Here is a 144179-nt window from a genome sequence, read left to right on the forward strand (position 1 = left end):
TCAATTAGCCTATCAGAAGCTTCTAAAGTCATGACATCATTTTCTGGATTTTCCAAGCTGTTTAAAGGCAGAGTCAACTTAGTGTATGTAAACTTCTGACCCACTGGAATTGTGATACAGTGAATTATAAGTGAAATAATCGGTCTGTAAACAATTGTTGGAAAAATTACTTGTGTCATGCACAAAATAGATGTCCTAACCGACTTGCCAAAACTAAAGTTTGTTAACAAGAAATTTATGGAGTGGTTAAAAAACTTGTTTTAATGACTCCAACCTAAGTGTATGTAAACTTCCGACTTCAACTGAATATATATATATATATATATATATATATATATATTATTTATTTTTTTATGTCTTGCGGGCCGGATTAAAGTACGTTGCCCCCCCTTGGGTTAGGGTATGGGCAGGCATAAGCTACAGACAATAAATAAAATTGCATTTTATCGCCATTCATCTCATGTTTCAGCATTATAATACACAGCCCCATGTTGCAAGGATCGGTACTCAATTCCTGGAAGCTGAAAATGGCCCAGTTCTTCCATGGCCTGCATACTCACCAGACATGTCACCCATTGAGCATGTTTGGGATGCTCTGGATCAACATGTGTGGCAGCGTATTCCAGTTTCCGCCAATATCTTGCAGCTTCGCACAGCCATTGAAGAGGAGTGAGACACGGTGAGACACGGAGACAAGGTGTCTTTGATGCTGTAGCAGTGTCTTCAGGTGCTCAGGGTCAGAGACAGACTGAACACACTCCTCCAGGTCAGAGAAGGCAAGGCTGAGACAAGATGCTGTCTGAGGGTGAGAGAGGCAAACTTAAAGTTCAAATGGAAAAGGAGAATGCAGTCCAATACAAAATCAAGCCCTAGCTCCTACCCACTGGAAATGTGTTGATGTTCAGTCCATTTATTAATCTATTAAAGGGGGTTCATTCATTCATAACAGTAAACGCAACATTTTTCACATTTGAATTGATAGGATGAAGATGCAGTCATATCAGTACCTGTGTAAAGCTGGGCACCGGCAGCAGCTCCTCCAATCTGGAGAAGAACTCCCACACCAGAATCTGCAGCGCTGTGTCATACTTAGTACCGTACTGCACTGGGAACACCTCCTTTAATGAAAATGTAGAGAGCCATTACACAGTGAGGTGAATGGTCTTGCCTATAACACTTGCTACAGTCAATATGCATTAGTTTAATAAAATACTTGTTTTAACCATTTGCACTAATATTCTTGATATTTGTCACAGTACCCAACTTGACACACAACACACACATCACATGCTTGGGAGCATTACATTCATTTTCAGGTACATGCCTGCCTGCTTGCTCTTCAGGCATAAACAAAACTTTTGCTTGATTATTACACAGAACTACCCAACTTGGTATAGAAATCATAAAGTGTGACGTTGTGAGATTCAAATGGTATTAGTAATTGACAGGTGTGATACAGGTGTTTTATATCAGAAATTATTGGATGGTAAATAGAAACAATGGCAAAAAAAGACCTCATCCAGAAATTCAGCATAATTTACAACAGTGGTTCCCAATCAGGGGTACTAGGAGCCCTGGGGGTACTTGGCCTATCCACAGGGGGTACTTGATAATACTCAGAGACCATAGCCTACTGTTAGAATGCATGAGGGGGTACTTCAGGGGTACTCCGGGCACAGCAAAATTCAGTTGGTGCTACAGTGACCGAAAAAAGTTGGCAACCACTGATCTACAACAGGGATGGGCAATGTTGATGGGGGTGGGGGCCCCCCCAAAAAATGTATTAATACATTTGGCACTCATGAGGGGCCGCAGTGGCTCGCTGGTTTGCCAACCCACAAGTGCAGTCAATGCCAGCCCTAGCATTTTGGGGGTCTTAAGTGAAGTTGCCCCTCCCCCTACCTTGCAAGCAAAACATTTTATCAGCCCGCCTCCCTCTTGACGGCAAAGAGAAAATTGAAGTTTGAGTTAATTTCCTGCAATTCTACACATTTTGCCATGGGCCAGAGAGAAGATTTTGCAATTGTATAACTAATTTCATGCAATTCTGCTCATTTTTTCAATAGAGCAGCCTGGTCTCAGGCTAGATGTAACATAGTAAATGTAATCTGAGACACTCAAATTAGTATGATATGTTATATTTGGTATGGCATAATTACATAAGACAGGTTACTTAAGACAAAAACAAAAGGAGGGTGGTTGGTCGGGGTGGATGGGTGGGTGTATAACTTTAGCAACTTTTCAACTACTTTGCATGTTAGCTAACTCTTCCGCTAAGCCCTAGCCTAGCTAGCGTGAGCCACCTAGCTAACAACAATCACAACAAATTGGAATTCGTAACATATCATAAGTTTAGCAAATTAGTTTCAAACGAATTATCATTCGTAACATATACGAAATGGATGATGGGCATGCACAAATTAATACATACCATACTAAACATAACATATCATACTAAATGGAATGTCTCTAATTTACATACAGAATAATACAAAATGCTCTGAGACCAGGTTGAGCAGAGAGAAACATTTACAGTTTTACAGACAATTTCGTGCAATTTTTAAAAATGTTGCCATAGAGTGGAGGAGACATGTTTTCAGTTTTTTATATGATATCTGATGATCAATGGGGTCCGGTCGATAATTCGACCATGACTGACCATTCTAAAAACGTTTTGCTGACATGAACTAAGTGAGTGACAGTCAGTAACTGACATAAGAGAAAAACTGCTGATGCACAAACACATTTCGAAATAGCATATTGTGTGTTCTACTAGTCCAACTATCAACAGTAAATAGAGACCCTGACAGTTCCTAAAAAAATAAAAAAAAAGTGGTTGAGTCGGAGACTTATCCGCGGGCCTGTAAAGGGAAGGGCGCCAGTTGCCCATCCCAGATCTACAAGGGTTGCTATTTCCCAGAGAATTGGCCTTGTAGCCTATCAACGAGAATATTTTGGCATTCTTCCCAGCGTGTCCTCGCTTCCTTGTTTGTAAAATGATATTACAGGTGTCGACTATACAGACCACACCCCAGTGACAATGAACTCAACTGTCTCACTTGCAGTGGAACAGACTCACACCGAGTCACTGTATATGAACGGGTCGGGAAAGGACGATAGTGACACTTTTGATGAATCTGCGGGCTATTTTATGGAATTACACGTTTGGAGAACTACGGAATCATGGAAGCGCCGCAATTGAATAAGTCAGTTTTACCTGCACTCGACTCATTCACACTTGACGCAGATGACACGAGTTTGGCATTACCACCAGAGGATAATACAAAGGCTCATTCAAACGACCGGAGTTTTCGCGTTCAGCAACAAGTGCAGCTCACACTTGCTCGTAAGGGCAAAAAGACAACGTTCAATGGTAAAATAGTAGTTTAAAATGTGTTTTTCTTTGAGTCTGTACGAATAAACAAGGTCTGTAAGATTAGCCTATTGAAATCGCCAAGGGAATTTGAATTTGAAGATGGGGGGGGGGGGGGTAAAAATGTTTCGGCAAAGTCTAGTTTTCCAGGACGGATCGAAACCAGATGCAACCAAATGGACATGCAGGCCTTGTCATTGGTGTCAAATTCTTAGTGACATTGTATTTGTCATGATGTTTGCAATCATGTCAGCAAACTATTATATTCAATCTCGTCTAGCCTACTGTATTTGTGGTCCTCCCATTTACCTTTCCAATAGGAGAGGGTGTGAGTCCAGATGGTAATTAGGGAATTGGTGCCGATGGCATGATCCTTCAGAACACATGTGGTTTATCTTTCAGGTAGTCATCATCTATCCAGAAAGCCATCAGTTATCACCGGTTCCAGAGATGGAACCTTGTCTGACATGAAGGTAAGGCCAGTCCTATAATACACAACCCACTATCCACAGTCACATGTGCTTCAGTTCATCAGAGAGCCTGAATGTTAGAATGAACAGCTACGTGATTCAACTCGGGAGCAAGGGGCTTCACCCTCCATGGCAGTCAAGTGCAATGTGTCTGGAGGTTACCTGAAGTGTTTATTTTTTACTTGAATTCCCTATTTAGTGGGTCACCGAGGTGAACTTCACAAGAAACAGCAGGAAAATGAGATCAATGAGTATCTATTGCCCCTAAAATAAGCTGAGGGCTGCGTTGGTTTTGAATGTACCGCCCATATGGTTTGAATAAAAACAAATTGGATAGTCTCAGGGATGTGCAGCTATTGTAAGCCCCAAGCCCATAGGGCAGAGATGGGTATCTAACACTATCTCAAAAATGTGACATATAAAGCCTTTCCTCCTGGCACACTTGACATATTTATCGCCCCTTTGTCTGTTCTACCAAACGTTGAAATTCTATCATCTCACATAGACAATTGAATTGAACTGCGTTTTATTGAATAATACCTTTGATTACTAAAGGAAACCTAAAGTGTGGCTTTAAAACACACAATACAGGATGATGTAACAATACAAACAACAGTGGTTATTCAGACATCAGAGAGAGCATTTTGTATGATCTTTTTCCCTAAACCTTTTGTTGCTTTGAGTCATCACAACTGTGTCCAATTATATGCAACAGCTTTACACAGATGTTTTAGCATTATTACCAGACATGTCTATGGTTGATTCAGTTGTAAGCCTTCTGACATGGGGCAACCACTGCTTTTCACCTTTCCATGTAGAGACACTCACCTTTGGGCCAGATCGGCGGCAGGGACTTCAGCAGCCTGTCGTCTTTGAAGGAGAATATAAGAAGTCCATCTAAGAGGGTGGATTTGACCCCAGTCACCAGCCCTGAGTTACCTCGCTCCCATCTGGCTTACGGGACACTCCGTTTCGGAACCTACACCCTCCCCGGCCCTAGCCAGCCGCCCATGATGGCTACTTCAGTGGAGCGGTCGTACGGGACAGACTTGAGGCGACGTTATGCACATTCGGAAGTGGCCCGTAGCACAAGGACGCAAGCCATGGCTAAAGGTGGCAACTACCACTGGGGCCAGTCCCTCAGACAGACTCGAGGTCCTCAGCCCCTCTCTGCAGACCACTCATTCCTGTGCAGCAGCCCTGCTATTCGCACCGACAACAGCACCTACCTGATGGAGGTTCAAAGGGGGGCAAGGAGACAAACAGGCTACGGATCATTCAATGCTACCCAGAGAGCAGAGGGCCTGGCCTGGCTTGGCCAGGTGGGGAGGGAGAGCCAGGAGCATGTGGGAGCCAAATGGCCTCGCTCGTACCCGGCCTCGCTGGTCAGCATGGAGGTGGACATGTCCCAGAAGAGGGAGGCAGTGGAGCCAGAGATCCAGCAGATATACGTGAATGAAGTCACTGCGCTGTAAGACGGCTTATGTGTTCTACACAAACCTGTAGTTGATTACATCTGGCAATTAATTTAGTTCTCAACAACTCAAATCTAATGTTATTTGTCACATGCTTTGTAAACAACAGGTGTAGACTAACAGTGAAATGCTTACTTACGGGCACTTCCCAACAATGCAGAGAGAAAGAAAATAGAGAAATAATAGAAAGTAATAACAAGTAATAATAAATGCACAATGAGCAAGGATAACTTGGCTATATACTTGAGGTACCAGTACCGAATTGATTTGCAGCGGTACGAGGTAATTGAGGTAGATATGTACATACTGTATAACTAGGAATAAAGTGACTAGGATAGATGATAAACAGCAGCAAAAAGGGTCAATGCAGTCTAGGTAGCTATTTGGTTAACTATGTATCTAGCTATTTAGCAGTTTTATGGCCGTTCAGGGTCCTGTTTGTTCCAGACTTCGGTGGCTTGTCTAGACTGGCACTAAAGCTATTGTAAAAGAGTCTTCCAGAGAATTAGCGGTGGTTCAGTTGCTTATCTGTCGTTTCAGGTCAATGATTTACAGATTTTGTTGTAGGTGTATATAAATGAATACAATGGAGAGTGTGTTCTGAGGGTGAGAAATTGGATGAATCAGCCTTTGGGATTGATAAAGTGTGTGTGTGTGTTTATCATTGACAGGAAGTTCCTCTTCATTGCTCTCTCCCATACACAGGAAGCCGGAGAACAAAGTGCCTGAGCTGACATTGGAGCGGGCAGTGAACCTGCTGGGCCAAGACAATGAGGAGATACAGATCACTGCTGCCAGCTTTATTCAAAACCAATGTTTCAACAGCGCTGATGCTAAGAAGATGGTGAGCTGGGGCCCATCTCTACTACTGTTGACTTGGCCGCTCAATTAAGGTTAAAGGCTTCCAGGCTGTAGGCCAACAATACAGCTGATGTTGACTATACAGTATGTGCCATTTTCAAATAATTGGATTGGAAGGGGTATTTTCCCTTTAATTTATGTTGAGATTATGGGGGTGATTCACATGAAAAATTCATGTTGAGCTCACTCTTCATAGGAAACAAGGGTAGATGAAGATCTCTGCCTGTCTGTCCCCAGGTGTTCTACCTCCACGGTATACCCAAGCTGATCAAACTGCTGCAGAGCGACAGCGAGGAGCTGGAGCGCATAGCGACAGGGGCGCTCCGAAACATCGTCTTCGAGAGCAGCGAGAACAAGATGGAGGTGAAGGACAACGAGGGCGTGGCCCCTGTACTGCGTCTGCTCAGGAGAAGTCGCAACATAGCGACCCGGCGGCAGATCACTGGTTAGTTTGAGCACCTGCTCATGTAGATCTGAAAGAAATCGTCGTAGAACTTTATCAATGACCAGGGCACGTATTCACAAAGTGCCTTGGAGCAGGAGAGCTGATCTAGGATCAGTTTAGCCTTTTAAATCACAATGAATGGGGGGGCTGATCCTAGATCAGCACTCCTAATCTGAGTGCTGATCTGAGACACTTTGTGAATATGTGATTGACATGAACTTACATGGTAAAAAGGTAATGACACAGGTGTAACCTAAGAATGACACATGTTCCACAGGGCTGTTGTGGAACTTATCCTCCCATGACCTGCTGAAGGAGCATCTCTCCAAAGAGGCCCTGGAGATCCTGACCACTTCTGTGCTGGTGCCCTGCTCAGGCCTGTCTGAGGGGGAGAACCCCAAAGACGGCATGCTGGCTGACCCAGACACCTTTTACAACGCCACTGGCTGCCTCCGGTAGGTCGTCTGGTCTGGACAAAGGCGTTTATTGGCCATTTGTGTGTTTGGCACTGACTTATGTAGTATCTGTGGTCAAGTATTTCTAGGGATCCATCTCAGGGAAGCCTGGGATAGACACTCGGCAGTGGGATGCAGAAAGGGGTATAGTAGTTATGTTTGGAATGATCATGAAATAATTTCTTGATTGATGGTCCTCTGTAGCTTAGTTGGTAGAGCTGGCGTTTTTTCCAAGCCAGGACAGTAGGTTCGATTCCCGGGTCCATCCGTATGTAAAATGTATGTATGCATGCATGACTGTAAGTCACTATGGTTAAAAGCTTCTGCTAAATGGTATACAGTGCCTTCAGAAGGTATTCACACCCCTTGACTTTTTCCACATTTTGTTGTTAGAAAGTGGGATTAAAATGGATGTCTTATTTTTTTTTATTCAACAATCTACACAATACTCTTTCAAAGTGGAAGATAAAAAAAATATATAATATTGCACTATAAAACACTAATATATCTTGATTAGATAAGTATTCAACCCCCTGAGTCAATACATGCTAGAATCACCTTTGGCTGTGCGTCTTTCTCTGTAAGTCTCTTAAGAGCTTTGCACACCTGCATTGTACAATATTTGCCTACCTATTAATGAAAAAAATTATTCAAGCTCTGTCAAATTGGTTGTTGATGATTGCTAGACAGCCATCTTCTAGTCTCGCCTTAGATTTTCAAGACGATTTTAAGTCGAAACTGTAACTAGGCCACTCAAGAACATTTAATATTGTTTTGGGGGGGTTAGAAGGATTACTTTATCCTATCCCAGGTATTCCTTAGAGGTGGGGTTTCAGGTGTCTCCGGAAGGTGGTGATTGGCTCCGCTGTCCTGGCGTCGCTTGTTCCACCATTGGGGTGCCAGAGCAGCGAACAGTTTTGACTGGGCTGAGTGGGAACTGTGCTTCCGCAGACGTAGGGGGGCCAGCAGGCCAGAGGTGGATGAACGCAGTGCCCTTGTTTGGGTGTAGGGACTGATCAGAGCCTGAAGGTACGGAGGTGCCGTTCCCCTCACAGCTCCGTAGGCAAGCACCATGGTCTTGTAGCAGATGCGAGCTTCAACTGGAAGCCAGTGGAGTGTGCGGAGGAGCGGGGTGACGTGAGAGAACTTGGGAAGGTTGAACACCAGACGGGCTGCGGCATTCTGGATGAGTTGTAGGGGTTTAATGGCACAGGCAGGGAGCCCCGCCAACAGCGAGTTGCAGTAATCCAGACGGGAGATGACAAGTGCCTGGATTAGGACCTGTGCCGCTTCCTGTGTAAGGCAGGGTCGTACTCTGCGAATGTTGTAGAGCATGAACCTACAGGATCGGGTCACTGCCTTGATGTTAGCGCAGAACGACAGGGTGTTGTCCAGGGTCACGCCAAGGCTCTTAGCACTCTGGGAGGAGGACACAATGGAGTTGTCAACCGTGATGGCGAGATCATGGAACGGGCAGTCCTTCCCCGGGAGGAAGAGCAGCTCCGTCTTGCCGAGGTTCAGCTTGAGGTGGTGATCCGTCATCCACACTGATATGTCTGCCAGACATGCAGAGATGCGATTCGCCACCTGGTTATCAGAAGGGGGAAAGGAGAAGATTAATTGTGTGTCGTCTGCGTAGCAATGATAGGAGAGACCATGTGAGGATATGACAGAGCCAAGTGACTTGGTGTATAGCGAGAATAGGAGTGGGCCTAGAACTGAGCCCTGGGGGACACCAGTGGTGAGAACACGTGGTGCGGAGATGGATTCTCGCCACGCCACCTGGTAGGAGCGACCTGTCAGGTAGGACGCAATCCAAGAGTGAGCCGCGCCGGAGATGCCCAACTTAGAGAGGGTGGAGAGGAGGATCTGATGGTTCACAGTATCAAAGGCAGCAGATAGGTCTAGAAGGATGAGCGCAGAGGAGAGAGAGTTAGCTTTAGCAGTGCGGAGAGCCTCCGTGACACAGAGAAGAGCAGTCTCAGTTGAATGACCAGTCTTGAAACCTGACTGATTTGGATCAAGAAGGTCATTTTGAGAGAGATAGCAAGAGAGCTGGCCAAGGACGGCACGCTCGAGAGTTTTTGAGAGAAAAGAAAGAAGGGATACCGGTCTGTAGTTGACATCGGAGGGATCGAGTGTAGGTTTTTTGAGAAGGGGTGCAACTCTCGCTCTCTTGAAGACGGAAGGGACGTAGCCAGCGGTCAAGGATGAGTTGATGAGCGGGGTGAGGTAAGGGAGAAGGTAACTGGAAATGGTCTGGAGAAGAGAGGAGGGGATAGGGTCAAGCGGGCAGGTTGTTGGGCGGCCGGCCGTCACAAGTCGCAAGATTTCATCTGGAGAGAGAGGGGAGAAAGAGGTCAAAGCATAGGGTAGGGCAATGTGAGCAGGACCAGCGGTGTCGTTTGACTTAACAAACGAGGATCGGATGTCGTCAACCTTCTTTACAAAATGGTTGACGAAGTCATCTGCAGAGAGGGGGGAGGAGGATTCAGGAGGGAGGAGAAGGTGGCAAAGAGCTTCCTAGGGTTAGAGGCAGATGCTTGGAATTTAGAGTGGTAGAAAGTGGCTTTAGCAGCAGAAACAGAGGAAGAAAATGTAGAGAGGAGGGAGTGAAAAGATGCCAGGTCCGCAGGGAGGCTAGTTTTCCTCCGTTTCCGCTCGGCTGCCCGGAGCCCTGTTCTGTGAGCTCGCAATGAGTCGTCAAGCCACGGAGCGGGAGGGGAGGACTGAGCCGGCCGGGAGGATAGGGGACATAGAGAGTCAAAGGATGCAGAAAGGGAGGAGAGGAGGGTTGAGGAGGCAGAATCAGGAGATGAGAGAGAGAGAGACCATCTGAGTAGTGTCGGAGGAGAGGGAAAAGGATACAAGGTAGTGGTCGGAGACTTGGAGGGGAGTTTCAGTGAGATTAGTAGAAAACAGCATCTAGTAAAGATGAGGTCAAGCGTATTGCCTGCCTTGTGAGTAGGGGGGGTGGTAAGAGGGTGAGGTCAAAAGAGGAGAGGAGTGGAAAGAAGGAGGCAGAGAGAAATGAGTCAAAGGTAGACGTAGGGAGGTTAAAGTCACCCAGAACTGTGAGCCATCCTCGGGAAAGGAACTTATCAAGGCGTCAAGCTCATTGATGAACTCTCCAAGGGAACCTGGAGGGCGATAAATGATAAGCATGTTAAGCTTGAATGGGCTAGTGACTGTGACAGCATGGAATTCAAAGGAGGAGATAGACAGATAGGTCAGGGGAGAAAGAGAGAATGTCCACTTGGGAGAGATGAGGATTCCAGTGCCACCACCCTGCTGACCAGATGCTCTCGGGGTATGCGAGAACACGTGGTCAGACGAGGAGAGAGCAGTAGGAGTAGCAGTGTTTTCTGTGGTAATCCATGTTTCCGTCAGCGCCAAGAAGTCGAGGGACTGGAGGGTAGCATAGGCTGAGATGAACTCTGCCTTGTTGGCCGCAGACCGGCAGTTCCAGAGGCTGCCGGAGACCTGGAACTCCACGTGGGTCAAGCACGCTGGGACCACCAGGTTAGAGTGGCAGCGGCCACGTGGTGTGAAGCGTTTGTATGGCCTGTGCAGAGAAGAGAGAACAGGGATAGACAGACACATAGTTGACAGGCTACAGGAGAGGCTACGCTAATGCAAAGGAGATTGGAATGAAAATTAACTAAACAACTGGGGAAGCGAGAGAGCAGGGCCTCCCTCACTAACCATTCACTGAAACACTCAAATATAACTTTTCCAACTTCCACTTTAGAAATTATAATTGATGTAAACTACAGTGGTTCAATGTTTCCAGGAATAGGCTCAAACTTAGTTTATTCAGTCTCCGGGTCTGTTGGAAACCTGACTGAACGAAGTTTTCCCTCTAGGATTTTGCTTAGCTCTATTTCATTTATTTTTTTTCCTAAAAAACTCCCTAATTCTTGCCAATGACAAGCATACACATAAGATGATGCAGCCACCACCATGTTTGAAAATATGAATAGAGGTACTCGGAGAGTGTTTGATTTGCCCCGAACATAACTCTTTGTATTCAGGACAAAAAGTTCATTTCTTTGCCACATTTTTTGCAGTTTTACTTTAGTGCCCTGAGCGGTTTCCTTCCTCTCTGGGAACTGAGTTAGGAACATTGTCTGTATCTTTGTAGTGACTGGGTGTATTGATACACCATCCAAAGTGTAATTAATAACTTCAACATGCTCAAAGTGATATTCAATGTCTTTTTTACCCATCTACCAATAGGTACTCTTCGCGAGGCATTGGCAACAAAAAACAACCTTCCTGGTCTTTTTCGTTCAATCTTTGAAATTCTCTGTTCAACTGCGGGACCACACAGATAATTGTATGTGTGGGGTACAGAGAAGGTGTAGTCATTCAAAAACCACGTTAATCAATATTATTGCACACAGTGAGTCCATGCTACTTTATTATGTGACTTAAGCACATTTGTACTCTTGAACTTATTTAGGCTTGCCGTAAAAGGGTTGAATACGTATTGACTCTTATACTTATTGACATTTCAGCTTTTCATTTTGAATTCATTTATAAACATTGCTAAAAACAGAATTCCACTTTAACATTACAGGTTATTGTCTGTAGATCAGTGACACAATCTCAATTGAATTCATTTTAAATTTAGTCTAACTCAACAAAATGTGGAAAGAGTCAAGGGGTGTGAATACTCTCTGAAGGCACTGATTATTATACAGTGACCCAGGCGGTTCATGTGCAATCCATCTCTCACCACAGTGTTACATCTCACAAGGCTTTGTCAAGCATATTATATTTATCTCTGACAGCCTCCTCGCCATGAGTGAGAACTGTGAGGTTCCTCAAAGGCCAGCCGAGCTTATGTTACTCCTTTCTACCTGGCAAAACAGGCATGATGACTTCTGCCTCGGCAGCATCACCTCGATGGAGCAGCAATGCGCTGGAAACAATATCCATTGATTTGGTTTGGCACAGATATACCACCTGACAAAAACAACATGGTTTAACAAGGAGTGTTTTGCTTTTGCCTAGCAACCGATACAACTGAAAACAGTCCGGGACTAAATTATTAATGGAGCCCTCTCCCACTTAGTGGCTCTAGTAGAATTGAAACCTCTGAATCCATATTGGCTGGTGCTATCAAGCCCTGGCAACCATTGACTTGTGTAACGCTGAGGAATTCCTCAGTCTTGGCATGATTTAAAACGAAAACACATAACACTCCAACTCACAGCCATAACCTTGGGTCATCACTAATGTTACTGTATTTGGCTTGACGTTAACAAAAAGGCTGCAGAATTTTTAGGAATAAATAATGACAATTTGGTCACATGTATTGAGGCAACTGTCATGTGTTTTTGCTTGACTTCATCTAAAAGGAAGTGGTTGAAATTAAAGTGAAAGATTTTCATGTTACTCTTTTTCTTATGTTTCCTTTGTGCTTGGAATACATGTTGCTATGTCTCAACACATAGACATTTTATTACAATGACCTATTCTAATGGCTTTTTCTGCAGACAACAGAAAACTTTTTTAAAGTACACCAAATATCTCTCTGCTACATAAACATTTGGCTCATCCGGCCAACAGCTAGGATAGATATTTAGCCAGTTTGGCCAATGTCTGGAATGTAAAAAATGCTTTTGTTGTTGCCTAGTGGCGATAATGACAACCTGTCATTGTTGTTGTCAGAAACATAAGCTCGGCTGGTCCAGAAGGGAGAGAAGCCATGCGGCAGTGTAAGAACCTTATTGACTCACTGGTATACTACATCCGCGGGACCATAGCTGACTACAAGCCTGATGACAAGGTACTGCATGTGAATGACTAAAGTAACATTTACTAAGCTTTTGTGCAAAGTGTTCACTTGTTTATTTTTGTACAAGCATTACTAAACATTTGTACGTAGAATAAATATTGACACAGGGAAATTAAATAAGACTGTTTTTGCCTATATTTGATTAATTTATGTCTCTAGAACAACTTATTCATCTCTCCTTTATTGTTAAATATTGAGAACATCATGAACCAGCTCTGTTCTCCAAGAATTATTTTTGCAAAAGACATCTGCAGAATGTTTAATCTTAAAATCATAGTCCCCTGAACAGAACCACTTCTTTCCTCCCACAGTCCACAGAGAACTGTGTGTGCATCCTGCACAACCTCTCCTACCAGGTGGAGCTTCCACAGAAGTACGCCAGCGAGCTCCATGAGTCTCGACTCAACCTGGCTCCAAAGACCAAGACCCCCGGCTGTTTCGGCTCCCGCAGTGCCAAAATCATCCAGGTAGGCTCCCATGACCTCTATTTCGTGGCTGTTATCATCTTTGTTGCCCTTATGTACTTGACATGAACTGTTTCTATCTGGTTATAAATAAGTTATTACCACTAAAGTAAATTGGCAATGCCTATGTTATGGATAAGCTGCCTTGGTAAGTGGTAAAGCATACATTTTGAACTAACTCTTTAAGCCCGGTTTTCTTTGACAAATGTATTTGTTAAAAGTCTTATACACATTCATTGAAATTGAATGTGAAACCTGGTATCTGGGAGTTAACTTTGAATTAAAGGGCTTTTTGTTTTCTGGTTGTTTTGGTCCTGTAGCGTCTTGAACCAAAGCGCCCTCTGATGGAGGAGAAGGGTAGTCCCTGTGGGATAGAGTGGCTGTGGAGCGCCATCACAGTGCGCATGTACCTGTCAATCATGGCCCGCAGCATCTGTCCCTACACCCAGGAGGCTGCCATCGGAGCCCTACAGAACATCACAGCTGGGAACGGCCTGGTATGGCTATATCACAGATCTATGATCCTATTTCTATGGGCTATGTACTGTTCTGGGAGTGTGGAATTGATTTGCCCATGGGTTTGATTGGAATAACTACAATACAGCCACACGTCTATTATATTGTAATGACTTGACTGTATAGTAAGTATTACATTGATCTGACTACTATATTGTGCATTACTATATTGACTGTCACTTGGTGATAACGTTGGGCTCATGGCTCTGTTTGGGCAGGTATCCCAGGCCATCGCCCACACCATAGTACAGCGGGAGAATGGTCTACTCCAGGCCATGAAGATGCTCCAGGAAGGAGGGATGGATGTGAAGAAGACTGCTGTATCCCTGCTGTGTAACATCTCACGCTACAGAGAGCTTCACGCTCACATCGGTGAGCTGGGAATTGACTCATCAACCGCAATGTTCTAGCCCTACATAAGTCCCACAATGTATTTTCCCTTGGACTTGTAAGTGTATGTAAAAGCACAGAAGCATAAAAACCTGCCACTGTAGAAAATCAATCTCTCACGAAGCGTTCCACTCTCTCTGTAGTCAAACAGTTGTTGCCACAGCTGGTGGTCATGTTACCCAACTCGGACACGAGCACAGACCTGCCTACAGAGGTGACTGTGTCCCTGTGCCACATCCTCATCAACCTGAGCCAGGATGAGACGCAGCACGTCAGGGCCATCGTCAACCACGGGGCGCTGCCCAAGATCATCAACATCAGCGCAAAGGACAACAGGTCAGTGGGTAGCTTCTGAAGACCAGGCTGACTAATTTGCCTGGATTTAACATGTCAACTAACCACATCATGGTATACTGTACATGGTAATCTGATGCCCGAATACGCGGTCGATGTGGCACTGTTGGTTGATGCTATGCAAAGACTGCAGATGGCCTTAAAATGCACTGTGTTATTCCTGAACATTATGAGTTGGATTGGAGGGAATTTATTTGAATCTGTTAAACCTCTTCTCCTTGCTTTATGCTGTTCCTTTAATGTCCAATGACAGTAACCTTGTGTGCCTTTAGGTTTGGTCCCACCAGGGCTGGCCAGGCAGCCTGCATCCTACTACACAGCATGTGGAGCCACTCGGAGCTCCACAGGGCCTATAGGAAGGTAAGGCCCCTATACAGTATAACCTCAAAGGATAAGAAACATTTGGTGTGGTGAAAATAGTTAATTCATCTGTGTTGCTTTTCCTCTCATCATTTGGTAGGCTGGATATAGGAAAGCAGACTTCGTCAACAGCAGGACATCAAAGGCTGTACATTAAATCCGGGACTAAGCAGAGGATCACAAAGCATTGTGCTGATTGAGGCAATAGTGTAGTTTCTCTTCTGTATGGACTTGGATGACTCAATTCACTGCTTTATAAAATACTTGTTTTGTATGTTGACTTTTCCTGTGTGTGTGTGTGTGTGTGTGTGTGTGTGTGTGTGTGTGTGTGTGTGTGTGTGTGTGTGTGTGTGTGTGTGTGTGTGTGTGTGTGTGTGTGTTCCAGTAACAACAATTGCTGAAAGCTCTTGGTAGCAGACCAAGTTGTCTACGATGGGGAAAAACAATGATGAAAAACAAAACTGATGGAGGATCAGCAATGACTTGAATTCCATTTGAAGGAAGGATTTTGAGTAAAAAAAAATGGAGGAATAAAATGAATCAGCATAGAAGTGGAAGACAAGATAAGGATAACATGATGTACTGTATCTTAGTCTAATGAATGTCATAACTGAAGTTGTAAAATATCGTTTTGATGTTAACATAGTTGGGGTTAGTAAACTATATTAAATTACTACATGTCCACAATCATGGGTTTTTGGGGGGTCAATCAATCAAAAACAGAGCCACGAACATCGCAGATAGACATGGTTTCTTATTCTACATGCCAAAGGGCATGTTTGTTCTACATAGCAGATTTCTATCTGAATGTAACAAAATGTTGAGTCCTGCTGAACGCACCCCTGGTGTGATATCTCTGTAATGCAAATAATCACTATAAACTAGAGGGTGACAGAGTGCTGATAAAAATGCATAAAAGCCACAAAATATTTGATCAATCTGAAGTTGATATATGTATATACATATTTGTTAGCCTACACATTGCACTCGAGATTACTTGGGAACTGCATGGGTAGGTAGGTGTTGAATCGTTTTGTTACTACACTGTTTTATTACTTTGCATAAAATAAAATATAATTAGGGTTTTATCATGAAGGTTGAATGGTTATCTTGTGGTGCTAGTCTTGACAGCAAAGACGCGTCACTTTATCCGCCCGGTCACCTCCCAGTCCCACCTTTCAACTGCATCTCTTTGCGCGCTGGAACGTTGATCGGCTGCGCTTGTATGTCATCCCGGCAAACGTCAGATCCATTTAGGCCCATAGATGGCTTCTCGTGTCTATTTTTGGCTCTTAGCCAGACTACTTATGTTTTCCATGATTGTCATTGAGTGGATGTAAGTGACAAATCAGTGCTTCGCGCTATACATTTACATTTAAGTCATTTAGCAGACGCTCTTATCCAGAGCGACTTACAAATTGGTGCATTCACCTATAATATCCAGTGGAACAACCACTTTACAATAGTGCATCTAAATCTTTTAAGGGGGGGGGGGGGGGGGGGGGGGGGGGGGGGGTTAGAAGGATTACTTTATCCTATCCCAGGTATTCCTTAAAGAGGTGGGGTTTCAGGTGTCTCCGGAAGGTGGTGATTGACTCCGCTGTCCTGGCATCGTGAGGGAGCTTGTTCCACCATTGGGGTGCCAGAGCAGCGAACAGTTTGGACTGGGCTGAGCGGGAACTTTGCTTCCTCAGAGGTAGGGAGGCGAGCAGGCCAGAGGTGGATGAACCTCTGGCCTATACCTACATGACAACGGCAAAGACACTCACGAACTACTCTAGACAGACGGGTTGCCTGCCACAATGTTACCAATGGGCAGATTCGATTATGCTGAAACGCGGAGCACCGGGCATAAACCAGTCACGTCATTGGGCGAAAACGGGGAGGGAGGCGCTCCCTTCTCGAATTGAATAGTAATCTCCACCACTCGGTCTTTTGTCAACAAGGCATCGTCCACAAACATAATCTTATCCATAAAATGTTAGAATTCTCTAACTAGTTTTCATTGGGATGGCATGCACATAACGCGTTTTTTATCAAAAGTAATCCATTTTACATGGGTAAACACATAATCCTAGTTAACTACTATACGTGCTTAATAAGGTCTACGTCACTTTTGTTTTGAGCCGATTTCGCCCTGGCCTTTGATCGGGGCACCCGGTTCACACACGGAAGGCAGCCCAGTTCCAAATCGAATGCAATACATTTTCAGCCGATGCAAAACACGCCTACACGGGCGCCCGGACAAGATGAATCGAACCCCCTCAATGTTCCGTCATAGCGGACACAAATCTGGGTTTTCCGAGATTACCCACGACCCAACCCAACCCAAACAACAACCCAAACAGGAAGTGTGAACACTTCTCACGTAACAGCAGCGCATGTGATAGCCCTTCTCTTCGACTCCTCAGCATTCACCACTTGGGACTCAGTTGGTTGGTGTGTGCACCAGAATAGTCGAGGACATGGACTCGATCAATTGTTCGATCTGCCTGGATCTACTGAAGGATCCAGTGACTATTCCCTGTGGACACAGCTACTGTAAAGGCTGTATCAAGGGATATTGGAGTCTTGATGACCAAAAGGGAATTCACAGCTGCCCCCAGTGCCGACAGACCTTCACCCCAAGACCTGCTCTGAACAGAAACATTCTGCTGGCTGAGTTGGTAGAGAAATTGAAGACAGATTTCAAAACGGCTCCCTCTGCTTCTTGTTTCCCTGGACCTGAAGATGTAAAGTATGATCATGATGACTCAGCCGCAGCAGCAGAGAGGACTGAGAAACAGGTAGGCCTAAGGATCTGCAACATAATACTGGCATCTATAATGTATTATATTTAGAGATCAGCTTCGTTATTGCTGACTGTTTTGCCAGAAACTGGAAGAGCAGGAAATTCCAGCCAACTCCAAAGTTGAGTTGTTCCAGTGACACACACTCTGGGTTCAGTATCACATAATCCACAATTAGGTTCTTATTTGTAAATTCTCTATTCTGCTTTCAAATTGACTGATGATAGAGTCAAAAACCAACTCTGTTAGACAAAATAGGCTGGCACAACAAAATCACTTTCAAACAAACAAAGGATGGAGTAGATTACAGTAAACAGCAGGACGGGCCAGATAACATCCAGACCGTATCCTCAAAAGTCAAAGGTCACTCATTTACATACACTGCAGAGGCATGAACTCTGAACTATCGTAACCTTTTTGTCTTGAAGGCACTCATTTATCAGTTAAATTAGTCTAAGGGATTTGTTTAGCATAATAATTTTGTTGCCATATGACAAGTGTAGTTCAATAACTATTTCCCCACTCAAAAACATAACTTGAAAATGTTATTCTCTACAGGGGCAGTTGAGAGAGAAACGGCAGCAAGTCGGGCTGAGAATCTGTGTGAGAGAGAAGGAGATGCAGGACATAAGACAGGCGGTGATGTCCCTTTCAGTGAGTATTTATTAACCATTTAGAGTATGTACATTTATTTTGCAGAAAGTTACGTACTATTCCTAAACTAAAACCAGGGAGGAGCCTAATACCACCGGGACACACTATAGGGAACAGACAGATTGTCTGGGGTCTAGGCATAGAGAATGATAAAGGCCTCTAGTGGCCAAAAGGCCGAATTAGCGTGGGCAGACCTAGAGGGCTTCCATCATTTTAATGTAGTTAACTGGGTGGGACTTCCAACTTCATTGGCTGATCCCTCCTGGTGACTTTGTTGGAGTCATGTCCAACTGGGTCATCAGGAGGGATTAGCCAATTGTGAGGAAGAAAATGTACTACTTCAAAATGGAGACTGACTCAATTGCCCTGCCCATGCTGTCACAGACACTATAATGACACAGATGCAAAGAAGAGTGTGCTATCTATCTCTATGGGTCTAGGTGAGAGCAGAGTGAATGTGCTGGTTAAAATGGCCCCCATCCTTCTCTCTTCTTCTCTTGTTTCAGCTTTCTACACAGGCAGCAGTGGAGTACTGTGAGCTGGTCTTTGCTGAGCTGATCCGCTCCATTGAGAGAAGGCGCTGTGAGGTGAAGGAGCTGATCAGCGCCCACCAGAGGGCGTCAGTAAGCCAGGCTGAAGGACTCCTGGAGCGACTGGAGCAGGAGATAGCTGAGCTGAAGAGGAGAGACAAGGATCTGGAGCAGCTCGCACAAACAGAGGATAACATTCATTTCCTCAAGGTGACGTCTTTCTATCCACAGTGGCAGGGTGGTGTTCAGAGCTAGGCACGAAACTATCCGAGCTTGTTCAATAAGAATGTTTATTTTTGTTTCATAATATGTTCCCCGTTTGTGCCCATCGAACATGACCCAGGATTCCTTACTTCTACACAACATATAACCTCTGAGCTCCAGAATTCTGCATATTTTCTTATTGTCTATTCTTCCTCTCTCTCGCTGTAGACTTTCCAGTCTCTTTGTGTGGCTCCTGGATCTGAGCTCTTACCCTATATCACTGCCAACCAACACTTCTCCTTTGAGGAAGTGAAGAGCTCCATCTCTGGAATGATGGAGCGGCTGGAGGATGTATTGAAGGAGGAAATGGTGCAGATACCTGGAAAAGGTAAGTGTTACAGATATAGAGAAGATAAAATATTTGGTTAACTTTCTGTTAAATGCTTCTTGATTATAAATGAATACATCCATTTGTCTGCCTATCCTGTATAGTAATGGCTGTCTCCGAAGTCTGTGTCCTCAGCCCAAGACCAGAATGTGAGTAATACACACGCACAATAAATGAGTATTTAATCTTGGTTTAATTTTGAATATATTTGTGTTGAATGCTTCTTAATTAAACATTCATTAATCAATATATCTCCCTACCCTATATAGTAACGGCTGCCGCTGAAGTACATTTTCATCATGAGCCCAAGACCAGAGTGGAGTTCTTGGAGAGTAAGTAATACCGTCACACACACACACACACACACACACACACACACACACACACACACACACACACACACACACACACACACACACACACACACACACACACACACACACACACACACACACACACACACACACACACACACAGAGACCTTATCACGAATGCATATTTCACCTTCATTTAATTGTTTTCACTTTCTTAGACTACTGCCATCTCACGTTGGATCCCAACTCGGCGTATCAACACCTGTGTCTGTCTGAGTGCAATAGAGAAGTGTCATGGAGTGACAAGGCTCTGCCTTATTCTGACCATCCAGACAGATTCACAGACCACTACCAGGTGTTGTGTAAAGAGGATCTGTCTGGAACCCACTACTGTGAGGTAGATAGGAGGGGAGAATGTGAGGTAGCCATCACATACAGAAGCATCAGCAGGAAAGGCGGATTGGAATGTTGTTTTGGTTCCAATGATCAGTCCTGGAGTTTGGTGTGTCGTAACTCGAGTTGTTCCTATTGGCACAATAAGAATAGGACTGATATCCCTGTCCCCTGCTCCACCAGAGTAGGAGTGTATCTGGACAGCAGGGCAGGGACTCTGGCCTTCTACAGCGTCTCAGATACAATGACCCTCCTCCACAGAGTCCAGACCACATTCACTGAGGACCTCTGTGCTGGGTTTTGGGTTGGTCCTGGTTGTGGATCGTCTGTGGCTCTGTGTTGACTGAACGTCATAGAATAAAGTGTATTTCAAATCAAATTGTATTTGTCAAATGTGCCCGAATACAACAGGTGTAGGCTTTACTGTGCTACTTACGAGCCCCTTCCCAACAATACGTAGTTAAAAAGTAGTAAAAATAAAATAAAAATTAAGGAAACAGTAACACAATGAAATAACGAGGCTATATACAAGGAGTACCTGTACCGACTCATTGTGCAGGGGTACGAGGTAATTGAGGTAATATGTATATGTAGGTAGGGGTAAAACATTTACATTTAAGTCATTTAGCAGACACTCTTATCCAGAGTGACTTACAGTAGTGAATGCATACATTTCATCAAAAGTGGCTAGGCAATCAGGATAGATAATAAACAGAGTAGCAGCAGTGTATGCAAAGAGTGTGAAAGTGTGTCTGAGTGTGTGGCGTCAGTATGTGTGTGTGTGTGTGTGTGTTGGAGTATCAGTGTAGTATGTGTGGGTAGAGTCCAGTGAGTGTATAGAGCCAGTGCTCTATGCACAAGGGGGCCAATGAAAATAGGAAGGAAATCTAAGACAGATCACTTGGGAAAGCTGGAGAATGTTGATTTGCTTATAATTGTGACCTGGATGAAGGGAGTTGACACTTCATTTAGAAGTCCCTCTGCGAAGTCGCTCTTTATCTACAATGTTTGATTCCAGCTTTACTATTGGGGAGGGCTGGGGCCTATGTTTTAAAGATTACAATAATAAATGAAATACATTTTTGTTTGTAGTATAATTTCTAACTTGATAAAATAAAGAACAAAACTAAAGTTCCTGAGAGGGGGGTTAGAGTTAGTATTGAAGAGTTGTTGTTTTGTTACATGAGAAAAACCAGGAGATGGAATTTGGATGATTGATGTGATTGACAGTGATTGACAGTTCTAGATCCACTTACACTGTTGTAGTGCTTCCCCTCGACCCTGTTCCATCCTTTGTGTTTTTGTCTTGGTTTGGTTCAATCAATTAATCAAATGTATTTGTAAAGCCCTTTTTACATCAGCAGATGTCACAAAGTGTTGTACAGAAACCCAGCCTAAAACCCCAAACAGCAAGCAATGCAGATGTAGAAGCACCTTCTTGACCTTGTTAATTGACTCTCTTTTTAAATTATATGGAATGTCTTTTGATAAAGGACAGGTTTTAGTAAGACTTTTTATTGAGAATAATACATTTGAATTTCTTACACCTCTTTGACCTGGAGGAAAATAAAATACATCCCAACTTGTAACCTGCCTATAAAAAATTTAAAAAAGTGTATCTTATCCAATTGAATAATATTGACATTTGTGACTATTTAACCATGTACAATGTATTTTATTTTTAAATAGGCAACCAATAGATGCCAAAGCTGACAGTACAGAGGATCTTCTGTTAAATAGATCTAATGAAACAGATGAAGATTAGAGTGGGGCTCTTTTTCTGCTGCTTGCCCAAGGTGGTTTCAGTCTCATGTCTGTAGTCCCTGGACAGTCATGTGCCTGTGCAGCAGTAGCTACCTCTTTGACTTTCATGCATCTAAGCAGTGATAACCCTGTTGTGGTGTGTAGTGTAGCTGCAGTGCGGTACTGCTGGAGGGGGGAGGCGCAGGGGGGCTGAGGGCCAAGGAACATCACACCTCCTACACAGGGCTGACACACAACACACAAAGCAACCAAATGTTTACTGTACTCTGGGTAATGGTCATCCCACTCGGCACACACTGGTTAAATAAACATTGTTTCCACGTCATGTCAGTTAAATAAACATTGAATTGATATCTGTGCCCAGTGGGATGTTACTAACACTGACTTTGAATAGTCCCCTACTGAATCATAGTTTCTCTATCCACATAATTACCGGTTACATTGTTCAGTGTCAGCAGCAAGAAAAAATAGCATGTGTAATATCTACATACCCCAGCTGATCGAACAGGTCCTCCTCCCACTCCAGTCCTCTGGGAACGTAGGGCGGCAGGTCTTCTGGCCTGGACACCGGCTGCATGTGATGGTACACACATAGTTTGACTTTGAGAACCATACTATGATACACTTATCTCTCAAGTTCAATGTGTCACGCATTCTAAATTCAATTAAGGAATCAGAAAAAAATGTTATTCAATTCAATGACGGAATAAGAGTTCTGACTTTAACTGTGGAGGTCTGTACCGGTGTGTTTCCTTGCAGGGTTGCTCTGGGGCCGGGCCCGGAAGTCTAGCAGAGCACAGGGGGAGCAGGAAGGATGGGTTATGGATGAAGGGTTCTGGGTCCACGGACTATGGCACACCCTAAACACATGCTTCTTCCTGTAGGAAAATCAAACCACTAGCATTAAATAAATAGTATCACTTTATGTGATGTTTCAATCAATTCTTGTTCTAATGGTACATCAACAGAGCATTAATTGAATGTTGCATTTGAATACACAGATGACCTTTTAATCAGAAGAAAGGGTGTGTTGTCAGGGCAGTTGATCTCTGTAGCAGGGATGCTTGCTATTTCACAGGACAAAGTGTCCTCTCTGCAGCTCTCCACCTTTTCATGATGCTCAGCCCAGGCCTGTTGTGGCTTTATCCCAGTACAGCGTGCAGGTGTGTACCATGCTATGGCCTAGCCACCCACCAGAGTATGCAGATCATTACATGTACAGCACATTCAATGCTAACATACAAGAGACTTGTAGGAAATGTATTTTTTAGATTAATTATGTGATAAAGGGCAAATAATGTAGTCCTGGATCAATTATATACTATCAGTCTATCAAACCATAGGGGCAGAACACTCAATCATCCTTCCCCGCTCACAGTGTTCTCACTTGGCCATTGTCTTTGCATAGGACTGTGGTACACTTTGGTCCCAACATGATGCGCTCCAACCCAACCCAAAGGAAGTCCCCTGGGCTCTGTGTCTTCCTTCCAGAGGCTTCAGACCAAACCTTACAGTACAGTACAAATCACGGTCAAAACTGAGTCGACTTCACAAACCTCTGTCAAAGCATAAACCATCTCCTAGAATGATTGATTAAGTTGTTCAATTGAAAATTAAATGAGACTTTTTTTGTAAACAAAAGTCGACACACTATGACAACCTATACCAATGTTCACCAAAGGATTAATGTCTGTGTTTTCATCACAGGCCTACCGTAACAGAGCTAGCTGGTTGGAGGAGTGTTCTGGGAGGGAAGAGGAACTCTGCGATGGGACGTCCTGCTACGTTCTGCTGGAGACGGAACCCCCCGATGTCCTGCTCTCTCTGGGAGGAGTTCCCCAGCCTCACTAACAGACCCTGCAGCTGGACATCTGTGATCCGCACACTGCCTGTGGCACTATTGCACATCACCGCAGTCATCATCCTCATCTCCATCCTCATCATCACCTCCATCATCATCACCATCATCACCTCCATCATCATCACCTTCATCATCATCACCTCCATCATCATCATCTCCATCATCATCATCATCATAATTTCCATCATCATCATCACAATCATCACCATCTTAATCATCATCATCATCACAGTAAGCCAGCACCACAGTCACCTTGGCATGACATGACCCTTTCCTACTCCCAAACTTATTGTGTTCAAGGGTCATACCTGGAGTATTCATGCCTGTGTTGCCTAGCTGTGGACGGCCTCCTCTTCCTTTCCTGTGTCCCGCAGGGAATGCTCTCCTCCACCAGGTCCTTTGTCAGGGAGTGCCAGATATCTGTGGTGCATCCGGCTCGACCGTCCTCAGCCGACTCAGAACGCCTGGCATGAGCAACCATTTTGTCCCTACCTGCAAAGGCATTTGAAGTTAATTGGAAAATACTTAACAGGTAAAAAATAATATGGTGGAAACTCATTATTAGGCTGGCTTTCACCTGGTGAAGAAGAGGAGAGTTTGGATTTTTTGTTTCATTTTTGTGGACCATCACTTTTTTTCACAATTGAACACCCCAACGTCGGCATGGGTTGTCCATCTAACGTAGTCCAGATTGGACACACCCCGAACTAAGATTCCGCCTCGATCACACCGACAGTGAAAATGCATTTTGGTACACCAGAAGTACATTCATTTCCAATGGAACGCTGCATTTGCCTTGCAGCATTGCGTTGCAGAGGCAGATTCAGTGCGTTCTGTGTGGTGCATAGTTGGATTTATCGAACATATGTGTCAAACTGTATGTGTAGAAGGCTTGGCATAAATGGTAGCAGAAGGTGAATGTTGAACTTTTGTTGCACACATATCAAGATGATGCTGGGTGCCATTTTGCGCAAAAACACTGTTGGTGTGATCGAGGCGTTACTGGTGAGCAGCTGTCTCGACTAGGTATACAGACACCACCCCAGCATACGCTAATTTACACGTCTTTCCCACACACTCGGTTTAGGTATTGGAAGCAGAAGAACAATGTATAGATACTAAACCCTTAGTTTGTTAAATATGACAATACTTGACTTGTTGCCTGAATGTTTTAGTCTGCGTTCTCTATACTTATATTCAAATGCAAAAATACATACTGCTATCTGCTCCCTGATGCGGTTTTCTGGAGTAGATGTCTGCAGCTGTAGCAGGTCTCGTCACATGGGCCTGTCTTTGGGGATGGACCAGGTGGAAAACTTGAAACTTTGTACACACATACAAATGAACATACATTTTTATGTTATGTGGCCAGTCTTTCCTACCTGGGGACCAATGCTGAAGTCCCATGGGTATCCCAGGACACCTTCCACATTGCCTGTGTGGAAGAGATTATATTCCATATATATACTGAATTAGGTCTGGTACAGTTTAAAAAAAAATATCCTTGATAAGACAAGCACTTCTCTCAAATACTGTATGTCAACTTGATTTAATGTGTATCAGTAAGGTCTAGTTCAGAAAGGAAACACCATGTGTACGTTTAACCATTTAATCATATATTAGAAAAGAGTACAATGCGTTGTCTTGGCATTAGGCTCTGCTCCTTCAGGGTAGCTCACTGCCAGAGTGAAGCGTCATATAAAGATGATCAAATAACTACAGGTAGTGAGCAGGATATGCTATACCAAATTCCCTGAATGAAGAAACACAGAACCCTGGGATATCAGAAAACAGCAAGCATAGCGAGTAACAGCTAGTTGCAACGGCAATAGCAGCAAGAGACACCAGCACATGTGTGTGCGACATCCGGCATTGAGGTAGCATGTGTAGATCTGGTCAATTTACATGGACGGCATGTAAGTGCAGATCCAATTGGTGCAATATTCTCTGATGCAACAGCTGGTGTGCGATGTCTAATATTAAAGAAGTCTCGAGGTATTGCTCGCCTGAGGTAGAGTACCTTATGATAAGCTGTAGACCACACTATCTATCAAGAGAGTTCTCATCTATATTATTCGTAGCCGTCTATTTACCACCACAGACCGATGCTGGCACTAAGACCGCACTCAAACAACTCTATAAGGCCATAAGCAAACAAGAAAATGCTCATCCAGAAGTGGTGCCCCTAGTGGCCGGGGACTTTAATGATGGCAAACTTTAATCAGTTTTACCAAATGTTTACCAGCATGTCACATGTGCAACCAGAGGAAAAAAACTCTAGACCACCTTTACTCCACACAGAGAGATGCATACAAAGCTCTCCCCCACCCTCCATTTGGAAAATCTGACCATAATTCTAGTCTCCTGATTCCTGCTTAAAAGCAAAAACTAAAGCAAGAAGTACCAGTGACTCGCTCAATATGGAAGTGGTCAGATGATGCGGATGCTACGTTACAGGACTGTTTTGCTAGCACAGACTGAAATATGTTCCGGGATTCATCCATGGCATTGAGGAGTACACCACCTCATTCATCAGCTTCATAAATAAGTGCATCGACAACGTCATCCCCACAGTGACCGTACGTACCCCAACCAGAAGCCATGGATTACAGGCAACATCCGCATCGAGCTAAAGGCTAGAGCTGGCGCTTTCAAGGAGTGGGACACTAATCCGGACGCTTATAAGAAATCCTGCTATGCCCTCAGACGAACCATAAAACAAGCAAAGCGTAAATACAGGATTAAGATTGGATTATCAGGACGTGTACTCAAAGCATGCGCAGACCAACTGGCAAGTGTGTGTCTTCACTGATATTTTCAATCTCTCCCTGACTGAGTCTGTAATACTTACATGTTTCAAGCAGACCACCATAGTCCCTGTGCCCAAGGAAGCGAAGGTAACCTGCCTAAATGATTACCGCCTCGTAGCACTCACATCGGTAGCCATGACTGGCTTCCAATTGAGAGACGAGCTTAAAGTTTTCTTTACTGACCATAATTTTCACTTGTCTGACCGCTTGCATGACGACGAGTTTCTCACACGACTGGCCAGAGGGGTTAAATGTGGAAGACACATTTCGGTTGAATGCATTCAGTTGTGCAACTGACTAGGTATCCCCCTTTTCTTTCCTTCCCTTTCATAGACACATTTTCAGAAAATAAATTGTCAAGTGCAGATCTGCCGTCCACTCAGACGCCATCTCTTTTTTTTCTCCTCCTCTCTCGTCCAAGAACGCGTCTAAAGTTCTCACTTTATCTCCTTGTCATGTACATGCGCTGCTCTGGGAGTGAAAGGCCAGTGTTCTCCATTAGAATTCCTGTCAGCTGCCAGTATGGCTGAACAATCGTACTCTGGCTGTGGAGCTGAAACAGGGCTGAGACTGAACTGAGACAGAGTTGAGACATAGTGACAGAGTGACAGATTATCTGGGTGATGTTTTTTCTCGCCTGAATGATCTGGATCTAGGATTACAGGGACTCTCCGTAACTATATTCAATGTGCGGGACAAAACTGAGGCTATGATTAAGAAGTTGGAGCTCTTCTCTGTCTGCAGTAACAAGGACAACACACAGGTCTTTCCATCGTTGTATGATTTTTTTGTGTGCAAATAAACTCAAGCTTACGGACAATGTCAAATGTGATATAGCGAAGCACCTGAGTGATTGGGTGCGCAATTACGCAGGTACTTTCCCGAAACGGATGACACAAACAACTGGATTCGTTATCCCTTTCATGCCCTGCCTCCAGTCCACTTACCGATATCTGAACAAGAGAGCCTCATCATAATTGCAACAAGCGGTTCTGTGAAAATGTAATTTAATCAGAAGCCACTGCCAGATTTCTGGATAGGGCTGCGCTCAGAGTATCCTGCCTTGGAAAATCGCGCTGTTAAGACACTGATGCCCTTTGCAACCACGTACCTATGTGAAAGTAGATTCTAGGCCCTCACTAAATACAGGCACAGACTCTGTGTGGAAAATGATTTAAGACTGAGACTCTCTCCAATACAACCCAACATTCCAGAGTTATGTGCATCCTTTCAAGCATACCCTTCTCATTAACCTGTGGTGAGTTATTCACAAATTTCGCTGAACAAATAAGGTTTTATATGTAAGATGGTTAAATAAAGAGCAAAATTATTGATTATTATTATGTTATTATTTGTGCCCTGGTCCTATAAGAGCTCTGTCACTTCCCACGAGCCGGGTTGTGGGAAGTTCTTATGTTTACGTCATTCTTATGTTTAATAAATGTATTGTATAGTGTGTGTGTGGCAGGCTTACAATGATGGCAAAAAACAACATTTGAGAGTGCGCTGCCCCTGATGCTAGAGGGAGTACGCAGCTGGAGGTTGAATGTTTTGAAGGGGTACGGGACTATAAAAAGTTTGGGAACCACTGCCTTAGATCATACCTATGTGAGAATGCTGTTCATTGACTACAGCTCAGCGTTCAACACAATAGTGCTCACGAAGCTCATTACTAAGCTAAGGACCCTGGGACTAAACACCTCCCTCTGCAACTGGATCCTGGACTTCCTGGCGGTAAGGTGGTAAGGGTAGGTGGTAAGGGTAGGCAACAACCCGTCTGCCACGCTGATCCTCAACACTGGGGCCCCTCAGTGGTGTGTACTTAGTCCCCTCCTGTACTCCCTGTTCACCCACGATTGCGTGGCCAAACACGACTCCAACACCATCATTAAATTTGCTGACGACACAACAGTGGTAGGCTTGATCACCGACAACAATGAGACAGCCAATAGAGAGGAGGTCAGAGAACTGGCAGTGTGGTGACAGGACAACAATCTCTCCCTCAACGTGAGCAAGACAAAGGAGCTGATCGTGGACTACAGGAAAAGGCGGGCCGAACTATCATGGTCCAAACACACCAACACAGTCGTGAAGAGGGCACAACAATACCTTTTCCCCCTCAGGAGACTATAAAGATTTGGCATGTGTCCCCAGATCCTCAAAAGGTTTTACAGCTGCACCATCGAGAGCATCTTGACCGGTTGCATCACCGCCTGGTATGGCAACTGTATGGCAACTGCTCGGCATCTGACCGTAAGGCGCTACAGAGGGTAGTGCGTATGGCCCAGTACTGTATGTCACTGGGACCAAGCTTCCTGCCATCCAGGACCTCTATATCAGGTGGTGTCAGAGGAAGGCCCTAAAAATTGTCAAAGACTCCAGCCACCCTAGTCATAGACTGTTTTCTCTGCTACCGCATGGCAAGCGGTACCGGAGAGCCAAGTCTAGGACCAAAATGCTCCTTAACAGCTTCTACCCACAAGCCATAAGACTGCTGAACAATTAATCAAATGGCCACCATTGACCCCCCCCCCCCCCCCCCTATTTATTTTCTACGGTGCTGCTACTCACTGTTTATTATCTATGCATAGTCACTTACCTCAACTAACCTGTACCCCTGCACACTGCCTCGGTACTGGTACCCCCAGTATATAGCCTCGTTATTGTTATGCTATTGTGCTACTTTTTATAATTGTTTATTTTTTACTTTAGTTTATTTGGTAAGTATTTTCTTAACTCTTCTTGAGCTGCACTGTTGGTTAAGGGCTTGTAAGTAAGCATTACACGGTGAGGTCTACACCTGTTGTATTCGGCGCATGTGACAAAGTTTGATTTGATTTGATGCCACCACACTCAGATTTCCCTTATGAACTGGCTTCGCTTTATTTATTTGTTAAAATGTCACTTCAAAAGACTAAGCTGTAGCATCAACAGAAACAGTCATACAGCTTCCTTTTAGTTATAGAAATGTAATATGCAGAACTGACACAATGATCTGTCTTTTTCTACCACAAGTCAGGCATTCCTATATCTTTCCTACAGAGGGCAATGTTGCAACAATAATAAACACTGCCACTTAACATCAACATCTGTGCCTTGATCCATTTTACAAAGCAAAACAACATACAACTAATTTTGTAAACACTATGGTGGGCTATAATCTATATCACCACCAATCATTCTTCCAATCAAATAACGTGTTATCTTGTTTTCTCATTCCTAAGAAAGTGATACATTATTGAGGCTACAGACATCTTTTCCTGGAGGTAAATGTGTAATCCCTGTAATCATTCCACAGATCTCTAAATGGATTCGTCTGTATTGAGTGATGTAATCTAATACAATTAGCCGACAACGTTACCTCACCAACTGTATGAGCACACTCAGGACCTTTTAAGTTTATTCAGTTGTCACGTAGAGTTGCTGAAGCCAGTTAACATCAGTCACATCCCCAATGAAATGCTCTTGCAGACACTTTCCTAGTAGCTACATACCTATAACACCAAACCTTTGATAACATGCACAAGTTATACTTTAAAGTCAACTCTCATTTGTATGTTACGCCTTTTGTTTTGTTACTGATACCACAATGAATGTGTTCATTTGATGCTCCAATTTGGATGTTCTAAGAACTTTTGGAACGTGAGGAGCAGTCTTTGTTTACAGTGTTTGGCTAGTTAACGTTGTGCAGTAGCCTACTGTGTCTATATCCATTGCATGACTGAAAGCATTCCATGAACATGTGCTTGACTCGACTATGCGAGAAGTGATGTAAACACAACCATTATGTTGAAGCATTACTTCACATCTCTAAGGTCAACCCCCTGTCATATCTGGCACTCCCTCAAGATGTCTACATTAAATAAGCGCCAGATGTTTTCAATCAAGTATCTAGTTTGCTTGGGTGGAGCACTGTCTTTGTAGCAGTGGTGTAAAATATTGAAGAGATCATTTAAAGTACTACTTCAGTAGTTTTTGTGGGTATCTGTATTTTACAATTTATATTTTTAAATAATGTACTTTTTATTCCATACATTTCCCCTGATACCCAAAAGTACTTGTTACATTTTGAATGCATGAAAAAATGGTCCAATTCACGCACTTCTCAAGATAACATTCCTGGTCATCCCTACTGCCTTTGATCTGGCAGACTCACTAAACACACATGCTTTGTTTGTTAATTATATTTGAGTGTTGGAGTGTGCCCCTGGCTATCTGTAAATAAATTTAAAAAAAACAATAAATGGTATAATTTGTTTTGCTTAATATAAGGAATTTGAAATTATTTATACTTGTACTTTTGATTCTTAAGTATATTTTCACAATTACACTTACTTTTGATACTTAAGTGTATTTAAAACCAAATACTTTTAGATTTTTACTCAAGTGGGGCGGCAGGTAGTGGGGGGTAGTGGGGCCGGCAGATAGTGGGGCGGCAGGTAGCCTAGTGGTTAGAGTGTTGGACTAGTCACCAAAAGGTTGCAAGATTGAATCCCCGAGCTGACAATGTAAAAATCTGCCGTTCTTCCCCTGAACAAGGCAGTTAACCCACTGTTCCTAGGACGTCATTGGAAATAAGAATTTGTTCTTAACTGACTTGCCTAGTTAAATAAAGGTAGATTTTTTTAAAGTAGCATTTTACTGGATCATTTTCTATTAAGGTATCTTTACTTTTACTCAAGTATGACAGTTGGGTACTTTTTCCACCTCTGCTTTGTAGTTGTTATTCAACTCTCAGACATAGATGGAGAAAATAAAAATGGTATTTTCGGGATCTTTTGAAAGACAATCAGCGATGAAAGCCAAGGCAGGCTGAGTCAATTTGCAGAGTCTTGTCTCTTTTCCTAATCCCCCACACTGCATCTCATTGCTAGTGGTATTCTGCATTAGAGGGAATTATCATCCACTGAATTACGTTCACACAGAGAAGGACTCTGGAAGACAATGAAGCCATTGAGGCCTGTACTATGCAGCACTCACCCCAGCATTGTGGAGAGTCGTTCCATATATCAGCTTCATGAGGTGGAGCCCATATAACACGCCAAAATATCCCTCTGATCTCGTAAGAATGTATGGAATGTAGTAACACCCTCTATGATGTAACAAACACTGTGAGGCCGTGCCATGGCAACCGCTAAGTATGCAAAGGTTTTTGGTCTTTGTCGAGAACCTTTTTGAGAGGGGGTTTGAAAGTGTTTTTAAACACCATATCATCTTGTTGAGGTCACCGTTTCTTCCTTGCGGGTTTGACCACAGATTGAAACTTTTGGGGAGAAAATTGCAGCGGGGGTTTGAGAGAGAGAGAGGAGTTCTTATCGATTATACTATGAATCAGTGTGTCCTTCCCACATCCCTCCTTTTCAGTCCAGCTCTTTCCCGAGCAGTGATTTACACACACACACACACACACACACACACACACACACACACACACACACACACACACACACACACACACACACACACACACACACACACCACAAAAACGCACACACAACACAAAAACACACACACACACACACACACACACACAGAGAGAGAGAACGATCTTGAAACTATTGTACAAAGCAAGCTCTCCTATAGAGAAAAATAACGTTTCACCTACACACACTATCTTGTTTGTGTGAGTAGAGTAGGTCAGTGACTTACACAGACTCTTCCGTCTCTCATCTGGCTCTTCTCCAAAATGGGAGTCACAAAGGCAGGACATTTCAGTCACAAATCAAGTTAAAGGACAAGCTTAAAGTAATTTCATATACCATACAAAATTCTCAGGAAGTCTCACAGGCCAAACTTTAATATTGTTTTTGTATTTGTTTATCACTTGTGGTGTACCGTGCATATAAAACGCAAAAATATTTTAACATGTGCATGGATTTTTGGCACTGTGGATTTGCTTTAGAATTCCTCAATGTCTGTATCTGGCTTTAGTGAACTGTTATATACCATATATACTAAATAAATCAAATGAAATACTAAATCCACCCACAGTATTAATGTCCAACAATACTGTAATAGCAAACAGATGGCATTGCATATTGCCTTTGGGATCTTCCATAATGGCAAACACGATAAAACATCATCCAATGTCGTAATCCAAATCCGAGCCTAGTTTCTGAATGAAAGAGCTGATCATGGACTTTGTACCATGATGACATCATAGCCAATGCACTTACCCCTGCAGATCGACTCCGTAATGGTACCTTGTGTATATAGACAAGTTATTGTTACTCATTGTGTATTTATTATTACCTTTACTGTTACGTGTTATTACAGTTCTATTATTTCTCTATTTTCTTTCTCTCTGCATTGTTGGGAAGGAACTGCAAGTAAGCATTTCACTGTTAGTCTATAACTGTTTTGTGCGAAGTATGTGACAAATAAAATTTGATTTGATTGGAAGACTGGCGTAATTTAAAATGACCAGGTAATTGAGCAGAGGTATTTAAGTCTTGAGTAGTCCGTTATTTTGTAACATTGACAATATTCTGAAAGCTGTAGACAAACTTCTGTCAAAGATCCTAGAGGCTTCATCTGGTTAGGCATGAAGGTCAGAACATGGAGCCTTTTCATTCCTGTAGGTTCAGAGGGTGAGGTCAAACCAAACCCCTCCTACCTTATCGGAACTTAACACAGCTCATTGGGAATACCTGAACAAGCTTGATGGGGTGTCCTTAATAAACATCTTGCTTGATACAATATGTAACGACTGAGAAAAACAGATTGGTACAATCTAAGGCCAAGTGGCAAACAATAATGCAAGTACTAGGGATGGGGGCTGTGAGCATGTGGGTCTGGGCAGATGAGATGTAGTCATTGTTTGTGTGTGTCTGTAAGTTGTTGTTCGTATTTTTTTTTAAATGTAAATGTAAAAAAAGAAGTAAATATTATTCCCCCAATTTTTTAAATTGTTTATATATGCATTGTCCTGTGTAATATATTGATTCCCTCCAAGTGCTCTTAATCACCACAGCATACTCCCACACCCTCTCTTTCTCTGCTTACGCATGTATAGGGAGTGGGCTGGATGAGCGGAAATGAGGGTAGCGAGAGAAGTGATTAGGGATTCTGCCTGATCAGCACCACACGCAGTGCTCATGATTAACGCTCATGCTACTCTAGAATGAGAATTGCTTTCTACATCCCTCAGTCTAGTTACCAGTCTCCGAGTTTACAGTGGAAATACACTCTCTTTCAAATCTAATACTGTCATGTTGTGTTGATCAGCTTTTAACAGGCTTTAGGATCAGTGATATAGCCCAGTAATAAAACAACCACTCTAAAGGGTCAGTTAAGGGCCCATTGCTATAGCTACAACTGTGGTTGCTGGACTGATGGATTCCTAAGGTGCAAGCCAAAAGGTCCCTCTTTGCCAATGCAATCCAGCTGGTTCCTAGTGTTCCTTACGAACACTCTTAAGAAACTGCCATGATGCTTCAGAGGAAATCACTTCAGTGTCATTGCTTGTCATTTCATGTACTGTCAGGTATATAGTAATTCTTATGACAATGTTACAACAACGTTTAGTGGCTACTTACAGTAGGGTTAGCCTCGCGCGACCATCCTGATCTCGCAAACTTACATGAAGTGAAAGGAAAGTTCAGCGCAGCGGTCAGGCTGGTGGATCAGGCTAACTTAGCCTCTAAACAGAACACTAAACACAATACTACAGTACACAGCATAAAGTCATGTTTTGGTATCCCCCTGACCCTACCTTAAGAGTCAATGTACTGTGTACTGTAATGAGTAGAAGAGCCCTCCTGCTCTGACCAAGACTCTATTAACCACTCTGGAGTGGAGGACAAGATAGATGGATATTTTCCTCCTCCCCTGATATGCCACATTTCACTGGTCATGCTACAGATTGCTCCTAATGAAACTGAAATGAATACTGAAAATAGACCAAAATTATCCACCATGTAAACATTGAAGTCTATATAAAGAACATAATTTCGTTCCATAGTAATTCAGAGATGAAATATTCAAAACGGTTAAAGTTTTTGTGCTTACATGTCCATCTCCCTATAAACGAACAGTGTGACTGAACAAGAACCTAACCTTTCTCTCTCTTAGAAAGGCTTGACAAAAAGAGTAATGTTTCTGTAAGGCGTTTGAAAAGGTCAAACTCACCAGTGTGTGTGACATATTTTCAGGCACTTTGTAATGTAACGTTAATGTGCGCCTTGTTTTCTGGACCTCTCTCTCTGTGTTTCCATGCTGCAGGAGTTTATTTGTCCATGGCTTGTTTGTCGTTGCCATGGGGCAGCTTGAAGTCCATAAGACCAGGCAACAATAGAGGGTTTAAGATTTGATTTACAGCAGCCTACATACTGTATGCTGATCCACACCCCTACTGCCATTGGTGCCATATTTTACCTGCCAACTTGTGATAATCAACCATCTGATCCTATGGATAAAACCTAAATGTTACATTTAATACAATGAGTGAAATCCAATGTTGATGTGTCAATTATTAGAGATAAAACAATTAAAGGGACATTACATTCCAAAATCACATTCCTTTCGTGAAATGTATTCAGACCTCGAAAGTGGTCGTCTGTTGAGATAAGTCCATGTCTTGGGTCATATGTTGTAGTCATACACTGAGTGTACAAAACATTAAGAACATCTTCCTAATATTGAGTTGCACCCCCTTTTGCCCTCAGAACAGCCTCAATTCTTCAGGGCATGGACTCTACAAGGTGTCAAAAGTGTTCCACAGGGATGCTGGCCCATTTTGACTCCAATGCTTCCCACAGTTGTATCAAGTTGGCTGGATGTCGTTTGGGTGGTGGACCATTCTTGATACACACAGGAAATTGTTGAGCATGAAAAACCCAGCAGCGTTGCAGTTCTTGACACAAACCGCTGTGCCCAGCACCTACTACCATTCCCCGTTCAAAGACACTTAAAAACTTTTGAATGGCAGACATACACAATCCATGTCGCAAGGCTTAAAAATCCTTCTTTAACCTCCTCCCCTTCATCTACACTGATTGAAGTGGATTTAACAAGTGACATCAATAAGGGATCATAGCTTTCACCTGGATTCACCTGGTCAGTCTATGTCATGGAAAGAGCAAGTGTTCCTAATGTTTCTACACTCATTGTATGCATGTGACTGTAGGTGTGTGAGTAACAATTCAAATAATTATTAGAACAAAACAGGAGACATTTTGACCCCAATAAACTGTCAAAAAATTAAGAGATCTAAAGGCTATCCAAATTCCAAAAGTACTGACCTTAATGTCTCTAGTTTACGGTGTGATTGTTTCAGTCCAGCTAAGAGAACCCAGTCTGCCCTCACCATAACTCTCCTCAGGTCCAGCTCTTTTAGAAGTGAGTCTGCTGATTTGAGTATGAAGGCCAGTGATTCACAGCTCTCAACTGAAAGACTAAGTCTAAACAATCTATAGAAGCAAAGAACATATAATTCCTACAGTGTCATATATTTGTCCCCAATGCTGTTGTGTCTTGTACCGTATTGATGTATCAAAGTGTCAAAGTGAATAAAAAAAATAACACACCAAAGCCCCTAAGGTCTAAAATGGTATAATTATTTATAGTTATGTGGTATGTGTGTTTGGCATTTTGTTATTATTGTACTTACATTGCCTTTCTACGTTTCCTCACAGCAGGGATCAGTCTCTCACTCCCCCAACCAGATATGTTATATTTTCTCATGTCAAACTCATCCAGCACGCCCTTTGGCATCAACACAGCATTGGGCAGACAGCATCAGATAGAATGCCTACACATACAGAGACAAAGGGGCGCTGTGTCGCTTGCTCTGATGCTTTCTCCCGTGAGATACATTCAGCCTCTTGCGAATTGTAGGAAAATGATGAAACACAGAGAGACGAAATAGACGAAAGATAAGAAATATACATTTTTTTCTCTGTAAATGTTTTGGGGAAGCCTGTCTTCCCTTGGCATCCAATAATACATGCCACTGCAACCGTTTGTGGTTGGATTCCAGTGAGATGCCAAGAAGGAAGTGGAGGAATAGGTCCAGATATCCATTCTCACTATTCAAGGTTATATCCACTATCATCTTAAGCAACTCATGAACAACTCTGTAGACACATTTTCCAGGAAAAACTCAAGCACCCTAGTGTTCATCTCACACAGCAGTGGGACACATATAGAGAAGCAATGAACTCCTGAAAGCTCAAGTGAACATAGCAATACACCTTCCTCTGATGAAACAAAAAGTATTCTTTGAAGAGTTCTGTGCAAAACCCAGAGTACACTGAAGCATCACTTACATCATGCCATATTCTTCCAGGTCTTTCTTATAGAACAGGATATTGCCCTTCACCAGCTGTTCAAATGCCAGCTGGGCCAGTTTAACAGTTATTTCTTTGTTTGGTTCTTTGTTTGGTTTTATGACTAGATCATTTACTTCTTGCATTTCAGGTTTGTCTGAATGAGCAGGAGGTGATATACATCTCAGTCAGAGTTGTAATCTCTCCACTCTCATGTCCAACATTTGCTCTAGAACCATGGAATAAATAAGACTGGCATATGATGTGGAGGCTCTCTTCCTGAAGTATTCTTCTTTCTGTTTGTCAGTGAACTCTTGTACTTCCGTCACCTTGTCGATGTACTGACGGGGGATCTGATTGGTTGCTGCTGGCCGTGAGGTTATCCAGATGAGAGTTTTGGGAAGCGGATTCCCCTTGAGGAGGTTTGTTAGCAACACATCCACTGATGATTTCTCAGTTAAATCACTCAACTTCTTGTTCTGATGAAAATGTAAAGGAAGCCTACTTTCACCCAAACCATCAAAGATTAACATTATATTATAGTCATGGAATGTCTGTGTGTTGTTTAGCTCTTGAAGACTACTGGTCATCTTTAATCAAATTCAACTCTCTGAAAGCGAGCACAAAGATGAAATCAACTTCCTGATTGGCTTGACCTTTTACCCAGTCAAGGATGAACTTCTGAATATATACTGTTTTTCTGATGCCAGCAATGCCCTTCGTCATTACAGCTCTGGTGGGTTTCTTATTCTCTTGTCTTTGACCAGGTTTGAGTTTGAAGATGTCCTTGCAGTTGAGTGAAGTGTCTGATGATGTTTTTCTTCTCTATGTATCCTCAATTTGCAGAATCTCATGCTCTTTATTAACCCCTTCACTCTCTCCCGGTGTGATGTATAGCTCTGTGTAAATGCCGTTGAGGGACATTTAATCCACTGACATGCCTTCAAACACAATTTCAGACTTCTCCTTCAGCTGGGCTTTATGTTGATCTTTAACTCTCTGTATGACGTCTGTAAGGAGGGAGAATTCAACACAAGATACAAACTTATCACAATCGTCCTTTCGTCACCCGTATGGATGAAACTACTCAGCCACTATAAGGCATAATGTAGTGCTATGTGGTTTAATGGACTTTATATATCAGTAGTGTTATCCTCTGCAACAAATTCAAAACCATTTAGCCACATTTACTTATACTGTATGTATAATAGCACCTCCTATCATTGCTCTCTTTATAATGCATGATAAGCGCATGCATATGCAAAATGCTATATAATGCACAATAGAGTATAAGCTATTAGCGCACCCGTGCATAATAATGCTTTATGCATATGCACTTATAATAAAATATGTTATTTGTCTTTGTTTTGTTTGTCTTTATATTTATCTTCATATTGCAGTGGTATTGGATGCAGCACAATATGGGTTCTGGGTCTCTCTGCACACTGGGGGTAAGTAAAATGGACCAATTCACACAACTCACTGCAGAGAGAGAGACAAAGAGAGACAGAGAGAGAGCGAGAGACAGTGAGAGAGCGAGAGACAGACAGAGAGAGAGAGTTAATGTTAAAAGAATCTCCTACAGTGAGTTGTTGATTACTGGAGCAGTTCTAGTGCTTCCATCCTGAGCAGTGATGGTAGACTGGAGATTGGAGGCTGGTCTGTTTACAGAAAGAGAGAGACAAATGTTGTTCTTAAAAAAAGGAAGATATGGTTGTGCCTTCTAGGTACCTCCAAATTGTTTTATGTATATAATTTGTTTCGTTTTAGGCTTTGAACACCCCCCCCCCCACACACACAAACACACCTCCCGCTCGCTTTTTATTTGAACAAAAATTGTTGAATTTGCATTGAATCACAAAGGCCTTTTAGTTAAAGGTGGGTGTCCTCAAAAGAATAACATTGGTAGGGTTGTAGATCATTTTTACATCATCAACCAAAAGTTCACCACACATCCATCGTTTATTTTGGGTTAGAAAACAATTTTAGGATGATGCAGATGAGACAGTTTATGAGTTTACTGATAAACAGCACATTCCTGCACATTGCTGACTGTTAAGTGCTCAGAATCTGAGGAAAAGTGGATCTGCGGTTCCAATTGGTATGTGTGGCTTTAAACCTGTCCACAATGCCTTGCAGAGTCCCATCTACATTACAATGTAATTTACAAGCATGAGCAGGGAGAGATCTGTAATCCTGGCAACAGTAACCAACAACTGGCAATAATATAACTTCTTATTCTGATAGCTGCCATCAAAATAAAAGTCCCCAGTGAAACTGCTTAGTAAATGATAGGAAATCCATGTTTTTAATAAAGGCTCACGTTGATACATTCTGTGCACATCCCAAAGGAGTGGAGTAGTGTAACGATCCTAGCCTGCGCCCTGGACTCAAACTCAGGTCCCTCTAGTTCTAAGGGTAGGCTACCAGAGGAGGCTGGTGAGGGGAGGAAGGCTCATAATAATGAATGGAGTGAACGGACACATAGAACACATAGAAACCAGGTGTTTGATGTGTTTGAGACCATTCCATTTATTTTGTTCTAGCCATTACTATTAGCCGTCCTCCCCATTTTAAGCCTCCACTGTAGGCTATCTACCCTTAGAACTAGACTGGGACCTGAGTTTGAGTCCAGCCCGCAGTTTAATCTCAGTTTAATTGCTACGTTATATTATTAAAATGTAATTTGTATTTTGTTGTATTGCAAAAACATATTGGACTGTACAACAAATTAATTGTGCTTCCATGAAAGTAGGGATCTACCCAGAAACACAATCAATATTTGTTTTCTGTTCAGTTGGCGTAGCAGTCAGGCCTCTTTGTCTTCGTCTTGTCGTGTCCCGTGTATATATCTTTTTAAATATTTTTTCTTCGCATATATTTTTAAAATATTTTTCTTAACCTCAACTTCAACATACTCTCCTGCAACCCGCCTCACCCAATGTGGTATGGATCTGCTATTTTCTTTACTTTAGAACCGGAAGCCCCAACAGTAGCTAGCCAGCTAACTAGCTACTAGCTTGTAGTCAGCTAGCCACTGCTAGCGGTCATCAGCTAACCTTTAGCCCGGACAACTCTGTGCCAGTCTGCACAGCGCGATTCAACCCATCGGACTTCTTCTTCTCCATATCTCCGGATTCCTACTACAAGCTCTGAACCTTTTCATCTGGATCATCGCAGATAGCTAGCTGCAATCCGAGTTGCTACTCCTGGCTAACGTCTCTGTCCTGAAGCAAGCACTAATTAGCCTGGAGCTAGCCCATGCTAGGCCCATCTCCTGGCTAGCTGAAGAGGTCCATCAGCTACTCCTTGGGCTACAATACCTATTTTGCCAATTGGCCTGGACCCCTTTTACTGCCGATACGGAGCCCCGCCGATTCATCACGACTGGACTACCGACGTAATCCGCCCAAGGGGGTTTTTCAACAGGCTCCTCCGTTGCGACGTCCCCTGAATGTCCATCTGCTAGCCTGATAGCCGCGGCCCGCTAGCTGTCTAGAGCATATCGGACTGTTAGCTGAAGAGGTCCATCAGCCAATTTCTTGGGCTACTATACCTATTTTGCCAATTGGCCTGGACCCTTTTACTACACGGAGCCCTGCTGATCCATCACGACTGGTCTGCCAACGTAACCGCACGAGGGGGCTACAACAGACTTCTTTCGTCGCGACGTCCCTCTAAGGCCCTTCTGCTGGCCTGCTATCCCGGCCCGCTAGCTGTCTGAATCGCCGTGCCTCCAGCTTGCCTAGCTACTCACTGGACCCTATGATCACTTGGCTACGCATGCCTCTCCCTAATGTCAATATGCCTTGTCCATTGCTGTTTTGGTTAGTGATTATTGTCTTATTTCACTGTAGAGATTCCAGCCCTGCTTAATATGCCTTTTTGTTCCACCTCCCACACATGCGGTGACCTCACCTGGTTTAAATGTTGTCTCTAGAGACAATACCTCTCTCATCGTCACTCAATGCCTAGGTTTACCTCCACTGTGTTCACATCCTACCATACCTTTGTCTGTACATTATGCCTTGAATCTATTCTACCGTGCCCAGAAACCTGCTCGTTTTACTCTCTGCTTTCCTCACCATCTTAAATAAGCATGCCCCAATCAATTTTTTTTTAACCAGGAACAGATATAGCCCTTGATTCACTCCAGACCTGACTGCCCTTGACCAGCACAAAAACATCCTGTGGCGTACTGCATTAGCATCGAATAGGCCCCGCGATATGCAACTTTTCAGGGAAGCTAGGAACCAATATACATACACAGGCAGTTAAGAAAGCAAAGTCTAGCTTTTTTCAAACAGAAATTTGCATCCTGTAGCACAAACTCCAAAAAGTTCTGGGACACTGTAAAGTCCATGGAGAATAAGAGCACCTCCTCCCAGCTGCCCACTGCACTGAGGCTAGGAAACTGTCACCACCGATAAATCCACAATAATTGAGAATTTCAAGAAGCATTTTTCTACGGCTGGCCATGCTTTCCACCTGGCTACCCCTACTCCGGTCAACAGCCCTGCACCCCCCACAGCAACTCGCCCAAGCCTCCCCCATTTCTCCTTCAACCAAATCCAGACAGCTGATGTTCTGAAAGAGCTGCAACATTTGGACCCCTACAAATCAGCCGGGCTAGACAATCTGGACCCTCTCTTTCTAAAATTATCCGCTGAAATTGTTGCAACCCCTATTACTACCCTGTTCAACCACTCTTTCGTATCGTCTGAGATCCCCAAAGATTGGAAAGCTGCCGCGGTCATCCCCCTCTTCAAAGGGGGGACACACTCCAGACCCAAAACCCTACAGACCTATATCTATCCTACCCTGCCTTTCTAAGGAGTTCAGAGTGTCAAATCGGAGGGCCTGTTGTCCGGACCTCTGGCAGTCTCTATGGGGGTGCCACGGGGTTCAATTCTCGGGCCGACTCTTTTCTCTGTATACATCAATGATGTTGCTCTTGCTGCTGGTGATTCTCTGATCCACTTCTACACAGATGACACCATTCTGTATACTTCTGGCCCTTCTTTGGACACTGTGTTAACTAACCTCCAGACGAGCTTCAATGCCATACAACTCTCCTTCCGTGGCCTTCAACTGCTCTTAATTGCAAGTAAAACTAAATGCATGCTCTTCAACCGATCGCTGCCGCACCTGCCCGCCCGTCCAGCATCACTACTCTGGACGGTTCTGACTTAGAATATGTGGACAATTACAAATACCTAGGTGTCTGGTTAGACTGTAAACTCTCCTTCCAGACTCACATTAAGCATCTCCAATCCAAATTAAATCTAGAATCAGCTTCCTATTTCGCAACAAAGCATCCTTCACTCATGCCGCCAAACATACCCTCGTAAAACTGACTATCCTGCCGATCCTTGACTTCAGCGATGTCATTGACAAAATAGCCTCCAACACTCTACTCAACAAATTGGATGCAGTCTATCACAGTGCCATCCATTTTGTCACCAAAGCTCCATATACTACCCACCACTGCGACCTGTATGCTCTCGTTGGCTGGCCCTCGCTTCATATTTGTTGCCAAACCCACTGGCTCCAGGTCATCTACAAGTCTTTGCTAGGTAAAGCCCCGCCTTATCTCAGCTCACTGGTCACCATAGCAGCACCCACCCATAGCACGCGCTCTAGCAGGTATATTTCACTGGTCATCCCCAAAGCCAATTCCTCCTTTGGCCACCTTTCCTTCCAGTTCTCTGCTGCCAATGACTGAAACTAATTGCAAAAATCACTGAAGCTGGAGACTCATATCTCCCTCACTAACTTTAAGCATCAGCTGTCAGAGAAGCTCACAGATAACTGCACCTGTACATAGCCCAGCTGTAAACAGCCCATCCAACTACCTCATCCCCATACTGTTATTTATTAATTTTAAGTTTTTTGTTCCTTTGCACCCCAGTATCTCTACTTGCGCATTCATCTTCTGCACATCTATCACTCTAGTGTTTAATTGCTAAATTGTAATTATTTCGCCGCTATGGCCTATTTATTTCCTTACCTCTCTTATCTTACCTCATTTGCAAACACTCTATATAGACTTTTTCTATTGTGTTATTGACTGTATGTTTGTTTATTCCATGTGTAACTCTGTGTTGTTGTTTGTGTCGCACTGCTTTGCTTTATTTTGACCAGGTCGCAGTTGTAAATTAAAACTTGTTCTCAACTAGCCTACCTGGTTAAATAAAAATAAAAATAAATACAAAATAAAAGTTCAACATGTGCATAACACATGTTGTAGGCATAATGTGCTTGATTAAAACAAAACGAAATACTTGCAAACGTCACTTATATTTGACTAAATATAGCTTAATATTGTATTAGAATGTTGGGCCAGTAACCGAAAGGTTGCTGGATCGAATCCCTGAGCTAAAAATCTGTCGTTCTGCCCCTGAGCAAGGTGGTAACCCACTGTTCCCAGGGCGCCGAAGACGTGGATATCAATTAAGGCAGCCCCACACACCTCTCTGATTCAGAGGGGTTGGGCTAAATGCAGAAGACACATTTCAGTTGAAGGCATTCAGTTGTACAACTGACTAGGTATCCCCCTTTCCCTTTATAATTTATTTTTTATATTATACGAGGGACCTTTATTGTGAAGGCTGAAGAAATTTACCCGGAAGTGATACATACTCTGCGGTCCCCTTACAGTTGCCAACATTACACAAAAAGGAGCAGGAATCAGATGTCCTACAACGGATTGCACAGTAAACACGCGTGGATATGCAGAGCGTAAACTTTAATTAGGTAGCCTATTTGCACAATATATAAACCTTTGGATTATGCAATAAAATAACCTGCCGAGAACAATTATATATCACCGGATTGAATGCCTGAGCGTATTCAGAGTGGGACCAGAGAAAGAGGGGAGCTTCTCATACACTTTTAGCCGGAGGACTGCGGCTGGAAAGAGGTAAATGGATTTTGCAATAGGCGCAGCCAATGCTTGACGCCTTCGCAGTACAGCGTTAAGAGCAAAAAAAGAGCCTACCATAACTCAAGTATGATGGTGCTTATACCAGGAAATGTAAAATTGCCTGTGGTATAGCCAATGCATTTTCATTCTTCATTCTCATTCTAATTTAATTCATCTATGTTATTTCTACCAAGAGAAATACACCCACATACATGTTGTGTGGCCTCAAATATTAAGTTTGGGTTCCCAAAAAAAGAGTCTGATCATATAGAAAATACTGCTAAATGGGATTAGGGACATTTTCCCTAATTTACTAGCCTATGGATGTAGGGCCCCCTTGAGTAGGGCCCCCTTGAGTAGGCTCCCCCTGAGTAGGCTATGTGACCAAAACAAATCTCTGGACAGGTTGCAGAGAGAATACCTTGCCACTTTGAATGTCAATACAATTTGGATTAATAAGAAAAAGTGTGTGTGTGTGTGTGTGTGTGTGTGTGTGTGTGTGTGTGTGTGTGGTCACTACTGTAACTCGCTTCAACGTGTCAACAGGACCTGAAAATGACTATATATATATATATATATATATATATATATATATTAAACATTGGTGAGCAATTTTTTTATTTTCTTATAAATGTGTCCAACAACTAGAAATCTTGTATAATGCTCCAGCCTGTGTAATGCTCCAGCCTGTGTAATGCTCCAGCCTGTGTAATGCTCCAGCCTGTGTAATGCTCCAGCCTGTGTAATGCTCCAGCCTGTGTAATGCTCCAGCCTGTGTAATGCTCCAGCCTGTGTAATGCTCCAGCCTGTGTAATGCTCCAGCCTGTGTAATGCTCCAGCCTGTGTAATGCTCCAGCCTGTATAATGCTCCAGCCTGTGTAATGCTCCAGCCTGTGTAATGCTCCAGCCTGTGTAATGCTCCAGCCTGTGTAATGCTCCAGCCTGTGTAATGCTCCAGCCTGTATAATGCTCCAGCCTGTGTAATGCTCCAGCCTGTGTAATGCTCCAGCCTGTATAATGCTCCAGCCTGTATGGTAATGCTCAGCCTGTAGCTCCAGCCTGTGTAATGTAATGCTCCAGCCTGTGTAATGCTCCAGCCTGTGTAATGCTCCAGCCTGTGTAATGCTCCAGCCTGTGTAATGCTCCAGCCTGTGTAATGCTCCAGCCTGTGTAATGCTCCAGCCTGTGTAATGCTCCAGCCTGTGTAATGCCTCCAGCCTGTTGTATGCTCAGCCTGTGTAATGCTCCAGCCTGTGTAATGCTCCAGCCTGTGTAATGCTCCAGCCTGTGTAATGCTCCAGCCTGTGTAATGCTCCAGCCTGTGTAATGCTCCAGCCTGTGTAATGCTCCAGCCTGTGTAATGCTCCAGCCTGTGTAATGCTCCAGCCTGTGTAATGCTCCAGCCTGTATAATGCTCCAGCCTGTGTAATGCTCCAGCCTGTGTAATGCTCCAGCCTGTATAATGCTCCAGCCTGTGTAATGCTCCAGCCTGTGTAATGCTCCAGCCTGTGTAATGCTCCAGCCTGTGTAATGCTCCAGCCTGTGTAATGCTCCAGCCTGTGTAATGCTCCAGCCTATGTAATGCTCCAGCCTGTGTAATGCTCCAGCCTGTGTAATGCTCCAGCCTGTGTAATGCTCCAGCCTGTGTAATGCTCCAGCCTGTGTAATGCTCCAGCCTGTGTAATGCTCCAGCCTGTGTAATGCTCCAGCCTGTGTAATGCTCCAGCCTGTGTAATGCTCCAGCCTGTGTAATGCTCCAGCCTGTGTAATGCTCCAGCCTGTGTAATGCTCCAGCCTGTGTAATGCTCCAGCCTGTGTAATGCTCCAGCCTGTGTAATGCTCCAGCCTGTGTAATGCTCCAGCCTGTGTAATGCTCCAGCCTGTGTAATGCTCCAGCCTGTGTAATGCTCCAGCCTGTGTAATGCTCCAGCCTGTGTAATGCTCCAGCCTGTGTAATGCTCCAGCCTGTGTAATGCTCCAGCCTGTGTAATGCTCCAGCCTGTGTAATGCTCCAGCCTGTGTAATGCTCCAGCCTGTGTAATGCTCCAGCCTGTGTAATGCTCCAGCCTGTGTAATGCTCCAGCCTGTGTAATGCTCCAGCCTGTGTAATGCTCCAGCCTGTGTAATGCTCCAGCCTGTGTAATGCTCCAGCCTGTGTAATGCTCCAGCCTGTGTAATGCTCCAGCCTGTGTAATGCTCCAGCCTGTGTAATGCTCCAGCCTGTGTAATGCTCCAGCCTGTGTAATGCTCCAGCCTGTGTGTAATGCTCCAGCCTGTGTAATGCTCCAGCCTGTGTAATGCTCCAGCCTGTGTAATGCTCCAGCCTGTGTAATGCTCCAGCCTGTGTAATGCTCCAGCCTGTGTAATGCTCCAGCCTGTGTAATGCTCCAGCCTGTGTAATGCTCCAGCCTGTGTAATGCTCCAGCCTGTGTAATGCTCCAGCCTGTGTAATGCTCCAGCCTGTGTGAAAGTTGTGTGACACAAGGGGTTGGATTCAAACCTGTCATCATGTTCATGCAATAGGCTTTTTCAATGACAGTACTGTGCCATAACATTCATGCTCTCTCCCCAAACTGGAAGCATCTATGTTGAAAATAATCTACAGTGCCTTCACAAAGTATTCACACCCCCTTGACTTGTCCGCATTTTGTTGTGTGACAGCCTGATTTTAAAATGGATTCATTTGAGATTGTGTGTCACTGGCCTATGCGCAATACCCCATAATGTCAGGGGAATTATGTTTTCAGACATTTTTACTAAATAATAAAAAATGAAAAGCTGAAATGTCTTGTCAGCAGTAAAAATGTGTTTAACAAGTCACATAAGTTGCATGGACTCACTCTGTGTTCGATAATAGTGGTTATCATTACTTTTGAAGGATTACCTCATCTCTGTACCCCACACATACAATTATCTGTAAGGACCCTCAGTTGAGCAGTGAATTTCAAACACAGATTCAATCACAAAGACCAGGGAGGTTTTCCAATGCCTCGCAAAGTGCACGTAATGGTAGAAGGAAATAATAAAAAAGCAGACATTTAATATCCCTTTGAGCATGGTGAAGTTTTTATTTAAACTTTGGATGGTGTATCAATACACCAGTCACTACAAAGATGCAGGCGTCCTTCCTAACTCAGCTGCTGGAGAGGAAGGAAACCACGAGGCCTGTGATTGAAAACTGAGGATGGTTCGACATTACTCCACAATATTAACCTAAATGACAGAGTGGGAAAAGGAAGCCTCTACAGAATACAAATATTCAAAAACATGCATCCTGTTTGCAATAAGGCACTAAAGTAAAACTGCAAAAAAAAACGAAATAACCTAACTTTATGTACTGAATAGAAAGTGTTATGTTTTGGGCAAATCCAACACATTGAGTACCACTCTTCATATTTTCAAGCATGGTGTTGGCTGCATCATGTTATGGGTATGCTTGTCATCAGCAAGGAATAGGGAGTTTTTTAGGATATAAAAATAAATAACGGAATAGAGCTAAACTCAACCAGGTTTTCCTCTTGGATTTTGCCTAAGTCTGCTTTCCACCAGACACTGTGAGACAAATTCACATATCAGCAGGACAATGACCTAAAACACAAGGCCAAATATACACGGGTTGTTTACTAAGACGACGTTGAATGTTCCTGAGTGGCCTAGTTCCAGATTTGACATAAAACGTCTTGAAAATCAATGGCAAGACTTGACAATTGCTGTCTAGCAATGATCAACAACCAATTTGACAGAACTTGAAGAATATTGTACAATTGAGGTTTGCAAAGCTCTTGGAGAAAGACTAAATTGTAATCGCTGCCAAAGGTGATTCTACAAAGTATTGACTCTGCTGTGAATACTTACATAAATGTTTTATATTTCATTTTCAATACATTTGCAAAAATGTCTAAAAACATGTTTTCACTTTGTCATTATTTTTTGTGTGTGTTTTATTGTGTGTAGATGGGTGAAAAACAACAACAATTTAATCAATTTTGAACTGTAACACAACAAAATGTGGAATAAGTTAAGGGGTGTGAATACTTTCTGGATGCACTGTAAATGCCTTTCTTTCATTGACCCCTAATATTCTGAACCTATTTTATACATGTATTGAGTCTGTCAATTCTTATTTACAATGACGGCCTACCCTGGACGATGCTGGGCCAATTGACTCAGGGGTGTGAATACTTATGTAAATTAGATATTCCTGTATTTAATTTTCAATGCATTTGCAAACATAATAATGTAGAAGGTCAGGGGGGAAATCTATTTAATCCATTTTGAATTCAGGCTGTATCACATCAGTGTGGAATAAGTCAATTGGTATGAATACTTCTGAAGGCACCTATTTTATGTGACGGTGGTGAAAAAACATAAGCATAAGTGCTGCTTGTTTGAATTGAACTTTCCGTCTCATTTATTTGTTTGATGTGGCAGTTATATTTTCTGCTGACTGTTTGTCTAACAAGTTGGAGTCTGAGTCCCTATTGAGGTTCTTGCCAAGGACATTTAGAGTAGCACTTTATTTCATGGTACATAAGTTACCAGGTATTTACTGAAAAGTTACAGGGTACAATGGTAATCACACAATGAAAATAACCAATTAATTGTTTGTTTCTTTGGGATTCATTTGAACAGGTACCACTAGGCACCATTAGATACCATGCCATGTTGTTACCAGTTATTTACCAGAAAGTACACATTGTTACTACATATATACATACCGGTAATTTCCTATTAAAGCAGCAGAAGTAGTAGGCCTATCGTAAAATAAAGAACCACTGAAAATAGAACTACAAGTTGTAAAAGGGACAGCAGAAGTTTCAGAAAAGTTTCAGTTTGCTCTTACGATTTAAAACATTCCAGAGGGCCTCCTGAGTGGCGCAGTGATCTAAGGCACTGCATCACACTGCATCACACTGCATCACACTGCTAGCTGTGCCACTAGAGATTCTGGGTTCGAGCCCAGGCTCTGTCGTAGCCGGTCGCGACCGGGAGACCCATGCGCACAATTGGCCCAGCGTCGTTCAGATTAGAGGAGGGTTTGCCCGGCAGGGATGTCCTTGTCCCATCGCGCACTAGCGACTTCTGTGGCGGGCCGGGTGCAGTGCACGCTGACACGGTAGCCGGGTGCACGGTGTTTCCTCCGACACGTTGGTGCGGCTGGCTTCCGGGTTAAGTGGGCATTGTGTCAAGAAGCAGTGAGGCTTGGTTGGGTTGTGTTTAAGAGGACGCACGGCTCTCGACCTTTGCCTCTCCCGAGTCTGTACGGGAGTTGCAGCGATGAGACAAGACTGTAACTACCAATTGGACATCATGAAATTGAGTAGAAAAAGGAGTATAAGTTAATAAAATAAATAAATATAAAAATGTCATAAAATAAATAAATATATTTTGGTTTGGTTATTTTGCCCTTCAAGTGAACATCCAGCTACAGGATGATTTACATGGTATGACAATGTACAATCAAACACAGACAATCCACTGAACTCAAGCAGACTACTGTAAGTGCCAACACGTGTTTGTACTGTCACTGACACACTTCCATGCACTTTTCTCCTCACATCAATACACTGTCCGTGTATGGGGCTGTGTTAGACGTGAATTTACATTGTGTGACGGTTCAAAGCTCTTTTAGGATTGATACTAATCTGTGAGGTGAAGGACTGTGAGACTGCTTGTAGCACAGCCGGTGAACAACACAAACACAGGTTTTATGGAATCCCTGTTAATGGTGACACCAGATGAGTGGCATCACAGGAAATGAGGCATTGTTGGTGTTATACAGGTGGATTTGCTGAATGTTATCAGCAGTGATTAAATATTCCAGTTTGCCAATAAAATACTGGGAAGAGGTGAACGGAGGCATACAGTACAGCTGGAATGAAACAACACTAGAAAACGTCCTTTGCTAAACCTAGAAGAGCAGACCAGCTTTGGGGATGAAGTACTTTTTATACTGTGTCTTTTAGCTAAAACAAATGTTAATTATCAGAGGGTCCAACATCTTTGAGGGATTACCAGGGTTGTACAGTGGGTGGGGCAGAAACAGTTGTTTTCAGGCAGCTTCAGACATCAAGAGAGACCAGGATTTACTCCCCCGCGCTGTAGGCCTCCTCTTCCCCCTGCGGGGAGACTGAGCATGTTTCTCCAGAGTCGTGGATCTTATTTTATTGTTAGAGTATATACACTGGGCTGTAATTACAGGTGGCCTACCAGAACCCACAGTTGGAATTAAAGTTCATCCTTGAAATAAACCAAAGGAATGAGGACTACTTTTTAACAACATACATGGAAAATGTGACAAAAACACATTTACTTGAAGTACAGTGCAGATGCAAAGTTTGGTAACAGAATGACTGTTTGTGCTGTCTGTCATTCTGTTACCAAACATTGCATCTGTACTGTTCTTCAAGTAAATGTGTTTTTGTAAAATGTTCAGTGGAAATTGTTAAAAGTAGTCCTTGTGCATAGAATTGTATGTTTCGTTTAACTTTGCAATCATTGGTTTTTGTTTGGCATACATTTTAAAGTGAAAATTGCACAAGGGCTAAAACTCCTCTCTGTCGAGCATAGCTGGGGGGTTTTTGGAAGGTTGCACATGTTTAGGGCTCATTGTTTTTGGATGAAACTATTTTTTTAAAGGTAAAGGGTACACACTCCATATAGAAACTAATTATTAGCTAAGCTAGTTATTATTTCAACTAGTGTGTCTTGAGGGTCTACACATCAGGTCTTAATTAGTCTGTGAAAGGCCAAGGTGGAAAACCCGGCATATACTGCGGTCCTCTAGCCAGACAGGAGTTATGTACCCCTGCCTCTCAACCATTGCATGGAATCTCTGATCTAGATGCTGTTATACAGTAGCACAAATTGCTAGCCTACTTGAAATCCTCCTCATACAATAAGCTCACAATTGTGGCCTAGGACAGTGTTTCCCAAACTCGGTCCTGGAGCCCTCTGGGTGCACGTTTTGTTTTTTGACCTAGCACTACACAGCTGATTCAAATTGTTAGCCTAGATTCACAAGTATCTGTAAGGTCCCTCAGTCATGCAGTGAATTTCAAACACAGATTCAATCACAAAGACCAGGGAGGTTTTCCGATAGCTTGCAAAAGTGTTGAATGCGTTCCACAGAGATGGTGGCCCATGTTGACTCCAATGCATCCCACAGTTGAGTCAAGTTGGCTGGAAGACCTTTGGGTGGTGGACCATTCTTGATACACACAGGAAACTGTTGCGTGTGAAAAACCCAGCAGCGTTGCAGTTCTTGACACACTCAAACCAGTGCGCCTTGCCCATTCACCCTCTGAATGGCACACACACAATCCATGTCTCAATTGTCTCAAGGCTTAAAAATCCTTCTTTATCCTTTCTCCTCCTTCATCTACAGGGATTGAAGTGGATTTAACAGTTAATCAATAAGGGATCATAGCTTTCACCTGGATTCACCTGGTCAGTCTGTGTAATGGAAAGAGCAGGTGTTCCTAATGTTTCGTACATTCCGTTAAATATTGAGCGCCTTGTTACACCAGTTACTAAAAGAACTATTGAGAACCCAGATGAACTTGTGAAAACACATGACAGATTGCACGCTATGGCTTGTTTACTACTACTTGGCTTTCTCTGTCCCTGTTGTTAACATAAGCTCCTCTTACAGGGTTAACAGCTTATTGCTCTCCCCAAGCTGCTTATGTTCAACCTTTGAGGCTCCACATTTTCTCACTAGGAGCGATGCAGTGGAAGATGATTAGGTGCGCCATCCTGAGTGATGGGATTTTAAGCATGTGACCAACATGTGTCATAGTTCACTATTCCTATTTGTTAAGGTTGGCCTTAGAACTGGAAAAGGCGGCTGTGTATTTATAAAAAAAAAAAACGTTATGAACCAAACATGCAGATTCAAACATCTATTTTGTTTTTACGCTGGTATTGTCATCAGTAGTGGAAGATATGGTTTTGATAATGTCTGCCGACTACAGTAGACCACCAGACTGTTGTATAAGTAACAGCATCAGTTGAAGGCACATTTTGTGTTTTAATCTGAAGATACTTCATATCGTGTCCTGTTGAACTACCCCTGGCCTCCTGAAATTGAGATTAATTCGAAGCTGCAGTCTTTCCCTTCAATTACTCCATGAGGCACTAATCCTGCAACCCCCCCTTCAGAGCAGACTAAGTTAGATCTTGACAGCCACACTTGGTCATGTGGGACTCTACCATGTGTCTCTTCTTTTGTACTGAACCCTTCCAAAACATAAGGTTCTAAGTATGTGCTTTGGTTATAATTTGAGGCAAATATTCCAATATTCAGGTAAAGTCATCTAGTAAATCTGGCCAAGCAAGACTAGCCAGTACCACCCTGTCAGTCCAACTACGCAACACTTGAGTGAGCTCATTCACGCATCCCTCATCCACCTCTACGCAGACGACACCATTCTGTATACATCTGGCCCTTCTTTGGACACTGTGTTAACTAACCTCCAAACGAGCTTCAATGCCATACAACACTTCTTCTGTGGCCTCCAACTGCTCTTAAACGCTAGCAAAACCAAATGCATGCTTTTCAACCGTTCGCTGCCCGCACCCGCCCGCCCGACTAGCATCACTACTCTGGACGGTTCTGACCTAGAATACGTGGACAACTACAAATACCTAGGTGTCTGGCTAGACTGTAAACTCTCCTTCCAGACTCATATCAAACATCTCCAATCCAAAATCAAATCTAGAATCAGCTGTCTATTTTGCAACAAAGCCTCCTTCACTCACGCCGCCAAACTTACCCTAGTAAAACTGACTATCCTACCGATCCTCGACTTTGGCGATGTCATCTACAAAATAGCTTCCAATACTCTACTCAGCAAACTGGATGCAGTCTATCACAGTGCCATCCGTTTTGTTACCAAAGCCCCTTATTCCACCCACCACGGCGACCTATATGCTCTAGTCGGCTGGCCATCCTACATATTCGTCGCCAGACCCACTGGCTCCAGGTCATCTACAAGTCTATGCTAGGTAAAGCTCCGCCTTATCTCAGCTCACTGATCACGATAACAACACACTGGTCATCCACAAAGCCAAAACCTCTTTTGCCGCCTTTCCTTCCAGTTCTCTGCTGCCAGTGACTGGAACGAATTGCAAAAATCGCTAAAACTGGAGACTTACATTTCCCTCACTAACTTTAAACATCAGCTATTTGAGCAGCTAACCGATTGCTGTACATCTGTAAATAGCCCATTGTTAGGGTTGAACTGGCTATTTGTATGCATAACTTATATAATATACCGGGGAAGCTATGTTACAATGTTGAAGACAAGAAGAACTACAACCGGCAACAGGAAGTGCGTCACGACGCTGGGATCAGCCTACACGCCGACGACAGGAGGAGCAAGTTTAAACCACGCTCCTCCTCCCTCGGACAGGCCAGCATTGAGCGGGAAATATCTCTCAGTATAAAAGAGAGAACAATAGGATGTGCCGCCCTCTTCTTCTGTTTCGCCCTGCGAGGTGTCACAGAGAGACCGTATACGAACCACACATATACCACGCACGTGTTTGCATTAATTAAAGTACAGCTAAATCAGAAGTCACTATGTGCTGACTATTTTGTTCTATTACCAGTAACAAACTGTCGCAACATTAACACCACCCAATCTACCTACCTCATCCCCATATTGTTTTTATTTACTTTGCTGCTCTTTTGCACACCAGTATCACTACTTACACACCATCTGCTCATCATCATCTGCTCATCTATTACTCCAGTGTTAATCTGCTAAATTGTAATTACTTTGCTACTATGGCCTATTTATTGCCATACCTCCTCATGCCATTTGCACACACTGTGTATATAGACTTTATTTTTTTAATATTGTGTTATTGACTGTACGCTTGTTTATTCCATGTAACTCTGTGTTGTTTTTTGTTGCAATGCTTTGCTTTATCTTGGCCAGGTTACAGTTGTAAATGAGAACTTGTTCTCAACTGGCCTACCTGGTTAAATAAAGGTGAAATGAAATAAATAAGATCAAAAAATCCTGTGATCTTTCAAGAAAAGGCCTACTAGGAAAGGCTCATTTATTTTTGGAACTCCTAAAGCCTATATAATGGAATTGATTTGAAAGTTAATCTTGTCCAACTATAGATTAACAGCCAAGTGCTAGAATTTTTCTAGGAGCAGCATTTGCTCAGTCATTTCCAGCACTGAATGAGATCAAGAAATAGACTCTCGCTGTGCCCAGTGAGTCACCACAACGGCGCAGTAAATTATTGCCTCATTAACCACACTCGGTGACTTTAAATGAACTTCTCTGAACTGAGTGTAAGGCTACCAATCTACTGCTAATAATAACCTCCCCTGATTCTAACAAAACTGACACCTCTCTGTGTGGCAAAGTGCATATTGTTTCCTTTTTTTCTCTTCTCACTATGAATTCTTGCCTGCCTTCATTATAAACTGAACCTCCTTAAACTCTGATGACAGTGAGGCATTTGGAACTACTGATCAGACTAGCTGATTCGGTCCAAGGGAGCTGAATTCCTTTCTCCCTTCCTCCATCGCTTTTAAAGGGCACCAGAGAGACCAAAACTGTCTGTTTGGTGACTGACTAAGCTGAAGCTCCCTGTTATATAAGTTTAAAAAAATTCGCTGCTGGAAAGGTAAGTCTAGGCTCAAGTTTCAGGTATTGTGAGAAAGAAATGTCAATCACGTGTTGTAACAAGTGTTGAAAACACCCAGTTTGAGACATTTTGGGAAATCTCTGTGATATAATTCCAGGCAAGACCATCTTAGGAACTCCTCTGCGGAGAGTGGGACAAGTCTGTGGTCCTCCTGCTGAGGGGCTTACCTTTGCAAATGTCACCTGTTGAATATGGCATGTCTTGTGAAGAATGCAACGGTTGGGGATGGAGATATTTGACAAATGACTGACGATGCCGACTGCCAATCAGCAGTCAGCAATACTATCCATTTTACTTCCAGTACAGCACCCTAACATAAATTGTCTGTTTAGGCCTTCTTCTCGCTGTGGTGGAATGAGTCAGGCATTTTACACGTTTTAATTCCAAACCATCTTTGCTTCAAAATGAAATATCACTTCATCCAAGGGATATGTTGAGGTAAAATCTTGACATTTCCAGTTTTTCACACTTGAAAGACTAGCCGCCCACTTTGACATTTCTATTAGCTGTTTCAAAGGACAGAGTTCCCTTGGCTTGGTTTCTGAAGAATGAAGGCATCGTCACCATACCAACAATTAGTATAAAATACAGGCAAAAAATGTTAGCACTATTAGGCTGATAAACTCTCTGCAATGGAGAGCTGGTAAATCTAGAATCCTTAGTTGCTACATCCATTTTTACACTTCTAAATTAAAGATATACAGTGCCTTCAGAAAGTATTCACACCCCTTGACTTTTCCCACATTTTGTTGTGTTACAGCCTGAATTTAACATTTATTAAATTGAGATTTTGTGTCACTGGTCTACATATAATGGTGAAGTTATTAATTACACTTTGGATGGTGTATAAATACACCCAGTCACTACAAAGATACAGGTGTCCTTCCTAACTCAGTTGCTGGAGAGGAAGGAAAGCGCTCAGGGATTTCACCATGAGGCCAACGGTTACTTTAATACAGCTACAGAGTTTTTAATGAGTGTGATCAGAAAAAACTGAGGATGGATCAAAACATTGTAGTTACTCCACAGTCAGTAGTGGTGTGTGTGTAATTCTTTTCTTTTACCTTTATTTAACTAGGCAAGTCAGTTAAGAACAAATTCTTATTTTCAATGACAGCCTTATAACAGTGGGTTAACTGCCTTGTTCAGGGGAAGAACAACAGATGTTTACCTTGTCAGCTCAGGGATTCGATCTTGCAACCTTTTGGTTACTAGTCCAACGCTCTAACCACTAGGCTACCTGCCGCCCCAAATCACTTGGAAAGCCAATAATTGTGTTGTTTGCTTTTTAACCTGTTCGGCCTATATCACGGTCGCAAGGCATATGAACTAAGGCCCAGACAATAAGAAGACACCGGGGTAGAATAAATGAAACCATACCTTTGTTTCATCATAAAACCGGGGAGAAACCTCTGTCTGGTGAAGTCCACAAAGCATATTGCATGTAAAAAACAGTTGCATGGTCAAGCAAGTTGTTTTCCGAAATTTTCAGACTACAACTATTGATTTAGAACCACAGAGAGTTACCGCAAGTTGCAAAGAAAACAGGAGCTGCCTCCACTATTCCATCACCATTTCAACTTCAACATCATCAAATCACCTATGCTTAGTCTAATACAGTGACAACTAAAAGATACTAAAAACTATTTAGTCCAATCAACATAAGATAAATATGATGTGGTTGTCCATGGTTCAGATTGTTTTTGTGTGTGTGCGAGCATGCAAGTAGAAAAAACATGTTGACTCACCCTACTTGTAGAGAAATGCCAATGCCATCCTCCTATTTCATGTTGACGAAACGGTCTATGACTCTGTTATACAGTACATGCATTCATTTTTTGTTGTCCTAGGCTACCTGGCTAAAATGCTTGCTCGCTAGCCTAACTTCCTTTCATGGGCAATGTTAGCTAGTTAACATTAGCCTTCTACATCTAGCTTCATTTTGAACTTCCACCCTCTCAGTCCAGGGGCACAATGTATACATTTATGGTTGGATCAGAATCGCCATTATAATCATTGGCCAGTATGGAGAATTAAGTAAAACCACAAATCCAAATTCCTACCTCCATCAATGGCTAATTTAGGAAAATAACACAAGATGCAACAATTCAAGTTGTTTCTGTCAATGACGAATTTCTCTCGATGCAATACTCTTTCACATAGAACCCTTTTCTACCCTCTGTGGAAAAGGTTCTATGTGGAACCCGAAAGGGTTCTACCTGGAATAAACATGGGTATACCTGGACCCAAAAGGGGTTCTTCAAAGGGTTCTCCTATGGGGACAGCCGAAGAACCCTTTTTTGGTTCTAGATGGCTTTTTTTTTTTTTTTTTTCTAAGAGTGTAGGCGTGAAGTCAAATCCAAACTGGCTTCCTTCACACTTTTTTTTTTTTTGGTGTGCCAGGACCATTTCATATTTGAGCTCACTCAGTTTAGCTCAACGCTGATTGGCTATTATTTTATACTTTTTTCTATCAAGGGAGGCCAAATGCTCGCAGGCTTCCCTTGCATTCAACGCTATGGGCAGCAACAATGTCATACTATTTTTGACCGGACAGATTGCCTACACATACACAGGCAGAGGGGTGCTGTTTCGCTTGCTCGGATCCTTCCTCTGGTGAGATACATTCAGCCTCTTGTGAATTGTAGGAAAGGTATGAAATACAGAGAGACAAAATATACATTATTTTATGTTTTTTTCTAGGTACACTTTTGGGGGAATCCTGACTTCCCTTGGCATCCATGAATACATGCCACTGTCCACAATACTAACTTAATTGACATTGAAAAGAAGGAAATATTCCAAAACATGCATCCTGTTTGGAAAAAAGGCAGTAAATTTATACTGCAATTTACTTTATGTCCTGAATACAAAGTGTTATGTTTGGGGCAAATCCAATACAACACATTACACATTACTGAGTACCACTCTCCATATTTTCAATCATAGTGGTGGCTGCATCATGTTATGGGTTGCTTGTGATCGTTAAGGACAGGTGGTCAGTCCTTGCATCCTTAACTCTATGAATTTGAGAGTGGTTACATTTGTCCAGGCCCATCCCTCAGCTTTTTACCAAAACCGAGGCGGTGTGACACTTTGTTTCAACTGCAGACAATAGCTTTAACAGGGCTCTGTTCGGCCCCTTACAAAAAATACTCACACCAAGACCCCACCAAGCCAGCCCAGGCATCATTCACATTCAGAAAATGTGGCTTCTGTTTTTATTGTCTGTGGCTGTGTTTTTGTCTATGATTCTGCAAATGTGTCTGTGATGTAGGCCAGAGTCAGTGTGTGTGTGTGTGTGTGTGTGTGTGTGTGTGATGAGTATGTAACTGTGACGGTCATCAATTGCTGACGTGGAGTAAAAATGCTGAATTATGTCATTGTGTTCAATGTCATCCGCTGCACCACTTTTCCTCTCCTGTATTGTTTAAAAAATAATAATTACCCAGACAAATCCTGCACTGAGGAACTCTCTTACCTCTAGCTTTGATAAAGAGAGTTTATGCTTATCCATGGTCTAGTCCACTCCACTCTGACCATTATTGTAGAAAAAAACCGTGAAGTGACAGAAAAACATGGATTATTTCCTAATTGCCAGTGAATGTTTGTTCTTTCCCAGGGCTGAGCCAACCAATCCGGTCAGCGTTGTTGGGGCCTTACAAATCTAGGGGCCAGTTGCCATGGCGAGATATTGTTTTCATCCAGTCATGCCAGCACTGCCCATGTGGGCGGTCCCATCGTCAGCATGCTTCTTTGTTTGTGTACCACTTGTTAGAACAACCCCCCTCCTCTGTGAACACATCCTTGGACCCTTTAAAGTTCTCTCTGTAGTGCATTGGTCTATCACTCAGGTTCATCTTGAGTTTTGCCAGTGGAAAATCTGGAATAATATCTGTATTTTATCAACTTTTAATGGATTAGCATAGTATTTGGATTTCCTATTTACTAAAGAAATAACTTGACTTAATAACAGGCAACATCATGATATCAAAGAGCAATTTATTATGTGGCTCAACCACAGCAACTTCCATTCTCTCATTTTCTCTCCTGCGAAGCTTTGCAAAACTGCCAACCTTTCACTCTTCTGTGAGCTTACTGTGCAGCAGAGTCCTTCCCCTCCCCCTGTCTTCAAGGCATGGAGAGAATGCAGGTTGAATAGAGGGCCAGGCTAAAGGGAACCCTAAGTTTAGCTCCAGGTTTTCAGTGGAGGCCAGGCCAGACGGCCACCCTTCTTGGGTAAACTGTAGATACTGTAGCCCCTCAGCTGTCAGGGAAAGCAGGCTTCAGCCATGTGCTCAGACCCTGAGCAGGGAACCACCAAAGACCAAGGAGACCTGCCATCTTTAGGTCATCGTGCTTCACAATCTCTTGCCTAAACTGGCACCATGATTTAGTTATGGTCAAGGTAGGTCTGTACTGAAGAAAAGTCCAGATTTCCCACTCCTGACTGAAAGTGAATTTGGTACCACCAGAATGTAGGTATTAAGGAAAACACACTATCAAATGTTTTATGCATGTAGCTATACTAATTAGTCTGTGTAGTATTCAAACACTGCAAGTGGGCTAAATGACGCTCAAGGCCTCAAGTTTCTCCACTGCCAATTCTGAGGCTGTGCTTGCATCTGGTTGCCTAATGCCCAGCACTAAGTGATAATCTTACGATGGAGGGGCGAATAACTTCAGCACAAATATTCTCATAGATGTGTCCATACCATGTCCTGTTGGTAATTAGGAACATACAATATTGTGTGTATGTGGTCTTTGTTAGTTCAACTTGGGTCAAAACTATGATTGAGTGTCAATTGACATTAAGACAGTAACAGTTGTACTGTATTTGATTAGTGATGTTGTCATCCATTACAGCGTATTTTCCACATTGATGCTAATTGATTATGTATTTCATTGTTTAATAACATCTATTAAGGCATTAGGCATCCAAAGTTACATCAATATTCTGATGAAAGACAGATGTTTTCTACAAAGCCAATTTGAAGAGTTTTCTGAGTCCGATGACATTTATACATGATCCACCAAAGAACCATGACTGTTGATATTCACCCCAAACAAATACTTTGGCATTGAAGAAATAACTTTGATCTAAGTGCTAATTCATACATTTTATAGTCCCTGTGTATGGGTGCTGATGTCAGATGTGAGTGTGAGCCTTACAGGATGAAGGAACAGGCAAAATTGCCAAAGGGGACCAAAATTTGTACCCAGAGGGGGCCCCAGGACCGCGTTTGAAAAACCCTGCTCTAGTGTCTTATTACTTAGTCATATTCCTCTCCTATTAGTGCTACAGTCAATATTGGCAGCCAGCCAATCCCATAGAATCAGAGCATATAAAAAAATATATATACAGCACCAGTCAAAAGTTTGGACACCTACTCATTCAAGAGTTTTTCTTTATTTGTACTATTTTCTACATTGTAGAATAGTAGTGAAGACATCAAAGCTGTGAAATAACACATATGTAGTTCCATATGTGCAGACTGTCAGCTTTAATTTGAGAGCATTTGAATCCATATCGGGTGAATTACAGCACTTTCTGTACATAGTCCCATTTTAGGGGAGCAAAAGTATTGCGACAAATTCACTTATGTGTATTAAAGTATTAGAAAGTTAAGTATTTGTTCCCATATTCATAGCACACAATGACTACATCAAACTTGTGACTCTACACATTTGTTTGATACATTTGCGCTTTGTTTTGCGTTTTAAAAATGTCCCCCCAACATTTTTTGGGAGGACGCCCCGGATCCCCCGTCTACTTCCCCCGCCCAATATGTACACCACAATTTCACCCTTGTGAAGTAATGACATCCTTCATCCTTAGTAGTCAAGCTTCTTTTTCCATCGAGGCTCTCAGTCGAAGAAGGGTGGTTTCAGTTAAACTTAACACGTGACAGATGTTGAGAATAGAGGATGGAGAGAGAATCTCACAGGGAGCTCCTCAGTCTGACACCCAGCCCCTGCCTTCAGAGGTCCTGTGGTTAAAGATTCTATACCCCAATCCATATTTCTCAGTATTCCACAAAGGGTATTTTTTATGATCTTATCAAATGCTTAAGGAATGGAATATATTAGATTGGAAAACCACCAAACCTCTACATTGTATCATATAATCCCATATCCTTACCCCTCTGCCACCCAAAATATAATTTCCATGTGAACGCTTAACACCTGGTAGCCTGCACCTCACTCTCCTACCCCTGGGCTGTGTGCAGCATGGGAATGGCCCTATTAACAGCCAGTTACCAGGCAGCTCTGGCCTGGGGATTCTGCAGTAACAGTCTACAGTTACAAATCACTCTGCCAGTTCCCAGTGCAACACAACACTGCCCCCGGGAGTCCAAAGGCCTGTATACGTAGCGTGGTGCCCCTGAACGGCTAGCTCAGTCAGGGAAGGCCACAGTAACCAGAGACGTCTCGAAGGGATACCCGCGGCAGGATGGTGTCGAACCAGAGGGAACGTGACAGGGAATTGTTGTGTGGCTGGCAGGAGGTGTGATGAAGATGCTTAAAGAGGCAAGGGAGCTGTTGCCGCCTCACGTCATTAGGGAGTTAAGGATCAGAAAGTGGATAATGGGACGAAACGGGAAAACGGATGGCCGTTCCGAGAGAGGGATAAAAATGACGCTTAAACTCCGGGCATCTGTGTTTCCCTGGCCCGGGAGGCTGGCGGTTCAGATCTGCACTGTTGCGTCTGCCTGATGCCTTGCCAGGTCTGTAATGAGTGCCTTTCAGCTAAGGTGCTTGTGTCAGCAGTTTAAAGGGTTCCTCATGCAAGCGACCAGAGAAAGCTTTCCCGTAGGCATTACCAAATATAACCGCCATTGTAAGATAGGGCCTTCGAGACAGACCGACAGACACTGCATTAAACACATTATTCCAATAATTAAATGTGTACCTCAAAACCAGAAACTGCAACTGAACTTCTGTTGAAGTTTCTCCTTCGTCCTTGGTAGTAGCTACAGAGGGACTCCTAAACTAGCTTTAAAGTGCATGTAGTGCAGCAACAGATTCCTAATTGTTGAGAGAGTGCGGTTTTGATTTATAAGCTTTTTTTCTATCCATGTAACCCCCATCGGTTTGGAAATTCAATGCTCTGATTCTATGGGATTGGCTGGCTGCCAATATTGACTGTAGCACTAATGGGAGAGGAATATGACAAATAAATAAGACACTAGAGCAGGGTTTCTCAAACTCGGTCCTGGGGCCCAACCCTGGGTGCACGTTTTGGTTTTTGCCCCAGCACTACACAGCTGATTCAAATAATCAAAGCTTGATGATGGGTTGTTATTGAATCAGCTGTGTAGTGCTGGGGCAAAAACCAAAACGTGCACCCAGGGTTGGGCCCCAGGACCAAGTTTGAGAAACCCTGCACCAGAATAGGTGTGTTATTGTGATTATTGGCACAGCTGCAATGTGGTCAAAGATACGTAGCGATGTTGAGTGGTTTAATTCACATCAATGAACTGGCATCTTCTTTGCTGTCTCATCTCCGTTGTAGTCACCACGAAAGTTGCAATTTCCCAGAACCTCTGATTTGTACATTTTTAAGCTTACTGAGCAAGATGGATAATTTAGCATTGTTTGTGAGTGTCTGTATTTCAGTGTTTGTGTGTGTGCATTTTGGAATACAGTGAACTCACAGAGCTATATAGTAAACCCAGCATTTGACAGTCTCTCTGTTCTATAGAATGCTGGAGAGATCCTGTGTAGCGCCCCCTTGTGTGGATGAGGAATGACGACGCCCCTTCGATGAGAGCCATGGAGCTGAAAGTGTGGGTGGACGGAGTGCAGCGGATCGTATGTGGCGTCACAGAGCTCACCACATGCCAGGAGGTGGTCATCGCCCTAGCCCAGGCCATTGGTGAGTCAATCCATCCTGCAATATTGTCCCAAAAAATTATAATTAAAGAGAGTTCAAGGGATAAATTGAAAATAAGATTCAACTAAAGTAAACTACTGTACCCCTTTAAGCCTTACCACACTTCGTGTGAGAATGGATCCTTTTGCAGGACACACATCCACAGTGCATGCAGCATATTTGACAGTCTGTTTCTGAGAGATGCTAAAGATGGTGTGCACCAAGATTAGAGTTGACTGGGAGTGAACGGAGATTGTGAGAATCAAGATGAACTGTTTTGGGATGATTCATAGATGTCATTGAGATGCTCGCTGAGGAGAAGAGAGAACTACATGATGACTGTATTGTATTCCCATAATGATACCGCTTTTATGTATGAGAAGCTATTACCCCAGCCCACATGTAGAGGCAACAAAATAAGATTGAAAGAAGCTGTCTGTTCCCACCGCTTCTAGGGAGAAATAGCTGTAGAACCAGCATGGAGCCACTTTTAAAGGTTCACCTCTTTTGCATTATGGATATGTATTGAACTGTCTGTGTGAGTATGGCTCAGCCCGACAATACCCTGCTTTCAGTTCATACTGTTTTCATTTCATATTGCTGTCATTTCATACTGCTATCAGTTCATACGGCTGTCATTTCATTTCAAGAGCTGCAAAATCTGGACCCCTACAAATCAGCTGGGCTAGACAATCTGGACCCTCTCTTTCTAAAATTATCCACCGCAACTATTGCAACCCATATTACTAGCCTGTTCAACCTCTCTTTCGTATCGTCTGAGATCCCCAAAGATTGGAAAGCTGCCGCGGTCATCCCCCTCTTCAAAGGGGGAGACACTCTAGACCCAAACTGCTACAGACCTATATATATTCTACCCTGCCTTTCTAAGGTCTTCGAAAGCCAATTTAACAAACAGATCACCGACCATTTCGAATCCCACCGTACCTTCTCCGCTATGCAATCTGGTTTCTGAGCTGGTCATGGGTGCACCTCAGCCACGCTCAAGGTCCTAAACGATATCATAACTGCCATCGATAAAAGAAAATACTGTTCAGCCGTCTTCATCGACCTGGCCAAGGCTTTCAACTCTGTCAATCACCGCATTCAGCAGACTCAACAGCCTTGGTTTCTCAAATGACTGCCTCGCCTGGTTCACCAGCTACTTATCAGATAGAGTTCAGTGTGTCAAATCGGAGGGCCTGTTGTCCGGACCTCTGGCAGTCTCTATGGGGGTGCCACAGGGTTCAATTCTCGGGCCGACTCTTTTCTCTGTATACATCAATAATGTTGCTCTTGCTGCTGGTGATTCTCTGATCCACCTCTACACAGACGACACCATTCTGTATACTTCTGGCCCTTCTTTGGACACTGTGTTAAACCTCCAGATGAGCTTCAATGCCATACAACACTCCTTCCGTGGCCTTCAACTGCTCTTAAATGCAAGTAAAACTAAATGCATGCTCTTCAACCGATCACTGCCTGCACCCGCACACCTGTCTAGCATCACTACTCTGGATGGTTCTGACTTAGAATAAGTGGACAACTACAGATACCTAGGTGTCTGGTTAGACTGTAAACTCTCCTTCCAGACTCACATTAAGCATCTCCAAACCAAAATTAAATCTAGAATCGGCTTCCTATTTCGCAACAAAGCATCCTTCACTCATGCTGCCAAACATACCCTCGTAAAACTGACTATCCTACCGATCCTTGACTTCGGCGATGTCATTTACAAAATAGCCTCCAACACTCTACTCAGCAAATTGGATGTAGTCTACCACAGTGCCATCCATTTTGTCACCAAAGCCCCATATACTACCCACCACTGCGACCTGTATGCTCTCGTTGGCTGGCCCTCACTTCATATTCGTTGCCAAACCCGCTGGCTCCAGTTCATCTATAAGTCCTTGCTAGGTAAAGCCCCACCTTATCTCAGCTCACTGGTCACCATAGCAGCACCCACCCATAGCACGCGCTCTAGCAGGTATATTTCACTGGTCATCCCCAAAGCCAACTCCTACTTTGGCCGCATATCCTTCTAGTTCTCTGCTGCCAATGACTGGAACGAATTGCAAAAATCACTGAAGCTTATATCTCCCTCACTAACTTTAAGCATCAGCTGTCAGAGCAGTTTACCGATCATTGCACCTGTACACAGCCCATCTATAAACAGCCCACCCAACTACCTCATCCCCATATTGTGATTTTCTTTTTCTCCTTTGGACCACAGTATCTCTACTTGCACATTCATCTTCTGCACATCTATCACTCCAGTGTTTAATTGCCTAATTGTAATTATTTCGCCACTATGGCCTAATTATTGCCTTACCTCCCTAATCTTATTACATTTGCACACACTGTATATAGATGTTTTTATATTGTGTTATTGACTGTACGTTTGTTTATCCCATGTGTAACTCTGTTGTTTGTGTCGCACTGCTTTCCTTTGTCTTGGCCAGGTCGCAGTTGTAAATGAGAACTTGTTCTCAACTGGCCTACCTGGTTAAATAAAGGTGAAACTATTTTTTTTTAAATACTGCTGTCATTTCATACTGTTTTCAGTTCATACTGGCACAGTTTTGCACTTGCACTTTGCGCTGCTTAGAACCAAAATTATGTGGAGATGTCATGGTTTACATAGGTCATTTGCTTTTAGAGAAAATACTTGGAGGTCCTAGAGGTAGCATGTAAGAGTTAAATGAATCCATTGGATTTGTACATGCTATTCCATTGTGATCCATGCACAAATACATGATTGTAGGACTAACAGCTAAATGCTGTGTCTTTTCATCAACAGTACAGGAGTTATGGTCCAGGGCCTCTTTTGTATGTGTTCAGTCTTTTGTCTGGCCCTGGGTACTTTGATGTGAAAGGCCTTCAGCCAGATTCAGCTGTAGTGACAACTGTGTTCCTTTCATAAGGGTTCTGCTGTTGAGAGGGGAAAGACTGTGGCTTGTGCTCTTATCTGCCGCAGAACACACACAGATTTGGGTCTGGAGGAATTTTATTGAACCTTACTCCAACCCTAGCATGAATGGGAACTGAACAACTGCTCCTATATTTGAATAGAGAAATCCCTGTTCTTCCTAGAAAAAACAACCCATTACTCTGAAAACTCTGCACAGTGCACACCCACTAAACTGTGTCTGAAAGCAAGTGGGGTAATTGTGAATGGTTCTTCCATAGAGTTTCCGTGTTCTTAGTAGAGTTAAAGAGTTCAGATTAGGGTTGGTGCTGTGTTTCTGAATGAAGCAGGGGATAACAATGGTAGTCAATGGTAGATGATTTCTGTAATCTGCTGCTACTGCAGAGTGTAGTCTAGCTACTGGTCTGTATGTAACTGGTCACCGGCTGGTATGTGGCAAGAAATGGCAAACAACGTTGCCGTGTGACTACTTGGTCATCTAAGCCCAGTTACTTAGTAAAGCTCCAATTAATTAATCTGATCAAATCATTATTTCACTCTTTTGCAGGGCGAACTGGCAGGTACACTTTGATCGAGAGATGGCGGGAGACGGAACGCCACTTGGCCCCGCATGAGAACCCTGTGGTGTCCCTCAACATGTGGGGCCAGTATGCAAGCGACGTGCAGCTGGTTCTCCAGCGCACCGGCCCCTCCCTCAGCGAACGTCCCAACTCCGACGGCACATCCCGTGTGCCCGAGCGCGGCCTCTACCGCCAGAGCCTGCCTCCTCTGGCCAAGCTGCACCCGTCGGCCAATAACTGCTCACTCAAGCGTCGGGAGCACAAACGTAAGTCCCTCACCTTCACGGCTGGTGCCAAGGGCTTGAGGGATATTTTTGGGAAGGGCAGAGATGCCGAGGCCAAGCAGCAGCAGAGAGCACTGAACCAGGGCAGGGGGGTGGTGTCTGTGCCACTCAGTCCAGCCCGGGAGCTGGTGCGCCTGGTCCAGCTGCAGAAGGACAAGCTCCAGCTACTGGAGAGCCGGTTGCAGGGCTGTGAGGCGGAGCTACACGGCTGGGAAAGCGGTGATGGTGGTGTGTGCGTCGAGGGTCAGGAGGATGTCGGCGTGCTGGAGGAGGAGCTGGCACGTCTGGAGCAGCAGCTGCGGAGGAACGAGGTGGAGATGTCCGAGGAGGAGTTCTGGCAGAACGAGCTGCAGATCGAGCAGGAGAGCGAGCGGCAGCTGAGGGAGCAGCTCCAGGAGCTGATTGGACGGGTGCGGGAGTGCGAAGCCCGGCTGGGGGAATACCTGACCCGTATCCACGGCATGGAGGCTGGCCTGGAACAGGAGACTGAGCAGAGCAGGCAGGTGGACGAGGAGGAGACCCGGGCCCAGCTGGGGAAGGTCAGGGCAGAGCTGGAGCAGCAGGTTCAACACAGAGTGCAGCTAGAGAGCAGCTGCAGGGCTGTGGACCGCTCACTGGGACAGTCCAGCAAGAAACTACAGGTGAGCTTTGGTAGAAGGAAAAATGTATAGGAAAACAGTGATTGTACATACAGAAATTCTGCAAAATGTTGGGTTGAAAAATAGGGTTGAAAACAACATTAATTAATTATTGATTGGAAGACACAAACACCTTATGTAAAATGGATGATGGTGATTATACTGTGATGATACCTTTTGCAGAAAAAATTATAATGAAGTAAGACACGTAAGCCCATCTGGAACATATACAGTACCAGTGAAAAGTTTGGACACACCTACTCATTCAAGGCTTTTCTTTATTTTTACTATTTTCTACATTGTAGAATAATAGTGAAGACATCAAAACTATGAAATAATACATATGGAATCATGTAGTAACCAAAAAAAGTGTTTAATAAATTTATATTTGAGATTATTCAAAGTAGCCACCCTTTGCCTTGATGACAGATTTGCACACTCTTGGCATTCTCTCAACCAGCTTCACCTGGAATGCTTTTCCAACAGTCTTGAAGGAGTTCCCACATATGCTGAGCACTTGTTGGCTGCTTTTCCTTCACTCTGCGGTCCAACTCATCCCAAACCATCTCAATTGGGTTGAGGTTGGGTGATCTGATGCAGCACCATCACTCTCCTTGGTCAAATAGCCCTTACACAGCCTGGAGGTGTGTTGGGTCATTGTTCTGTTGAAAAACAAATGATAGTCTCACTAAGCACAAACCAGATGGGATGACGTATCGCTGCAGAATGCTGTGGTAGCCATGCTGGTTAAGTGTGCCTTGAATTCAAAATAAATCACAGACAGTGTCACCAGCAAAGTACCCCCACATCACACCTCCTCCTCCATGCTTCACAGTGGGAACCACACATGCGGAGATCATCCATTCTGCTACTCTGAATCTCACAAAAACACAGCGGTTAGAACCAAAAATCAAAAATTTGGACTCATCAGACCAAAGGACAGATGTACACCGGTCTAACGTCCATTGCTCATGTTTCTTGGCCCAAGCAAGTCTCTTGTTCTTATTGGTGTCCTTTAGGTGTGGTTTCTTTGCAGCAATTCGACCATGAAGGCCTGATTCATGCAGTCACCTCTGAACAGTTGATGTTGAGATGTGTGTTACTTGAACTCTGTGAAGCATTTATTAGGACTGTAATCTGAGGTGCAGTTAACTCTAATGAATTTATCCTCTGCAGCAGAGGTAAATCTGGATCTTCCTTTCCTGTGGTGGTCCTCATGAGAGCCAGTTTCATCATACCGCTTGATGGTTTTTGCGACTGCACTTGAAGAAACTTTAGAAGTTCTTGAACTTTTCCGGATTGACTGACCTTCATGTCTTAAAATAATGATGGACTGTCATTTGCTTATTTGAGCTGTTCTTGCTGTAATATGGACTTGGTCTTTTACCAAATAGGGCTGTCTTCTGTATACCACCCCTACCTTGTCACAACACAACTGACGCATTATTCATTCTAAAAATTCAACAAATTTACTTTTAACAAAGGACACCTGTTAATTGAAATGCATTCTAGGTGACTACCTTATGAAGCTGGTTAAGAGAATGCCAAGAGTGTGCAAAGCTGTTATCAAGGCGAAGGGTGGCTACTTTGAAGAATCTCAACTATAAATGTAACACTTTTTTGGTTACTACAGGATTCATATGTGTTATTTTATAGTTTTGATGTCTTCACTATTATTCTACAATGTAGAAAATAGTAAAAATAAAGAAATACCCTGGAATGAGTTGGTGTGTCCAAACTTTTGACTGGTACTCTATATATCCACTGCTCCAAAAAATAAAGGGAACACTTAAACAACACAATGTAACTCCAAGTCAATCACACTTCTGTGAAATCAAACTGTCCACTTAGGAAACAACACTGATTGACAATAAATTTCACATGCTGTTGTGCAAATAGAATAGACAACAGGTGGAAATTATAGGCAATTAGCAAGACACCCCCAATAAAGGAGTGGTTCTGCAGGTGGTGACCACAGACCACTTCTCAGTTCCTATGCTTCCTGGCTGATGTTTTGGTCACTTTTGAATGCTGGCGGTGCTTTCACTCTAGTGGTAGCATGAGACGGAGTCTACAACCCACACAAGTGGCTCAGGTAGTGCAGCTCATCCAGGATGGCACATCAATGCGAGCTGTGGCAAGAAGGTTTGCTGTGTCTGTCAGTGTAGTGTCCAGAGCATGGAGGCGCTACCAGGAGACAGGCCAGTACATCAGGAGACGTGGAGGAGGCCGTAGGAGGGCAACAACCCAGCAGCAGGACCACTACCTCCGCCTTTGTGCAAGGAGGAGCAGGAGGAGCACTGCCAGAGCCCTGCAAAATGACCTCCAGCAGGCCACAAATGTGCATGTGTCTGCTCAAACGGTCAGAAACAGACTCCATGAGGGTGGTATGAGGGCCCGATGTCCACAGGTGGGGGTTGTGCTTACAGCCCAACACCGTGCAGGACGTTTGGCATTTGCCAGAGAACACCAAGATTGGCAAATTCGCCACTGGCGCCCTGTGCTCTTCACAGATGAAAGCAGGTTCTCACTGAGCACATGTGACAGACGTGACAGAGTCTGGAGACGCCGTGGAGAACGTTCTGCTGCCTGCAACATCCTCCAGCATGACCGGTTTGGCGGTGGGTCAGTCATGGTGTGGGGTGGCATTTCTTTGGGGGGCCGCACAGCCCTCCATGTGCTCACCAGAGGTAGCCTGACTGCCATTAGGTACCGAGATGAGATCCTCAGACCCCGTGAGACCATATGCTGGTGCGGTTGGCCCTGGGTTCCTCCTAATGCAAGACAATGCTAGACCTCATGTGGCTGGAGTGTGTCAGCAGTTCCTACAAGAGGAAGGCATTGATGCTATGGACTGGCCCGCCCGTTCCCCAGACCTGAATCCAATTGAGCACATCTGGGACATCATGTCTCGCTCCATCCACCAACGCCACGTTGCACCACAGACTGTCCAGGAGTTGGCGGATGCTTTAGTCCAGGTCTGGGAGGAGATCCCTCAGGAGACCATCCGCCACCTCATCAGGAGCATGCCCAGGCTTTGTAGGGAGGTCATACAGGCATGTGGAGGCCACACACACTACTGAGCCTAATTTTGACTTGTTTTAAGGACATTACATCAAAGTTGGATCAGCCTGTAGTGTGGTTTTCCACTTTAATTTTGAGTGTGACTCCAAATCCAGACCTCCATGGGTTGATAAATTGGATTTCCATTGATTATATTTGTGTGATTTTGTTGTCAGCACATTCAACTATGTAAAGAAAAAAGTATTTAATAAGATTATTTCATTCATTCAGATCTAGGATGTGTTATTTTAGTGTTCCCTTTATTTTTTTGAGCAGTGTGTGTGTATATATATATATACACATATATATATATATATATATACACATATATATATATATATATATATATATATATATATATATATATATATATATATATATATATATATATATATATATATATATACAGTTGAAGTCAGAAGTTTACATACACCTTACCCAAATACATTTATACTCCGTTTTTCACAATTCCTGACATTTAATCCATGTAACAATTCCCTGTGTTAGGCCAGTTAGGATCACCACTTTTATTTTAAGAATGTGAAATGTCAGAATAATAGTAGAGAGAATGATTTTTTTCAGCTTTTATTTCTTTCATCACGTTCCCAGTGGGTCAGAAGTTTACATACACTCAATTAGTATTTGGTAGCGTTGCCTTTAAATTGGTTAACTTGGGTCAAACGTTTCAGGTAGCCTTCCACAAGCTTCCCACAATAAGTTGGGAGAATTTTGGACCATTCCTCCTGACAGAGCTAGTGTAACTGAGTCAGGTTTGTAGGCCTCCTTGCTCGCACACTCTTTTTCAGTTCTGCCCACAAATTTTCTATGGGATTGAGGTCAGAGCTTTGTAATGGCCACTCCAATACCTTGACTTTGTTGTCCTTAAGCCATTTTGCCACAACTTTGGAAGTATGCTTGGGGTCATTGTCCATTTGGAAGACCCATTTGTGACCAAGCTTTAACTTCCTGACTGATGTCTTGAGATGTTGCTTCAATATCTCCACATAATTTTCCTGCCTCATGATGCCATCTATTTTGTGAAGTGCACCACTCCCTCCTGCAGCAAAGCACCCTCACAACATGATGCTGCCAACCCACGTGCTTCACGGTTGGGATGGTGTTCTTCGGCTTGCAAGCCTCCCCCTTTTTCCTCCAAACATAATGATCATTATGGCCAAACAGTTCTATTTTTGTTTCATCAAACCAGAGGACATTTCTCCAAAAGTACGATCTTTGTCCCCATGTGCAGTTGCAAACTGTAGTCTGGCTTTTTTATGGCGGTTTTGGAGCAGTGGCTTCTTCCTTGCTGAGCGGATTTTCAGGTTATGTCGATATAGGACTCGTTTTACTGTTGATATAGATACCTTTGTACCTGTTTCCTCCATCTTCACAAGGTCCTTTGCTGTTGTTCTGGGATTGATTTGCACTTTTCACACCAAAGTACATTTGTCTCTAGGAGACAGAACGCTTCTCCTTCCTGAGCGGTATGACAGCTGCGTGGTCCCATGGTGTTTATACTTGCGTACTATTGTTTGTACAGATGAACGTGGTACCTTCAGGCGTTTGGAAATTGCTCCCAAGGATGAACCAGACTTGTGGAGGTGTCCATTTTTTCTGAGGTCTTGGCTGATTTCTTTTGATTTTCCCATGATGTCAAGCAAAAAGGCACTGAGTTTGAAGGTAGGCCTTGAAATACATCCACAGGTACACCTCCAATTGACTAAAATGATGTCAATTAGCCTAACAGAAGCTTCTAAAGCCATGATGTCATTTTCTGGAATTTCCCAAGCTGTTTAAAGGCACAGTCAACTTAGTGTATGTAAACTTCTGACCCACTGGAATTGTGATACAGTGAATGAATTATAAGTGAAATAATCTGTCTGTATTGAACTGTTGGAAAAATGACTTGTGTCATGCACATAGTAGATGTCCTAACCAATTTGCCAAAGCTATAGTTTGTTAACAACAAATTTGTGGAGTGGTTGAAAAACGAGTTATAATGACTCCAAGCCAAGTGTATGTAAACTTCCAACTTCAACTGTATATATATTTTACATTTTTCTGGCGCTGAATGAATATTCGTTTGGATTCATGTCCTTGACAAAACCATTTTTGATTCATGTCCTTGACAAAACCAGAACTGTTTATTAATTCAAGCATGGTTTCTCACTGCTTGGGAAAAATGTTTTTGAAGTTGTATTGGGCTTATGTTTTTAGTAGGAACATTTTGGAGGCCTCTTATTAGTCCTCATGATGTAATGTTTACTTACAGGGTGGAGTACATCACATAAGCTGCGTTTAGACATTCAGCCCAATACTGATCTTATTTTCACTAATCGGTCTTTTGACCAATCAGATCAGCTCTGAAAAATAACTGATGTGAAAAGCTCTGTTGTGATTGGTCAAAAGACCAACTCATGGAAAAAATCTCAGAATTGGACTGCCTGTCTAAATGCAACCATATCGGGTGGTGAGTTTTATATACAACTAGTGATATTGGGGGCTGAAAAGATCAGCAGATCTACTCCACCAGTCTTACATTACTCTTTCCCTAGAACCAACTCTTCCTTAGCTGTGCCCGAGAAAACCACTCCTTTATTAGTGGGTTTAACAACCTGCAACATGTATGTAACCGTAAACTGTCTGATTTAAAGGTTCTTCACAATGCAACAATTCCACCTGCAAATAGCCTTAAATGTAAAGGAATAAAATTCCACAAGAGAAAAGTATAATATTTTAAACATCGTAGGAATCTTTAAAGTTGCTTGTTAGGCGCGAGTGGCCAGGCGGGCCCCTATCAGTGGACAAACCAAGTATACAGGGAAGTGGAACTGACAGTAGAAACTGCAGGGCAAGTAAATGACTAGTTGAGTGGTTGTTTGTTGCAGGAGAAGGAGCAGGAGTTGGAGCAGTTGACCAGGGAGCTGAGACAGGTGAACCTTCAGCAGTTCATCCATCAGACGGGCACCAAGGTCACCGTTCTACCAGCCCAGCCCAATGACCAGAAGAATAAGACAGGTACACACAAGCATTACAAAGCATCCTAGTCAGATTGGGCAAAAACAATCTTGGCTCAGACATTTCAAACATTATTGTATTATCCAACACTACCCCCTAGTGGAAGTTCGTACACCATGTCAGGTTTTTGTAAAACTCTTTATTTGGCTATTAATGTTACGTTTTGTCACGCCAGTCAAATCTACACACCAACTGCTCAACCTGAAAGTAAAGAAGTATAATTTAAAATAAAAAATACTACTTAATGTAGACCTTTTGACTTCCTCCTTCCCCCTCTCTCCAGACCTCCAATCAGGCTCGCTGAAACAGCTGGGCTCCTCCCGCCTCCTCCCCAGTGACCTCCGGGCTCTGCAGAGTCCAGTGTCTTCAGGCCTCAACCCTGAGGGCATCTACGTCTGACCCCTGACCTTTACCTTCTGCTGGCTACCATCAGTGACCCTCTGATGGAGTTGAGTCAGCTTCTCTCCTGGAGGATCCATCTCTTATCATCTCCATTGGAGCTCCACCAGAGGAGGCTGGTGGGAGGAGTTATAGGAGGACGGGCTCAATAATGGCTGGAATGGAATGGTACCAAACACATGGAAACAACCATTACAATGAGCACTTACGCCGGCAGCTCATCCCACTAGCCTCCTCTGATCTCCACCCTGTCCTCCCACAATGCCATCCTTCCTTCCCTCTGTCTTCCATGAGAACACACAGAGACCCCCAACAGTTTTGTCAAGACTATAGGATTTAGAATGTTTGCCTTGTTTTGGCTGTTCTGCCACTGGTAGATAGCTGGAGAGCTCGACCATGTCCTTGCATGACTGTTTGAAAAGCATAGCATCTTTTGAGGTACATAAGGCCCAATTTCAAACAGAACGTTTTAGCCTCACCTCTGTGCACTTCTCCATCTCCTCTCGAAGATTGAGTACAAGGACTGAGTAGATGTGAGAAATATGGTATTAACACCACCTAGCACTTTGTTACCATCATATAGCAAGCTAATGGACTAGTAAAGTGCACAATCACAGTCATGTGATGACTTAACTAAAGAGTCAACTGCTGCCCCTCGACAACCATGAGGAAATCCAGATGTTTGTAGGGGTTGAGACTGAAGAAAGTCCCTTTGAGATCAGGTGATATAGAGGAAATGAAAATATCTTCAGACAACCATGATTTACAAAGACAGAGGTCACAAAAGTATATTGGCCATTTTGTTACAGAAACAGAATGGGTCAGAAAACCATATTTTACACAGATAGGCCACCTTGTGTGAGACCTGTGGTGTGTAGCAGAGCCATATCTGACTGCCTTATTAGAAGTATTTTTCTGTTTTAAAGACTTTAAGAACAGTAAAGGCTGTTATAACAGATACTTATAGACATGGCAGCTATGCTCCAGAGATCCGATGCACCATTTATTGTCAACACAGCAGTCTAGTGACTAATTGTTGATCAGTTTTGTGATTTTTTTTGTTTTGTTTTTGTGACTGATGTCAATAGCTGTAGAATCTGGTCTGCCACTGGGTGGCAGATGCATCTCACGAAACATTTAGCTAGGATCTTAATGTCGGTCATTTCATATTGATTATACATGCAAAAATGTTACATTATGCAATTTGTGGTTACTCACTTTCATCGTTGTAATCTTTTAGTATGCTGTAAGTTTACCGTTGCACTTTTACTTTGGAAGGGCCTGTAGAATTTGTACTTACCACTTACAGTTTTTATAGATAATGTCTTGTTTGTGTTGAGTGGTTTTCTTTTGTCATTTGTTAACTCTTGAAGAATTGTGGGTTTGTCTATTGTCTTACATGGCTAATCATTATTATGAAGTTAAAAAGATGTCTCACATGAACCAAAGCAAGTTAGACAATGTGATTGGTAGCGGTCAACCTGAATGTACTTAATTTGTTAACAGAATGTGCTCTGTAAATACCTTTACAGGGGCCACTGTATCTGCCTCCACTTTAAAAGTGATGCATTTGTAATGGTAAGAATTGTTATTGGACTGTCTGTCAATAGATTGAACTCCACTCTTTGGCTCTTCAGCCTCGTGGAGAGAGGACTGTGTGAGATAAGAGGTTGTGGACTAGTTGATACCAGGGAACCCACCAACAGCAAAGCCAGTGGACGCACGTCAAGGTCAACAGACTGACCTAAAGCTCGTTCCATTCAGTATTATTGATGTCCTAGTTTGGATCATGAAGAAGGGTTGAGCTGTGTCGCCGAAATGTAACCGAACTGTAACCCACTAACACAAGAACAATGGCTCTTAACAACGTACACAGCGGAGACTAGCATGCCTTACTGAATTGTAAATAATGACTACATAGTATTGGAATATTTTTACAATATTTAAAATAGTGCATAATGCTGACAAAGACAATAGTTGTACGTAATATGAATTAACTTTTGTTTTATCCTGCTACTCTGTGGACAGCTTGGTGCATGCACTGATGGCTTCATTCACGTTTTTGTATTGTTGAAATGACCAGAGGCTTACGATGATAGTGGAGTTATAAGTATGGAAGTATAATGTTTATGTTACTGACTGCATGGCTCTGTCTTCTACGGTGGCATGTCTTGGTCCCAGACCAGTGCATTCACTCAAATATGTCATAATAGGTCAGAGGACACGGAAATGCAAACCGTAAACAAATAGGGTTTTTAAACGCTAAAAAGTGCCCCATCTTTTGGTGGTTATTAGACACAACCTACCACTAAATGCCCAAAGATGCAGGGTCGTTCCACCTCAAAAATCACGAGGATTTCGACACCAATCTCAGATTTTTCTGAAATCGTTTCAGTAGTGAGTAACAGATACGATTAGCATTCCTGAAACATTTTGTTGAAATAGAATTTAATCTGAGAAATTAAGATAATTACTCCAATTGTCCATTTTAATTCATAAGATTCAGATAATATTCAATAAACAAAGTACCCAACGTCTGGACCAAACATCTTCCTACCAATTAATATTTTTGGTCCAAATTGGATGTTGGGTACTTTATTGAATTTTATTGGAACCCTATACATTTAAATGGCCAATTTGGGTGCAATCAATTAGCTTAATTTTTCAGAGATAAAATTACATTTCAACAAAATGTTTCAGGAATGCCAATTTTACCTGTTTCTAACAAACTATTTCTGAACAATCTGCGATGGTGGGTATCATTGCTCGCTAGAATGACTCTGCACTGAAATCTTAGGTTAAAAATAAATCTAATCTACGCATCTATTAGGACTGTTCTTAAATGTTGCACCAACTGAGTATGGCGTTCTCAGAAGTCTTAAGGGCCCATCTTTGTAAACATGTCTGAAATCAATTTTTTCAGACACAGATTAAGGGCTGGATTCAATCTGTAGCGCTCTAGCGCGACTGAAATGTTTATATAATTTCTGATTGAGCCGACATATGCAGCGTTTACCATGAATGCGGTCTCCACGAACGCGGGAACATTGCCTTTACATTTCTATTGTGCAGCCAAAGACAGTAACGTAGGTGCAAACTGCTTCTCCAAAAGAAATCCCTGACCATATTTGTAGGCGATGTCATGGCGACATTGGCTAGCTATGCTCTGTGCAGAAACACGGCTTCAGGTCTGAAGGTCGTCTCGCACCGTACTGTGCATGTGCAGGCCTCAAATCAAAGGCACAAAAATGTAAACGTGTTAGTTTGTCACTTTCACGAGGTTGGAGTAATAACACGTTCAACTACTTAAGATATTGTCTCGAAGCTAGGTTGTGCCTTTAAATTGAGAACTCATAATTTTTCACTTCTCTCATTGACTTCTCAAACCCCAGCCTGGTTTGCTTGGTCTGTTTCACAAGCATTCCCGGAAGTCTCTGGGTTTAGAAACTCTGTGGCGCAGCTCTTCAGCGATACGGCTTAAATCCAGCCTTAAACCTAGTTTTGGATTGAGAAGAATGTTCCCCACAAAACATCTGAGAGAAATTACTTTGCCACGTCTATGACGTCATTGTAATAAGCTGATGTTATATGAAATGCTTAATACATTTAGACCAGTGTTGAAAGTTTGTCCTTGTGTTGTTTTCTGTTGTAGCGGATTTCAACTCAAATGAAAAGACAATATTTGAACTTTGACTGGAAGAAATTGTTTTGTTGTCCTGCAGCACTAATATTATGGCACAGCTGACTCATTCAATGAATGATATTACCTAATGTAAAGAAATAAGGAACTGAAAGGATTAGAAGCTACAATTTTGTCTGTCCAAACATGATTTTGTGTCTTGGAACAATCCTAATGCACCACTTGGATTGGCAGATTTGAGTCATATTGTGTATCTCAATAACCCAACAAACAAGAAAAGATGGATTTGAACCCTGGACCTCAAACTCTGCACCACTGGTTTTGCAGATCTGGGAGAGAAATGTATAGACTGGCTGGATTCAATCCGTATCACAGGAGATCTGTGCTCAAATTGAAAGGTTATTTCCGATTGAGTCGACATATGCAGCGTTTACCGTGAACGCAGTCTCCGCAATCACAGGAACATTGCCTTTCAATTTTAATCGAGCTATAATGCGAATCTTCTGCGATCATTCTGCAATACAGATTGAATCAAGCCCGTTTATACCTTGCTCTAACATAAGTTCTGATCTTCTTCAACATTCTGATTGTGCCCACAATTTTAGAAGTGTAGACAATTTAAAAAGACATCATGAACCGAATGCGATCAGATCTCCCTGAACACCTCTGGAGGTAGTTGGGGATGCATTGTTTCTCCATATTTTACAAGTGTAAAGGAATCTGGAGGTTTAAACCGTTTAAATTGGGTCAATCATAATCCCGCTTCTAAAATCATTATCGTTATTTGTAGTCTCGAATATCATTATTTGTAGTCTCGAATATTATGACAAATCTGAAGAAGTTTATTGAAAAACATGTTTCGGTATGATAATCTGATATACAAAAGAGGACCTGTAAAATCATGTGTATACTACTAGTATTTACATTGGAATTAACTCCTACATGGTTTCTTTCGATAGCAATTTTTTTTTTTTACGAGACTTTGTCTGTCTTTCTGTTGGAGTGCTTTTGGAGAATCTTAACCGGTCTATGAACTCTTCTCATATGATTTACCATATTACCCCTTTGAGAAAATGTTTTCGCACACTGAGCACTGGTGAGGTTTCTCCCCAGTGTGAGTATATACGTGCTTTCTAAGAGCGTCTGAAGTAGTGAAAGATTTGGGGCATTGGGTGCAGGTGTAAGGACGCTCGCCTGTGTGAGATCGCAGATGAACCGTAAGATGGCAAGATGCTTTGAAACCCTTTCCACAATGTTTACAGGTGTGGGGGTTTTCTCCTGTGTGCGTTCGTGTATGCAGCCGCAGTTCTCCTAAGGTAAGGAATGCCTTACCACATATGCTACATAAATAATTCTTCTCCCCAGCATGCATTCGCATGTGTCTCACTAGTGCACACTGCTGGGTAAACCTCTTACCACAGATAGTACACATGTGACGGCGCTCCCCAGAGTGAATGCGTACGTGCACTTTGCGATCATATGCACTCCTGTACCTCCGGTCACAGCGTTCACATGCAAATGGTCTTTCTTCTGTGTGAAGTAGCTGGTGCTTTTTCAGAGCCCCAGGAGTAGCATATCGTTTGGGACACTGGTCACAATGATACGGCATCGTGTGAACTCCCATATGTAGCGTCAGCAGTGATGGTTTTTTGAAAACCTTCCCACACTCACATGTACGAGTCCTGTTTTTGGGCGCAGGGGATCCCTCTTCTTTCTTTTTGTCCCCCTTTCTGACCACCTTTGTTTTCTTGTCAACCTGTTTGATCACCCTCTTTTTGTCCCCCTTTCTGACCACCTTTGTTTTCTTGTCAACCTGTTTGACCACCCTCTTTTTGTCCCCCTTTCTGACCACCTTTGTTTTCTTGTCAACCTGCTTGCTGTCCTTTTCTACTTGGTCGGTCTTGATGTCCTTGCAGAGGTTGGCCATTTCACTGTGAGGGAATGGAGGCAGAGTGCAGGTAAGAACCTGGGATGGCTCGTCAGCATTCACCATTACGTTGAGAGAACGATCCAAGTTAAATTCTGCAAGGAGAAAATACAGCACATAAGATTACATAACCACTATATATATTGTACACAGGTAACTGACAAGCTAAAGGAAACACCAATATAAAATGTTTTAAAAGGGCTTTGGGCTACCACGAGTTGGGCACCTTGGCATAGATTCTACAAGTGTCTGGAACTCTATTGGAGGGATGCGACACCCTTCTTCCACAATAAATTCCATCATTTAGTGCTTTTTTTGATGGTGGTGGAAAATGCTGTCTCAGGCACCTCTCCATAATCTTCCATATGTGTTCAATTGGGTTGATCTGTGACCGACGGCCATGGCACATAGTTAACATCGTTTTCATGCTCAAACCATTGTTACCATTCGTGCATTGTGGATGGGGGCATTGCCATCCTAAGGGGGCAAAATAATGGCCTGCCCAGACTTTTTATTTATACATGACCCTAAGCATGATGGGACTTTGTTTAATTAAATCAAGAACACACCTGTGTGGAAGCACCTGCTTTCAATATACTTCGTATCCCTCATTTACTGAAGTGTTTATATTATTTTGGCAGTTACATTGTAATTCATATACTTTATTAGTCAAACAATGGATGAGTGACCTATTTATTTTCCTTACCATCACAGGGTACTGGAGTAACCAACACTGAGGTCTCTGCAGGTGGCAGACCCTCCTGTTGCTCTGATGTTGAAAGTCCTAGATCCTCCAAACATCTATCAGTGCTTTCATCCAGGATTTCATTGTGGTCTTCATTTTCACAGACCTCTACCCCATTATCTATGCATTCATCTTCATCTGAATATTGCCTCCCATTGTCAGAGTTGTCTGGCTCGTAGTTAATAACAACTCTCATTTTTGGAGGGAGGGACAGTGTGGACAGGATGGTATCTGCAGTGTATTTAGAGACATGACCTGGGTAGGAGAGATCCGTTAAACTCACCTACATTGCCAAGTAAACATTTCAAGAGGTGTCCAATTGGACTATTTACTTCATAGCCATTATCTGGAAGGAGACTTACTATTGTTCAGGTTTCCATGACCCTGATGGTGCTGCAGCACTGTCTTCAATTGTTCAGGGTCAAAGACAGTCTGTCCACATCCCTCCAGGACAGAGGGGGCAGCACTGAGCCATGCTGTTGTCTAAGAGGAGCAGGGCAAGGGGAATACAGCATAATAAAGAGTTCAAATGCATTGTACCAGTCACATAAGGTTTTAGACCAGTTTTGAAATGACCAGAAACACCATTCAATTCATCTGTAGAGCCACATTACGCCATGTTCCGTCAATATTTTAGAGCTGAGATGTTTTCCTCAGTACCTGCGTGAGGTCTGGTACAGGCAGCAGCTCCTCCAGTCTGGAGAGGAACTCCCACACCAGTGTCTGCAGCGCTGTGTCATACCGAGGGCCATAGTGGACTGGGAACACCTCCTGTAAAATAGACAGTTTAGCATGGCACTCCAGCTATTGTGGAACTTGCATACCTGTTGAGAAACAATATCCCAAGTATAAATACAGTAATGTACACACATGTAAGGGTGTGTACATTCAAAACGTTATGCACAATAGTGCAAACTTCAAGCGTAGGCCATTCAAGGAGTTGGCCTGATGTTATGTCATCAGCCTCCTCCCTTAATTGTGGGAACAATGGAGGAGCAGTTGATCTAAGTAGATGTTCAACTGGTAGCCTACTTCAGAAATATATTCAAGCAAAAGCATCATAAAGAAGTCTAGAGAGAAAGTTCCTCACCTGGAAGAAATGCTCCCTCTCAGAAGGGTCTCCCAGCAGGGTTTGGACTAGCTCCACAAAGTTAGAATCTGAAGCCTCCAATTTGTCACCATGACTCTGTCATTAGGTGCAAGCAAACAAAACATCTGACAAAGGTACAGGAGTGCATCTTTCAGAAATAAAGTTCTTCCCAGTGTCTCATTCATAAAGTGTTGCCTATTTAACCTACCTCTTTGTGTAAGGATTTTTCTGTCAACGTGTGGATTATGTCCAGGTGGGCCTGGATGGTCAGGAGGTCAGCTGTGCCCGCACTGCAACACAACTCTAAAACCAGCTGGAACAGAGGTGGATGTGTGAAAAGCGGGACTAGGGCCAGGGTAGTCTGATTAATCAGGCTGTAATACACAATTTATTGGTACATACACAATTTTGCAGGCATTCATTTCAGGCTGTAAGTGTTCCTTACAAGCCAGAATGTTGAATAAAGTTAAATGTAAACTTACTCTACCAGTTGTCTGTGTGGCTTGTCCTTCAGATGCTTGAAATTTTAGGAAAATATCCACAGGAAAGTATTGTCTAGGGCCTACTAAGGTAAAGTTAATTATACATTGGATTTTTTTTCTCTCCAATCTTGCCATAACAATGAAAATGGTATATTCTGAATCGGGAGGACAGAGAATTTTTTTGGGGTGGAATTGTAGGGGAAAGAAATATTGAAAAATATTCACACAAAAAGGTATGGATTGTTCTCCATCCTCCCCTGATTCAGAATATACATTTTTCCATTGTCATGGAACGGTTGGTTCTATAGCTATTGACGAGAGAATGTCAAATATCCAATATAAAACTAACTTTACCTAGGTGCTGAACCATATCTCTAAAAGGTTGGGTAAACAATACTTTCCTGTGGAAATTTTTGGCGCAACAGCTGAAGGACAATCCCACAGACAACCGGTAGAGTAAGTTTAAATGTAATTTTATTCAACATTCTGGCTTGTAATGAACTTTTACATAATTTTGCAGGCATTCGTTGCTGGCTGTATGTACCAATGAATTGTGTATTACAGCCTGATTGATCAGACCAGGGCCAGGGCAGACGTACAGTAATTGCAGCTAGTAGCTGCCCATAGTTTGTTCCATCATAAGACTCTTCCCATCCCAACCCTCAACGTTTCCACCTCTCTCACCCTTGCTCTCAGTCCCAGGATGAGTTGGGTGCTCTGCCTGGAGCTCAGCAGCTCTGGAACCATCTCTGTCACAAAAGTCACAAATTCCTCCAGCTTCCCATATTGCATCACATTACGTTGTTGAGCCACTTGCCACATGAAAGCTGACATCAGGCGTAGAGGTGGAACCAGGAGACCCAAGGAGAACAGAGGGAGATCTGTCACCGAAGAGAAGAGCAATTAACAGATAAACAAATACATTCCATAACTCAGCTAGTTAATATTACACGCGATATGTAGGCTATAGGACATATATGAATGGTCCATGTAAAAACAAAACAAAAATGTAATGAGTCATGACATAATTTTTCTACATTTAGCTACATTTAACACAAACTAACCTTGTTCTGATGCTGGATTAATAATGTTATCCATTACTAGTTTGCAAAGAAAAACAGCCACTGGAACAAGCTACTGTTAGCTAGTTAAAGAGTTAACGTTGCTAACGTTAGAGTGACCAAGCCTAGAATATACACTAAGCGCTTACAACGTGGCTAAAAAGTTTGATATCTGCATGCATGCAAGCTAGCTAATACTATACTAGGTAGCTAGCAAACTAAACCCGTTTTCTATAGATTGCCAACATTTGCACATCCAATTAGCTTTACCAAAGATGTTCTACTCATCTATCGTTGCTTTTACTAACAACAAACAAATCATTGACATCGACGAAGTACTGTATTTCCGGGTGATGTTTAAAAACAATCCTTCAGAATAAAGGTCCTCCTTCAAAAAAGAAAGATGCAAACCACAAATATTATTATATTTGTATTGAGTCATTGCAATATATAATTTACTTTAATTGAGGGTTTATAATATTGGACACTAAAATAGCCTAATTCTCCTAACCTGCTGCGTAAGTTCTCCCAACCTGTTACAAAACTGTCAAAACACTGACTGAGACAGCTCCACTTCCGTAATTAAAATGTATTATAACGAAATATTATTAATGGTATATATTTTTGTTTCAAATGTCAACAAAATTGTCCTCCTGCCATCTTACCATGAAAATTGTCAAAGTCATCTGCAGTTTTCTGGGGACTCAATAGGGGAGCTGTCTCTTATCCATCAACATTAATTCATGTGGATGATAATAAAGCTCGCCAGCTTGTAGTCTTAAAAGACGGAAATTAGTTACAGTTGAAGTCGGAAGTTTACATACACTTAAGTTGGAGTCATTAAAACTCGTTTTTCAACCACTCCACAAATTTCTTGCTAACGAACTATAGTTTTGGCAAGTCGGTTAGGAAATCTACTTTGTGCATGACACAAGTACTTTTTCCAACAATTGTTTGCAGACAGATTATTTCACTTATAATTCATGGTATCACAATTCCAGTGGGTCAGAAGTTTACATACACTAAGTTGACTGTGCCTTTAAACAGCTTGGGAAATTCCAGAAAATGATGTCATGGCTTTAGAAGTTTTTGATAGGCTAATTGACATCATTTGAGTCAATTGGAGGTGTACCTGTGGATGTATTTCAAGGCCTACCTTCAAACTCAGTGCCTTTTTGCTTGACATCATGGGAAAATCAAAAGAAATCAGCCAAGACCTCAGAAAAAAATTGTAGACCTCCACAAGTGAGGTTCATCCTTGGGAGCAATTTCCATACACCTGAAGGTACCATGTTCATCTGTACAAACAATAGTACACAAGTATAAACACCATGGGACCACGCAGCCGTCATACCGCTCAGGAAGGAGACACATTCTGTCTCCTAGAGATGAATGTACTTTGGTGTGAAAAGTGCAAATCAATCCCAGAACAACAGCAAAGGACCTTGTGAAGATGCTGGAGGAAACAGGTACAAAAGTATCTATATCCACAGTACAACGAGTCCTACATCAACATAACCTGAAAGGCCACTCAGCAAGGAAGATGCCACTGCTCCAAAACCACCAGAAAAAAGCCAGACTACGGTTTGCAACTGCACATGGGGACAAAGATCGTACTTTTTGGAGAAATGTCCCCTGGTCTGATGAAACAAAAATAGATCTGTTTGGCTATAATGACCATCATTATGTTAGGATGAAAAAGGGCGAGGCTTGCAAGCCAAAGAACACCATCCCAAAGCACGGGGGTGGCAGCACCATGTTGTGGGGGTGCTTTGCTGCAGGAGGGACTGGTGCACTTCACAAAATAGGGCATCATGAGGCAGGAAAATGATGTGGATATATTGAAGCAACATCTCAAGACATCATTCAGGAAGTTAAAGCTTGGTCGCAAATGGGTCTTCCAAATGGACAATGATCCCAAGCATACTTCCAAAGTTGTGGAAAAATGGCTTAAGGACAACAAAGTCAAGGTATTGGAGTGGCCATCACAAAGCCCTGACCTCAATCCTATAGAAAATTTGTGGGCAGAACAAAAAAGCGTGTGCGAGCAAGGAGGCCTACAAACCCGACTCGGTTACACCAGCTCTGTCAGAAGGAATGGGCCAAAATTCACCCAACTTATTGTGGGAAGCTTGTAGAAGGCTACCCGAAACGTTTGACCCAAGTTAACCAATTTAAAGGCAATGCTACCAAATACTAATTGAGTGTGTGTAAACTTCTGTCCCACTGGGAATGTGATGAAAGAAATAAAAGCTGAAATAAATAATTCTCTCTACTATTATTCTGACATTTCACATTCCTAAAATAAAGTGGTGATCCTAAATGACCTAAAACAGGGAATTTGTACATGGATTAAATGTCAGGAATTGTGAAAAACCGAGTTTAAATGTATTTGGCTAAGGTGCGTGTAAACTTCCGACTTCAACTGTACCTCTCATATGTTCAGCCATTCCCATGGGGAAAATGGATAGGGAAAGAATAGGGTTTTGGGATAAATGCCAGAAATAAGGTCAGAGGTTAACACAGGCTTAGGAGATGTTGAACGTTTTGTTCTATGAGATAATATCAGTCATTTAACATGACCTTTGAGTTATGAAGCCTTTATCTGCTTAGTGCCTTTTCTGATTACATAAATACTTCAAAATTCACCAAAAGTGACGTTAGCTGATGAAGATGATCTCATAGAACAAAACGTATAAGATCTCCTAAGCCTGTGTTTACCACAGAACACATTTTTGGCGTTTATCCAAAAACCCTCCAAAAACTCCACTAATTTCCCCATAGGCTTTGTCCAACGAACCATGGCAGAGTTAATGCCTACAAAAAGGCACCATTACTATTGCTCTCTATGTCAGACGGAGCTGTCGTGAATGAGAATGACATGATCTACTTCCTTTTCCCCACAAACATCTGAGAGACATGACTTTGCCACGTCTATGGCATCATTGTAATAAGCTGATGTTATAATATGAAATGCTTACTTAATACATTTAGTCCAGTGTTGAACGTTTGTCCTTACTTGTGTTTGTTTCTGTTGTAGAGGATTTCAACTCAAAATATGAAAAGACAATATTTGAACTTTTGGACTGCAAGAAGTCATTTTGTTGACCTGCAGCAATAATATTAAGGCATAGCTGACTCATTCAATGAATGATATTATCTAATGTAAAGAAATTAGGAACTGACAGGATCAGATTAAGCTACAATCTTGTCTGTAAACACATGATTTTGTATCTTGAACAATCCTACTGTACTGTGCCACTTGAGGATTGGCAGATTTGTTGAGTCATCGTGCATCATTCCAGTGTTTTAATTGCTATATTGTATTTACTTCGCCACCATGGCCTATTTATTGCCTTTACCTCCCTTATCTCACCTCATTTGCTCACATTGTATATAGACTTATTTTTCTACTGTATTATTGACTGTATGTTTGTTTTACTCCATGTGTAACTCTGTGTTGTTATATGTGTCGAACTGCTTTGCTTTATCTTGGCCAGGTCGCAGTTGTAAATGAGAACTTGTTCTCAACTTGCCTACCTGGTTAAATAAAGGTGAAATAAATAAATAAATAAAAATCTCAATAACCCAATACAAGATAAGAAGACAAGGACTAGGCATCAGGATAGATAATAACACAAGTAAAATAAATAACAGAGCAGCAGCAAATGATGAGTGTAAAAGTGTGTGTGAATGTGCATGTGTGTGTAATGTGTATGTATGTGTGTTTGTGTTGTGTCGGTCTGTGTGTGTGTGCGCGCATATGTAGTGTATGTGAATGTGTGTGGGAGTGTCAATGTAGTGGTGTGAGTGAGTGTGTATATGGTTTGTATATACAGTGCCTTCGGAAAGTATTCAGACCCTTTGACCTTTTCAACATTTTGTTAAGTTAATGATTACTGTTTAGCAGTCTGATGGCCATGAGATAGAAGCTGTTTTTCAGTCTCTCGGTCCCAGCTTTGATGCACCTGTACTGACCTCGCCTTCTGGATGGTAGCGGTGTGAACAGGCAGTGGCTTGGGTGGTTGTTGTCCTTGATGATCTTTTTGGCCTTCCTGTGACATCGGGTGCTGTAGGTGTCATGGAGGGCTGGTAGTTTGCTCCCGGTGATGCGTTGTGCAGACTGCACCACCCTCTGGAGAGCCTTGTGGTTGAGGGCGGTGCAGTTGCCATACCAGGCTGTGATACAGCCCGACAGGATGCTCTCGATTGAGCATCTGTAAAAGTTTGTTAGGGTTTTGGGTGACAAGCCAAATTTCTTCAGCCTCCTGAGGTTAAAGAGGCGCTGTTGCGCCTTCTTCACCACACTGTCTGTGTGAGTGGACCATTTCAGTTTCCATTTAAGAATGATGGGGGCCATTGTGTTCTTGGGGACCTTCAATGCTGCAGACATATTTGGTACCCTTCACCAGATATGTGCCTTCACACAATCCCCTCTCGGAGCTCTAGGGACAATTCCTTCGACCTCATGGCTTGGTTTTTGCTCTGACATGCACTGTCAACTGTGGGACCTTATATAGCCCTGCTCATTATACCTTATCCAACCTCTCAGTTCCTCCACCCACACATGCTATGACATCTTCTGGTTTCAATGATGTTTCTAGAGACAATATCTCTCTCATCATCACTAAATGCCTAGGTTTACCTCCACTGTACTTACATCCTACCATACCTTTGTCTGAACATTATACCATGAAGCTATTTTATCGCCCCCAGAAACCTGCTCCTTTTTCTCTCTACTCCGGACGTCACAGACAACCAATTCTTATAGCTTTTAGCCATACCCTTATCCTCATACTTCTCTGTTCCTCTGGTGATGTAGAGGTGAGGCCCTGCAGTGCTTAGCTCCACTCCTACTCCCCAGGCGCTCTCTTTTGATGACTTCTGTAACCGTAATAGCCTTGGTTTCATGCATGTTAACATTAGAAGCCTCCTCCCTAAGTTTGTTTTATTCACTGCTTTAGCACACTCTGCCAACCCGGATGTCCTAGCCGTGTCTGAATCCTGGCTCAGGAAGTCCACCAAAAACTCTGAAATCTTCATCCCTAACTACAACATCTTCAGACAAGATAGAACGGCCAAAGGGGGCGGTGTTGCAATCTACTGCAGAGATAGCCTGCAGAGTTCTGTCCTACTATCCAGGTCTGTACCCAAACAATTTGAACTTATACTTTTAAAAATCCATCTCTCTAAAAACAAGTCTCTCACCATTGCTGCCTGCTATAGACCACCCTCGGCCCCCAGCTGTGCTTTGGACACCATATGTGAACTGATTGCCCCCATCTATCTTCAGAGCTCGTGCTACTAGGTGACCTAAACTGGGACATGCTTAACACCCCAGCCATCCGGCAATCCAAGCTTGACGCCCTCAATCTCACACAAATTATTAATGAACCCACCAGGTACTACCCCAAAGCCGTAAACACTGGCACCCTCATAGATATCATCCTAACCAATTTGCCCTCTAAATACACCTCTGCGGTTTTCAACCAAAATCTCAGCGATCACTGCCTCATTGCCTGCATCCGTAATGGGTCTATGGTCAAACGACCTCCACCCATCACTGTCAAACGCTCCCTGAAACATTTCAGCGAGCAAGCCTTTCTAATCGACCTGGCCCTGGTATCCTGGAAGGATATTGACCTCATCCTGTCAGTAGAGGATGCCTGGTTATTTTTTTTAAATGCCTTCCTCACCATCTTAAATAAGCATGCCCCATTCAAGAAATTTAGAACCAGGAACAGATATAGCCCTTGGTTCTCCCCAGACCTGACTGCCCTTAACCAACACAAAAACATCCTATGGCGTACTGCATTAGCATCAAACAGCCCCCGTGATATGCAACTTTTCAGGGAAGTTAGAAACCAATATACACAGGCAGTTAGAAAAGCTAAGGCTAGCTTTTTCAAGCAGAAATTTGCTTCCTGCAACACAAATTCAAAAAAGTTCTGGGACAATGTAAAGTCCATGGAGAATAAGAACACCTCCTCCCAACTGCCCACTGCACTGAGGATAGGAAACTCTGTCACCACCGATAAACCCACAAAAATTGAGAATTTCAATAAGCATTTTTCTACGGCTGGCCATGCTTTCCACCTGGCTACCCCTACTGCAGTCAACAGCACTGCACCCCCCACAGCTACTCGCCCAAGCCTTCCCCATTTCTCCATCTCCCAAATCCATTCAGCTGATGTTCTGAAAGAGCTGCAAAATCTGGACCCCTACAAATCAGCCGGGCTAGACAATCTGGACCCTTTCTTTCTAAAATGATCTGCCGAAATTATTGCAACCCCTATTACTAGCCTGTTCAACCTCCCTTTCGTGTCGTCTGAGATTCCCATAGATTGGAAAGCAGCTGCTGTTATCCCCCTCTTCAAAGGAGGGGACACTCTTGACCCAAATTGCTATAGACCTATATCCATCCTACCCTGCCTTTCTAAGGTCTTCGAAAGCCAAGTCAACAAACAGATTACCGACCATTTCGAATCCCACCGCACCTTCTCCGCTATGCAATCTGGTTTCAGAGCTGGTCATGGGTGCACCTCAGCCACGCTCAAGGTCCTAAACGATATCGTAACCCGCCATCGATAAGAAACAATACTGTGCTGCCGTTTTCATTGACCTGGCCAAAGCTTTCGACTCTGTCAATCACCACATCCTCATCGGCAGACTCAATAGCCTTGGTTTCTCTAATGATTGCATCGCCTGGTTCACCAACTACTTCTCTGATAGAGTTTAGTGTGTCAAATCGGAGGGCCTGTTGTCCAGACCTCTGGCAGTCTCTATGGGGGTGCCACAGGGTTCAATTCTTGGGCCAACTCTTTTCTCTGTATACATCAATGATGTCGCTCTTGCTGCTGGTGAGTCTCTGATCCACCTCTACGCAGACGACACCATTCTGTATACTTCTGGCCCTTCTTTGGACACTGTGTTAACAACCCTCCAGATGAGCTTCAATGCCATACAACTCTCCTTCCGTGGCCTCCAACTGCTCCTAAATACAAGTAAAACTAAATGCATGCTCTTCAACCGATCGCTGCCCGCACCTGCCCGCCTGTCCTGCATCACTACTCTGGACGGTTCTGACTTAGAATATGTGAACAACTACAAATACCTAGGTATCTGGTTAGACTGTAAACTCTCCTTCCAGACTCACATCAAACATCTCCAATCCAAAATTAAATCAAGAATTGGCTTCCTATTTCGCAACAAAGCATCCTTCACTCATGCTGCCAAACATACCCTCGTAAAACTGACCATCCTACCGATCCTCGACTTTGGCGATGTCATTTACAAAATAGCCTCCAATACCCTACTCACCAAACTGGATGCAGTCTATCACAGTGCCATCCGTTTTGTCACCAAAGCCCCATATACTACGCACCACTGCGACATGTACGCTCTCGTTGGCTGGCCTTCGCTTCATAATCGTCGCCAAACCCACTGGCTCCAGGTCATCTACAAGACCCTGCTAGGTAAAGTCCCCCCTTATCTCCGCTCACTGGTCACCATAGCAGCACCCACCTGTAGCACGCGCTCCAACAGGTATATCTCTCTGGTCACCCCCAAAGCCAATTCCTCCTTTGGCCGTCTCTCTTTCCAGTTCTCTGCTGCCAATGACTGGAACGAACTACAAAAATCTCTGAAACTGGAAACACTTATCTCCCTCACTAGCTTTAAGCACCAGCTGTCAGAGCAGCTCACAGATCACTGCACCTGTACATAGCCATCTATAATTTAGCCCAAACAACTACCTCATCCCCTACTGTATTTATTTATTTTATTTATTTTATTTTGCTCCTTTGCACCCCATTAACTCTATTTCTACTTTGCACTTTCTTCTACTACAAATCTACCATTCCAGTGTTTTACTTGCAATATTGTATTTACTTTGCCACCATGGACCTTTATTTTATTTTTTGCCTTTACCTCCCTTATTTCACCTCATTTGCTCACATTGTACATAGACTTATTTTTCTACTGTATTATTGACTGTATATTTGTTTTACTCCATGTGTCTGTGTTGTTGTATGTTGTCGAACTGCTTTGCTTTATCTTGGCCAGGTCACAATTGTAAATGAGAACTTGTTCTCAACTTGCCTACCTGGTTAAATAAAGGCGAAATAAAATAAAATAAATAAAAAATAGACAGGTGTGTGCCTTTCCAAATCATGTACAATCAATTGAATTTACCACAGGTGGACTCCAATCAAGTTGTAGAAACATCTCAATAATGATTAATAGAAATAGGATGCACCTGAGTTCAATTTAAAGTCTCGTAGCAAAGGGTCTGAATACTTTGTAAGTAATCTATCTGTTTCCTATTTTTAATACATTTGCAAAAATGTCTAAAAACCTGTTTTCACTTTGTCGTTATGGGCTATTGTGTGTAGACTGCTGAGAATAAAAATAAAAATCAATTTCAGAATAAGGCTGTAACGTAACAAAATGTGGAAAAAATCAAGGGGTCTGAATACTTCCCGAAAGCACTGTATAGTCTAGCGAGTGTACATAGGGTCAGTGCAGAAAGTTTGGGTACCATTAATGGACTATTTAGCAGTCTGGCTAATTAGCAGTCTTATGGCTTGGGGATAGAAGCTGTTTCGGAGCCCGTTGGTCCGAAAGCCGAAGCTCTGGTACCATTTGTCGGACAGGAGTAGAGTGAACAGTCTATGGCTTGGGTGGCCTGGAGTCTTTGGCAATTTTCCAGCCTTCCTCTGGCCTCGCCTGATATAGAGGTCCTGGATGGAAGGGAGCTCGGCCCCAGTGATGTACTGGGTTGTCCGGACCACCCTCTGAAGTGCTTTACAGTCAAGGGCGGTGCATTTGCCATACCAAGCGCTGATGCAGCCAGTCAAGATGCTCTTGATGGTGCAGCTGTATAGCTTTTTGAGGATCCAAGGGCCTATGCCAAATCTTTTCTGCCTCCTAAAGGAAAAGAGGCACTGCCATGCCCTCTTCACGACTGTGCATATGTGTGTGGACTGTGTTAGGTCCTTAGTGATGTGGACGACAAGGAACTTGAAGCTTATTTCTACAAGGCTCAAGACAAACTCTCTGCACCACTGGTCTTGTAGATAAAAAGGTAGGCCTATGGCAAACCCTTTCATACTCCCTCAGTTCGTGTCTTGGTTTTAACTTAACAGTCCTTCACTGACAGTCCTTCACTGACTGGTAGGCTATTTAAAGAATGCATGGTGGGTGAAGGAATTGACTGACAAATCTATGGATATAGCAGCCTATAGCTTAATTTCGCTAGTCAAACAGATAGCCCTACCTCTTATTCCTAAATAGGAAGAAATATGTATCAACACAAAGTCCTCGTTGTTAGTAAAGACTAATTAAAATGAAGACATTGAAATGAATTATGCCTACTCGAATTTGCCTACTTTCAGCACCATGAGCTGTCTGACTGATTGTACCGTGGCTGCAGCTTCAAGTTTCAGCACAATGTAAGTTACTTGAATCTGGCTTATTGTGAGGTCAGTAACACTGATAAATAGCCTACATCATGGGAAAGAAACATATTGCTTTTAATAATATCAATTATAGTAGTAGCAAGCTATCAAAGTTGATGTCCGGTCCTTCTCACATTCACGCTCTTCTTCTCAAACTGAACAGAACATTGGTTATAGGCTAGTCCACGCAGAATATTTTTTGGGGTAGGCCTATTAAGAAATTATTTCAGAAGAAGCCTTTGACTCTCCTCCTGAACAGCCACTGTAGGCCTATACACAACACAGCCATTGGGCTAGGCAGCAAATAAAAACATTTTTGATCAGTGACAGCAGAACAGGCCGAGCTTCAGGTTTGGAATATCCATTGCAGTGTATAATGCAGCCTAGTTTTACTTACACCATCCCAGCAGCTATCTTAGAAATCAGTGTCGATTTCAGCATGTAAATGTTGGTGGGGCAAAACAAAAAAGTAATATGCATGCCAGCAAAACCACTACACAACACAACACTAAACAATACATTCATTGCACTATAACGGTGACAAACGGTGCCCACAAACTGTTAGGGCACCATAATGAATTCTTACCACTGCTACACCTGGCTATCAGCGGAGCCTTGTCTGGCAGTGAAACAGTTCATGCAATCTCATTTACTGCCTTTTAAAAAAGCATAGCTGATATGACTGATGATTACATTTCTCTAAAACAGACTGTAGGCTACAGGTGCACCATCAAGTAAGAATAGTAGGCTAAGTTATGAGGGAGGAAAGGGACCAAATTATTAGGGTGAGGCACATGGGCTACTAACAGCTTACTACACAACATACACTTAGTATTACTTTCTTGGCTACAGTATACATATCTTCCTGGCATATTACATCATTTATGCAGCAGCATACAATACATTTTTGGACTCACCTTATTGTGCTATGCTCACTTGAACAGGAAGGTGGTGCGTCGGTCTTTCTTGTGGGCTCTAGAAAGAGGCCCGATATTCCGACTTGGAATTTTCCGTATTTTCCCAGTCTGAGCTAGATTTATCCGAGTTCCCAATTGTCTTGAACTCACTGAAGTCTGAGATTTCCTAGTTCCGTGTTTTCAGTTGTTTTGAACGCGGCAGAAGTCATGCTGGATTGACAGCATGGCCAATGTATTCAAACATTTCTGGCCCATGGCGTTACCCCATTTTTCTTAATATCCAATTGATAGTTACGATCTTGTCTCATTGTTGCAACTCCCCATCGGACTCGGCGCCGGTCGAGAGCCAAGCTGCACTGCTTCTTGACACACTGCTCGCTTAACCCGGAAGCCAGCCGCACCAATGTGTTGGAGGAAACACTGTCGAACTGACGACGGGGGTTAGCTTGCAGGCGCCCAGCCCTCCACAAGGAGTCGCTAGGGCACAATGAGACAAGGACATCCCAGCCGGCCAAACCCTCTCCTAACCCAGACGATGCTGGGCCAATTGTACACCGCCTGTACACCGCCTCATGGGTCTCCCGGTTACAGCCGACTGTGACACAGCCTGGGATTGAACCCGGGGCTGCAGTGGTGCCTTAGCACTCATTGTTGAATTTGAGATTTCCAACTTGTTCTTTAATGTTTATGTCCAATGGCCGATGAGCACGGACACATTTTATCTATAATTTCTCTTCAAATGACAAGGATTGTAAAGAATTTGCCAATAGATTGCCAATTTAATGCATGATGATTCCTGCTTGTCTAGTTTGCTAGCTAAGATTTTGAAAGTATGATGTTGACATGATCAGTCCAATCAATGCTACGGTAGATATAAAGTGATTTGACGTAATTTTATCTATGGCCAATGACCTTGAGTCTTCTTGGATAGGCAATTCTAATGTAAGTCTATAGCAGCACCCAAGGGGCTTGAATTTTCGAGCTCTACCCCTAGATAGTGTCCCCATAAGTGACAGAACACTGAGCCAATCACGTCGCAAACAATAGCATGGTATTTTTTTCACTGTAATAGCTACTATAAATTGGCCAGTGCAGTTAGATTAACAAGAATGTAAGCTTTCTGACCATATAAGACATGTCTATGTCCTGGGAAATTATATTCTTACTTACAATGTCATGCTAATCACATTAGCACAAGTTAGCTCAACCGTCCCGTGGGGCAGAATTTGAATTTATTTAAACTTTTACATTTACTTTTGATACTTAAGTACATTTGAGCATTTCCATATACTTTTGATACTTAAGTATATTTTACACCAAATACTTTTACTCAAGTAGTGTTTTACTGGGTGACTTTCCCTTTTACTTGAGTCATTTTCTACTAAGGTATCTTCTACTCAAGTATGACAATTGAGTACTTTTTCTACCACCGACACATGGATTATATGTTTTTTTTTACATTGTTTGCAAACTGATATGTGACACGTATTAATGCCAAATAACATGCAAAACAGGGACACACAAAAAAACAGGTGGGGCTCAACTGCCCTGAATGACGCGTCGCCACTGTTTGAAATATAACTTTGCTCTGTGCTTCTCTCAACATGCACTTCGTAGCCTATAGGCTATAAATAATTTGATTGAGACCACACAAATAGTCTGTAGGCGCACTTGATATTGCCCGCCCAGGGGAGAATCATAGATGACGGTCGCCATTGCGCACATCAATATATAGCCTAATAAGCAACTAATTCTAAAACGCTGAGAAATATATACATTTCGTCAATTACATGACCATCCCCTGGACTAGATTTAAAAAACAAATGCTAAACCAATATCCCCTTGACTGAAATTGAAAAAGCAATCACTCAGGCCCGGAAGCTAGGATATGCATATAATTGGTAGATGTGGATAGAAAACAGTCTAAAGTTTCTAAAACTGTTAAAATTATGTCTGTGAGTCTAACAGAACTGATATGGCAGCCAAAACCCCGAGGACAAACCATCCCCCCCAAAAAATTATCAGCTTACCACTATTTTCAATGGCTATCAAGTTTATTATAAGGTGAAGTCCTCCCAGATTGCAGTTCCTAGAGCTTCCACTAGATGTCAACAGTCTTTAGAAAGAGTTTCAGGATGGTTTTTGGAAAAATGAGCGAGAAATTGTAGTTTTTCTAGGTGGCTCCCATTTTGACTGTAGTGTTTCCAAGCGCGTGAATGAGAGCGCGTTCTTTGGTATTTTTCTCCGGTAAAGACAATAACGATTCTCCGTCTTAAATTTTATTGTTTATTTACATATTAGGGTACATAAGGTTTGATTATAAACATTGTTTGACTTGTTTGGAAAAGTTTATTAGTAACGTTTGGCATTCATTTTGTATGCATTTTGATGGAGGGAAACTGGGTGGATTATTGACTGAAGTGTGCCAGCTTAACTGAGTTTTTATGGATATAAAGAAGGACATTATCGAACAAAAGGACCATTTGTGATGTAACTGGGACCTTTTTGAGTGCCAACAGAAGAAGGTCATCAAAGGTAAGGTATTTATTATATTGCTATTTTTGACTTTCGTGTCGCACCTGCCTGGTTGAAATATGTTTTTCATGTGTTTGTATGCGGGGCGCTGTCCTCAGATAATCACATGGTGTGCTTTCGCCGTAAAGCCTTTTTGAAATCTGACACAGTGGCTGGATTAACAAGAAGTTAAGCTTTATTTTGATCTATTACACTTGTGATTTAATGAAGTTGAATATTTATAATACTGTAGTTTGAATTTTGCGCTCTGCAATTTCACCGGATGTTGTCGAGGTGTCCCGCTAGCGGCACGCCTTTCCCAGAGTTAAGCGCCATTTATACCTTGCGTTAACGTACTGTAAGTCCTGTCCTGATTTTGTCCACATTCTGACTGTGCCCACATTTGACATTCACATTTTCTGTGCCCACATTTGACATTCACATTTTTTTTATGCAAAACGCTATATCGCCTTACTCTCAGAGAAATAAGTAGTAGGCCTAGGTTACTGCTATGTAGTCGAATGTAACAAAGCTTAGCTACATTTTTAACTGTACGAATTATACATTTGTGACATCGATACAGTAATGAGATGTGTATGTAAAACATTTACATTTGGCATTTTAGTCATTTAAGCATATACTTTTGTCCCGAGTGATTTACAATTAGTACACAAGACGCAGATTCTACATGTTAGTGAGCTAGCTAGTTTGTTTACAACCTGCAAAAAAGTTCCACGTGACTTGCGCTCCTGCGTCACAATACCTGGCACTCTGGTCCTGGATCTTGGACCCGCTACTCGCGCAGGTCGAGGATTAGTTTCAGCCAGGGTTAATTTGCATTTCACATATGATTTATAGCGTGGATAAGGTTACCAAATGCTCCGGGATCCGGACCCTTTTTTTCAATTTCTGCCTAAAATGACATACCCAAATCTAACTGCCTGTAGCTCAGGACCTGAAGCAAGGATATGTATATTATTGATACCATTTGAAAAGGCAACACTTTGAAGTTTGTGGAAATGTGAAATTAATATAGGGAAATTTAAGACATTAGTTCTGGTTAACCTCTACAGGATTGGTGTCCCTAAACCGGGACAGTTGTTGCTCAATATGCGATAATGTGACTAGAATGACGTTGTAAACAACAGCCAACTTTCCAAAACATAGACATGTCTTATATGGGCAGAAAGCTTACATTTGTGTTAATCTAACTGCAGTGTCCAATTTACAGTAGCTATTACAGCAACAACAAAAAAAGACCATGCAATTGTTTGAGGATAGTGCACAACAACAAAACACTTTTATCACGGCAACTGGTTTGATACATTCACCTCTGAAGGTAAATAATGTACTTCCATTCAGTAATCTTGCTCTGATTTGTCATCCTGAGGGTCCCAGAGATATAATGTAGCATAGTTTTGTTTAATAAAATACATTTTTATATTCAAATGTAGGAACTGGGTTTTACAGTTTGACCCCACTGCTGTCTCTGGCTCCACACCCACCCTGCCCGGCCATCTAGATGTGTGAAGGTTAGTGTAGGGAAGCTAATGATCCATCATTTGTGACATTCCTGGGAGTGTGTAAACTTAATTTTTTTATTACCATAGCATTTTTGTATGTTCTCTATAGGTATGTACTTGAAAATGTATAAATTGACCAATTCGGCACATTTGGGAAAACTCCTGGCAGACTTGATACAAAATATTGTGTAGCGATGTAATTCTTCTATGGATCAGTTTGAAACTTTGCACACACACTGCTGTCATCTTGTGGACCACATCTAAATTACACCTAGAATCCTATCAATGTATGGCCATTCTCTTGCATTTCAAAGATGATGAAAAAAAATGTAAACGCATGTTTATTTTTTTGAATTATCTTTAAAGTGCCCTTATTAAGATGGCTAGGTGAGACAACCACCACATATCACAGTCAAATACCGTATTCAAACATTCCATTTGAGCTAAACAATGGATATACAGTTGAAGTCGGAAGTTTACATACACCTTAGCCAAATACATTTAAACTCAGTTTTTCAAAATTCCTGACATTTAATCCTAGTAAAAATTCCCTGTTTTATGTCAGTTAGAATCACTGAACGCGTCTCCTCCCTGAGCGGTATGACGGCTGCGTGGTTCCATGGTGGTTATACTTGAGTACTATTGTTTGTACAGATGAACGTGGTACCTTCAGGCGTTTGGAAATTGCTCCCAAGGATGAACCAGACTTGTGGAGGTCTACAATTTTTTTTCTGCAGTCTTGGCTGGTTTCCTTTGATTTTCCCATGATGTCAAGCAAAGAGGCACTGAGTTTGAAGGTAGGCCTTGTTGAAAAATTACTTGTGTCATGCACAAAGTAGATGTCCTAACCGACTTGCCAAAACTATAGTTTGTTAACAAGAAATTTGTGGAGTGGTTGAAAAACGATTTTTAATGACTCCAACCTAACTGTATGTAAGCTTCCGACTTCAACTGTATAGTGTTTTGCATAAAAATATATAGTTTCAATATACATCTAAAATCTATGAATAATATGAGAACACTAATATTTGACACACACTTGATGGTACCCACAAGCAATAATTTCGGGTGAAAAAACACCAATGTGAAAAATTGGTGGATATAGCAAATAAACTCATGTAGCCAATTCAATTGACGCATAGTGAACTGAGTGTGATCAAATCTTCATTAAAACCTCTGGAGGTAGTCGGGACACTTTGTATATGCATATCTTACAAGTGTTAAGGAATCTGGTTGGTCAAACAGTTTAAATTGTGTAAATGTCATCATCATCGCACTTCTAATCATTATTTGCAGTGCGAATATCATGTGTAGATGTGACAAACCTTGATTTGAAGTTTAATGAAAAACATGTTTTGATATGATAATCTGATATACAAAAGAGGACCTGTAAAACCATGTATTTAAAACAAGATTATACATGGAATTTCTTGTCTCAATAATTCCAATCAATATTTCGATTGGAATTACCTATTACATAATCTCGTAAAAATGCTTTGAGTTCGAAATAAACGTTCTGTGTTTCTTTCTGTTGGAGTGCTTTTGGAGAATCTTAACCGGTCTATGAACTCTTCTCATATGATTTACCATATTCCACCTTTGAGTAAATGTTTTTCCCACACTCTGAGCACCGGTGAGGTTTCTCCCCAGTGTGAGTATATACGTGCTTTCTAAGAGCGTCTGAAGTAGTGAAAGATTTGGGTGCAGGTGTAAGGATGCTCGCATGTGTGAGATCGCAGATGAACCGTAAGATGGCAAGATGCTTTGAAACCCTTTCCACAATGTTTACAGGTGTGGGGGTTTTCTCCTGTGTGCGTTCATGTATGCAGCCACACTTACATTTTTTACATTTTAGTCATTTAGCAGACGCTCTTATCCAGAGCGACTTACAGTAGTGAATGCATACATTTCATAAATTTTTTCTCCGTACTGGTCCCCCGTAGGAATCGAACCAACAACCCTGGCGTTGCAAACACCATGCTCTACCAACTGAGCCACACAGTGGTAGAGCATGAGGTACGGAATGCCTTACCACATTTGCTACATAAATAATTCTTCTCCCCAGCATGCATTCGCATGTGTCTCACTAGTGCACACTGCTGGGTAAACCTCTTACCACAGATAGTACACATGTGACGGCGCTCCCCAGAGTGAATGCGTACATGCACTTTGAGATCATATGCACTCCTGTACCTCCGGTCACAGCGTTCACATGCAAATGGTCTTTCTTCAGTGTGAAGTAGCTGGTGTTTCTTCAGAGCCCCAGGAGTAGCATATCGTTTGGGACACTGGTCACAATGATACGGCATCGTGTGAACTCCCATATGTAGCGTCAGCAGTGATGGTTTTTTGAAAACCTTCCCACACTCACATGTACGAGTCCTGTTTTGGGATGCGAGGGATCCCTCTTCTTTCTTTTTGTCCCCCTTTCTGACCACCTTTGTTTTCTTGTCAACCTGTTTGATCACCCTCTTTTTGTCCCCCTTTCTGACCACCTTTGTTTTCTTGTCAACCTGCTTGCTGTCCGTTTCTACTTGGTCGGTCTTGATGTCCTTGCAGAGGTTGGCCATTTCACTGTGAGGGAATGGAGGCAGAGTGCAGGTAAGAACCTGGGATGGCTCGTCAGCATTCACCATTATGTTGAGAGAACGATCCAAGTTCAATTCTGTAGGAGAAAGTACAGGAGAACAGATTATATAACCACCATATATATATATATATATATATATATATGCTGAACAAAAATATAAACACAACATGTAGTGTTGGTCCCATGTTTCATGAGCTGAAATAAAAGATCCCAGAAATTTTCCATATACACAAAAATATTATTTCACAAATTTGTTTACATCCCTGTTAGTGAGCATTTCTCCTTTGACAAGATAATCCATCCACCTGAAAGGTGTGGCATATCAAGAAGGTTGTTAAACAGCAGGGTCATTACACAGGTGCACCTTATGCCGGGGAAAATAAAAGGCCACTCTAAAATGTGCAGTTTTGTCACACAACATAATGCCAAAGATGTCTCATGTTGAGGGAGCATGCAATTGGCATGTTGACTGCAGGAATGTCCACCAGAGCTATTGCCAGAGAATTGAATGTTAATTTCTCTACCATAAGCCGCCTCTCGAACATCGTTTTAGAGAATTTGGCAGTATGTCCAACTAACCACGCCAGCCCAGAACCTTCACATCCGGCTTCTTCACCTGAGGGGTCGTCTGAGACCAGCCACCCAGACAGCTGATGAAACTGAAGAGTATTTCTGTCTGTAATGAATCCTGTTTGTGGGGAAAAACTAATTCTGATTGGCTGGGCCTGGCTCCCATGGGATGCCCTCCCATGCATGGCTGCGCCCATGCCCAGTCATGTGAAATCTATAATAATAATTTATTTATTTCAATTGACTGATTACTTATATGAACTGTAACTCAGTAAAATCATTGAAATTATTGCATGTTGCGTTAATATTTTTGTTCAGTATATAAATTTGAATTTAGATGCTATTTTAGTCATAAATTATGGATGAGTGTTTGACCTTTTTTATTTTCCTTACCATCACAGGGTACTGGAGTAACAAACACTGAGGTCTCTGCAGGTGGCAGACCCTCCTGTTCCTGTTCCTCTGATGTTGACAGTCCTAGATCCTCCAAACATCTATCAGTGCTTTCATCCAGGATTTCATTGTGGTCTTCATATTCACAGACCTCTACCCCATTATCTATGCATTCATCTTCATCTGAGTACGGCCTCCCATTGTCAGAGTTGTCTGGCTCGTAGTTAATAACAACTCTGATTATTGGAGGGAGGGACAGTGTGGACAGGATGGTATCTGTAGTGTAATTAGAGACATGACCTGGGTAGCAGAGAACATCAGTTAAACTCACCTACTGTATATTACCAAGTTAAAAAGACAAGAGGTATCCTATATGACTCTGTACTTCATATCCATCATCTGGATGAAGACATAGGGATCGATTCAATCCTTTGGCGGTGTCGGAGGTGGAACTGTGTTAGAGCTGTCAAATCCACAAGTGGCTCCCGGCATTACACCTAAAACGGACATTGCCATTGGCTTCACGGAGTCGCATTAACAAAAATCCCATGCAACCTTGTTTACAAGTTTGAACACTGGAATGTGAGATGTAATCTATACCTCGATTAGGATGACAGAAATCCTCATTATTTAGTTTAATGATTTTTCAATTTGAGTATAATTACTTCTACATAGGCTGCACTTTTTCGCTCAGAAATTCTAACGCTTGGCGGATGTGGCTTCATGACAATGATCGGAAGAGCAGCTTCTCACCGATTTGACGGCTCCAACACAGTTCCACCTTCGACACCGCAAAAATATTTATAGCTATGTGGGTGTCTGCTATTGCCGGTTAGCGGTTGATCTGATTGAATCTAGGCCTTACTATTGTTCAGGTTTCCATGACGCTGATGATGCTGCAGCACTGTCTTCAGTTGTTCAGGGTCAAAGACAGTCTGTCCACATTCCTCCAGGACAGAGGGGGCAGCACTGAGCCATGTTGTTGTCAAAGAGGAGCAGGGCAAGGGGAATACAGGATAATAAAGAGTTCAAATACTTGAGTTTTTAGACAAGTTTTGAAATGACCAGAAACACCATTGAATTCATCTGTAGAGCCACATTACGCCATGTTCCATCAATATTTTACAACTGAAAAGTTTTCCTCAGTACCTGCGTGAGGTCTGGTACAGGCAGCAGCTCCTCCAGTCTGGAGAGGAACTCCCACACCAGTGTCTGCAGCGCTGTGTCATACCGAGGGCCATAGTGGACTGGGAACACCTTCTGTAAAATAGACAGTTTAGCATGAAATGGGTCCAACAAAGATGCACTCCAGCTATTTTGGAACTTGCATACCTGTTGAGAAACAATATCCCAAGTATAAGTACAGTAATGTACACACATGTAAGGGTGTGTACATTCAAAACGTTATGCACAATAGTGCAAACTTCAAGCGTAGGCCATTCAAGGAGTTGGCCTGATGTTATGTCATCAGCCTCCTCCCTTAATTGTGGGAACAATGGAGGAGCAGTTGATCTAAGTAGATGTTCAACTGGTAGCCTACTTCAGAAATATATTCAAGCAAAAGGATCATAAAGAAGTCTAGAGAGAAAGTTCCTCACCTGGAAGAAATGCTCCCTCTCAGAAGGGTCTCCCAGCAGGGTTTGGACTAAATGAGGACTTGTTCTCAACTAGCCTACCTGGTTAAATAAATAAAGGTGAAATAAAAATAAAATAAAAAGCTCCACAAAGTTAGAATCTGAAGCCTCCAATTTGTCACCATGACTCTGTCATTAGGTGCAAGCAAACAAAACATCTGACAAAGGTACAGGAGTGCATCTTTCAGAAATAAAGTTCTTCCCAGTGTCTCATTCATAAAGTGTTGCCTATTTAACCTACCTCTTTGTGTAAGGATTTTTCTGTCAACGTGTGGATTATGTCCAGGTGGGCCTGGATGGTCAGGAGGTCAGCTGTGCCCGCACTGCAACACAACTCTAAAACCAGCTGGAACAGAGGTGGATGTGTGAAAAGCGGGACTAGGGACAGACGTACAGTAATTGCAGCTAGTAGCTGCCCATTGTTCGTTCCATCATAAGACTCTTCCCATCCCAACCCTCAACATTTCCACCTCTCTCACCCTTGCTCTCAGTCCCAGGATGAGTTGGGTGCTCTGCCTGGAGCTCAGCAGCTCTGGACCCATCTCTGTCACCAAAGTCACAAATTCCTCCAGCTTCCCATACTGCATCACATTACGCCATAGTGTCACTTGCCACATGAAAGCCACATCAGGCGTAGAGGTGGAACCAGGAGACGCAAGGAGAACAAAGAGAGACCTGTCACCGAATTGAAGAGAGGAATTAACAATTAAACAGATAAACAAATAATAAATGCAAAATCGACTAATCCCATAACTCAGCTTGTTAGTAATATTACAAGCTATGTGTAGGTAGACTATAGGACACCTTTGAATGATCCATGTAAAAACAAAATGAGTCATGCCATATCATTTTCTACATTTAGCTACTGCTATGTGATAAGCAATGCATGACAAAACTGCAAACTAATCTTGTTCTGATGCTGGATCAATAATGTTATCCATAGCTAGTTTGCAAAGAAAAAAGTGTGACATTTGGATTAAATGTGGCTTTTAAAACATATTCCAAGGTCAAATAAATGTCCATAATGCGAATCACTGTATATGGAATACATATTGGCTTATAGAGCAAAAACTATTCTGGGTGCCTCAGTAAAAGTATTTTAGGGAATACTCCGTAGGGCCTGTATAGTATATTTCATGAGGCTCTGAATAATGTGTGTTGCTGGCCTTTTATTTTGGTCAAACAGCTTAAAGTGGGTTGCCTGGACAATATATATTGTACAAATATAGCACTGTACAGGAAAAATGATTTATTGTGTGTCCGTACAACCAGGGTCCAGTCTACTCACTAGAGTCCATAGAATACAAAACAGATGAGTTTGAACAAAAAGCTAGGTCATGGGAAGCTTTATGTTGACATTTGAGCAGTGATACACATATCAGCACCATGGACAGCTACCCTTTTAGACTGTTACGTTGTCATTGTCAGCCTAGCTCCAAACATGTGGCAAATATGTGTCCCAAAAGCATATGAATATAATTTTATATTTTAGTCAGTGCAAGACCACACACTGGTAAAGAAAAAATGTTACTACTGGTGTCAAATAAACGGGAAACAGCCTGCTGGTTATTTCTCAGTCTTTCTTATAATGCCTACATTTAATCCTGCATATTATATTAATTCCAAAGCAATACATTAATTCACTGTTATTGTGTTGAATATCAGTTGGAAAAACAAAACACATCAACTTTTTCTTTTTGCTTACCCTGGTGTGAAATAAAATCATTCCATTCATGACTTTCATGCACTCTTGCTTTGCGCTAATGGATTTGCCAAATACCAATTATTAGCAGGTGATTAGTTAAGAAGCCGACTGCAACAACGATGGAGTGTCATACCTGTATGACTGACACATTTATACATTGTATTGCTAGTGACAACAAGGTGAAATTAAACTAAATGGTACAAACAGAGAATGTAAATGAGGCTCTGGAGAGTTTAAATGAGGGAATATAAACTGCTCGGCAAAGACCCTCAGACATACTTTTGAGGATAAAGAGCATGGTTCTAATTTTCATCCTGATGTAGCCATATGAGGAAGTGTCAGTGGTGCAGCTCAATCAAATGTCAGACACCCAAGATATTGGGAATGAATACTACCACTTAGAGACTGAAAGTTATGGTAGTGGTTTATTGGATGAGGAAATCGCAAGCTCTATGACAACTAGCATGTAACTCGAGAGGTTGATGTGGAAATAAGCGAGGATACACTGAAATGTGTTTTGTCAGACGCTTTTATGGCCTACCGCAACTTATGTTGTATTGCAGCCACCAATTGGACGGGGGTGAAATAAATATACAAAAAAGGTCAATTCCATTACGGATAAAGGAAAAATGTAATTCGTTCACAATAAAGAGAAAGATGCGAACCTCAAATATGAATCTCTTCGTATTTAGTCATTTTAATATATAATTTAGTTTAATTGAGTGCTTATAATATTGCCCACTAAAATCACAACAAGAAATGCCACATTACAGACATAAGAAATGTAACAGACAAGTAGTGATTTCCTAACTGTTGGACAGCTCTACTTCAGTAATTCAAAAATAATTATAACAAATGAAATATTATTCATGTTTATTTTTCAAATGTCAACAAAAGTACCATTACTTTCATCCTGCCATCTTACCAAGAAAGTTAGAGAGCTCATCGTTGTGTTAAAGGCTTGTCCAACCTGCTTACCTTGTCAGACGGAGGTCAAAGTCATCTGCAGTTTTCTGGGGACACAATAGGGGAGCTGTCTCTCAACCATCCACATGAATTAACAGGGATGATAATGTCTGACCTGCGGTGACATCTGCCTATTATTCCCTCAAGCCCAGAGAAAACAGGGTCCCTCATATTTCAGCAGCTGATTAATGTTCTCCATGACATTTAGATATGCTGTCTCTTGGCAAATGGAGAATGATCATACAGCAGTCTGTTACGCAAATGAATAATGAACAGTGGGCACACACGTGAGTGGGTATGCAACTTCCGAGCGAATTCTTTTAATAGTATGTGGTAACTTGCCACAATGGAAATATTCAATAACCTAGCTAGGTATACAAGCAATGTATTATTATCTAAATGAATGATACATGCTAATGGTTCTATTGAGGCAACAAGCCACCATAGATGTGCTCTTCCCTGCACACCCAAGCCCAGGTATGTGCTGTAATCAACACTGATAAATAGCACATAATGTCCCAGCCAATGTCTGCTATTTGGGAGCATCCCTGTAGTGGATAGGGAAATAATTGAATGGAACAGGGACTTTAGTATTGGTAGGATAGGCCTACAGTATACTGTAGAGTGAACATTTTCTCAGAGCGTATAGGAGCTAGCCCAGCAACAGTGAGATCGATGCTGTTCTGTTTGTTGATTGGTTTTTGCTGTGGCCCTCCAGCTGCTGGAACACAGTTTGGCAGGAGTTGTGTGGTGTCACACGCTGCCAAGTGAGCTGGCCAGATGGAGACAGCTGGACTGGCAGCCCACCATCCCTATAGCCTCTTCTGTTGGAGTGGGGAGGGACCCTGTGAGTCTCAGAGAGGAGGGGGTGATGGGTGTGTGTATGTGTGTATGTGTTTGCACTTGCGTGCAGGTGTGTGTGTATGTGTTCACGCTTGCGTGCGTGTGTGAGTGTGAGAGAGAGAGACAGAGAGAGAGACAGAGAGAGAGACAGAGAGAGACAGAGAGAGACACAGAGACAGACAGAGAGAGAGAGAGAGAGAGAGAGAGAGAGGGAGAGAGAGAGAGAGAATTAGAGATTTTATGTGTGTGGAGGGTCTACCAAACAAAACCATGTTCAATCCAAACCCAAGCCTGTGTAAATCATCCAGATCTTTCCTCTCTGCAACTTGTGGTTTTCCTTATTATTCTCCTTTAACCTACTAAATCAATGGCTCCATCTTTCCATTTTGACCTGCCTAATACAGTTTTCGACTGAGAGCTATGACAGACCTATGGAACCATGTCCAGGTGGTCATTGGGTTTAGCAGAAGGGAAGCTGGTTGCTGCTGGCCTGGTCTCTGATTGGCAGTTTAGGCCCAGTGCAGCTGCTACCACCACCATCTGCTGTCAGGATATATTGATCATCTAATGAAAAAATTGGGTTTAGAATGAATCTCAGTGAAATCAACCCCCTTCCTTTCAAAGGGCAGTGACTTTAATCAAGTCCCTACAGGGAAGCCGAAACTCATCAACTGAGCCCCCCCCCCCCCCCCCCCCCCCCACACACACACACACACACACACACACACACACACACACACAATTGCAGGAGATAGATGGAAAACTACGGATCACACTGATCCCCCGATAAAGTCTCTGCTAGATTTGGCCACAGTTCCAGCATTTTTAGGGTACCGCAGCAGACCTTAACTCTGCCTCTTAACTATGTCTTAATGTAAATGTAGTACTGTTAGTATAAACTTCATTCACTACTGTAAGTCGCTCTGGATAAGAGCGTCTGCTAAATGACTAAAATGTATAGACATGAGTATGGTTGGTATTGTCCTCTTCTGACTACTGCTTTACAAGCTTCCCCACTACAGTTGATATATTTCAAGTTATTTTTCTTGGGTGTTGATATTTTTGGGCTTTATTCAAAACATGCCTCAGAACTCAGTACAGTGAAATACATTTCAGACTCTATGAAAAGGGTGTGTGAACTGTCAACACCAAGAAGGACAGCCTCTGGCAAGACATCTAGACATTTGAATATCAAAGTATTCCTCTGCTCATTGAAGTGCCCATAACCCATACAGTATCTCTGCATATTCTAATCAACAGTTACAAAGTTTGGTGTGACAACAACGTCAAGGCCTTAGTCAATAAAAACTGGTATTCAGCAACTGGTTAAATCTGGTTACTAAAGTACATGTTTTGTATCCTCCACAGACGTGTTTGAGTCAGCAGGCCTTTTCTCACAATAAAACATTTTGCTCTCCGTGAATTCAAACTACTACTTCATTTGTATTTTTCTTGGAAGCCCCATAAAGAAAGTCTGCAGCTAAAAAATAAATCTTGGTCTATCAATTAATAATCTGTCTGCCATGTTTTAGACCCCCAACCACTTCCTCCGTACCATAGGTTACCTGTTTGGATTCAACTGTGGAGCAGAGTGGAGCTTTGGTCAACTATTCCGTTATAAAAGGTTTCTAGATTCGTTCTGAGAGTGGAAAGTGCTTGCTGATGAATCACACAGAGAGACAGAAAGACAGGGGAAGAGGGACAGATAGAAAGACAGAGAGACAGAAAGACAGGGGAAGAGGGACAGATAGAAAGACAGAGAGACAGAGAGACAGGGGAAGAGGGACAGATAGAAAGACAGAGAGACAGAAAGACAGGGGAAGAGGGACAGATAGAAAGACAGAGAGACAGAAAGACAGGGGAAGAGGGACAGATAGAAAGACAGAGAGACAGAGAGACAGGGGAAGAGGGACAGATAGAAAGACAGAGAGACAGAAAGACAGGGGAAGAGGGACAGATAGAAAGACAGAGAGACAGAAAGACAGGGGAAGAGGGACAGATAGAAAGACAGAGAGACAGAAAGACAGGGGAAGAGGGACAGATAGAAAGACAGAGAGACAGAAAGACAGGGGAAGAGGGACAGATAGAAAGACAGAGAGACAGAAAGACAGGGGAAGAGGGACAGATAGAAAGACAGAGAGACAGAGAGACAGGGGAAGAGGGACAGATAGAAAGACAGAGAGACAGAAAGACAGGGGAAGAGGGACAGATAGAAAGACAGAGAGACAGAAAGACAGGGGAAGAGGGACAGATAGAAAGACAGAGAGACAGAAAGACAGGGGAAGAGGGACAGATAGAAAGACAGAGACAGAGAGACAGGGGAAGAGGGACAGATAGAAAGACAGAGAGACAGAAAGACAGGGGAAGAGGGACAGATAGAAAGACAGAGAGACAGAAAGACAGGGGAAGAGGGACAGATAGAAAGAGAGAGAGACAGAAAGACAGGGGAAGAGGGACAGATAGAAAGACAGAAAGACAGAAAGAGGGAGAGAGATGGAGTTAGAGAGGTCCTAATTGACAGCTTGTCACTGCATCTTTTTTTTATCTTGGCGGATTGCAGTTTGCAAAGTTAAATCATGTTTCCCAGATTGCAATTTGCAGAGGACAGGAGGCAGGTAGGATAATAGTGTCTGGTTCCCTGGAGTTGAAGGATCTCTTAAATAAAATGTTATCGATCCTGCCCAGTTCTTTTGAATGGGACACGCCGGTAACCATGGTTACGGGGCTACCCTCTCGCCGAATAAATTGTTTCCTCAGGAGAGCTGAATGGCCGTCGGCGTGATAATTGGATGTGAAACGACTTTCTAATAGAAAATGTGGTCCAAGGTGTCCATCTCACTGGACTACAGATAACATGGCACAGTCCTCTTCCTCAAGCCTGCTGAGTAGATCTCCTCAAGTGAATTCCTCACTTTGCTCAGGGACTATCTGTGGCCTTGGCAACTTCCAAAGCCATTGTAAATCTGGATGGATAGGCTAAACGATCAGAGTTGGAAAAAGTCTAAAACAATGGGAATAAAATATAAACTATCCTTGTAGCAGCACACCGTTCACACTGGAGGAAGTTTCCCTTCTAAGTGTTTGAAGTTTTACAATTATGTCCACAGTTGGGGGGTGGTGGAGGAGCTGCCGGTCATATTTCTTTAGAGTGAGTGTTTTATTAAAGGATCTTTAATAATAGGCAAATTAATCAACTGGAGATGTGGACGTCAAGCCAATCCCCTGCCAAGTTATAATGAGCTTTCTGTGAGTGGGTGGGTGGGTGGGTGTGAGAAAGTGTTTGTGTGTGTTTTAGATTAAAAAAATGTTTTACATCGGCAGAACTGTGCCTGTGAACACTACATTAGAATGGCATTATTTGGCGCTTGTGTGTCTAGGTGGGAATGCGCTTTTTGTGTGAAGGAGAAACTGAGTTTGCAAGTGTGTGTGTGTGTGTGTGTGTGTGTGAGTGTGTGTGTAGTGTGTGTGTGTGTGTGTGTGTGTGTGTGTGTGTGTGTGTGTGTGTGTGTGTGTGTGTGTGTGTGTGTGGTGTGTGTGTGTGTGTGTGTGGTGTGTGTGTGTGTGTGTGTAATTGCTTGTGAGGGAGAGAGGGCATTTCAATATGAAGGCAGTCTTCCTTTCCATCTAATGGGTATACTGCTTCTCTAATAGAGGTCTATATCTAATGATCCCTCACACCTCAGGGGACAGAGTGGAACAACAGCCTGGTTGTTATCTTCATCTCACTACTTGATTGGCGGGAAGATATGCTGTGCATTCAGTAGTACCATGCATAGCTGGAAATAGCATTCATTTACATTACATTTACGTCACTTAGCAGACGCTCTTATCCAGAGCATTCGGCGCCATAGGCTGTGGGTTTTAGTCAGACAAGTAGTTTCGGCTTTAAGTAAGAATCCTGTGACAGTGAAGAATTGACAACATTTCTTAACACAAAAGGAGTGAAAGTGAAAATATACCAATAGAAAATAGATCCTATGTTATTTTTTTTAACAATACAGGATTGGTATTTGGGCATTATTCTAGGAAGGGAAGTAAGCACTGTCATACTGTGACAAGTTAGCATTTTTAGAGTCAATAGACATGGTTTAAGTGATTACATGAATACAAACATGCAGTCAACACATGTTGTGAGAGTATTGCCTCACAAGGAGCTGAAAAAGATCCAGATTTCTGTTTCTACCTAGTTCATCCTCTAGGGGGCAGGCTGGCCCAGCATAGGCCCACACAACATACTATCCCAACACCATATACATATACTGTACCACCATTTTCACTTCAAGGTGGACTTTCTCTACCTGAAGTTAATAGTCCCCGAACAGGAACACATTGTCACATCTCCAATCTCTGGTGTTGGGAATGTCTCTAATCCCTGGTGTTGGGATACTCTAATCCCTGGTGTTGGGATAGTCTCTAATCCCTGGTGTTGGGATGGTCTCTAAACCATGGTGTTGGGATAGTCTCTAAACCATGGTGTTGGGATGGCCTCTAATCCCTGGTGTTGGGATAGTCTCTAATCCCTGGTGTTGGGATAGTCTCTAATCCCTGGTGTTGGGATAGTCTATAATCCCTGGTGTTGGGATAGTCTCTAATCCCTGGGGTTGGGATAGTCTCTAAACCATGGTGTTGAGATGGCCTCTAATCCCTGGTGTTGGGATAGTCTCTAATCCCTGGTGTTGGGATAGTCTCTAATCCCTGGTGTTGGGATAGTCTATAATCCCTGGTGTTGGGAATGCCTCGAATCCCTGGTGTTGGGATACTCTAATCCCTGGTGTTGGGATACTCTAATCCCTGGTGTTGGGATGGCCTCTAATCCCTGGTGTTGGGAATGTCTCTAATCCCTGGTGTTGGGATACTCTAATCCCTGGTGTTGGGATAGTCTCTAATCCCTGGTGTTGGGATGGTCTCTAAACCATGGTGTTGGGATAGTCTCTAATCCCTGGTGTTGGGATACTCTAATCCCTGGTGTTGGAGTAGTCTCTAATCCCTGGTGTTGGGATAGTCTATAATCCCTGGTATTGGGATAGCCTCTAATCCCTGGTGTTGGGAATGTCTCTAATCCCTGGTGTTGGGATACTCTAATCCCTGGTGTTGAGATAGTCTCTAATCCCTGGTGTTGGGATGGTCTCTAAACCATGGTGTTGGGATAGTCTCTAATCCCTGGTGTTGGGATAGTCTCTAATCCCTGGTGTTGGGATAGTCTCTAATCCCTGGTGTTGGGATGGTCTCTAAACCATGGTGTTGGGATATTCTCTAATGCCTGGTGTTGGAGTAGTCTCTAATCCCTGGTGTTGGGATGGCCTCTAAACCCTGGTGTTGGGATAGTCTCTAATCCCTGGTGTTGGGATAGTCTCTAATCCCTGGTGTTGGGATAGTCTCTAAACCATGGTGTTGAGATGGCCTCTAATCCCTGGTGTTGGGATAGTCTCTAATCCCTGGTGTTGGGATAGTCTCTAATCCCTGGTGTTGGGATAGTCTATAATCCCTGGTGTTGGGAATGTCTCTAATCCCTGGTGTTGGGATACTCTAATCCCTGGTGTTGGGATACTCTAATCCCTGGTGTTGGGATACTCTAATCCCTGGTGTTGGGATAGTCTCTAATCCCTGGTGTTGGGATGGTCTCTAAACCATGGTGTTGGGATAGTCTCTAATCCCTGGTGTTGGGATTGTCTCTAATCCATGGTGTTGGGATAGTCTCTAATCCATGGTGTTGGGATAGTCTCTAATCCCTTTTGTTGGGATATTCTCTAATGCCTGGTGTTGGAGTAGTCTCTAATCCCTGGTGTTGGGATGGCCTCTAAACCCTGGTGTTGGGATAGCCTGTAATCCCTGGTGTTGGGATGGCCTCTAAACCCTGGTGTTGGGATAGTCTCTAAACCCTGGTGTTGGGATAGTCTCTAATCCCTGGTGTTGGGATACTCTAATCCCTGGTGTTGGGATGGTCTCTAATCCCTGGTGTTGGGAATGTCTCTAATCCCTGGTGTTGGGATAGTCTCTAATCCCTGGTGTTGGGATGGTCTCTAAACCATGGTGTTGGGATAGTCTCTAATCTCTGGTGTTGGGATAGTCTCTAATCCATGGTGTTGGGATAGTCTCTAATCCCTTTTGTTGGGATATTCTCTAATGCCTGGTGTTGGAATAGGCTCTAATCCCTGGTGTTGGGATTGTATCTAATCCCTGGTGTTGGGATAGTCTCTAATCCCTGGTGTTGGGATAGTCTATAATCCCTGGTGTTGGGATAGTCTATAATCCCTGGTGTTGGGATAGTCTCTAATCCCTGGTGTTGGGATAGTCTATAATCCCTGGTGTTGGGATAGTCTCTAATCCCTGGTGTTGGGATAGTCTATAATTCCTGGTGTTGGGATAGTCTATAATCCCTGGTGTTGGGATAGTGTCTAATCCCTGGTGTTGGGATAGTCTATAATCCCTGGTGTTGGGATAGTCTCTAATCCCTGGTGTTGGGATAGTCTATACTCCCTGGTGTTGGGATAGTCTATAATCCCTGGTGTTGGGATAGTCTCTAATCCCTGGTGTTGGGATAGTCTATAATCCCTGGTGTTGGGATAGTCTATAATCCCTGGTGTTGGGATAGTCTCTAATCCCTGGAGTTGGGATAGTCTATAATCCCTGGTGTTGGGATAGTCTCTAATCCCTGGTGTTGGGATAGTCTATAATCCCTGGTGTTGGGATAGTCTCTAATCCCTGGTGTTGGGATAGTCTATAATCTCTGGTGTTGGGATAGTCTATAATCCCTGGTGTTGGGATAGTCTATAATCCCTGGTGTTGGGATAGTCTTTAATCCCTGGTGTTGGGATAGTTTCTAAACCCTGGTGTTGGGATAGTCTCTAATCCCTGGTGTTGGGATAGTCTATAATCCCTGGTGTTGAGATGGTCTATAATCCCTGGTGTTGGGATAGTCTCTAATCCCTGGTGTTGGGATAGTCTATAATCCCTGGTGTTGAGATGGTTTATAATCCCTGGTGTTGGGATAGTCTCTAATCCCTGGTGTTGAGATGGTCTATAATCCCTGGTGTTGGGATAGTCTATAATCCCTGGTGTTGGGATAGTCTATAATCCCTGGTGTTGGGATAGTCTATAATCCCTGGTGTTGAGATGGTCTATAATCCCTGGTGTTGGGATAGCTAAATGAAAACAGGTTGACTAGGGTCCCCTGAAACATAATAGCCTTCAAACACTGGTCTGTTGCAGACAAAATGACTGAGACGAGCCTACAGTCAGGGGACATGGGTCTATTGATTGGTCCGTACAGTTTAATGAGAACAGGGAAGTAATGGGGTGGAGAGTTTAATGAAGTGCTATGGTACAGCCAGACCATTTCCATAGAGTTTAGACACGCTTCCAAAGCGTCTAGCAGGTTTATGGGGGAGACAAACGTTGTCGTACAATGTCATACAATGTAAATTGTCATTACAGTAAAGTCACATTTCAACTGTTGTTTAGGACAACCTTGTGTATAGACATGAGGACAAGTTGAACATTCAAATAAAAGTGTCAAAGACACAGCTATACTCTAGAGTTTGGGTTTATCAGGAATAAACATAGCTACTGTATATCTGTGTTGCTGCATGAGGATTTAACTTAGTAGACACCCTACACACAGATCTGACCATAGCAGTAGGTCTCCCAAAGGCGATGGCTCAGCAAGACTCATTAAAGGCTATCTATTTCCCTTCAGGCTCAGTTGGAATAACTGTAGCATGGTTGTTTTCTCAGAGGGCTAAATTGGAGCAGCCAAAGCATTTCTCTTTCCATCAACATGAAAACCCCTCCAGAATGTAATTGAATTGATATACTGTAGCACTCTCTCTCTCTCTCTCTCTCTCTCTCTCTCTCTCTCTCTCTGTCGATCGCTGTCTCCGGTTCTTGGCCACCGCCATTGTTTGCGCGAGGAGCAGGAAGCAGAGAGAACAGAGGTTAGCGTGATGCACCTCATTTATATGGTAATGGAGGAAGAGTCCAGGTGGCTCGCTCAGTGTTCTGAGTCTTCTGACAGGAGAGAGAGAGAATAAGAGTGTGTGTGTGTGTGTGTGTGTGTGTTTGTGTGTGCGTGTGTATCTTTGTGTGTGACAGAGAGAGAGAGCGAGAGAGAGAGAGAGATGAGAAAGAGACAGAGACAGAAAGAGAAAGAGAACAAGAGAGCGAGAGAGAGAGCGAGAGAGAGAGCGAGCGAGAGAGAGAGCGAGAGAGAGAGAGAGAGAGAGAGAGAGCAAGCGAGAGAGAGAGCGAGAGAGGATGCTGAGTGCTAGCCCTCTGATATAGTGAGAATGTGGTCAGGTCCTCTTGAATCACTCCAAAGGCTGATGTTGGATCAGAGCGCTCCAGTGTCCAAAGCCCTCACGGCTCATTATCGCCTGTTGAAAGTGTAATGAAAAACACACCAACTGAACTGACCCCAGACGACTGATTCATTAGTGCCCAGGGAGCAACTTCAAAAGCAACCCCTGAACTGTTTGTCTCATTATCTGTCTATATAATGCTCATACTGTGCGACTGTCTCATCTATCTGTGTATCTTTCTGTGCAGCAAATTAAAGTCAGAGACTTTATGGTAACATTTCAGTCAGTGGGTTCTGTATGATTTTTTCATACCTCCAATTGTTGACTAACAAGCACTTAGGAATTGTTGTGTTTTATTAATATGTCATGTATTGTTTACTAAATGTGTTAGTTCTAATGTAGAACCTCCTGCAGTAAAGCATAATGCATTCAGTGTGTTACGTGAGTGTGGTGTTTGTGTGTGTGTGTGTGCCTGAGTGTGTGTGTGTGTGTGCCTGAGTGTGTGTGTGTGTGTCTGAGTGTGTGTGTGTGTGTGTGTGTGTGTGTGTGTGTGTGTGTGTGTGTGTGTGTGTGTGTGTGTGTGTGTATGCGTGCGTGCCTGAGTGTGTTATTCCATTCCTTGGTTAATAAGTATTTTTCTTGGCCATCACAGCAACTTCGCTGAGAGAAGCTTTCTGCCCTAGGGTAAAGGTTCTCCTCACTAACAAGGCTAGATGGTGCTCTCCTATTGCATTTCTCCCTCGTTCCATTTCTATATGCTTGTGCTGCAATATGTCTGCAAAGGAATAAGGTTTGGCCCTAGGAAGTCTCTTTGGAAAGGCTAGGGACAATGATGTAGCATGTGCCACATGATATGTCATAAATACTACATAAAACTCCCTCTGACCTCTCTGACCTCTCCCTGAGGTTTTAGCTTTCGTAATGTTTTGTAAAGACTTGAGTGCAATTCCACACTTGGCCAAACCAAGGTCTCACAAAAAACAGGTTCTAACACTTGTGGATACTGTCACAGATCGAACTGATTCTAAATGTAGATATACACAGTGTGTACACTATGCATGTAGCTCTGGCCTATTAGTGTTTTGGAGCACAGTGTGCTCTGTTTCTTCACTGTTCAGTCCTTTTAGTTGGGCACAGATAGTACACACTTCCATAGCTGCAGTCGCGCCTCTCTTCTCCTCCCCTCTCAGCCCGCACCTCATTTGTTTTGTGTTTCATCACAGAGTGAGATCTAAAGGGGATATATCTTTGATGTGTGATCACAACCCTCCACCAACCCTCTGTCATCCCTTCCACAACCCTCCACCAACCCTCTGTCATCTCTTCCACAACCCTCTCACAGAGAAAAACGCCTCAAAACATACCGTGTTTTCCCGCAGTTCTGCCATGGTTTCTACAGATACTGTACTTTGAGGAGTGATTCCTCACTCACTGAAAAGCCTCACAGGCAAATCCCATGTTGACAGAGAAAGTAGATTGAAGATCTTAAGATGGAAGGAGTCCTAGCTTTTCAGGCTGTACTCTGACCAAAGACAAACAATCTTTCCTCTATCTTGGGTCTTTTTCCATTGTGTGTATACTACTGTAGAAGTAATGAGGTTGAAGTTCCATAAAAAGCAAACAACCTTGATGTACAAAAAATATATAGTAATGCTGACTGTCATGACATCGGCCTGTATTTGTATTTGTATTTATTATCGATCCCCATTAGCTGCTGCCAAGGCAGCAGCTACTCTCCCTGAGGTCCAGCAAAATTAAGGCAGTTATACATTTTAAAAACATGACAATAGATTCATAACAGATTTCACAACATATTAAGTGTGTGCCCTCAGGCCTCAACTCTACTACCACATATCTATAACACAAAATCCATGTGTACTGTACATGTGTGTATAATGCGTATGTTATCATGTGTTTGCATGCATGTGTCTATGTTTGTGTTGCTTCAAAGTCCCTGCTGTTCCATAAGGTGTATTTGTATCTGTTTTTTAAATCGAATTTTACTGCTGGCACGAGTTACTTGATGTGGAATAGAGTTCCATGTAGTCATGTCTATATGTAGTATTGTGCGCCTCCCATAGTCTGTTCTGGACTTTGGGACCGTGAAGAGACCTCTGGTGGCATGTCTTTTGGGGTATGCATGGGTGTCCGAGCTGTGTGCTAGTAGTTCAAACAGACACCTCGGTGCATTCAACATGTCAATACCTCTCACAAATGCAAGTAGTGATGAAGTCAATCTCTCCTCCACTTTGAGCCAGGACAGATTTACATGCATATTATTAATGTTAGCTCTCTGTTTACATCCAAGGGCCAGCCGTGCTGCCCTGTTCTGAGCCAATTTCAATTTTCCTTATAAGTTCCTATTTGTGGAACCTGACCACAAGACTGGACAGTCGTCCAGGTGCGACAAAACTAGGGCCAGTAGGACTTGCCTTGTTGATAGTGCTGCTAAGAATGCAGAGTAGCGCTTTATTAAAGACAGACTTCTCCCCATCCTAGCTACTGTTGTATCAATATGTTTTGACCATGACAGTTAATAATCCATGGTTACTCCAAGCAGCTTAGTCTCCTCAACTTGCTCAATTTCCACATTATTCATTACAATATTTAGTTGAGGTTTAGGTTTAGTGAATGATTTGTCCCAAAGACAATGCTTTTAATTTTTTTAATATTTAGGACTATCTTGATCCTTGCCACCCATTCTGAAACTAACTGCACCTCTTTGTTAAGTGTTGCTGTCATTTCAGTCACAGTGGTAGCTGACATGTATAGTGTTGAGTCATCCACATACATAGACACACTAGCTTTACTCAAAATGGTTAAAGTGGCATGTCGTTAGTAAAGATTGAAAAAAGTAAGGGGCCTAGACAGCTGCCTTGGGGAATTCCTAATTCTACCTGGATTATGTTGGAGAGGCTTCCATTAAAGAACACCCTCTGTGTTCTGTTGGACAGGTACCTCTTTATCCACAATATAGCAGGGGGTGTAAAGCCATTACACATACATTTTTCCAGCAACAGACTATGATCGATGTCAAAAGCCGCACTGAAGTCTAACAAAACAGCCCCCACAATCTTTTTATCATCAATTTCTCTCAGCCAATCATTAGTCATTAGTGTAAGTGCTGTGCTTGTTGAATGTCCTTCCCAATAAGCATGCTGAAAGTCTGTTGTCAATTTGTTCACTGTAAAATAGCATTGTATGTGGTCAAACACAATTATTTCCAAAAGTTTACTAAGGGTTGATAACAAGGTGATTGGTCGGCTATTTGAGCCAGTTAAGAGGGCTTTACTATTCTTAGGTAGGGGAATACATTTTGTTTCCCTCCAGGCCTGAGAGCACACACTTTCTAGTAGGCTTAAATTGAAGATATGGCATATAGGAGTGGCAATATCGTCCGGTATTATCCTCAGTAATTTTCATCCAAGTTGTCAGACCCCGGTGGCTTGTCATTGTTGATAGACAATAATACTTTTTTTCACCTCTTCAACACTTATTTTATTGAATTCAAAATTGCAATGCTTGTCTTTCATAATTTGGTCAGATATACTTGGATGTGTGGTGTCAGTGTTTGTTGCTGGCATGTCATGCCTAAGTTTGCTAATCCAATGAAAAAATTATTAAAGTAGTTGGCAATATCAGTGGGTTTTGTGATGAATGAGCCATCTGATTCAATGAATGATGGAGCGGAGTTTATAAATGTGTCAAGTGCAGCGTCTGGTTGCTTGTCATTACACACCACAGACCAACAAATATTCTTCACATCAACAACATAGGAATCAATGCAAAACATATTGTATGACCTCTTATACACAATATTAGGCCCAGCCTTTGGATCTTTGGTTTTCCTAGATATGACTACTATATTGTGATCACTACATCTGATGGATTTGGATACTGCTTTCAAACAAATTTCTGCAGCATTAGTAAAGATATAATCAATACATGTTGATGATTTCATGCCTGTACTGTTTGTAACTACCCTTGTAGTTTGATTTATAACCCGAACCAGTTACAGGTTGAAGCTTTCTCTTGAGTGGGTAATCTGATGAAAGCCAGTCAATATTTAAATCACCCAGAAAGTATACCTCTGTATTGATATCACATACATTTTCAAGCATTTCACACATTATCCAGATACTGACTGTTAGCACTTGGTGGTCTATAGCAGCTTCCCACAAGAATTAGCTTTAGGTGAGGCAGGTGAACAGCATTTAACATGGGATCCTCTCTAAGCTTTACAGGAATGGGGCTCTGAATATAGACAGCAACACTGCTCCCGTTGGCATTTATGTATTTTCCGTAAGTATTATAACCTTGTATTGCTACCACTGTATCATCAAAGGCATTATCTAAGTGAGTTTCAGAGATAGTCAGAATATGAATGTCATCTGTTACAAGTAAATTATTGTTTTCATGAACCTTGTTTCTTAAGCTACATATGTTAACGTGGGCTATTTTTAACACTTTTCTGGGATGCTTGATTATTTTTCTAGCTTTACTGGGGAGCTTAACAGAGGTAGACATACTCTGGTTATTTTTATTAGTGCAGGGTGAGCTGCACACAGTGGACTTCCTACTAGTGCACAACACCTCAGTGCTAACAGTATTACTCTGTTTCATAGGCATATGATTACTGCATACAATAGCTGTAGGATCAGCAGAGGCATTCTGGGCAGTAAGAGGGATTAAATGAGCTGGACTTGGGTCATTGATAAGTCATTGTCTCAACGCAACCTTATAATGCTGTGAAAGGATCCAGGAACCCAAACTATTTGGGTGGCCTGTCTTTCTGGTCCAGCAACCACAGGCTAGACAGTTGCGCTGGAGGGCTCTGGAGTGCTCAGTCACCATGGTACAGACAGCTGTCCAGTGAGAATGGGAGGCTCTTTTGGAGGCAACAGTCCCAGCCAACCAGAGCTAACCACAGCGGGACAGGTGTTGATCTTGTCCAGGAACAACCTCTGAGGGCAACTTTAGCAGTATACATTAGTGGGTTAGACTCACAATATTATGTGAAGAGGAGGCTCATAGTTGATTCAACTGTGGATGACAGCTTACTAGTCAGGCACAGCAGGAAAGCAGGGTTGTGTAACAGATGATCTTACATACTGCACTAATAAAAACTGATTCAGCCAGGACACCTAAGGGAAGTCTATATCTATGCAATTTTAATAGACTGACTAACATGACCAATTACAAAAATAGCTCTCATTAATGATGCTCTGTAGCCAAGTCAAGTCTCAGTTTATTTAAAGTGTGTTTAACAATGTCTCAACACACTTCACAGAGAAAAGTAATAAATAAAAACAAGAAACATATTGCCTATATTTTCGCCCAAGAAGTTGATTTACCACCTGAAATGATCGACCAGTCTAGGTTTGTGGAAATATACTTTGCTAATGTCATAGTACTAAGCCTATATGATGTGGCCACACTCATACACGGCTCTCTCTCTTCCCCGATCCCAAACAAATGATCCGTGACTTCCTCTCTGTACATTCTCATTATCTCACCCTTCTCATTATATTTCTACTGTATTGACATTTTGTCAGGCAATAGTGAAACCACCACACTGCATGCATGTTAATATGAGGAAATGCCAAAGATCACTGAAATGAGCCGTGCCTCTGCGGCCGATGCTGACAGTGATAATTGGGTTGTTGTCTGAACATGGTGCAGAGAAATGAATTGGCTGTTGTGGATAATGAGGGATGTTTGCACCCCCACACCTACCCCCCTCGCTCTTAGACGGGGAGAATGGCCACCTGGGAATGCATGGAATATGAATACACATCTCTCTACTGGGAAGTCAGATCATTTTTATAATTATGTATCATGTCCCAAGATAGTTTAATGGTTAATGAGTATATGTTTTCTGTTTTCTCCCCTTAACGTTGTTGTCTCAAGTGAATGTCGTGGGAACTATTACACGGTTGGCATGGGACATTACAATACTGTAAATGTTCTGTGAGTTCAGGAGACAAGGGATTTCTACCTCTTTTCAGAAGGTAGATAGGCCTATAAGGCTCAAGGGGAAATAGCTCAGCCAAGCTATTTTATACAAAACCCATGTGTGTTTAGATCAGGGCAATTCAATTCCACTCCCTGAGGCCTGAACTGATGACATTTTTATGTTCTACCTGGGAGTTAATACATATATGTTCTTGAATGGCTAGAGAGTCCACTCACCTGGCGTCCCACGCAGGTCTGACTCAGTCCCTGAAAGGGAAAGAACGGTTACACCGCTTCCTAAGGTTAAGGTTAGGGTTAGAATAAGGGTTAGGGTTAGAATAAGGGTTAGGGTTAGAGCTAGGGTTAGGGTTAGAATAAGGGTTCGGGTACAGGTTAGGGTTAGAGCTAGGGTTAAGGTTAGAGCTAGGGTTAGGGTTAGTAGATAGTTAGTTGAAATGTTACTGATAATCTGTAGAGCAGGAACTTTCCAAATCAAACGTTACTGAAAGTCAACAGTGCCGTGGCCATGAATAGACTACGTTCTTCACAGCTCAGACCCATGTTCCTTTTTCCTCATCATTATATCACTTTCACTACTTCAAAAGGAACAAGGTAGAACCTGCCTCGCCACCTGTAGCACTATTTCTTTCAGCGAATCTACATCTATGTTAGTGGAGGCTGGTGACTTGAAAAATTGAGGAGGATGCGAGACCCACGGTATAAGCGTGGAACGCACGGAGACGTCAAAAGGTGTTTCAAAAATCGTCAAAGAGTAATTATTTTAACATAAAGCATTTAATAAAGACATTTATAGTACAGTATTATGGGGAATGGGAATGAGATCGCTACTTACACAGTGTTGGGAAGGGATCACAGCAGTGATTGAATGAGGGTATGATGCATGAGTTGAGGTGTTCGGAAGCTTGACTTCAGTGCAGGACAGGATTTGACTAGGAAGACAAAATACAATAACACAACACACTACACAGTTAGACTAAAGAGCTAAGAATGAGTTAGTCCAAGCAAAGAGTCAAATCATTGATGTGTAATAATGTGATTGTGTTTGTGATGGACTCTACATACAGTAATGAGAGAAAATTGATAGGGGTCCTCACAGTGCTTGGAGGGGAAACATTCAATGTGCATGTGGGTGAGAGGGCACATGAGACATGGCTTCAGTTGATGTCAGGAGAGAGTTGACGATGCTAGTGGAGTGGTCATCACCTCTTAATCAGGGAGCAGGAGGGGACTTGGCTGGAAATACAAATAGCAGATACATTCCATTACAGCTGTGACATTGTAGGTTTGAACAACAACTTCTCCATGAAGTTAAACTCAGACATCTCAAAATTCACAGTCAAACACAGACTGCGCATCTCGCTCACTTGACACATCAAAGTAGCTCAAGAAACGTTCCTGAATAAATCCCTGATAATCCACATACCTGACGATAACTGACAACTGCAAGCAGACTGGTGGCACCATAGATCCCAAAGTGTGTGTGTGTGGGGGGGGGGGGGGGGCATTTTTACTCCCTGGGGCCTGGAGTTTTTCGTTATCTGTTAACCTAACCAGGGAAACCCTGTCAAACTGCAGCAACCTTATACTTGTTTATATGACTAATATTTAGACTAGATCAGGAGGGGGGGTCCCTCTACCCAGACACAGAGACAACAGCTGACAGGTAAACTCTCAGGGCTGAGCTTGCTTCATGCATTATTGCATCACATGCAAGCCTAAGCAACTGTAGGCCATATAAAAAATGTCCTCACATCTGTCATCACCATTATGTTGATTGATTCATTCCAGTTAATCATTTTGGATTGAAAACGTATAGGCATCCTGGCCAGACCAATTTTGAATATAATATATTTTCTCCTGACACACACATGGACTATAAATACATAATGTTACCAATTAGTTACCCTGACCAAATGGACAGCTCACATAGACTGTAGTAGCCTACAGTTGATCAGGCTGAAATATTGTCTAGTTTTCATCCAATACAGCATGTCAGATCTCTAATGGTGCAGAGCCCCACCTGTTTTGAGCCCCATACTTTTATGTAGGGGGCTTGCCTTTTTGCTTGTTATTTTGGCATTAATATGTGTCACATATCAGTTTGCAAACAATGTAAAAAAAAATGTCATTGAGTTAATAAAGCTGCATACAGTGAGGGAAAAAAGTATTTGATCCCCTGCTGATTTTGTACGTTTGCCCACGGACAAAGAAATGATCAGTCTATAATTTTAATGGTAGGTTTATTTGAACAGTGAGAGACAGAATAACAACAAAAGAATCCAGAAAAACGCATGTCAAAAATTTTATAAATTGATGCAGTGCATCTCCTCCTCATGGACTGCACCAGATTTGCCAGTGCTTACTGTGAGATGTTACCTCACTCTTCTTTCAAGGCACCTGCAAGTTCCTGGACATTTCTGGGGGAATGGCCCTAGCCCTCACCCTCCGATCCAACAGGTCCCAGATGTGCTCAATGGGATTGAGGTCCGGGCTCTTCGCTGGCCATGGCAGAACACTGACATTCTGGTCTTGCAGGAAATCACGCACAGAACTAGCAGTATGGCTGGTGACATTGTCATGCTGGAGGGTCATGTCAGGATGAGCCTGCAGGAAGGGTACCACATGAGGGAGGAGGATGTCTTCCCTGTAACACGCAGAGTTGAGATTACCTGCAATGACAACAAGCTCAGTCCGATGATGCTGTGACACACCGCCCCAGACCATGACGGACCCTCCACCTCCAAATCGATCCCGCTCCAGAGTACAGGCCTCGGTGTAACGCTCATTCCTTCGACGATAAACGCGAATCCGACCATCACCCCTGGTGAGACAAAACCGCAACTCATCAGTGAAGAGCACTTTTTGCCAGTCCTGTCTGGTCCAGCGGAGGTGGGTTTGTACCCATAGGCGACGTTGTTGCCGGTGATGTCTGGTGAGGACCTGCCTTACAACAGGCCTACAAGCCCTCAGTCCAGTCTCTCTCAGCCTATTGCGGACAGTCTGAGCACTGATGGAGGGATTGTGCATTCCTGGTGTAACTCAGGCAGTTGTTGTTGCCATCCTGTACCTGTCCCGCAGGTGTGATGTTCGGATGTACCGATCCTGTGCAGGTGTTGGTACACGTGGTCTGCTACTGCAAGGACGATCAGCTGTCCATCCTGTCTCCCTTTAGTGCTGTCTTGGGCGTCTCACAGACATTGCAATTTATTGCCCTGGCCACATCTGCAGTCCTCATGCCTCCTTGCAGCATGCCTAAGGTACGTTCAGGCAGATGAGCAGGGACCCTGGGCATCTTTCTTTTGGTGTTTTTCAGAGTCAGTGAAAGGCCTCTTTAGTGTCCTAAGTTTTCATAACTGTGACCTTAATTGCCTACCGTCTGTAAGCTGTTAGTGTCTTGCAGTTTTTTCCAACTGCCTACACACAAAATCTTTTCATGTCACACGATTTTTGAAACCTCTCACTCAAAGTGCAAAACTACACACCAAATATCCAAAACCATAAGCTATTTCTCAGCCTTTGACTCAGTTGTCAATTGCATAAAACACTTTTTTCAAAACACTACACACAATTCTCTACCTAAAACACAAAAATCTAACAGGAAGTGACTTGCTTTCCTTCTCCAAACACAACCAATCAAAATGCTACACTTATTCACCAGGTCACACACACAATAGGACAGAGGGCAATTACCAATGTCCCTGGACAGCGTGGGGGTAATATAACTATGTGTGCTGCAATCACTCAAAACGGGGTCCTCCATCACAATGCCACACTGGGTCCGTACAACACCGGCCATATGCTCACTTTCTGGATGCAATTTACACAATGCTTGTCTCCGATCCAGATCAGGAGCCTGCTAGATTTGTGGTTTTATGGGACAATGTTAGTTTTCACCGGGCTGTTCTGGTCCAAAACTGTTTTGCCACCCATCCACAATTTGTAGTTTTGTACCTACCCCCATATTCACCTTTTCTAAATCCCATAGAGGAATTCTTCTCAGCCTGGCGCTGGAAAGTGTATGATCGCCAACCCTATGCCCGCATGCCGCTTCTCCGGGCAATGGAGGACGCATGTGGGGACATAGAGGTTGCCTTTGTCCAAGGTTGGATACGCCATGCTAGGAGATACTTCCCTCGATGTTTGGCAAGAGAAAACGTATCTTGTGATGTGGACGAAGTATTGTGGCCAGACCCAGCCCGGAGAAGAGATGAAGCGTAGCTTAGCACTGGTGACTGCCCCCCCCCCCCCCCCCCCCCACCTACCAATTCCTGGACTGCCCCCCCGGGACCCCACACACACAGTTGTGTTCTTTACTGTATTCTAAAGAATATACTTTTGGTTTACATATGTTTATGGTTTTGTTGTATGCTACTGTATACAACAGTAATGTTTGGCCTAATAAATATTTTCTGTTTCTACATTGCATTGGTGTTTACAGTGTACTTGTTACCCCTCTCAGCAGATGACTTTCACTGTAGAACATTGCATTGAAATGTAGATATAAGCCTATGAAAGACCAAAGAGCTTTAGATTTAGAACAACAGTGTTTACATTGGTATATCCAAAAATGTACTATTATGAAAGCAGTGTTTGCCATTTGATGCAAACGCTTCATTCTGACATGTGTTTATGGCATTTTGAATGCAGTGTTACATTTTGAAGGAGATGTGAGGCATTTTGCATTTTGTGTGTGCAGTTTTGGGAATTGTGTGTAGAGTTTTGAAAAAAGGAGAGACAGTTTTGAAAACGTGTGTAAGCAGTTGTAAAAAACTGTAATTAACGACCGTTCCACAGGTGCATGTTATTTATGGTTCATTGAACAAGCATGGGAAACAGTGTTTAAACCCTTTACAATGAAGATCTGTGAAGTTATTTGGATATTTAATGAGTGATCTTTGAAAGACAGGGTCCTGAAAAAGGGACGTTTCTTTTTTGCTGAGTTTATATTGAAGAAGCCTTCTCCATAGAAATGGTCATACTGCAAGCTCAGTGACCAGGAACACCTGCATGCATTTTCCTGGGTTGGTTGCTCTTGAATGGGATCAAAACTAATAACCAGAGAAGAGAACATGATGTATGTGAGAGGTATGAACATGTGAAAACAGATGCTATGAAATCGCCCATGTTACCTATATCGCATATTAAAACCTCCTGTTCTCTCTCTCATTACAAGACGACACCCACCCACGGCATCCCTCCTTCTTGCTCTCTCGCACACCCTCCCTCTCTTCCCCTACACCAACTCTTTCCGTCTCGTTCCCTCCTTCGCCTATCTCTCTTTATCTCTTTGGGAAGGTTGAGAGACAGGCAGGCAGACAGGTGTGAGATCTCTGAAAAGACTGCTTCATCTCCTTCACCCACACAATTAAAACAGTGTTCCCTCCATTAAACCATGGCCTTCTGCAGGCCAGACGGGAGGGAGACCCCTTAACCCTGCGCCAATTATCTATAGGTGGTCCAACGTCCCATTAACAAGCTTTGGGTTTGCAGTGGTCTGTGTGGCAGGTCATTTCTTTTGAGCTGCAAGTCTGACCTAAGCTCACCTTAAGTCCCAGTGATCCACCTGCCCTCTAAAAATAACATCTGCTACTATTTTGTTCAGGACACCATAAGAAACACTGTATGTATCTCTATGTGTAGGCTACAGTATAGTGTCCATGTCTGCAGGTGTTAGTATGTTTGTCTGTATGTTACGGCCCGCTACGCCACGTTGCAGGCTACACGTTTCATACATGTGGCTTAAACAGATGTATTGTCCGCTGACCATTAGTGGAGAAGCTAAATGGAACGCTCACAGCCCTACAGTATAAAACAAAACAAAAAAGACATTTTTCTACACTGCCATGTGTTTTGGTGAAATATTTAAACCGCATACATTTGCTGTTGCTGTGATACGGAAGCATAAAAAAAGGTTTGCTGATTTGTTCAGGGTTCAGGGTTTCACAAGTGTGTGTTGTCAGTCACGTCCATATGTGGGTGAATTGGATGTTATCTTTGTGTGTACAGTATGGGAGACATATGGAGATCTAAATATATCATTGCAGCAGAACGGTCGGTATTCACACTGATACGTCTGAGAGTGACAGGAGGAATAGCTGAGGCTTTATTAGCTCATCCATCTCTATCTCTCTGTATGAAGATGGAACACACTCCCATCCCCCAAACCCTGCCAGCCCTGAGCCTGAAGATAACACAATAATGATGCAACGGTCTCAACGTACATTACACTAGTATTTCCACATGGGTGTACCTCACCAACCTCAATCCAAGGTTTTTATTCATGAGAAATGAGTGCAGATGATTGACTATGTTTCTTTGAGCAGGTGATTGTGTTCGCCAAATGTAATTGTGCGTGTGTCGGTGTGTGTGTGTGTTTAGGGGTTCCGGAGATTGAATGTTTGTAATGTGCATTTCTCTGTGTGTGTGTGTCTATGCGCTTGTGTGTGTGTGTTAGTGTCTATGCGCATGTGTTTGTGTGTGTGACTATGTGCTCGTGTTTGTGTGTGTGTCTGTGTGTGTGTCTATGCATTCGTGTTTATATGTGTGTGTCTATGCACTCATGTTTGTGTGTGTGTTTGTTTGTGTATGTGTGTGTGTGTGGTTGTTTCTTCTCTCTGAGTCTGGAGCTGTCAGTAAATGGCCCCTCAGCCCCACTCCTGTGTTTGTTTATTCTCTGCCGGGCGCAGGGGTGGTGGCAAACAGATGGGCATCCATGAATTATGGAAATTCAGGGGCTTTAATTAACCACTACACACACGGCTGGATCGCAGAGCTTCGTCTGAGGGGTGCGGGCCGTCATGGGTCGTTGAGCCGTGGAGGGAACCGGGCTATAGTGATACCCCTGGGCTATGGAGCTGACTGAGAACGGGGTTAGAAACCCAATGGGGTGCCAGCTGCCGGGGCCGTGGGTTAAGACGTTAATACTCACAGTTCAACTAGGAAGAAGTGCATTGGGTCACGCTTTATTTGGATAGTCCGGGTTTGTCATCTGTAGATGCTCTACAAATGGTCACACCATCAACATATTTTCTGTTGATAAGCAACTTCTGTTACGGTTAGGTTTAGAATAAGGGTTAGGGTAAGGGTTAAGACAGGGTTAGGGCTAAGATTAGGGTTAAGTTTAGGGTTAGGATAGGGTTAGGGCTAGTTGTTAGTAGATAGTTGAAATGTTACTGATAGTCTGTAGAGCATCTACAGATGGACTATAAATATAAAGTGTTATACTGCATTGAGGGACCCAAAACAACCCCAGGTCATAGTATGTGCAATATTAGGACACATGTCAAGTAACAATGGGTTTGTAGTATCTGAATGATGATGCTCTCTGACTTCAAATTATTGAGGACTTTCAGTATAGTATTATCAAATACATTTGCATGTGCATAGTAAAAGTTCTTAATCAGACTGTTTATCCATACAGCAAGTGAAGGAATGATGTCTCTGAGCATTTTTCTCAGGCCCCGTCAGTGAACACTGATACACCCTCAATCCCTCCCCTCCACTAACCATACCCATCCACCCTAGCTTCCTCCATCCTGAGAAATGAGAAGGGACAGCCTTAGTCAGGGACAAACACAACAGGCAATTAAAAAGGAATTAAGAGCGTGCAGGGGAAATCAGATATGATACACAATGCCTCGTAAATGTCAGCGTTATTATTGTGTTGTTGATTCTCCCTTTCTCCTGATGCTGCGGCCGTTCCAGGAGCAGGGACGTATAACCCAGCAGACTTAATGAAGCTGCCGGTACCGGCGAGGGTCTCGGCGAGGGTCTCGACACCAGAGGCGAGCGCCCATGACCTTTCCCTTCCTCAGAGCCTTCTCTGGGATGCCTTAGCTCCGGAGAAGAGGTGAACGCTCTTAGCCATGATGTATTATTCTGTCTGTCTGCCTACGTGTAGGAATTTTGTGTTGGTCTGTTTGCCATCACAAAGTCTGTTTTGACTGCTTGCTTGTCTATATGTCTGTATGTCTGTGTGTGTTTTTTGTCTGGTTTTGTTAACTCGGTTTTCATGTTTTCTCCCGCTGTCAGTTGTCTATAATGATAACAACATAATGGGCTTGTTTGACGTTGCAGCTGACAGTGCAGGTGACTAACAAATGACTGTTCTACAAAGAACCTTGCATCATAAATAACTACTCATTATTATTTGTAGATCAGTCAGTCAATTTACCCATGATACATTGTGGTTTTGATCCTCTTGAACAGGTGCAATATATTTTTTATATTCTTCCTGTTTGTCTCATTGTGGTTGATTTTCTAACCTCTGTTTAGCAATTCCCCTATTTATTTTACTAGGCAAGTCAGTTAAGAACAAATTTGTATTGACAATGACAGCCTAGGGTACAGTGGGTTAACAGCCTTGTTCAGGGGCAGAACAACAGATTTTTACCCTGTCAGCTCGGGGATTCGATCCAGCAACTTTCAGTTACTGGCCCAACGCTCTAACCACTAGGCTACCCGTCGCCCCAAAGCTACTGTATGTTTGACAGCCTTTCTAGTCTAGTCTATTGCTTTTGGGCGACCAACCTGACAATCTGACATGTGAAATATTTAACTATGGGCTTAGCCTTCATGATTTGTTCCCTCCAAATGAATTCCCTGCAATCCAATTGGATACCCGTTTGCTACCCCTGTGGCAGTCGCCGAACACCCTCTACCCCACCACCATCTATCCCACTTAGAGGAATAGCAGTCAAATAAGTCCAATGAAAATAAAATGAAAAATTGGGAGGGCAAAACGAAAGCAGGACAGGTCAAATGAACAGCCTTGGGTGGACAGTAGACACACAGATCACACAGTCCGAATATAGAACACTCAGATCCCTGGGCAGAAATAGAAAGGGATAGCCTCATCCACAGGTTATTACGTATGGCTTCAGCTTGACAAATATGCTATATTACATTCCCCAATGGGTTCTACACGGGCCAGGTAAACACGGCTCTCTAATACATTCATCTCTACATAGAGGCTTTTAGAGACAGCGCTATTGGAAGCATGTAGAAATCCATAAATCAATGTTGGGGCCGAATGGACTCCAAACTGAACAACGAGGAGCATTTTTCAAAAGTGAAATGAACATTGCATGTACATTGTAATGTTTCATGAATAACCTTTGCATTATGTTAAGGTGTGAAAGGCCGTTGTTTATGATAAACGTGAAAGGTATGCTGACATTTTGTTTTGCTGCATAGAGTGTGTAGAGAGCGATGGAGAGAGAGAGACGAGGACTGTTAGATGTTCACAAATCAAGGCTTATTAACTCAGATAATGGCAGAGACATTCTGATGTCACAGAGACATTGTGATGGTCATAAATGCATTTACAGGTCACAGAGACATTGTGATGGTCATAACCCCAATTGGTAGTTACAGTCTTGTCCCATCACTGCAACTCCCGTACGGACTCGGGAGAGGCGAAGGTCTAGAGCCGCGCATTCTCCGAAACACAACCCCTCCAAGCTGCACTGCTTCTTGACACAATGCATGCTTAACCCGGAAGCCAGCCGCACAAATGTGTCGGAGGAAACACCGTCCACCTGGCGACCATGTCAGCGTGCATGTGCCCTCTCCTAACCCGGAACAATGCTGGGCCAGTTGTGCATCTCCCGGTCATCTGCGACACAGCCCGGTATCGAACCAGGATCTGTAGTAGCGGAGCTAGCACTGCGATGCAGTGCTTTAGACCGCTGCTCCACTCGGGAGGCCCTATCACAGAGACATTCTGAGGTCATAGAGACATTCTGAGGTCTCAGAGATGCAGATCATCATCACATTTACCTGGAAGGAGGTAAAACATTTAATTGAAGTTTCTCAGACAACAAAAGGAGTAAACAAGTTTGCAATGCCCTTGCTTGACGCTTGCTTGATCGGCTTTCAAATTACTTGAGCGATAGCAAGAACAAATATAAGCTCTGCATCACACCGCACAGAACATACTCACGTGCACATGCAAGTACACAGACACACACACACAGCAGTGAGGTATAGACAACACCCTGAAACACTAATTGTATCCTCTTCTGCCAGAACTGGAAAATAATATTGGAGAGAGCAAAGGAGAAAATGGTGTGTGGTCATACTGTAGGTGTGTGTAAGATGTGTGAATGGTGTGTGTTTGTACTGTAGGTGTGTGTGAGATGTGTGTAAGGTGTGTGTTCATATTGTAGGTGTGTGTTCATATTGTAGGTGTGTGTGTGAGATGTGTGAAAGGTGTGCGTTCATATTGTAGGTGTGTGTTCATATTGTAGGTGTGTGAGATGTGTGAAAGGTGTGCGTTCATATTGTAGGTGTGTGTTCATATTGTAGGTGTGTGTTCATATTGTAGGTGTGTGTTCATACTGTAGGTGTGTGTGAGATGTGTGTAAGGTGTGTGTTCATACTGTAGGTGTGTGTGAGATGTATGTAAGGTGTGTGGTCATACTGTAGGTGTGTGTGAGATGTGCACTGTTTTTGTGTATGCATTCAAGCAGAAGTGTGTGTGCAGACAGTGTGTGAGTCCTTAGGCATGAGGGTGTGTTCCCTTGTTCTCCATCCCTGTTTCTGAGTCAGTCCTCAGTTTGTCTTTGCTCATCTTCTGTGTAACTGAACTGGATGACAGCCATCTGACATCAGGATGAAAGACACTATTACCAGCTGAGATTCTTCAAAGTAGCCACACTTTACCACGATTACAGTTTTGCACACTCTTGGCATTCGCTCAACCAGCTTCACCTGGAATGCGTTTCCATCAGTCTTGAAGGAGTTCGAACATATGTTAAGCACTCGCTGGCTGCTTTACCTTCACTCTGCAGTCCAACTCATCTCAAACCATCTCAATTGGGTTGAGGTCGGGTGATTGTGGAGGCCAGGTCATCTGATGCATCACTCCATCCCTCTCCTTCTTGGTCAAATAGCCCTTACACAGCCTGGAGGTGTGTTGAGTCATTGTGAAGTTGGAAAACAAATGATAGTCCCATTAAGCGCAAACCAGATGGGATGACGTATCACTGCAGAATGCTGTGGTAGCCATGCTGGTTAAGTGTGCCTTGAATTCTAAATAAATCACAGACAGTGTCACCAGCAAAGCATCCCCACACCATCACACCTCCTCCTCCATGCTTCACGTGGGAACCACAAATGCAGAGATCATCCGTTCACCTACTCTGCATCTCACAAAGGCACGGTGGTTGGAATCAAAAATCTCAAATTTGGACTCATCAGACCAAGGACAGATTTCCACCGGTCTAATGTCCATTGCTTGTGTTTCTTGGCCCAAGCAAGTCTCTTCTTCTTATTGGGGTTCTTTAGTAGTGGTTTCTTTACAGTAATTGGACCATGAAGGCCTGATGCAGTCTCCTCTGAACAGTTGATGTTGAGACGTGTCTGTTACTTGAACTCTGTGAACCATTTATATGGGCTGCAATTTCTGAGGCTGGTAACTCTAATGAACTTATCCTCTGCAGCAGAGGTAACTCTGGGAATTCCTTTCCTGTGGCGATCCTCATGAGAGCCAGTTTTATCATAGCGCTTGATGGCTTTTGCGACTGCACTTGAAGAAACTTTCAAAGTTCTTTAAATTTTCCGCATTGACTGACCTTCATGTCTTAAATTAATGATGGACTGTCGTTTCTATTTACTTATTTGAGCTGTTCTTGCCATAATATGGACTTGGTCTTTTACCAAATAGGGCTATCTTCTGTATACCACCCCTACCTTGTCACAACACAACTGATTGGCTCAAACGCATTAAGAAGGAAAGAAATTCCACAAACTGACTTTTAAGAAGGCACACCTGTTAATTTAAATGATTTCCAGGTGACTACCTCATGAAACTGGTTGAGAGAATGTCAAGAGTGTGCAAAGCTGTCATCATGGCAAAGGCTGGCTACTTTGAAGAATCTAAAATATATCATATATTTTTATTTGTTAAATTTTTTGGGGGTTACTACCTGATTCGATATGTGTAATTTCATAGTTTTGATGTCTTCACTATTATTCTACAATGTAGAAAATAGTAAAAGCTAAAGAAAAACCCTTGAATGAGTAGGTGTGTCCAAACTTTTGATTGGTACTGTGTGTATATATTATACACACACGCACTCAAGTGCCTGCAAACACGCACGCACAAACACTCACACACTAGAAGCAGATAGTTTATTCACAGGGATTTGTCTTTTTTCACCTTCTTCAACGTTGTGTCTGACTGTCCTTTTTATCTCTGTGCCTTGTTTTGTGTCTCCCGTCATCCACTATCTCTGTGCCTGACTGTGCGTATCTACGTTTCTGTCCACATTCTATCAACGTTCACTGTGTTTGTGTGCTTGGTTGGTGTCTGTCCTCTGATTCGCTGCACACCCCCCCTAACTGATGTCTTCATAAAGCTGCATGTGTTGTCTGACTCTCTCTCCATGTTGTGTCTGTGTACAACACAATATCCATCTCTCTCCGTCTGTAGTGCATTCTCTGTTCCTGTTTCAGGATCTCCTTGTGCCCCGTAATCCTTGTGTCTCTGTCTCTGTGCTTGCCTGTGCTCTGATGGCCCTCCTGTGTGAGTGCCGGTGGCAGAGAGAAGCACCTGCACTGGCAGCATCCCTCCGTGCCCTGTCTCCATGCCCTTGAGCTGTAATTGGCTGAATCTCACCGATAACCAAGGCTTTAGGGCAGAGAAACCACAGCTCCCAATCAGCCAGCTGTCAATCATTCCTGCAGCCAAACTAAAACCTGGGATAACAGCAGAAGAGTCCAACAAGTTCATCCTAGAGATAGAGTTGTGGTTATCCTCTCAGAGGCAGACAGGGTCTGGTACCCTGAGTACAGCACAAGTGTGATACCGCCATAGGCATACTATGAGGGCTGGTTTCCAAGACACACATTAAGCCTCAATTAAGAAAGTGCATTCAATGGAGAATCTTTAAAAAATAGAAATGAAGGCAGGTGGGATATACCTTTAATGCCCACGGGCTGTTTTTTTTTAAAAGCTTTTGTGCGATTTCACATTTTTGATTATACGTTCCAATTAGGTGTTTCAAAACGTCAAGATAATGTCAGAAATGCAGCAACTATTTTTTTCAGATTTCAAAGGTGGAGATTGAGACCCTTTTGATCCTGTATATTGGGATAATTAGGCTCCAACTCAGGGAGAGGACTTGAACATTTTAACCTTACAGCAACAGTTTATTTGACATAACTGGTCTGTTTTCATTACATTTGACATAGATGCCAGAGAAAATGCTAGAACCAATTTAAAAGCAATTGTTTCTAACACAAGCCAAAACAATCTTTGCATACAGTATTTCTCAATTACATTCCCTTAGTTCCTTCACTCAACTACATTCCCTTAGTTCCTTCACTCAACTACATTCCCTTAGTTCCTTCACTCAACTACATTCCCTTAGTTCCTTCACTCAACTACATTCCCTTAGTTCCTTCACTCAATTACATTCCCTTAGTTCCTTCACTCAACTACATTCCCTTAGTTCCTTCACTCAATTACATTCCCTTAGTTCCTTCACTCAACTACATTCCCTTAGTTCCTTCACTCAACTACATTCCCTTAGTTCCTTCACTCAATTACATTCCCTTAGTTCCTTCACTCAACTACATTCCCTTAGTTCCTTCACTCAACTACATTCCCTTAGTTCCTTCACTCAACTACAAAATCCCTTCTCTTAGATCCCTCTCCTTTCCATTCCTCCCTCTCTTCTCTATTTCCCTCTACAGACAGCTCTTTCCCTCTCCTTTCCATTCCTCCCTCTCTTCTCTATTTCCCTCTACAGACAGCTCTTTCCCTCTCCTTTCCATTCCTCACTCTCTTCTCTATTTCCCTCTACAGACAGCTCTTTCCCTCTCCTTTCCATTCCTCCCTCTCTTCTCTATTTCCCTCTACAGACAGCTCTTTCCCTCTCCTTTCTTTCTCTTTCTCTCTAGCCTGTGTGCTCATTCTCTCCCCTCTGCTTTTCCTATCTTCCTCCCTCATCTCTCTTCCTCTTTCACTCTCTCTGCCCCCCGCCACACTCCACTCCCCTCCCCACTCCTTTTCTCTTGATTATGCCGAGCCTGAGAGGGGGAAAGAGTCACTATGGAAACAGGGATGAGGCAGTGTGTGAGAGCTCTCTTTCGTAGTGAAGGGAAGAGCACAAAACAGAGGGGGGTGGAAGGTGGAACACCGACTGCAGTCAGAGTCCAGGGATGATCTCACCCGCTCTCCCTCTGGCACTGATAATGGCAGGGAGAGCACTTCACCTTTTCTGCCATCATCAGCTCAATCCTCTGAGTGTGTTTCTGTGTATGTGAAGAGACCACTCCACTACTCTACCATTCAACTGCTACAGTGGCCGTAAGCCTACACACACGCACACTGACACACACACACACACACACACACACTGACACACACACAGAGCACACTTCAACCCGTTTCTAGACTTAACTCATTGTTCCTAAACCACACACTCAGGCCTGGACAAAGGGGTTCCATCCTACGTATGCAGAGGGACAAGCGATACTTAGTCAACTCCCTCCATTCGGGACCTCTAAATAATCCTCAAATATTCATAGAACATCAGAATTTCATTGGGATGAAAGCGATTCTAAAGATTGAGAGGAGTAGGGTTGTGTAGGGAGGGAGAGAGAGACAAGTAAAGAAAAAGGTGGGCAGAGTAGGAGAGAGAGAAAGAGTTGGTTAGAAAAGGGGGAGAATGTAGAGGGGTAGAATGAGGGGAGGAGAGAATGAGGGGAGTAGGGGAAGGGAGGGAGCGAGACGTAAGGCAGAGAGAGTGGGGGAGCGAGTCAGAGAGAGGGAGGGAAGAGAGGAAACAGCTTCTCTCCCGTTAAAGGATGTCAAGTCTTCAGCTGAGAGCCGTTGAGGAGCACTGATCCATCCATCCTTCCTACTCTGAGAGCTGTTGAGGAGCACTGATCCATCCATCCGTCCTGCTCGTCCAGATGAATCTCACCACTGCGACTCCACAGCCTCGGCACAGACTTGTGGGTATGTACCCCTCTGCTCTACTCTCTCCGTTCTGCTCTCTACACTCTACTCTCTCTGTTCTACTCTCTCCGCTCTACTCTCTCCGCTCTACTCTCTCCTCTCTACTCTCTACGCTCTACTCTCTCCGCTCTACTCTCTACGCTCTACTCTCTCCTCTCTACTCTCTCCTCTCTACTCTCTCCTCTCTACTCTCTACGCTCTACTCTCTCCGCTCTACTCTCTACACTCTACTCTCTCCTCTCTACTCTCTCCTCTCTACTCTCTCCTCTCTACTCTCTACGCTCTACTCTCTCCGCTCTACTCTCTACGCTCTACTCTCTCCTCTCTCCTCTCTACTCTCTCTACTCTCTCCGCTCTACTCTCTACTCTCTACTCTCTCCTCTCTACTCTCTTCGCTCTCCTCTCTACTCTCTACTCTCTCCTCTCTACTCTCTTCGCTCTCCTCTCTACTCTCTCTCTTCTCTACTCTCTCCGCTCTATTGTCTCCGCTGTACTCTCTCTTCTCTACTCTCTCCTCTCTACTCTCTCCTCTCTACTCTCTCCGCTCTACTCTCTCCGCTCTACTCTCTCCTCTCTACTCTCTCCTCTCTATTGTCTCCGCTGTACTCTCTCTTCTCTACTCTCTCTGCAGTGTTCCCACCGTGTCCCTCAGCTGTCCTGACTGCCTACACTTAGCTCAGATCAGATGGGCTCTTGTGTGCTTAGCTCTATAGTGAGGGAGTGACAAACTCTACAGAGTATAAAGCAGGCTAGTCAATGGCAGGTTGGAGGAATGTGTGTGTGTGTGTGTGTGTGTGTGTGTTTGTCCGCGTGTGCAAGTGTGTTATAAAGGAAAGTTTGCCAGGTGCACTAATTTAGGAGACAATTTGAGTCGGCTAATAAAATATAGCAGATTGTCTGTACTGCATTACCTCAACAACAAAGGAAACAGGTTTTACAGGAGGTTTACATGAGGTTTACAGTAGGTTTTGTGAGAGTCTGCATCATTTTCAGCTATTGTGTTGGGTTGCGTTCCAGAGAGACATGGTAAGTTGGAACATTACGTCAGCGGTGTCTCTGCATCTCTAAGCCAAGAGAGAATTGATTTGACTTCTAACTGATATGCTTGGTGGTTTATAACCTGTGTGATTGGGGATATATTGTGTGTACATTTTAATATGAACAGGATGAATGCTGCTATATATAATACTAAACATATACTACTAAACAGCCCATGTGGTTGTTGCCTTTGTGGTCTTAGGTAAAATACGTTGAAAGATTTCATATAAAGTTGGTCGAGCAGTGACAAAAAAATATTAACCAATGTGCATATTTGCGGAGTGAGGCTATTCACATAGCTAGCTCATTGACATTAACAGTCCTCCTGCGTCCAAGTTGCTATCCTTCCATGTTGTTCTACCTAAGGGTGGATGAATTTACGTACATGTATGCTCTATTCATCAGCTCTATTCTCTATTTGTATTCATCAGCTCCAGCTAAATGTCCAAGAAAATCCTTGTGGCGGTTTCCAAATGGACAGTGATTGTACTTTGTGAAAAAATATATGTAATTGTCATAGCATTTTTTTCATGTTGTGGCAATATTGCAGTATTTTAAGTTCCTATATCACAGTGATATTTATTTATATTAATATAGTCATGATACCTTTCTATCAGTCATTATGGAAACTGTTCTACAAGCAGTCAAGTAATTTGCCAACACAATCCCACAGTCATCATAGGGCACAGTGTAATTCAGTGGGTGGTCAAAACATCAAAATCTCATAGTTTCCCTTTGAAATTCGACGTATTATGGATGAACGTCTATTTTTTAAGCATTAATTCTGCGCGGGTACAATAGTTGATTCCGTACGGTAACATTTATTTATTTTTTATTTTTTTTCAGAGTTAAAACAGAAACAACTCAAAGGTTAACAGTTTAGGCATTCATTCTAAGTGGTTAAGGTTAGAGCTATGGTTTGGAGCAGGCTTAAAACAAAATAATAAAAAACAATGTCCTGTTTCCATCAACTATCATCAACTATTCTCAGGGCTTGCTGGAGCATTGTGAACTGCGGTGACACAGTGGTCTGAGCAGCGCGCCCCGGCTCTGAACATCGGGAGTTTGTGTCCAGTGCTGGGCGAGCGCAGAGGAAGGCAGATATCGATGTTCTCAGGACCTTTTCAAATCGAAGTCTATTTCTAGTGATCAGCCTGGGACAAAAGCACCTCATTAGTCCTGTGAAGGTCATGTAAACACTGAGGAATATGTTGAATATAGCTGTACGGAAAAGGAATCAATACACATATTTGAAATTCAGAAAAGAGACAAGAGCACTGAAGATGCCAGTGCCTTGAGAGAGTATTATATATAGTGCTATAAAGGCCTTATCACATGAGTTACTGTTTGAACATAATGAGAAACTAATTCTAAATCTAATTATTTAAGAGGTATGCTTAAACAGTAGAAAGTTTAATATGCACATATAGAATTTTGTGTCATTTTGCATCAATTTCACATGTGGCTTATGTTTGTGTGTTTGTAACGAGTTTGTATTTAGGTGTGTGTTTGTAGTGTGTGTGTGTAGATGTGTGTGTGTATTTAGGTGTGTGTTTGCTCAATCTGTCACATCTGTTTCACTGCCCGTCTCTCGTAATGTGATCATGGGTAACTGTGGGTCCCTTGAGAAAGGTTTTCCTCGCTCTCTGTAGACAGCTCTCTTCATTAGCGCCATTAGGAAGTGGCTAACGTTATTCTGAAGATTGGCTGTATCGATCTCCAACCTCTCCCTCTGGGAGCAATGGACGATGCAGCTGCTGATCTGAAAGCAGCTTTTCAGTAATTCTCGATTTAACATCTTAACAAACCAAGTGTCATATATTGTATTAATGAGTTAAGATTCTTTTAACACACTGATCATTTGGTAAGTTTAGGAATGGGGAATATTCCTCAGAGCTGATCCTAGATCTGCATTTAGGGATAACTTCCACCTGGGGTGTATTCCTCAGAGCTGATCCTAGGTCTGTACTTAGGGTTAACTTCCACCTGGGGTGTATTCCTCAGAGCTGATCCTAGGTCTGTATTTAGGGTTAACTTCCAGCTGGGGTGTATTCCTCAGAGCTGATCCTAGGTCTGCATTTAGGGTTAACTTCCAGCTGGGGTGTATTCCTCAGAGCTGATCCTAGGTCTGTACTTAGGGTTAACTTCCAGCTGGGGTGTATTCCTGAGAGCTGATCCTAGGTCTGTACTTAGGGTTAACTTCCAGCTGGGGTGTATTCCTCAGAGCTGATCCTAGGTCTGTACTTAGGGTTAACTTCCAGCTGGGGTGTATTCCTCAGAGCAGATTCTTTCTCATCTCCTGTCGTTCTCCGAGGATCATCCCTGGAGGGTTTCCCATGATTCACTGTACCATCAGTTCCTAGCAGGCTGTATTATAGACTGAAAAAAAAGAGTGTGGTCAACACAGTATTCAAATCTTTTGTAAACCTTGTATAATACTATAGCCCCGCCTTCCCCCACCTTGCCCTGCCCTTATTCGTCCAACTCTCTTGCGATAAGAGCGTTGTTAAGAACTTCTACTTGTCTTGTTTTCCATGAGCATTTCGAGTTGTGGATAAAATACATTTAATATTACCATCATGGTTACCATAGCACTGTTGCGATGCCCTCTTTTTGAATAGGTCAAATGTGTTTTACAGCTCTCTGCTTTGCTTCTGAGTGAATGGGACTACGCAGTCAATATTACATGGGTGATCTGGTGACCACAAGTTGGTGAGCACTCCCTGTGAAAGATACGTTTTGACATGCAAAGCACACTCAAGGTGCTGTCAGAAACAGTGAAAGAGCCATTTTGTATCGAGACCCATGATTTGTCCTTGAATTTCTCTCGAGAATGTCAGACAAATAGCTGTGTTTTATTATCTAACTTCACATACAAGGCTGAAAATGGTGCATCGTATTACTTTAGCGAGCCAGGCCCAGGGGAAATAATTAGCTTATTCAATTATATGATCATGAATTGAAAAATCCATTTGATGAACTAACTAGACTTACTAAGGTTATTTGGTCACTGGAACAAAATCAGCATAGGGTGTTCTCATAGGGTGTTTTCATAGGGTGTTTTCATTGGGTGTTTTCATTGGGTGTTCTCCCAGGTTGTTCTCATAAGGTGTTCTCACAGGTTGTTTTCATAGGATGTTCTCATAGGGTGTTCTCATAGGGTGTTCTCATAGGGTGTTCTCCCAGGTTGTTCTCATAGGGTGTTCTCACAGGTTGTTTTCATAGGATGTTCTCATAGGGTGTTCTCATAGGGTGTTCTCATAGGGTGTTCTCATAGGGTGTTTTCATAGGGTGTTCTCATAGGGTGTTTTCATAGGATGTTCTCATAGGATGTTCTCACAGGTTGTTTTCATAGGATGTTCTCATAGGGTGTTCTCATAGGGTGTTTTCATAGGGTATTCTCATAGGGTGTTCTCATAGGGTGTTCTCGTGGGGTGTTCTCATAGGGTGTTCTCATAGGGTGTTCTCACAGGTTGTTTTCATAGGATGTTCTCATAGGGTGTTCTCATAGGGTGTTCTAATAGGATGTTCTCATATGGTGTTCTCATAGGGTGTTATCATAGGGTGTTCTCATAGGGTGTTCTCATAGGGTGTTCTCATAGGGTGTTTTCATAGGGTGTTCTCATAGGGTGTTCTCATAGGGTGTTTTCATAGGGTGTTCTCATAGGGTGTTTTCATAGGGTGTTCTCATAGGGTATTCTCAACTAAAATCTTGATTTGTTTCTAGGCTTATCAAATTAGATTGACCTCTTATTTCTGTTCAGTCTTTGTGAAGTAATTCCAACCAACAACCACAACCAATGGTTACAACAATGGGAAATATGTGATTCTATGTACGTAGTCCATGACAATAATTTGCCAATGTGTATGTTATGAGGTATGACACAAGATATAAAGAGAGCATGAGAACATACTGAGTATAAAATAAAATGGAGTCATGCCGAGGCTACAGTTAATGAGGTTTACAGGTTTATAAATGTCTGATAGTGTGTTATATTGATTACAGCCCCTGGCCTGGATAATGTTATTCTAATCCACTGTAATAACTGATTGTATTGATATTACTAATTTGTCTGATTTCCAGATTGTATTTGACAATAAACCTAATTTAATAGTATCATAATAGATGTATTATTTTAATCTTCATGTTTTTTTGTAGATGTTCTCATCATAGTTTGGGTTGGTTAGAATTACAAATTAAGTCAGAGACCTATTTAATTCTAGGTTGAAAATTGTGTACAATTGTCTGCAATAGAGAGCAATAGTAATGGTGTCTTTTTGTAGGCACTAACTCTAACTGTAGGCATGGCTTGTTGGTCAAAGCCTATGGGGAAATGAATGGACTTTTTTCTAGGTGTTTTTGGATAAACACCGAAAATAAGGTCTGTGGTCTTAATAAGAGATCGTATATATTTTGTTCTATGAGATCATCTTCATCAGCTAACGTCACGTTTTGTGAATTGTTTTTCGCATTTATGCAATCAAAAAAAGCACATAAAGGCTTCATAATTCATAAAGGTCATGTTAACTGACTGATATTATCTCATAGAACACAACATAGGAGATCTCCTAAGCCTGTGTTAACCACAGACCTTATTTTTGACGTTTATCGCAAAACCCTATTCTTTCCCCATCCATTTCCCCCATAGGAATGGCTGAACGAACCTGAAGTTACTTATTTCTGACTACACGTCGGCGCTCTATTGAGAGTTGAATTTAAAATAACCAATCACTGCAAATAAAAATGTACATTTACTCTTTCAAACCAATTAATGTTCAAATAAGCCAACTTCTTCCCATTTTTATTTAATTTAATTGCTAGCTATTACGAAGTTGAAAGGGCATAAAGAAGTAAGTGAAATATAATATAATATATTTAGATGTGGACTTGCATTTGTAATGAGAATCTAAGGGGATCTGAATAATATCATTGATATTAAGTAAACCGAAATGATTTATGAGCAACTAGTTTTCCTGCTTTTTTTTACTGTGTTTAAATACAGCAATAACCCCACGCAACTACGGTAATTCGTTGATTAGTTCTTTGTGACAATATGATGGAAGAGTAAATGAACAAGGCACTTGTCACGGCTGTACTGTTTCTATTACTCTGTTTGGCACAGTGGGGTGTCTACATAGAGGTTGTTCACTTGTGTTTGATGTTTCATCACAGACTCAAACTGCTTCATGCGTAGCTGTGCATGCCCGCGGGTGAAACTGAACGTATGTGTTCGTATGTGTTTCGTATGTGTTTTGTATGTGTTTTATATGTGTGTGGGGGTGCTGCAGAGAGAGAGAGTGTTTGGAGATCAATGTGAGCAGCTGTTCTCTCCTCACTTCAAACGACGCCTGTGTTGTTGGTGCGGCTGGGCTTCCGACAGCCTTCGCAGGGGGATCAAAGGGTAACGAGACAGGCAGCGCACACACGCCCGACAGCCCCATGAATATTGATATGGCTCGGGAGAGAGATGGAGCCAGAGCGTCTTCAATCGCTCATCAACCTCCACTGATGAACAGGACAGGGGGGTTGTGGGTAGGTGGGTAGGGGGTGGTGGTGGGGGCTGAGGTATGGGACAACATCTGCGAATTGCTCCATTTGGCCGACAGACTGACACACCCTTAACTTGGGCAGTCGAGTTAATCGAGGTGAGGGATATATTCATTCCTCCTTCCTGTTTACCCTTTTAAATGGAGTCTTCTTATCTGCCCTATGTGACGTCCATTCTAACACAAAAATGACAGTTTGATTACCCAGACTCTTCCAGGGCAGGTACTTTAACCTGAGCTATGTTGCATATTAGCCTTGTTAAATGGCAGACAGACAGACACTGGAGGGTGGACAAGCGTGTAGGCGGGAAGACTGGTGTGAGCATCAGGCTAAGCCCCACTGGAGGCAGGTCATTTGTGGGGGCGGCTGTGGTGGATGGGTGTGCTTCAATCTTGGTACTCTGGTCGTAAATGAAGCTGCCTCTCAGGGGCTGTTATCGTCAGTCTCAGGCCCCAGGATGGCTTGTTCTGTGGACTGCGACCACGGGGAGAGGCGAGGCGGAGGTTGTCACAGCGGTTATCGATCGTGTGGGATGAGTGTTGCCATGGGATTCCTGTCCTGGCTCAGTCACTGACATATCTCCTGTCTAGAGACTAGTCGACACAGTCTAACGAATGCAAAGACACAAATGCATTACAGACACGGGTCCGAGTGCTCACTCAGTTTAATTACGACATCAATCAAACATCAACCAAACACTCTTTTGACTTGCATCTTAATTAACTGAACTTAACTTGATAGCCCAAGTTGCCAAAATTATTTTTCAGAAGAATTGTCAGTTATGTTAGACCACCAGGATCTGGAATATTTTGTAGTTATTTGCGAGTCGAGGAGTTGAGGCTCATTGGAGGAAACCTCCCAGATGGTCGAGGTGACTTGGATTGCCTACGTTGGTGTCAAGTGAAACATCAACCCGATCAAGCGGATATGAACTCAAACAAAGTCCCCCTCTTCAACAGCCATTTAACCCATCATCCTGTTAGGCATCATCAGAACCTCCTCGTTCTTTGTTCTCCAGCAGACAATTTCATGAGCATCACCTCATGTTGGGTATCTCTGACTGACAGAATGGTTTCTGAAACTCTACCTTTACCGCTGACAAGAGCTTTGCCACTCAGGGAGGCAGACCCTGAGAGCATTAGAAAGCAATTTCCCTCTAATCAGGTTCACTACAAAGCCCTCACATCCAACCACCCTGGTATACCGCCATTGTTGCCGCTGAGATATACCTCTCGGCTCGTATTGTTTTTTAATGAGCGTTGCATGGTGCAGACTGTTGATTGAAGTTATCTGAGGTTTTTTTCTCCCATTGCCTTCATGTTCACAGTTCTTTGAAGATGGGGATGAATGCTGGTGATTGACTTCATATAAAAACCGTGTTTCGCCGGATAGCGAGACCCCAGCAAGTCTTATCAAAATGACACACTGTTGAAGTCAATCGCTACAGTGATGCACTTCATAGTTGAAGATAATCCTGTTGTTGTTTATCTCTGGGCTGTTGTGTTGATAGAGCATCACCTGACACTCTTAGAAAAAAAGGTGCTATCTAGAACCTAAAAGAGTTATTCAGGTGTCCCTATAGGAGAACCCTTTAAATAACCTTTTTTGGATCGAGACAGAACCTTTTTGGTTCCGGGACAGGTATAACCCTTTTGGGTTTCATGTTAGAACCCTTTCCAAAGAGGGTTCTACATAGAACCCAAAAGGGTTATCCTATGGAGATACCCCCCAAAAACTTTTGGAACCCTTTTTTCTAAGAGTACCATATGAAAATGTGCCCAAAGTGACACATCTTGAGCCAGTGTCAAGTTGGTTTTAGGTTTGATGTTGAAGACCTCTATTGTTAAAAAAAAAGAGAAAGTGAAGAGAGAGAGAGTGAAGTTAATCCTTCATTAATGTATTCTTTATGATTGTCCTTCCAGGTGGAGGAGACGAGGAGCTGCTCTGTGCCATGAAGACGAAGGTGAAAACATTCTCCTGCCCCAGGCTGAGCGGAGTGCACTGCATACAAAGGTGTGCCATTCTCCCTCCTGTCAAATATCCTCATCTCGTTGATGACTAGCTTCACCCAGGATTTTCGGATGTCATTGTGATGATTCCAGCCGATGTGTTACACAACTACCACTGTGGGGCCTTTAACACTCCATTAAGGTGTGTGACTGACATGTTCCCAATGGGATTATAAAGCAGGGTTATCTGTGATCAACTGTTGGCCTGGGTTAGAGTGCATTACTGGGATGGCTCCTTTCCGTGGGTGTGATGTCACCACTTCTCCCATGCTGTATTGTTTTGCGATTCCTTCCCCTCTGTTGCTCATTGGCCAGACTGCACTGCTAGTGTAAAATGTCACCCAGAGTGTGTTACTGAGACGGCCGTTGGCTGAGTCACACTGTGATATTTACCAAACCATTGCAGCAGTAGATTTCACAAGACAGTGCTCGGATTCCCTGGCAGACGGATGGAGGAGCTTCACTTAGTGCTCCCTATGGTGCTCCCTCTCCTCATCTGCATGGGTTTCAGACTTCTCTCTCTCTCTCTCTCTCTTCCCTCGTCTTTAGTAGTGCCAGTTGCTCTCTACGATCGACAGGCTCGCCGCCCCATTCTCGGTTTGTGTCGCAAATGTTAATTAAACCCTCTAATTAGCTTTCCCCGCTAAAAGGGTGAATTAAATCAGACCCGGAATGGCAAATGATTCCTGGCATAAGCATAATTGTGTTTTTGAAGTGTAAAGATCCAGGCATTAGGATGCCGGCAGCAGGCGTTGTGCAGTGATTTGTTGTGTTTGTGCTGAGGACCCATGGGATTGTGGGATGGCTAGGTGGTGGCCCAGGGACGGTGCACTCTGACCCTGCAGGGGTCTTTAACGATACCTGTTCCGAGACCTGTGTGTGTGTGTGTGTGTGTGTGTGTGTGTGTGTGTGTGTGTGTGTGTGTGTGTGTGTGTGTGTGTGTGTGTGTGTGTGTGTGTGCGCCCGCTCTAGGTG

At 42.9% G+C, this 144179-nt stretch overlaps 5 protein-coding genes and 1 long non-coding RNA gene across 9 annotated transcripts; 3 read left to right on the plus strand and 3 right to left on the minus strand.

The window, feature by feature from the left end:
- Positions 1-2921: 2921 nt before the first annotated feature.
- On the plus strand, positions 2922-16060 carry LOC115180223 (plakophilin-2). Its single transcript, XM_029742139.1, has 13 exons — positions 2922-3373; positions 3776-3846; positions 4662-5314; positions 6024-6162; positions 6417-6624; positions 6902-7079; positions 12759-12876; positions 13197-13352; positions 13670-13846; positions 14084-14237; positions 14399-14591; positions 14882-14969; positions 15070-16060. Exons 1-13 carry the CDS (start codon positions 3184-3186, stop codon positions 15124-15126), a joined length of 2382 nt encoding a protein of 793 aa, XP_029597999.1. The 5' UTR covers positions 2922-3183; the 3' UTR covers positions 15127-16060.
- A 1015-nt stretch (positions 16061-17075) lies between these two features.
- LOC115180265 (E3 ubiquitin/ISG15 ligase TRIM25) lies at positions 17076-20620 on the plus strand. Its single transcript, XM_029742216.1, has 7 exons — positions 17076-17755; positions 18317-18412; positions 18919-19152; positions 19375-19534; positions 19639-19683; positions 19804-19866; positions 20067-20620. Exons 1-7 carry the CDS (start codon positions 17435-17437, stop codon positions 20582-20584), a joined length of 1437 nt encoding a protein of 478 aa, XP_029598076.1. The 5' UTR covers positions 17076-17434; the 3' UTR covers positions 20585-20620.
- A 1094-nt stretch (positions 20621-21714) lies between these two features.
- On the minus strand, positions 21715-25302 carry LOC115180266 (lamin tail domain-containing protein 1-like). Its single transcript, XM_029742217.1, has 9 exons — positions 25249-25302; positions 25084-25157; positions 24175-24358; positions 23719-23902; positions 23393-23512; positions 23012-23187; positions 22747-22883; positions 22497-22576; positions 21715-22230 (listed from the first exon to the last, which is right to left on the minus strand). The coding sequence occupies exons 1-9, from the start codon at positions 25296-25298 to the stop codon at positions 22003-22005; spliced, it is 1233 nt and encodes a 410-aa protein (XP_029598077.1). The 5' UTR covers positions 25299-25302; the 3' UTR covers positions 21715-22002.
- Positions 25303-43624: 18322 nt separating this feature from the next.
- LOC115180009 (ras association domain-containing protein 8-like) lies at positions 43625-75654 on the plus strand. 2 transcript variants are annotated; one of them, XM_029741863.1, is made up of 5 exons: positions 43625-43866; positions 62233-62422; positions 65893-66830; positions 72779-72908; positions 73192-75654. In XM_029741863.1, the coding sequence occupies exons 2-5, from the start codon at positions 62287-62289 to the stop codon at positions 73305-73307; spliced, it is 1320 nt and encodes a 439-aa protein (XP_029597723.1). In that variant the 5' UTR covers positions 43625-43866; positions 62233-62286; the 3' UTR covers positions 73308-75654. The 2 variants fall into 2 exon arrangements, with proteins under 2 accessions (XP_029597723.1, XP_029597724.1); XM_029741864.1 differs by having other exon boundaries at positions 62249-62422.
- Positions 75655-77766: 2112 nt separating this feature from the next.
- On the minus strand, positions 77767-102805 carry LOC115180007 (zinc finger protein 329-like). Of its 3 annotated transcripts, none has more exons than XM_029741861.1 (8): positions 102759-102805; positions 81876-82072; positions 80918-81022; positions 80710-80805; positions 80280-80390; positions 79982-80102; positions 79581-79874; positions 77767-78969 (listed from the first exon to the last, which is right to left on the minus strand). In XM_029741861.1, the coding sequence occupies exons 1-8, from the start codon at positions 102790-102792 to the stop codon at positions 78005-78007; spliced, it is 1923 nt and encodes a 640-aa protein (XP_029597721.1). In that variant the 5' UTR covers positions 102793-102805; the 3' UTR covers positions 77767-78004. The 3 variants fall into 3 exon arrangements, with proteins under 3 accessions (XP_029597721.1, XP_029597720.1, XP_029597722.1); XM_029741860.1 differs by lacking the exon at positions 102759-102805 and adding an exon at positions 82256-82587; XM_029741862.1 differs by lacking the exon at positions 102759-102805 and adding an exon at positions 82256-82587 and having other exon boundaries at positions 78720-78878.
- LOC115180010 (uncharacterized) lies at positions 98723-100379 on the minus strand. Its single transcript, XR_003873021.1, has 2 exons — positions 100218-100379; positions 98723-99329 (listed from the first exon to the last, which is right to left on the minus strand). It is a non-coding gene; the product is annotated as an uncharacterized LOC115180010 (long non-coding RNA).
- Positions 102806-144179: the final 41374 nt, after the last annotated feature.

Source organism: Salmo trutta, chromosome 40, assembly GCF_901001165.1.
Source record: "Salmo trutta chromosome 40, fSalTru1.1, whole genome shotgun sequence".
Classification (NCBI taxonomy): Eukaryota; Metazoa; Chordata; class Actinopteri; order Salmoniformes; family Salmonidae; genus Salmo; species Salmo trutta.

Coding starts and splice junctions, on each gene's coding strand:
- LOC115180266 (XM_029742217.1), bottom strand. CDS start 25,298: ATGTGGAAGGTGTCCTGGGATACCCATGGGACTTCAGCATTGGTCCCC. Junction 24,359..25,083: donor GCATCAGGGAGCAGATAGCA/GTATGTATTTTT, acceptor ATGCCTTTGCAG/GTAGGGACAAAATGGTTGCT. Junction 23,188..23,392: donor TATGCAAAGACAATGGCCAA/GTGAGAACACTG, acceptor GTGGGTGGCTAG/GCCATAGCATGGTACACACC.
- LOC115180009 (XM_029741863.1), top strand. CDS start 62,287: ATGAGGAATGACGACGCCCCTTCGATGAGAGCCATGGAGCTGAAAGTG. Junction 62,423..65,892: donor CGCCCTAGCCCAGGCCATTG/GTGAGTCAATCC, acceptor ACTCTTTTGCAG/GGCGAACTGGCAGGTACACT. Junction 66,831..72,778: donor AGTCCAGCAAGAAACTACAG/GTGAGCTTTGGT, acceptor TGTTTGTTGCAG/GAGAAGGAGCAGGAGTTGGA.
- LOC115180007 (XM_029741861.1), bottom strand. CDS start 102,792: ATGGATAACATTATTGATCCAGCATCAGAACAAG. Junction 79,875..79,981: donor TCATGGAAACCTGAACAATA/GTAAGTCTCCTT, acceptor TCTCCTACCCAG/GTCATGTCTCTAAATACACT. Junction 78,970..79,580: donor TACTCCAGTACCCTGTGATG/GTAAGGAAAATA, acceptor TTCTCCTTGCAG/AATTTAACTTGGATCGTTCT.
- LOC115180223 (XM_029742139.1), top strand. CDS start 3,184: ATGGAAGCGCCGCAATTGAATAAGTCAGTTTTACCTGCACTCGACTCA. Junction 12,877..13,196: donor ACTACAAGCCTGATGACAAG/GTACTGCATGTG, acceptor TTCCTCCCACAG/TCCACAGAGAACTGTGTGTG. Junction 13,847..14,083: donor TCACAGCTGGGAACGGCCTG/GTATGGCTATAT, acceptor CTGTTTGGGCAG/GTATCCCAGGCCATCGCCCA.
- LOC115180265 (XM_029742216.1), top strand. CDS start 17,435: ATGGACTCGATCAATTGTTCGATCTGCCTGGATCTACTGAAGGATCCA. Junction 19,153..19,374: donor ATAACATTCATTTCCTCAAG/GTGACGTCTTTC, acceptor CTCTCGCTGTAG/ACTTTCCAGTCTCTTTGTGT. Junction 19,684..19,803: donor CCTCAGCCCAAGACCAGAAT/GTGAGTAATACA, acceptor TACCCTATATAG/TAACGGCTGCCGCTGAAGTA.